Source organism: Epinephelus lanceolatus, chromosome 8 (genome assembly GCF_041903045.1).
Source record: "Epinephelus lanceolatus isolate andai-2023 chromosome 8, ASM4190304v1, whole genome shotgun sequence".
Taxonomy (NCBI): domain Eukaryota; kingdom Metazoa; phylum Chordata; class Actinopteri; order Perciformes; family Serranidae; genus Epinephelus; species Epinephelus lanceolatus.
The window spans coordinates 23,371,882-23,516,060 of NC_135741.1; the positions used below are offsets into that span (position 1 = coordinate 23,371,882).

At 41.4% G+C, this 144,179-nt stretch overlaps 11 protein-coding genes and 1 long non-coding RNA gene across 13 annotated transcripts; 1 reads left to right on the forward strand and 11 right to left on the reverse strand.

Annotated features, from left to right (window-relative positions):
• Positions 1-16,028: 16,028 nt before the first annotated feature.
• Positions 16,029-26,433, reverse strand: hoxc1a (homeobox C1a). Its single transcript, XM_033630222.2, has 2 exons — positions 25,890-26,433; positions 16,029-20,964 (listed from the first exon to the last, which is right to left on the reverse strand). Exons 1-2 carry the CDS (start codon positions 26,431-26,433, stop codon positions 20,555-20,557), a joined length of 954 nt encoding a protein of 317 aa, XP_033486113.1. The 3' UTR covers positions 16,029-20,554.
• On the forward strand, positions 26,404-31,322 carry LOC117258961 (uncharacterized). Its single transcript, XR_004501793.2, has 2 exons — positions 26,404-26,802; positions 29,725-31,322. It is a non-coding gene; the product is annotated as an uncharacterized LOC117258961 (long non-coding RNA).
• A 9,122-nt stretch (positions 31,323-40,444) lies between these two features.
• On the reverse strand, positions 40,445-43,914 carry LOC117258953 (homeobox protein Hox-A3-like). The gene is made up of 2 exons (XM_033630213.2): positions 43,410-43,914; positions 40,445-41,580 (listed from the first exon to the last, which is right to left on the reverse strand). Exons 1-2 carry the CDS (start codon positions 43,747-43,749, stop codon positions 41,051-41,053), a joined length of 870 nt encoding a protein of 289 aa, XP_033486104.1. The 5' UTR covers positions 43,750-43,914; the 3' UTR covers positions 40,445-41,050.
• Positions 43,915-43,925: 11 nt separating this feature from the next.
• On the reverse strand, positions 43,926-101,002 carry LOC117258949 (homeobox protein Hox-C10a-like). Its single transcript, XM_033630207.2, is given in 5 exon segments — positions 43,926-44,069; positions 60,365-60,406; positions 96,510-97,868; positions 99,755-100,587; positions 100,589-101,002. Coding segments are annotated over 3 exon segments (1,143 nt in total). The 5' UTR covers positions 100,621-101,002; the 3' UTR covers positions 43,926-44,069; positions 60,365-60,406; positions 96,510-97,590.
• On the reverse strand, positions 52,968-55,130 carry hoxc4a (homeobox C4a). Its single transcript, XM_033630215.2, has 2 exons — positions 54,474-55,130; positions 52,968-53,965 (listed from the first exon to the last, which is right to left on the reverse strand). Exons 1-2 carry the CDS (start codon positions 54,907-54,909, stop codon positions 53,607-53,609), a joined length of 795 nt encoding a protein of 264 aa, XP_033486106.1. The 5' UTR covers positions 54,910-55,130; the 3' UTR covers positions 52,968-53,606.
• Positions 64,469-67,449, reverse strand: hoxc5a (homeobox C5a). Its single transcript, XM_033630221.2, has 2 exons — positions 66,790-67,449; positions 64,469-65,516 (listed from the first exon to the last, which is right to left on the reverse strand). The coding sequence occupies exons 1-2, from the start codon at positions 67,265-67,267 to the stop codon at positions 65,308-65,310; spliced, it is 687 nt and encodes a 228-aa protein (XP_033486112.1). The 5' UTR covers positions 67,268-67,449; the 3' UTR covers positions 64,469-65,307.
• On the reverse strand, positions 68,217-70,965 carry hoxc6a (homeobox C6a). 2 transcript variants are annotated; one of them, XM_033630219.2, is made up of 2 exons: positions 69,797-70,965; positions 68,217-69,328 (listed from the first exon to the last, which is right to left on the reverse strand). In XM_033630219.2, exons 1-2 carry the CDS (start codon positions 70,191-70,193, stop codon positions 69,021-69,023), a joined length of 705 nt encoding a protein of 234 aa, XP_033486110.1. In that variant the 5' UTR covers positions 70,194-70,965; the 3' UTR covers positions 68,217-69,020. The 2 variants fall into 2 exon arrangements, with proteins under 2 accessions (XP_033486110.1, XP_033486109.1); XM_033630218.2 differs by having other exon boundaries at positions 68,217-69,331.
• hoxc8a (homeobox C8a) lies at positions 79,502-83,260 on the reverse strand. The gene is made up of 2 exons (XM_033630217.2): positions 82,495-83,260; positions 79,502-81,103 (listed from the first exon to the last, which is right to left on the reverse strand). Exons 1-2 carry the CDS (start codon positions 82,928-82,930, stop codon positions 80,793-80,795), a joined length of 747 nt encoding a protein of 248 aa, XP_033486108.1. The 5' UTR covers positions 82,931-83,260; the 3' UTR covers positions 79,502-80,792.
• hoxc9a (homeobox C9a) lies at positions 86,743-89,322 on the reverse strand. Its single transcript, XM_033630216.2, has 2 exons — positions 88,646-89,322; positions 86,743-87,586 (listed from the first exon to the last, which is right to left on the reverse strand). Exons 1-2 carry the CDS (start codon positions 89,187-89,189, stop codon positions 87,342-87,344), a joined length of 789 nt encoding a protein of 262 aa, XP_033486107.1. The 5' UTR covers positions 89,190-89,322; the 3' UTR covers positions 86,743-87,341.
• A 7,238-nt stretch (positions 101,003-108,240) lies between the features above and the next one.
• hoxc11a (homeobox C11a) lies at positions 108,241-111,468 on the reverse strand. Its single transcript, XM_033630210.2, has 2 exons — positions 110,648-111,468; positions 108,241-109,277 (listed from the first exon to the last, which is right to left on the reverse strand). The coding sequence occupies exons 1-2, from the start codon at positions 111,369-111,371 to the stop codon at positions 109,045-109,047; spliced, it is 957 nt and encodes a 318-aa protein (XP_033486101.1). The 5' UTR covers positions 111,372-111,468; the 3' UTR covers positions 108,241-109,044.
• A 9,545-nt stretch (positions 111,469-121,013) lies between these two features.
• Positions 121,014-124,914, reverse strand: hoxc12a (homeobox C12a). The gene is made up of 2 exons (XM_033630214.2): positions 124,295-124,914; positions 121,014-123,122 (listed from the first exon to the last, which is right to left on the reverse strand). Exons 1-2 carry the CDS (start codon positions 124,881-124,883, stop codon positions 122,884-122,886), a joined length of 828 nt encoding a protein of 275 aa, XP_033486105.1. The 5' UTR covers positions 124,884-124,914; the 3' UTR covers positions 121,014-122,883.
• Positions 124,915-132,080: 7,166 nt separating this feature from the next.
• Positions 132,081-136,208, reverse strand: hoxc13a (homeobox C13a). Its single transcript, XM_033630211.2, has 2 exons — positions 135,402-136,208; positions 132,081-133,128 (listed from the first exon to the last, which is right to left on the reverse strand). Exons 1-2 carry the CDS (start codon positions 136,063-136,065, stop codon positions 132,872-132,874), a joined length of 921 nt encoding a protein of 306 aa, XP_033486102.1. The 5' UTR covers positions 136,066-136,208; the 3' UTR covers positions 132,081-132,871.
• Positions 136,209-144,179: the final 7,971 nt, after the last annotated feature.

The following is a 144,179-nucleotide window of genomic DNA, read 5'->3' on the forward strand; positions in this document are numbered from 1 at the left end:
ACTCCAATGGGAGACTGATAGGAGATGAAGATGTTATTGGAGGTGTGAAGTGGAACAGAGACCGGTGGCTGGAGCATCCCTGAGCCTTCTCGAATCGAATGAAAATGCAAATTTTAAAGGCTTGTTTAGGTTAATATAATGCTCAGGGAAACTGGGATCTTAGACCAGTCATTTACATGTTTTTAATCAAGGAACTTGGAGGGAAACATGCATAAATGAGCAACAGGACTTATTTGTGTGGCATCTCATGAGGGAGAGCATCACTTGTAGTTTAAAGTTAGGAGGAAGAAAGATTGGTTGCAGGCTCTCTAATCCTGTGCAGACTGTTAGCAGTCCCCAGGAGGGTGTTTTACCAATGCCGGGGGAGTGGTGGGAACTGTGGTCACTGTTTGGCACAAAAATGAACACGCAAAACACAGATACCCCCCTTCCGCGTGCACACACACACACACACACACACACACACACACACACACACACTCTTCAAGAGCACACACACTCACCTCAGCGTTGTGTTCAAAGGTAGTTAGATCAGCAAAACAAATGAGTCAATGAAGGAGGTTTGGAATTGTCCCAGGAGGAGCATCCATCTTTGTGGTGAGTGGCAGCTCTGTCAATGAGCGCCAGGGCAGTAATGCACTGGTATTTGGAGGGCAGGCTGTGTGTGTGTGTGTGTGTGTGTGTGTGTGTGTGTGAGTGCACATTTGGCTCTCCGAACCGAGCGATGATGTTATGGAGGATGCTGTTAAGTGTAGCTGAATGGGACTGTGTTGCACCCCAATCAGAGCTCTGTCTCCTGTATTAACATTACATGGAGCCCAGTCACATTCCTCTTTCCTGCCCCTCCACTTTGCCTGCTCTGCATCTCGTAGAGAAGGTATCTCTGTCTCTGTCTCCACTCGGCTCATAATGGTCCATAATCCCTACCGAGCCGACCTGGCGGTATTGCAGAATTTACAGTAATAATGAGGACTAATAGAGGCAATATCCATCCATTTGACCACTAAATCAGAAATGTTGCTGAAGTAGGTGATGAATGTTGAGTTCCCCCCCAATTTTCTGAATCATAAATGATGGAATAAGTCTCTTAGATCCAGATTAAGCTCCACTGTGAGCTCAAAATTCATGTCCATGTGGAATCCCTCTTGAAATACAGTCTCGAGTCATTCAGTCTGCCTCACGGTTTTGGCATTTTGCTGATGCTGTTAAAAAAAGGTAAGTTCTAAGAGCTAAGAGCAGAATACGCCAATATCCCAGATCCTACCATCACAGACAGTTAAGAAGGAATAATGATAATAAAAGTGTGATGCTTTTAAAGTCAAATCACTTTTTTTTTCACTGACAGGGCAGAGCACACGGACAGACTGTAGCATTCCCTGAGATGATTCAGTCCCCTGATCGAGGACACTTCAGCGCTGTGATGCTTATTGACACAAAGCCTGAATCCACGCTCCACTGTGTGCTCCAGTGGTGGAAAGTAGAGTTGGGCAATATAATGATGTACAGTATATCAATATAATGATATAAGACTAAATAACACCTTAGAGTTTTGGATATTGTGTAAGTATTGTCTTTTCCTGTATTTTTACAGTAAAGTGATGTAATTTTCTGAACTTACCAGGCTGTTTCAGCTGTTTTATAATTTGCCTTTACCCACTTACTCATTACACTTATCCACATTACTGATGATTATTCAAAAATCTCTGTAAATATTTTGTGAAAGCACCAACAGTCAACCCTGCAGTATTGTCTTGATATTGATATTAGATTAAAATACAGTGATATTTGGTTTCCTCCATATCGCCCAGCCCTAGAGGAAAGTAAATGCACTTATTCAAATTCTGTCCTCAAGGGCTGCAAATAATGATTATTTTTATTATTGATCAATCTGCTGATTATTTTCTCGATCTATCAGCTAATTGTTGGGTCAGAAAAAAATGAAAAAAATCTGTCTTTAAGCCCAAGGTGACGTCTTTAAAGTGTTTGTTTTGTCAGACCGAATCCAAAACCCAAAGACATTAAAATCAACCAGAGAAAAGCAGTAAATCCTCACAACTGAGCAGGTGGAACAAAGAGATGCTTAGCATTTTTTCTTAAAAAGTAAACAATTAATCATTTGGTGTCACTTATTTCTATGTGGATAGACGTCAGCTCTACTGACCTCTTTGTACAACACCAACCATTTTATACCACTTTATATTTTTACAGCACAACATTTAATTGACAGCGGTACTAACTTGTTATTTTTCAGATTCAGACTTTCCATGAACACATATAATCACCTTACAAAATATTGTGCCATACTGTAGAATGAACTACCAGATGTCATGTAAAAGTAATAAAAACTATTAGGTCCACCCTGACCTACAAAATCTAAATTCTGCTTACTTGTTACTGCATCATGAGAAATAATCCAATAATAAAATATATAACACTGTGAAAGGGTCCATTCCACATGATGGATAGTCTTACTGTTGGTGCCCAAGTATGTTTTACATACAGTACTTTTTACTGTAGAATTTTCAATACAGGACATTTACTTGTAATAGAGTATTTTGTTTGTATTGAGGTATTTGTACTTGTATGTAAAGTACTTAAATACTTCAGGGGCGTAATCACCTATTTAACAATGAGAACATTTAGAAACTTAACAGGTAAACTGACAAATTTAGAGCCAAAGAAAAAAATCTTAGATGGGGGTTCTCAGAGTTTTGGTGACTGAGAGCCATTTTAGGGAGCCAGTATTTGACTGAGGGCTGCACAGGATAAGTGCACACACTATGACTTTTTTTGAACTACTTTTTAAATGACATTTTTATGACATACTATACTATGACTTTTTTATGACCTTGTATGACACACTTACACATTACCAAAACTAAAACAATTGTCAGTGATAAAGCCTACATAACACTTATACTACGTTCTAGTTTTACACTTTTTAATTCATCTGAAAGTGATGATATAGAGCTACTGAACAGTGTTTGACATTGATTGAGCCCACCAACAGCAGTCGAGCAATGGCTTCTGCTGGGATACGGCAACACCACTTGCACAAACCACATGCAAAACTGCAGCATGCCGTTAATACTCAAACTGGTATTTATCATAATTATATTTACTAATGATTATTTTGGAGAGCAGCGTGTGGTTGCCTTTCGTAGCATAGAAACATTTTTCTTTATATTTTTTATGAATATATCAGGGTGGGAGCATATATGAATATTAGGGAGATGTGTCCCCCCAGTATATATTATACATTTTTCCCAGTAATACTTTAACCATTAGTGTGCTCTTGCCATTACATCATCTTTCTACTCAAGACAGGAGCCAACAAGTCCTGATTCATATGAAACCTGTACTTGAAAAAACCTCCCATAATGGATGTATAGGAGACTTTTGTAAAACTCTGCAGGAAAGTCTCTCTTGCTGACGATTGTCTTGGCCAGCACTCAGACAGCAGAAGCCCCATGCCTGCAGCAGAGTGTGCCCTGCAGAGTGGAAGTCCTCGCCAGCCTCCTGCATTAGTGATGGCCCTCTGCCCTGCAGCTCCACTCAGGGAGAGGGAGGAGACATACATGGCCGTGGCTTCTGCACGGCTGTCTGCAGGCCGCAGCCACATGGTCGCACTGTAGACGCTGATGCTTCCCAATGAGTGAGTAAGTGGGAGACATTAGTGCACAAGCAGACACATAAATGGCACCAAGATGAGATCAATTAGACTGAGAGGAAGGTTGTTAGGCCCCTGGATGGCCAGTGGTCAGAGTGCGATGCTGCTTTGATGTGTCGTGTCAGCTGTCAGTGTGAGAGCCTGTGTGTCTGAGTCTGTCTGTCCATGGCCTGAAATGAATCTAACTGTGGCTGTTTGTGCACGTTTGAACACCTCTGAGGTACAGTAAAGCAGCATTTCCCGAGGTGAGTGTTAGCTCGGCAGGGTCAAACCTGCCACAATACCTTGTCGTGTTTGAGTCCCCGGGGCTGCGACGCAGGGTGGTGAGTAATCGTGCTGTGTCTGTGCATGCGTTGCCATTGATTTTGTCTCGGCTCCTAGCTCCCCCAATTACCTCCTACTCCAGGCTGCCAGTCCCTTTGCTGTCAGGGGGGAGGCTGGAGACTGGGGCCTCAGCGAGCTGTTTGTTTACACTGCTAATTGCTCCTGTTGTTTCCTTTCATTAGCCCAGGCTGAGCTATTGGGCTGCCTCACACAACTAAGTGCTCTTAGCCTTCTGGTCCCCCAGCCTATAGTAAATATTGGCGATGTATACAGCGCCTCCTAACATATGGCTGCAGACTGGAAATGATAGGCTCTGCTGGTGCAGTAGAGTGTTTTATACAGAGCCCCACGGAGCACTGTGCTGCTCTGCTTGTGTCTGAGTTACAGTGTGGTCTAAACTGGAGTAGCACACAGAGTTGGCTTCATTGATACGAAGAGAGGGAAATCCTGCTCAGCTGCACTCTGGCTGACCCTTACACACATTCAACTGAGTCTATTTGAAGTATCACCACTCTAAATCATGCTAAGTCTACATGTGTGTGTTGTGTGCGTGCATTTATACCCATGCCATATGTGTGTTTGCATATGTGCATGTGTGCCTGGCAGTATAATGGTGTGCTTTCATATTTGCTTGGCCTCTGTGAATTATGAATCAAAGGGTTGCATGCCAGAGTGAGTCCCAGTGTCTGCAGTGCCCCCTCCCAACACCCACCCGCCCTTCTATCCACCACACATACACACGCACACACACAAACCCATGCAGAAGCCCACAGCATCTCAGCACACACAGCCGTGGCTCCTTAATGACTGCCATCCCTCTCTGTGCCACGTTATTAATTAGCTCAATGATCCTTGCCGATGGGACCTGCACCGCGGATTAGAGCCCTCAGCACCCGCACCCCTGGCTGCTGCTGCTGCCTGGCCAGGATAGGTGAAGCAGGGCTGGGGGTTGGGAGGTGTGTGTGTGTGTGTGTGTGTGTGTGTGCCTATGTGTGTGTGTTTGAAGGTACAGTATGTGTTTTACAGTGAATATAAAATGCAGTTGTTTGCTCCTTTTTTATCTGAAAGCGTGTGCCCCACAGGGCCTCTTGTTTGTCCCTCTATAGAGTTTGGTGTCCGTATGTGCGAGCAGAAGGGGTCAGGAAAGGGACTGTGGACTGTACAAGAACGTGAGGATAAATCATGTGACCACGGAGCAGGAAGAAGGGTGGGTGCCACCTGGTACAGCACAGTGTGCAGCATGTTCAGCTCCCCAGTGCACCACAACTCCCAGCACCACCACACTCAGCAGCATCACAAGATTCATGGACTGGTGCAGGTTCCCAGTGCCACTGATCCTGGCTATGTTGAGTTACACACTGTAATCTATCTAAAAACAGTAGACTCCATTGCACTCTTCTTGCCATGTATAATTGCAGAGGTGTGTTTCCTCTGTGTGTTCCCAAAAATCCAACTGTTCATCAAGGGCTTAGTCACTGTGGCATGCAAATCTGCATTAATATTTTTGTCAGGAGAGAAAAAAGGAAAGAGGTGAGGGAGGAGGAAAAAAAGGGAAACAGCCTCTCCAGATGCCTCACAATTGCACTGAGCAAATGAACATAAATGTCACTGTCAAGCTGAAATGAAGAAAAAATGTGTCACGGCAGCAAACTGTGCTGGAGTTGGAGGACAGCAGGACATGTTTTGCATATGAAGAGGTGAATGCCCAAGGAGAGAGAGGGAGATGCCGCACCTGTAACAAATGACTGTAGCCCCCCCCCCTCCAAAACCTTCTCCTTCAAAACACCAGTGTGAGAGCAAAGTGTAAATATGTTGTTGTGTATGACGGACTTAAAGTGTTGAAAGAATACACACTTACAGGAAATTCTTTCGACACTGTAGGAGTGGAATAATCCAGCTCAGTTTAATGGATCAGAGTCATGTTCACATATTTGGATCACCACTGGAGCAACATCAACACTTCCTCTGCTGTGCATGTCTCCTGTGGTGCTGCTCTAACTCTGCCCATAGCTTCTGAGACCGTAACAAATGTGCACGGTGCTGGGTACTAAGCAGTAAAGTCAATGAGGAGCTCGGGCATGCGTGAGGATAGATATGCAGGGCATGCAGTCGCTCCAAGGTGACAGTGAGGTGTGTTGTGATTATTGACTGTGTGACCTCGCGCTGACCCCGGCTGTGAGCGAGTAAAGGGCAGGGAGTTAGTGTGTGCCGCACCGCCTGTCATGCCCGTCAATACACTGATGAATGGAGCTGGCGGTTATTAAAGCAGAATTAGAGCGGGGAGGGGGGGAGCGGGATAAATGATGGCGCAAATGGTTGTGCAGTGGAGACTGTGGAGCCGGATGGCACAGCATCACTGTCATCAGTCTTTATTACCCTCCAGGGAACAGAGGGGGAGAGACAGGGAGCGGTCAGCGCCACGCACCCCTCCACCCTCCACCCTCAGCCTCCACCAACACCTAGGTTGCACCTCCACATCCCTCTGCTGGCCAGACATCCAACTAATCCTGACACATTATAACTGGATACATATACCTGCATTTCGACTCAGGGCATGCACAGACTATAGTTTATCTTCATTCCTACCAGCAGGAAGACATTTTACATAAGCATACTCCATACCAATAGATGGAGACACATACATGTGCACAGACACGTACATACACAAATACTGCCTCTATTTCATTTTACCCATCATAGGCTCTCTCTCTCTCTCCAGGCTTCTCAGTTCTGCCCATTCCCCTCTCTCCCTCTCTCCTGTTTTCCCTCCTCCATTTTCTCTCTCACCGAGGGAGTGGAGGACCCCCACCACAATCAATCATGGTGAAGTCACAGAGCACAGCGGCACACTCAGGGCACGGCGCAGATAAGGTGGTTAGAGAAGAGAAGAGAAGGGAAGGGAAGGGAAGGGAAGAGAAGAGAAGAGTTGGGCAAACTGGGGGGCTACACTCGGAGGGAGGCTTGGAAGAGGGGGAAGGGTGCGCTGGGTTCACTGCACAGTCAAAGAGTGGGCATGCTCTCCGCCAGGGCGGGTCGGGAATGGATGGGTGAGCTAATACCATTGGTGAAGCCCCTGTGAGGCCCGGCCCCCCACCAGAGAGCTGTGCCTGCATACAGATGTGAGCGTGCCATTGATATTCTCCCCCTGTGCTGCTGCTGCTGCTGCGGCTCCGCTCCGCTTCTTTTTTCCTAATTAGAGGTTTATTTATTGATACCCCAGTTAATGTCTCTCCTAATTTTGCAATAGTTCTGTCTCCATTACCCAGGAGATTCATTTGCCGCAGTGTTCGGAGCAGTGTCTCCACTAGTTTGTGGGCACCTCCTAGCTCACCTAAATTTGGCCCCTGCCCCACCTCACCCTTGGGCCCACCTCCTTAGTGCAGCACTTGGCACATATTCAGTGCCCTGGTGTTGTGAAGGTGTCTTACAGTAGATGGTTACTTACTCTGCAGTACTTTTAACCCAAATTTGCAAACTTAAGATAAAACAGGGGTTTAGATATTTGTGTAGTTTTAATCCTGTTTTGTCTTCAAGCACCTGCTTTAGTCAGAGTTTGCATGCCTAAACATGTCCTTCAGGAGCTCAAACTCAAATACGACCCTTAATAAAGCAACATGTCCGATAATCCACAGGCACCAAGTAACCTCAACAACATTTTGTTGCACAGAAACTAAAGACATTTCCAGAATTTCTCCAGTGCTATTCACTGAGGCTAATATTGATAAATGAGGTCCAGTATGAGTCGTAGATGCCTTTGCAGAACACGCTGGATATAATGCGTTTAAGTACACCCAACATTTTATCAAATAAGTTTATTGTATTACTTACCCGGAGTCAGACAAACTCATCTGTAATAATCCCATCTCTTTGAATTCTGTTGAAAAATAGCCGTTATGTTGCTGCTAACTCTCTAGCATATTAAGAGGGGAGCTACGCTAAGAGCAACTAGCATCTCTATAGTGAGGAAGTAGTCCTTCCAGCAACTTCAAGGTTGGATAGTCAGTCATTAATTTGTATTACACAGCCTAACATGTTATGCATTAATTATGAATTCATTATTTCTTTTCCCAGGGAGTGATTCCTAGGGTGCACCATGGTCTTGTTGTTTTTGCTGTTTGGATTTGTTGTGTTTTAAATACACAGTGCTATTCACTGAGGCTAATGTGGATACTGCTTTATGAACACTGTAGTTATCAAGAAAGTATTTCGTTACTGGAAAGATGGTCTTTTCATAAAACTGGGCTGACTATGCAACAGAGAGTATCAAATACTTTTGAAATTGGTGCTACATAACCAGGGAAAATAGAGGAAAAGAACCGTGGCATCTGCTTTTGCTCAAGGAGCCCAGCCTGACTCTGAAGTCGACGAAACTGCACTTAGGCAGTAACTTGCGGCATCAGAAACCAAGAGGAAAAAAAGCTGAGAAGCGGCGCCAGCGGGAAATGCAGTAGAACAAAGATGAAAGTTAAGGCTGCTAAAGTCCGGTTGGGGTGGGCAGGAGGGGTGGTGGACAAACACAGACTTTTACCCCAAGAGAGCAGTGTTTGTGTTCCATAAGATTCTAAAGCCAAACCCTGTTCTTTTTTCCTAAACCTAACCACATGCTTTTGTTGTTGGAGGAAAAAAAACATCACTTTGCAGTGTTTTACATTTATTTTGAAAGAGACTGTTTGTAATTGTTAAATTTCCTGTGAAAACGGAAGTGTATTTTGAAAGAAGACAATGGATGTAACAGGCAGAACTTGACACAGCGTCTCAGAACGTCAAAAACCAAAGCACCCAAGGTACCTTGCATAGTGTATCTGAACGCGAAAAGTCCATGACCGAATGTCAATATGTGACGAGGTCTGCGTGAGAATATGTTGGCTCAAGAGGTTGAAAACCTACAACACCCAGAACGCACTGCACAGGACCGACAAATGCTCCCGCTGGTAGGTGACACAATGTGAGCTTGTACGTTTTGACCAGGTCCCCAGGAGCGCAACTCAACCTTGCTTTCAGTTTTCATCCAGTGGTCGCTTGTGGTATTGCAGGGGAAAAAATCCCCTGCAGCCTAAAAAGCCAACACATTCTCAACCCAACCTCGTCACACATCGATGTTTGGTCATGGACTTTCCACATATAGATACGATGTGCAAGGAAGGTACCATGATTACGTTGGTTGTTGACGTTCTGGGACACTGTGTCAAGTTCTGCCTGTCATATGCATTGTCCTCAAAATTCACGTCCATTTTCACAGGAAATTTACCGGTTACATACAGTCTCTTTCAAAATAAATACGTTGGTACAACACCACAAATTGACATTTTTTTCTTTTTCTTCCAACAACTAACACACATGGTTGGGTTTATTCAACAAAAGCATGTGGTTAGGTTTAGAACAAAAGAACAGGGTTTGGCTTTATAATCTCACGGGACACGAACACTTCTCTCACGGTTGAAAGTCAATGTATGTTGACCCACCCACCACCCCTCCCACTCGCCCCACTCAGACCTTTGCTGCCTGATTTTGGTTCTTGTCCTGCCGCATTTCCCCCTGACACCACTGGTTGTCGTTAAACTATAACAGTCTTGAAACAGACGTCAAAAGACAGCTTTTCTTATCTGTGTCTGATGCTGCAAGTCACTGCCCAAGTGTGGGATTTTGAGGACTTCGGAGTGAGACCGGCTTGAAAAAGCATTTTACCATAGACCATTATGAAGGAGACGTTTGTAAAATTGTTTACAGTATGTCTCTAACTGCAATCAAGGTCAACTATGACACTTTCTATTATGAATTATTGATCCTCTGAGATTTTAAATTGTAAAATGTTTCTAAAGTTGAGAAAAGCAATTTAAAAACATTACAATGTAAAATCTATGAGTGGAGCGGGAACTCGCAGGTGGAGAAACAGTACTGTGCATATTAAGTGGACTACATGCATAAACACATAAGCTAAAAAATCTTTTTGGCCTTTCCCAGCTATTCCATTGGACTGAATAGGCACTTGTTATTATTATACATCTTTGATTTTGACACAGGAAACAATATGGTGGCTGCCTGGCAACAAACAATCTCATATTACAATTAAACAGTAAGCTAAAATATGTATTTGAAACGTTTGAGGTGAGGAATAGGCAACACAGTGGCAGAATCTTGGTTTATATTTGATCAGCACTGTTTAGTTTTACAGTTGTCTCAGTTTTTCGGCCTCCATTTTTCACAATGCAGAAAACAGTATGGTGCCTATTTCCTGTTCACAAATTGTCAACTACAGCCAAACAATGTATATTAAAATGTTTCTGGGACATTTTAGATGAGAAACTGGCATTATAGTAAAACAATCTTGGTTTACATTTGAGCAACACTGCCCAGTTTTACCATTTCATCAGAATTTGATCTGAGTTTGAGAGAGAAATCTCTGTCAATCCGTTTCTATACTCTTTGTGTCCATGGTGGCAGACTTACGAAAATGCAGGAGTACGATCTGTAGTTCAAGCAACAGCCCTTGAGCAGGCTGCCAGGAAAGCTGCTCAGCCTTGCAGTCAATTTTTCCAGTGGCCACTCGCAGTACTTTCCCTGCAGCCCAAAAAGCATTTTCCCCAGAGACCACTATTATGAAACAGAACTAATGACAGGACACCAATTTTGAATCTTTCTATTATGCATTTTTAATCCATGGAGATTTTATATTTGTAAAACTTTCTTCATGACATCATCACTGCACATATTTAGTGGGCCACATGCTGCAGAGGTAAACCGAGAAGCTAGAAAACTTTTTTGGCATATGTACCAGACGAGCAACTCCACTGGAACGAATAGGCACCATCTTGTGATCCATTCTCTAGTTATTATTAAAATCTATGCGCTTGAGACATCAACATATTTTTGAGCTGGGATATGAGCAGAGAGATGTTGGTGCTGGTAAGATGTAGGGAAGTTTACTACAGTTCATTCACACATGCTACCCACATTGTTTTGATACAAAGCTGGTTCAAAATCTGAAAAGTATCCTTTAAAGCACTGGTTCCCAACTGGTTCAGCCACCGGGTCCAGAATTCTCCTTAGTCATTAGCTCAAGGTCCACACAGTTTGATATATTTGGTGTCATACTTGCGTTTCGCTATATCATTGAGATAGTTTGTTGTCTCTGTCCAGTGGCTGTGCGTTAGTCACTCACTCTACAGCAGGGAATGGCAGTAAAAGCTCTGTGCCAAATATTCAATGTACTTAAAAATAAAGTGTGTTTTTTAAAAAGTTGAAATGTTCATGAGTCACTTGGGGTCCATTCAGAATGAACCCGTGACCCACTTTTGGACCAGGACCCACCAGTTGGGAATCACTGCTTTGAAAGACATTTTTCAGATGACATGAATAGGCTATATCTTGTGCTGGATAGCAGAGAATTCCAGTGTATGTTATTAAATAAATAGAATACGTCATTTGATATCTTTCAGCTTGTTTTTATAAGAGACTCCTGTAGTTTCATGTAACCAGTTTTTTTCAGAGTTCAGGTTTACTGTGGTGGATTAGGTATTCATGTAAACTCTCTGGGCCCTGGGCAACAGATGCAAATATGATTTGAAACAGTATACTGACCTGCATCATCAGCTAAAAGATGATAGTTCTACTATCAGAATCATCTTTGTTGTGCTTTGGATATGATCTTGTGCCTTATTTTGAGGTAAACTTTCTCATATGTTGGAAAAATGATAAAAATCAGGATGGCTCTTCATCGTCATGTTTCTGGTGAATACAATTATGTTTCTGTTTTCTGCAAGTCATTTTGATCTTAAGTTACGATCTGTTACGACATTACCTAACAACGGAACAATGAGCATGATAATTAAAAAGCACTTTCCCATGAAAGTTCCTTTCAATTTATTAGTTTATTTTTTTAGGTCTCGGCTTCTTTGTAGTTGTTACACGCCTTGCATGACGTCTTGAAATCTATCTGGATGTTGCCATGCCTCAAAGTCACAATTGATCTAAGAGAAATCATCCACCAATGTGGTTTTGGCAAGCTTAACCATAATGAAGTGACACAAAGGTCTCTTTCAATAGCTTCATAACATTTATTTGGTGATAATGAAATCTCAAGTCAAAGAGATTAAATATCTCCCAGATTAACTTTAAAGCAAATCCAGATTCAGCTGACTTTAGGATTTGAAACGGGAATATAACTGTGCAGGATTTCTGCCTTGTTTTGTGATTCTTGGGGCTGAATCTGGCCTGATGAAATGTGTGTAAATGCTCATATAACAACCAAACCACAAACTGCACCTCACCGAGTATGTCAATATGAGCTGATTGGATCATCCCTCTCATTTTGAACCCACTCTGTGTCACCCTGCCCATCTTCCCCAGCTGCTGCTCCAAGCCCAGGTGCTGCTGCGCTGACTAACTCATGGATCACAATCAGCCCCCTCGTTCAACCCGGCAACATCCCTGTCAGTCTCTTCTGTCTCCCCAGGGCTCAGTCTGATCCCATTCCAGCCATCACACTGACTACAGCTGCCCCTGGCGCCACACTGGAATTGGATGGTCTGATGACTAGTGCGAATAGTCGATAACTGCCGCCGCTATGTGCACAAGACAATGAAACTTACATCCCTGGATATCATCCTGTGGTAGCAGCGTACGGTTGGTTTTGCAAACGTGTCGATAGATTAGGAAAAGATGCTAACAAGATACTGAAGCAGTTCATTTGGGAGAGTCTTTATCATAATGCTCTAATGCCCTTCAAATAGGGAGGATGAGCTTTTGTGCAGCAGGCCTCGACACCAATGGGTTAACTAATGATGGCATTAGTGTGTGTGTGGGTGTGTGAATGAGTGTCCCTGCGTGCACGTGTGCCTTTGCACGTTAGTGTCTGCATGCTATCATGTGTGTGTATATGTGTGTATGTGCCTTTCACAGGTGATCAGTCAAGGCTATCCACTCAGCCCTTCTCTTGCAGCCCCCTCATTACAGCCCACTATCTCCTCTAAACACCTGCAGCCCCACAGCCCACCTTCAGCTCCCGGGCCCACACGCTGCCTCTTTTTGTCCCAGTGTAGAAAGAGCCTGCCCATCACATCAATCTACTGCACTGTTTATATTTATGTACAGGAGAGAGGCTAAAAAAGGCCCCTCTTACTGTGGGCTTTATTGACTAAGCATTAAGCGGACATTATCAGGCGATAGCCTAGTTATTTATGAGGCGGTGATAAAGGCTGCAGGACTGAGTTATGTGAGAACCAGGAGCAGGATGAAAGCTGCTCATACAGCAGCACTGATACCCGACACTTGCCTCTCTCTGTCTGGGTAGAGAGGCTCGGCAAATGCGCCAAACGGAGCTGAAACACTCAAGGATTTATGGGCGGTAAATTTATGCTCTCCATAGGTCAAACGAGGGGCTGTTTATCTGGGTTTCATTGTCACTGTCCTCGTGGCATGCGCCGCAGGTACTGAAATTTTCATATTTGCCTTAGGCATGTAGCCATAGGAGGAGGGGGCGGTGGATCTCTAGGAGCGGTATTCCATTGACCTTCTGAACTTAGTTTTGAATTTTCAGAGCAACACGGCACGGCGCTCCTGCTTTTGACATGTTGACATAAATTATGCATGACAGAATACACTCCTCCTTAATGTTGAATACTTGTGTATTCCAGTGGTATGCAGTAACCTTGCACAAGAGGTCTGTGGCTATCTTTGACCTTAAGTGGGAGGGATGCACGTCTCTGTGTTTCCTGACTGACATTTTATAGCTACATACCACGAGTACATGCATACTTTGATTTAGTTCAGTAGTATAGAGGCTGAAGCACCTTTGGTCTGTCTCTCCCGAACTGCACACACAACTGAGGTTCTCGCTCACACTTTTGTAGCTCACATGAATCTCAAACACATACTGTCAACCAAATTTCTAACATACACACATCCTCACCTTTGTATACTGTACATAGCACCATCTTACCCAGCCAAAGCCATCTTTCTCCTCAATAAACCAGGTCAACAAACAAAAAGCAATTATGTTGGGCAGCTGCCGCCTGGGAGTGGGTAATTACAGTGCGGTGTGGACAGCTTCATTCTAAACAGGTACTAAAAGCATCATTAATCATCCTCCCTCTGACGCCTCGCCCTGGTCATGTGACTCAGGCTGCTGATGAGCTGAGGAGGGGGATCCGCCTTAGGGGGGAAGGAGCAAGTCCTGATTGGCTCCTTCCAGAAGTCCTTTTAGAGGTCAGCCAGTCAGCAGTGATGACCTGCCAATGACCTTGTATCACTTGACCCCTGAGGGCCCAAGGGTCACTCTCTCATATCAGTTGGAGAGCAGGCTGCGGAGAGGCAGGAGGGAAGACGAATGACACGGAAAGAGGGAAGAAGAGGAGAAGAATGGCGCGAGGGAAGCGGGAAGGCACACAGAAGGTTTGTGCGGAGAAGCACTGGGAGGGGTGGAGATGAAAAATAAAACAGTAGGCGTGAGGTTTGATTGAGCACCTGGTCTTCCCCTTTTGCATAAAATGGCTGATGAAAAAAATGTGTTTTTATAGCAGCAAGGCCAGTCCTGATGGCCGCTTCATCCACAACCCCCCCCCCCCTCCCTCCCTTCCTCTCACTCTCCTCTCCTTTCCCTCTCTCCTTTTTCTCCCTGTCCATTGTCAAGCTGTCCTCAGGTTGGCTAAAAGGTTGATTACATCATCTGAATCTAATTAGCGAGGAGCAAAAACATCTGTATGTTTGTTTTGCTAATGTTGATTGGTCCTTAGTGTAAACAACAAAAATGGCCAGAGATTGCAAAATGTGAACGCAGCCTTCTAAATCAATTTAATAATACACATTTCCACTGAACTATTTGCCTATGGCACCCCTGCACATACTGTGTTTTTTGGGCTGTGAAGCCGCCACGAGAATCAATCCTCTCCCTGATGAAATATAGCCAAGATGGCGCCTGACAGAGACTTGATTGAGAAAAGTTCATGAACTGTTCCCTCACTGAGCACAGACTGACACGGATGGCTGATTGACGGATGAAACACAAAGACACATCTGAAAGACAGAGCGCCAACGTCCTCAAACCGGTACCCATCCCCTTCTCCTCTGCCCCCCCCACACACACACACACTCCCCCTCCGCCTCACCCCTGCAGCTCCACCCCTTCAACTCGACTCCCCTTCTCCTCTCTCCATATGTCTGTGAATCTGTCTCTATGGCAACCTCGCCCCAGGGGCAGAGGAGGAGGGGGTTGCCTTCGTTCAGACAAATAAGCATCGCAGGGCTCATTTATGATGGTTTGTTTAGGGATTATAATACATTGATGAGAGGTCAAAATGTATGTGTACCCGTGCACATGTTAGAGACATAAGAGTGTATGTGTATGTTTGAGGCTTTCCAGAAGACTTTGTGCAACATATGGAGCGAGGCTGCACAATTTGGAAGGAAAAAAGAATAAAAAACATCTATTATTTAAGTCTTTTCATTTCATACATTTAAGTTTCATGACATGTAAATGGAATAAAATCTTGCCAGACAGAAGAGGAAATTTATAAAGTAATATAAGAAACTAAAGAGAGCACATGCAGCATGTTGCCATTAAATCAGTGGATTATATCAATGGCATCATTAGCATTGCTGGTCCTAGGTTATAGCTGATGTCTCAGATGCAGTATCAGCAAACTCAAAAGGCTCATTTCATGGTTTCCTCCTTTTTTCCCTTCACTTTATGCTTGTCTGCAACTTTTGAAAGGGCAATCCAAACTAGTGAGTAAACAGAGTTGCATGCGAGAGGTCAGAGCCTCCACACAATCAGATATGCAGAGGGGCCACCTTGGTTGATTCTACCGATGCTGCACGGGGGAAATCCTGTACGCACTGTACAAGATGCTGCTCCAACACAGAGCTCCGGATGTCTCGGGAAAAAGGGGAATTTTCCTATGCAAGCGACTTACAACCTTGACACAGTTTCACCTCTGCGTGCACCCCTTCTCACTCTTATCCCCCCTCTCCTCCCATCCTCATGATACCTTACATTGACTCAAAGGCCTATCCCCCCCCTCTCCTCATCCTCTCCCCCCTCTTTCAAGAGCAAATTTCCCTTTGCAGCCAGAAGTGCTGAGTGCTGCTGTTTGCTTTGTACACAGAAATTCGCTGAGGCTGTAAGCTGTCCCCAAACATCTGCTCCCTGGAGTGGAGCAGGAGAGGAGAGGCAAGGACTGGATTGGTGTGCGTGTTGTTCGGTGTAGCTCTGTCACAATGTGTTATGTATGGATTTGTGTGTGTATGTGTGTGTGTGTGTGTGTTTGCATGCGCGTGTGAGTGAACAATTATTCAAATAGGTGCTTTGTATCTTTTTGAGCGCTTTATTAGTAGCACCTCGGAAACAAAACACATATTTGTGTAATTGTACACAGGGCACCCGAATATGCACAGGCACACACACACACACACACACAAACAGGTGCACTTCATTTCAACTTTCTTGATGCACAAATTGTTTGGTAGTCAAATATGTGAATGAGCCCAATCAAAAAGACTAATAGTGCATGAAAGTCTTTGCAAATAAAGAAAAACAGTAAAATCAGACGAGCAGAAAAACTAAAAGGGAGGAGAGCATTCAAATGATCTGTAATTACAACAACTGAGCTATCTATAAGTGCTTCACGTAGAGTTAGAAAGAGCTTAACTTGATCAATTGATTTAGTTCCCCTGAGCACCGGTGAGGATATTACATGCATATTATGCATTAAGTTAATTTTAGGTCAACTTAGCATTAATTACAATGAGCTCAGAAGGAACCCACTTATATGTGTTAATTTAAAATGTAGTGTAAGATATGCTGTACGCCGCATATGTTCTCTCATTGCTCATGCCACGCAGCGCTCCTCGGGAGGATGGTAACAGCTGCCCACATCAGCTAACTTGCAATAGACGACAATACAAAAGATGGTCAATAGCCTCATTCATGATTAACTAATACATGTTTTACTTTGATATCTCAATTGGAGTGTTTTATCAGAGAAATGTAACAGGTAACTTCACTTTTACAAATAATGCTTGAGCTATTGTGCTTCATTATAAATATCTCATTGATTTAAATGAATTTTGGAATGAATTTCATTACGAGAAATTATTACCGCGCAGGACGGGAAAAGAAAAATAAAGCTGGGGGAAAATTCCAACTTGTTCAATGTCACCACTGTTACCACCAGTGGCAGTAATACATTTTGAGGTGAGTTATTCTGGTTTTATTTTTCCTCCATTTACCATGTGTTTGCTTGTGTATAAGTGCAGCACAGCTGTCAGTCTCGTGAGCCAGCCGTACATCTTCAGGAAGGAATTACAGAAGAGCACAAATTCATCAGAGAAGAGTCACACTCAAATGGTTTCGAACTAAATGTCAGGTCTGAACAAACAATGCGGTTTGCCTTTCATCAATTGAGAGGCAAATGCTGGAGCTGCCATGGAATGAAATTAAAGTGATAGTTCACCCAAAATAAATCAACTCGCCTTTTCACCTTCACCTCATCCCTATAACTCACATTAAGTTTTTTTTCCCGCTCCGCACATTTTAAATCGTTGTGTATTTCTAAGTGAATCTATTACACAGTAGAGCTGTGATGAAGTTGGATTAAAAAAGAAAAGTCTGAGCGCACACCTGCAGCAAACATCCTCGGTGCACATTACAATCTGTAACTTGAAGCCCTGTGGCAAGGAAACATATTTGCACAATATGATGAAAGAGTTTCTAATAAGGTCAACCTTACAGACTTCTCAGAAGGAACAGTCAAGGGCATGGGTTTTGTTTCAACATTTTTGGGGAGACACAAATGAAACGTGAGGTTTAAGAATGTTGAGCATCAAACACTTAATTTCCTGCATTCTGGTGAATTTATATGCAACGATTTGTAGCTTTTCAGCATCAATTTATTATGAAAATGTCTTTAATTGTGTCAAAATAAAAGTCCTCTGCTATTTTAATGTTTATATTGGGGACAAATGCACATGTCCTCTAAATATTGAGGGGGACAGATAAATAAACATTGAAAGGGAGGCATGTTCTCTGCCCCCCAAAACCCACACCTATAGCAACAGTAAACATGACGTACAATTTTTATAGTCAAAACCTTTATCATCACATTGTTTCATCATCATCACCCTCATCATCATCCTCATAACCTTCACAAGTGCACACTTATTTGCATGACAAAAAGACGGACACATTAATGGTTTTGTTAAGCATTCCACTTTGTGCTATTTTGTTTAGAGAAAGGCGACCCTAATGGTGCGTATTTTGTTTAAATGCAAATTCAAAATAAATTGGACTCGACACATTTTTAGTCCAGCTTGCATGTAAAATCATCGGCATCAATTACAAATAGAACTTTAAAATGTTTGCACTGTCACCAGCTCCTCCGCAGACCCTTAAGTTTTATTCCTCTCTGGCTTTCGGTTTATATTAACGACGCAAATATTCTAAAAGATATTGTTCAGAGGGGATTAATGTCCAAATTCTTCAAAAATTATTCAAGCAGATATGCATGAAATATATAATCAGCGAGCATGTTATGAATAGTTGCTCTAAATTTTGTTTATGCTGCCTCTGACATGGAATCATATTAAGTGTTCAAGTATGCTCAAGTAACTTTAATTTTTCAACTTTGCTATTAAAAATAGGTCTGTAGTTTATATCTAAAAAAAAAAAGCTATTGGGTGAAAAGACTCTTTCATCCAGTTTATCAAGTGAGCCAGGGGCATATTTTTTGGCTTATTAAAATAAGAGATAGGGCAAAAATTAGGTTAGCTCTAAGGTGTGGAAAGAATGCATTATGTGGCCTGGTATGGAATTATAATATGAACAATTATCATATGGCCTAGTCGCCCCTCTGTTCAGCTGGATGAAATATTATTGTGTGGACACAGAGACCCAGCAGCACCAGAACAAAAGCGCTCAGAGTAGTTGGGAAAAGAAGAGAAAGCAAGAAAGAAAGAAAAAAGAAAGAAAGAGAGAAAGAGAAAGCTCAGACTTCGAGGTCACCCAAATTAATGGTGCATCTTTCTCAAAGTGAGCCGCTGACCCGGTCATCGTTGTCCCGAGGCAAGACAAAGGTCAAGAGGTGAGAGGTGAACTCCGGTGTGACTGCATACATTAGTTTGGCCTTGCAGCCTCCATGTCCACTCCACCCTGCAGAGGTGCAACTGTCTAACTATTACATTATTATTTTATTTATGCTCCCTCCAAATTCCAAAGAGGACACCTGTTAAAGGCGTACAACCTTTTCACCTAATTAATTATTTTGAATTCTAGCTTTCTTTATTTCTACGCGACGACACCCAGCTGCTTTCACTTTAATTCCTTTGTTGTCGTTAACACCCGCTCTGGATCCACTAACCTTCACATGCAGTGCAAACACCGCTAATTGAAAGCTAAACAAAAATATTCCCATACATAGAATTAAAGTGTCTGATAGCCTCATATCTCGATATTAGAATAGACATTAACATGACAGAAACGCATTGCGATAGCGGGAACATAACAGTGTTTAAGGGCCGAGTTTACAATCATTTACTTTATATGAGATGAGATGTGAATCTGGAAGGAATATTTAGCAGCTCGCGAGCTGCTGGGGCCACACAATTTATTGGTTGATCTGCAAAACAGCACAGACAGCGTTTTATTGTCTGCTCTCCCGCATGAGTGTTCAAGCTAAATTATCATTTTCTGATGCATGTATATAGAGGTAATAAAAGACGCAACAACTCCCGATCGTGATGTTTCTACATTCCATTAACATGCAGTTACAGATGCATGCAAATGCTCCCAGATTTGTGCCTCGGATAGATGGATCACCACGGATCAATACTCTTAATACGAGCGGTCAATAAATCCATCAGTCAATTATGGCATTTTAATCTTTCCGTGGAAGGAGGGATTATTGGGAAGCTTATAATCGGACAAAATAAAGCAGCGACATTAAAGCAGCATTAAAGCTCTGCTAAATTAGCCTGATAATTATCTGCTCACATGTTAAAGATTGGCTTTGTTTATAGCAGGTGACTTTTTTACTCAAGTGTGTCACAGACAAGGAATATAAAAAGAAATCTGCATGACTGTTTCAAAAGCAGGTTGAATAATTAGTAAAACGTGCTAAACATATCTGTGTCAATACAATAAATATTATCAAATATGAGCTTTAAATAAATACAAATTATTTTAAACACATTAGGAGGCACGTGCTCTGGTGAATAAATATATTCAAGTACTGGATAAATTGTACAAAATAAATAAACAAATTGTCTGCCACAGTTTCTATGGACAATTAATATAATTTTGTTTCTTCGTTTCCATTGTGTAGATAGGAGCGCGATGCACTGACTTGAATTTTAATATTCAAATCAGAGCGCCAGTCTGCAGCCGGGGGAGGATGACAAATTGTTTTGACCCGTTCTTGCATGAAGAAACTTGCCATTGCGCTTCTTGCGATAAGCATCCATCGTGGTAAGCAAATAAAGGTGAAGCCTGATTGAAACCGATGCAAACGGGAATCAAAACATCTGCAGGCAGGCAGGCAGGCGCCCTCGCCATCATGCAGCTCCCGCGGTTCAGGAGTTCAGGGGCAGGTGTTTTGGAGAGGTCGGTCCAGGAGAGGGGCAGGTGTCCAAAGTGTCCGCGTGTGAGTGCGCTGCCGCGGGGCCCGGCTCGGACAGCAGCCCGTCTCTCTGTAATTTCTTCTGCTTCATTCGCCTGTTCTGAAACCAAACTTTCACCTGCGTCTCGCTGAGCTGCAGGGCGCTGGCGACCTCCACCCGCCTGGCCCGCGTCAGGTACTTGTTGAAGTGGAACTCCTTCTCAAGCTCGGTCAGCTGCTTGGTGCTGAAGCTGGTCCTCGGGGCCCCGTTCACCGTGGGATGGCCATCCGTGCAGATGCTGCTGCTGCTGCTGCTGCTCCCAGTCTTCACAGCACCGAGGCCCGAGCCAACGATACTGAACCCACAGGTCATGTGCATCCTGGCTGGGAACAGAGGACATGAGAACAGTCGTCAGCAAGATCAATGAGGTTACCCACAAAAGAAGCACAAAATCCCTCTGAATAAAATTATCCACGCCCTGATCCAGGCAAATTATTCAGTTTAAACAGGAAAAAAAAACTTAAATAATAAACTTTGGTCATTTATATGTGGTAATAACTTATATAAATTATACTTATTATTACTATTACTTACTTATATAAATCCTCAGAAATTAAATAAAATATTTATTATAGCTCTGTCTGATGCTGCCCTGGTAATATATGTGATAATAAGGAATGTACCTTACATAAAAAAATAATTAAAAATAATTAACAGATATTTTAAGGTTTGTTTGAAACTGAGGAGTTAAACAAATATTCAAACATTTAATAAAATTATTTCAAAGACACTGATTTGCAGGGATTGTCCCCAAGCCACTTTGTTGATTTAAAGTCTGGGAGCCATTTTTCTGTCTGTATAACACAGACGTATTTCACCGTGGTATCATCTTTAGCAGTAGCTGAAAAATCTTTTGCTGCCGTCAAACAGGTGGATGTGGAATTATGTGTTATATTAACAGAAACACATGCACCGTCTTATGCAACCACATGCAACAACATCACAAACTAAAGCCTGAAATATGATCTGAAGATTTGAATCGACACCTCTGACTCTGTGAGATCTGAGCATTTCACATCTGTTCTGCAAAGGTGCTGCTTTTTAAAGTGAGTCCAAGACAAGTTCACCCAACAGTCGAGCGAAATGCGCCGCCGCGTGTTGGAGATGTGTGGGAAAAGTTGTCAGAGCAATGTTTGGGCGATTCAAAACAACTTTGTATCGTTTACAGTCCATTAACTGTATTCATCAGAATCATTAATAATTTGCCTTTAGGCCTTTCTGTGTCAATGACAGTTTAACAGTTTACAAATCCTTTCAAACACTGCATTAATGACAAATGTCTCCATTTTTTTCCTCTGAGGTTTCTGGGTCACACATTAAAGTATCATCTGTGCTACTTATGTGCAATGAATGACAGGAACTGCAGCTATATCTTGATTTTTCATTGCTGACATTGTGGGTAAGTCGTCAGTGTGTCTTTGCCTCTGAGAAAATGTGCTGCTGCTGCATAATGGAGTCAGTGTGCCAGGTGTAGAGCAATGCCTCCCACCACAATTCATAGGGAGGAAGGTTAACAGGCCTCTAGCCACTTGGAAAAGCATAGCAGATGGAAAGGTCAGTTATAGGATAAATGTCGACATCTGTGTTTTAAGAAAATGAATGTCAAGGTAACCGAGCCTGAGAATTAGAGGGCAGCGAACGTGAAGAACCAATACAGACGAACTGTACGTAATTAAGAACTTCAGCTTTCAGGAGTGCAAATCACATGCACATTCTGATTAATGGCTCCAAAGATAATAGAATTGATGCCGGCCAGAAGGCATAAAAGAATCAAACTAAATATTTGAGAAATGACTTGCATGCTTAAAAATAGCCAGCCAGCAAAGGGAATGGAAGGGGCCTTCCAAGCCAAGGAGAGGGAAGAAGAAAAGGGATAGATCGATACACATTGCCTCAGTCATCTGGGCATCCAGCCCACAGTAATTCAGGTGCTGTCAAAGCATAATTGAAGAATGACGCACTGGGAGTATATACACTGAGCCAAGAGATCAGGTTACTGCAGGTCTGTGGAGGCCTTTCAACATGGAAGAATACGCAAGACTTTGTTTTGTGCCAAAACCAATACAACCTCCAGAGGAAAGCATACTTTCACTAATGACTCTTTTACAAGTTACACAGTAGCGCTAATGAGTTACTCCTACAGATGATCCCCTTCAGAGAGATACAGAAAGAGGTTACAAAGATACTAACAGTACTGCGAGAAGATGTGTGTGCGTGGGCGGGTGTGAGCAAATGGCTTTCTCAAGTGCACGGATTTGGATCAGATGAGTGGCTAATGGCTTTTATGAATAAAATGACTCCTCGACCAGTGAAATGTGTTGCTGTCACCTTTTGCCTCCCTCACAGTGGCATCATCAGAGACATGTTTACCCACTCATCTCAGCTCTCAAGTTACTGCAAGTCAAACTGGAAATTGTAGTTTCCTGTTTGTTGCATGTTACAACATTGAAGCATTTATGATAAATCAAATGTGTTCACATTTTGTTGCTCTTACAGCAGCATCCTGAGAGAAATCTTTATCAAGGTATGTGAATGTATAAGTGTCAGTTTCGGGGGGCATGCAGAGGACACATCCTCCTCAGTATTTAGAACATGTGCATTTGTTTCCAGGCGTAGCTGTGATACAAGTTAGGTGTCCCTCTTCAGTTGCTCTTCCTGAGGTTTCTTCCATTTTTTTTTGGGGGGGGGGGGGGGGGGGGGGGGTTTCCTTATCTGCTGTGAGGGTCCAAAGGACAGAGGGATATCGAATGCTGTAACGTCCTCTGAAGCAAATTGTGCTTTATAAATGAAAATGAAATTGAAACTTGTTTCCCCCAATGAAAAACATTAAGGAAGCAGAGGACATTTATTGTGACTAAATTAAAGATATTTACAGCACGAGTTGAAGCAGAAAAGGCATAAATCTGTGCATAGAAATTCACCAGAATGTGGAAAATTGATGCCTAAAATTTCCTGGGGGAGGAATCCCAAAGTCCCAAATGTTGAAACGAAAGCTATGGCCTTGTGTCAGTGCACATCACCGCCACTAGGGATGGGAAAATACTCCAATTTATCACAGATCAAGATGAAAATACACTCACAATAAATCGATCGTGGTGAATTTCCATTATCGGAATAATCGTGAATAACGTGTCCCGCAGTGCCTAAAGAAACTGCTGGGAAACCAACAATAAATGAGGCTCTGCAAAAACAGGCTGCATGTGCACCAAACCCAAAAATCACAAAAGATCCTAATCAAGCATGTTTCATATTACAAGATACACTGCCAATTCAAACAGCTTAAAGGCCTGGCTTTTAAAGATTGTTTGTTTTTCACTAAAAAAAGATGAGTGTCCTATTTGTGATGCAATAAAAACATTTGTTTCCTCACAAAATGTAAGATGATGTAATTCCAGTTCCATTTAAGAGTTTTAAGCATATATGTTGATGATTATGGGGATAATATGGGCGTGGGCTTTGTTTTAACATTGGTTCAATGGGGGGACATGCATGAAATGGGCATTTGGGGCCCTCCCCCGGAAAAGTTTAAGCATCAAACACTTAATTTCCTGCTTTCTGGTTGATTTACATGCACCGATTTTTGTCTTTTCTGCATCAATTTATGATGAAAATGTCTTTAATTTCATCAAAACTATAAAAAATACAAGTCCTTGGTTACTTTAATCTTTCTAATGGGGAAGACTAATGCATATGTTCTATATACTGAGGGGAATGTGTCCCCTGTGTCCCCCTGAAACCTACGTCTATGCAGGATAATACAGGGTATTGCAATTATTTTAGCCAGGACAATCAAGATGTGACATTTTCATATCCTCCCATGCCTATAGAGCCTTAACTTCTATGTTTTTTAGCAGTTTGTTTTTGCTGCGTTATATAAGATTAAAATATTCAGAGTCAAATCAAAGATATTGTTGTCATCTTAGGCCTCTTAACTCCTCCTGCGTTAATCTGAAATTATGTTTCACTATGCACATCATGGAGGAGCATGCAAGGAGAGTCAAAACTAAAAATTAGTTGTATTGATGTAAAAATTTGTGAACTCTGACTCCAGTATGCAGCAGTTCCAAAAATAGTGTGTTAAATCCGCATTATTGTACACACTAATGTGGATTTTGCAGCTGCTTTATGTTTGTTGCATCCCTTGCAGAGGAGCTTGGGCCTTTTCACCACAGACAGTCTGGTGGTAATGACCAACCTGCATCTTTGGTCGCTGAACATTTGGGTCAGCAGCACGCTTACAGCAGAAAGAGACTGTGCTGTGGGGGGAAAGAAAAAAGAAGACTGGGACCACCATTGTAGTAAATCTTCGTCCACGTAAAATTTATGAAACCCAACCCAAGTCCAGTGGCCAGTCACTCAACTGACATTATTGATCAAATGAAGGATCTATATAAGATACTATCACTCACATAAAATTGAGGATTGATAGGCATTTTTCACATTAGCAGGCTATCGGTATTTTTTTTTTTAAAGCCTGGGATATGTATTCTTCTGTGGGCTCTGTGCCCGGGACTCATCAGTCAGGGAAATGATGATCTGTGACAGCAATTATGTTAAAAAGGTGGACACATGTAAAGGTGCTGCAAACTGAAATCAATACACAAGGGCTTTCATTACAAACAGACAACTAATCAATACTCAGGGAGCACTCCAGCTTACAAGAGTAAGTTTTACTCAACTTCCTGTGAGTCTCGACAGGCAGTGGTCTGTTGCATTATTCAAAGGCTACTGGTTAGTAAGGGCAAGGGTAAATAATTGATCATTTTCCGCTTTGAATATACAGTGAGGCTAAGCAGGCCTTTGACTCTGCACCACCCTCCTTGTGTGTAGCTACAGTCTGAAGCCTGCTTGTAACAGTACGTGGAGCGACAATGGTAACAGACACTAACATGGGACCGTTAAGGAAATACTAACCGAGTCCTCATGTGCATATTCAAATGTGGCGTCGACTAAACAGCTACTGCTGCTTTACAAACATTTTTATCTGCTTTAAAAAGTGGGGAAATATTACAAAATGCTGCATAATTGTTGGTGACGGAGGATATTGTGCACGGTGACGCACAAAACACGTCAGCTATTTTTCTCTTTTTTTCCAGCGTGCAGAGAAAACTTCCACCAAACTTTCCCAACTATGAATGAAAGTTATCCAAAGCGCTAACATGAACTTATTTATCCAGAGTAAATATATCAAAGTTACTTTATCCCTCTTTTCGTGCCCAGTCTCCCCCCTGACAAAAAAAAAACTTACCCGCCCGGTGCTGACTCCTCTTCACTTTCATCCACTCAAAAGTTTTACTGCTTACATCCATTTGAGCCACGTTACAGTCCGAGCCAGCTGAACTCCCCACGGCGACGTGAATCTCGGGGCCATTACGAGAGTAGATTTGTGAGCCAAAGCCGGATTCAAGTGTTTGGTTTGGATTTGACGCGCAGTATCCGCGTCCTGGAGAGGAGCCCTGCCCCTGCGCCCTGCACCGCCAGGGGACACGGGACGAGTGGGGGCAGGCCGGTGTCGAGAAGCCCTCGAGAGTCTCACACGGTGGAGTAGGAGGAGGAGGGCTGTCCAAAGAGGTGCACAGAGTCAAACTGTTAGAGAGAGTTAAGTACCGGGGATGCGGAGTATTAAATCCTGAGGCGACTTCCACTTCCAGTTTCCCTTCCTCGTCACGACTGCAGAGTTCAGGATGAGTCCTGCCGTCCAGGTCCCGGTTTATGACCTCTTTTGCTCGGCAGCAGCCCGTGAACAGAGGGCTACTCTCCCCTTCGGCCGTTAACTCTTGATAGGAAGTCATTATCACCTCTCCCCTGCATAATCATTGGACGGGGTTGCACTTCATGCCCGGCCTCTCATGCATCCAAGTAACGCATGGTCAGGCGGCTGGACGACCGTGGGGACATTCCTCAGAGGAGAAACAGCAGTCCCTGATTGATGGAGATGACGTGCCCTCCTGGTCTCGGCCAATAGCTGGACATCTCTGTCATCAGAGAGGACAACACTGATTAAACCGAGTTGAGAAACTCACTTCAGGTCAACATTTTATTGCCATGTCCACGTAGGCCAGAGCAAAAACTGCAAAACTGCCTCAAAAGCAGCGAGGAAGTTCATCATCATCAGCAGCAGACAGTGAGGGCCTTCACGGGCCTCTCACCTATGCAGACAGGTAGGGTATGACGTCAGATGTGTTTGGATCACACAGAATTTTTGGCTTCAAGAGCAAGGGCGTAGGTTTTGTTTCAACACTGGGAGACATAAGAAATGGAAGGTTTTACCAGAGCATTAAACACTTAATTTTCTGCATTCTGGTGAATTTTACGCACCAGTTTGTGACTTCTCTGCATCAACTAATGGTGTAAATGATTTTACTCTTGTCAAAATAAAGCTACTTCCTTGTTTTTATTGTTTGGGACAAATGCACATGCTCTAAATATTGAGGAGGACATGTCCCCTGCATCCTCCCCGAAATCCACACCTATGCAAGAGTAATATATTTTAGGTCAAACTCTGGTATTTTGATTATTTTTCACGACAACAATAACCACTTCTTTTTTTTTTCTCCAAAGCTGTATTAGCATAATATAGGCCTACATTGATGGTGCTAATGGATTATGCTAATCTGTGAAGGCTTCTTGAAAACCCGAGGCCCTCTTTAGCAAAGGGCTTAGGTCATGTGAAAGGCACACTTAATGGGTTCAGAGGTCGTGACAGCTGGTATTTAGAAGTTCAGTGGCAGCAGATTTGTAATTAGCCCCGAACAAATACAAAAAGCAGAGATCAAGAAGTTGTAAGTGACACAGAGGACGCGCTCATCTCCAGATTAAACTAGCTGCTCGGCTGGTTCAGCTGCTCCCTCCGCCCGAAAAAATAGAGCTTGTTCGATTATGCAGAGCTAAAAATAATCAGTTTATAGGACTGAGCTTTAGTTTCAACTCATCAGTGTGTTTACTCATTCATGAATCATCGCGTCATAGTTTCCAGGCGTGTGCAAACAACGCTACACGCTGCTATGCTTGAGAGACATAAACAAACAGAAAGAACAACCACTCAAACCACATGCACAGAGGAGGAATTCACCAGCACTGTTGAGCCCACACAGACCTATAAGCGTGCAATTAATGCAACTGGCTTTGGTACAATGGACATGCAGCAGCACTGCAGCCCTGTGTTTTCACCTACAATGCAGAAGTGAAAATGTCAATGAGCTCCACGGTGCAGCACAAGTTTTTTTTTCCTGAAGTCTGGTGACCTACTTACACGTTTCACTGCGTCGCTCAGCCTTCACGCATGCAGTCAAAATAACAGGGATTAATAAAGCTAATAATATACTAACGTCCAGTTTTAATGTCTGACCTGCAGAGCGTTTAATTATTTTGATTTCAATTTGCAGAGAAGAGATTGCGTCTTAAATTTGCAAGAAATACAACAGTAGCAACACAACACATTTGTAATTTGCATTTTTTATTATCAGGCATGTTTCATGTGATTGGCTTAGCCTGTGTGCTAACTGTCACCGAAGCTGGAGCAATGAAGCTACATGAATCAAGGGCGTAGATTTATTTTATTTTATTAAATTATAAGCATTTTCCTGCATTATGGTGAATTTTTATGCACTGATTTGTGCTTTTTCTGCACCAATTTGTGGTGTAAATGTATTTAATTTTGCCAAAATAAACTTTATTGGAGTAGGGGCATGGTGTCATAATTATTGAGGGGGACGTGTCCCCTTTGTCCCCCCTGAAATCTACACCTATGCTACATTTTATAATTATTACTGAGTATTAATCTGTTTTTCCCCTGTTCCTGTATGCTCAGATCAGTCAATATAAATATATGCATGTTAACTGAAAGCCCTAACATGCAGGCGATTTTTATTATTATCATTATTGTTATTTTTCAGTCTCAGATAACAGCACGAAACCACCACCGTAACATTTAATAACAAGCCCAACTTAAAGCAACTATCTGCTCTTACCGTTTTATTCCAACAATATCTCCTATGTCTTTTAAGTCTGCAGTAATTACAAAATAATTCAGCGTAATGAACAACTTCTAACTGCATTCTTACAACACAGAAATATGGTCCCAGCTGTGGGAGTTAATGGGATTCTACAGGCAGCGATGTGCTGAATGACTGAGTGCAATATATCCCTTCTCTCCATGCATTTGCAGGGCGCACTGATCCATCTTCATGTCAGCTCGGAGGTTACTCAGGGTTCACGCGCTAGCTTGTTTCTCTCCTCCACACTCAATAAATAAATCTCTGCAGCTTTCTGTTTACCGCCTGAATATAAATTTGTTTGCAGTCGATCGAAGACCTGTGCGGAGGTATTAGAAATTGTATTTCTGTAATGGCTTTCAGCAGAGGGAGGGGGGAGGCGGGAAGGGGTTGCAGAGAGGGGAAAAGAAGAAGAAGAAGAAGAAGAAGAGAGGAGAAAAAAAAACAGGTGTGAGCAATCTCTGCTTTCCCGTATGCAAACGATTTTTTTTTTTTTTTTTTTAAAAACGCAGCAGCCCTATTACAGCCCTCGGACGTATTCAAATTACATTTAAAACAAGTAACCTTTTTATCATGTAGGACAAGAACAGCAATCCGCGTTTGTTCCCTAGAAGTGCCATATGTTTGATTAGCATATTTGAAGTGTTGTTCCACATCACTGCCCAGCACCTTTTTATGCAACAGAAGTTATATTATCACATTTAGCACACAACAAAAACAAGACATCTATAGCTGAGGCTTCTTCCTCTGGACAGCTTGTCTCCCCCTAAACCACAGATTCTGCATGAGGAATAAGAAAGAGAGTAATATCACAGTTTAGGTGAAATGGATCCACTTCTGAGTTTGATTCCCCTCCAACCAAATTCTGCAGACCAGAAATGTGAATATTCTGCCCCCCAACCCTGAAAACATCCTCTTAAGAGTCAGTGCAGGCGCTCTCCATCATGATCACTATTGTCTCTTTTGTTTTGACTGGAGGTGAGGCAAACATGGCAGCACTTGGGTGGCTGTGTCAGGAGGCAGGAGGAGGGAGAGAATATTGACTGATGCTAATTTGTTTTGCGTCCATGCTCTGATGTGTGTCAATAGGCAGTCGAGGCCCTGGGATCAGCACCGGCCGTGCTCGGATTACCACCGTGGTTTGAATTGAACCCTCATCCAGACGCTGCTGACACCATGCTACTGGCCGCCGTTGACACCAGAACCTTGTCTGGCCCTCCAACACTGTCAAGCCTCATTATATGTCAGCTCTTGACCCTCACAAGACATGGGAATTAACCAGTGCTGACAGACGACTGTCACCACCAACAAGAGAGGTCACTGGCGTTAATGCAGTTCCAGGAGGGGAAGATGACAGCCATCTTTGCCATGTTTATGGAGCTCGGGCTCATCAGTGTGGCATCATGATAGAGCTGTAATATGGCCCAGAGAAACAAAGAGAGAGAAAGGGTCAGAGCAGGGGCTGAGGCACAAGCAGACCGATATTCAAGTGTGGCACATTGACCGGTTGAAAGATGGCTATCTATGTGATTGATAGAGCATGTCTGCGTTTTTCAAATATTGACATTTTTGAAAAATAGTGATGTCAGAAGTGAGGTTTGGCTTAGTGTCTACCCAGCCCACACACCATTCAGGGAATAGCGCTTGAAAACAAAGAAATCCATCCACTCACGCTGCGAAATTCTAATAATTGTCTTTGCTTTTGTCGTCGAATCGTATGAAATCTGTCACAGTACATGAACCGTAATCATAAATCCAATACAACTACAGTGCAAATGGCCGGGGACATTACAGATAACTGCATTCTGCACAGGCTCAACAGTGTGACAATGAAGCAATACCTCGCTAATACCAGGACTTTTCAACAATAGCCTGTAGTATGTACTGCAGCGCTTCACAGCTTCAGTGAGCCAAGAGGCTTCGAGTCGGCAGAATCCCAAACATCATGACAACAAGCCATCAGTCATCTTCCCCCCAAGCTGCTGCGCACACTTGTGTGTTTCCGGAGTTCTTACTGTGGGAAATGAGCAGGGTTAAACATGAAACAGGAGGAAATGTTCATCATTGCAGCACACTCTGTAATATTCTCCCTCGTAAGGCATTGTTTTCGCTGCAGGGAAAGAGGAGTGGTTTTTAATTTTTTTTTTCTGCTTAAACATCCCCTGCTTGTTCACAATGCAGATCAGGAGTCTACTGTGCATGCTAATCATGCTTAATAGCAAAATGCTGATAGAAAAATGACACTGTATTAATAAAGCACTAATCTTCTGTTGAGGCTCAGGAAGGATTATAACTGCTGGTAAAAAAGGCAAAAAAATCAACCTTGGAAAAGTTGGAAAGTTAAAAGTTTAGATGAGGAAGGTACTGGATATTTACAATATCCAAATATTAGTTAAATGTCTTTTATTCCTCATTAACTACCTTTGAGATCATCTTATTTACACAGTCTGATAATCTGTCTCAACGTGTTCCTGCTCTTCACTGAAGCCATGTGATGTTTACACAGAGTGAAATATTCAAACCCAAGAATCCATTTCATGACTGCTCCCTGCATCAAATGGAAATATTCTGTCCTGTGCATCACTGTCTATACATCTCCCAAAATTCAGGGTGACGTATTCTGTATCTATTAGAACTTTTGCCTCTCCTGTAGAATTTAAAATAAAGTTATGTGATTAAAATGTCAATCTTGTTTTCTTGACACTGGCTTTACTTCCTTGGTGCCTAGAGTCCCACAGACCCAGCTGCCATATGTGTAAAAATAACATATGTAAAACAATGCAAATGTTGTTTTCTTTCTAATAGTATTATAAAGCCTAATATGTAGAAAAGCATTAAAGTGGTTCCAGTAGTCACAAACTGGGCTTGCACATGTGATGTGACCAAATATAGAAATGACCATGAAGCATTGTTGCTACACAAAATAAAGACATCTTTTATGTATGTGTTATTTGTTTTATTAGTGATGCTTAACAAAATATAAATTTCCTTTGTTTGTCAAAAAGTCATTCATAGGCAGAGATGTGTACAGTGTGAGATCCTACATTGTGATATTACTAATGTTTTGAATAAATTAGACCCTGAGATTTATTTGGGGTTGGAAGATGTAGTCACAGATGTCACAGATACAGAGCAGATACATTTTTTCATATTTTAAAGCCGGGTCTCTGAGACCCCAAAAACAACTTTAAAATCACAAGAGTTGTGAGGATTCAAGCACATAAAACTATGTTAAAGGGACGGTTCACTCCAAATTCAAAAATGCATATTGGTCCTCTTACCTGTAGTGCTATTTATCAGTCTAGTTTGTTTTGGTGTGAGTCGTTAAGTGTTGAAGATATCAGCTGTAGAGATGTTGACCTTCGCGTGAATATAATGGAACTAGGTGGCACTCAGCTTGTGGTGCTCAAAGTGCCAAAAAAATACATTTAAAAAACTCAACAGCAATGTCTCTTTCCAGGAAACATGACCAGGAAATTACACAGACCTTGTTGTGAGCAGTTTCATGTAGGAACAATTTTCCTTCTACTAAAATATACCCGTGAAATGTATCACTGCACACCATAACACAAACACATGAGCTCTCCCCCATAGCTAACCCTGAGTGGGCCCCTTTCTGGCAGCACAGAGCTGACCACTTTTGACATCTTTCATTGTGAGGTTACTTATACTGTCAAACGCACAACAAATTTGATCAAACTACTTTAGAACACTGGACATAGATATTGCGTTGAGTAACTGATGGAGCTTTTTTAACATTACAAACTGTTAAGTGTAACAACTGCTGTCAAGCTGTTGGAGGTACACTGGGCTCTGATGGTAACACGACTGGATGTCCGCCCCATCTGTAATATTGCCTATTCTTCCTGTTGATCCTGTCTTTACCATCAGGTAGGCCTTTTTCATTTGTTGCTGTTGATGTTGACGTCACTGTTGCCTTTTAAATCTTTGTGACTGGCTTTGACATATAAAACAAAGAAAACTTTGGACGAGCAAAGACTTTTTTTTGGTATTTGTTTTATTTTACACAAATATTGTCCCTGAAAATGCATTGCATGACGTTTTCACAGGAAATTTTATGTTTACATACTGTCTCTTTTTAAAAAACGAAAAAAACAATGCACTACATTGGTACAACACCGCGAATTGACGTTTTCGGTCAACTACAAAAGCACGTGGTAAGGTTTAGGACAAAAGAACAGGGTTTGGCTTTAGAATCTAACGGGACGCAAACATCGCTCTCTCTGGTGAAAGTCAGTGTTTGTTGGACCCATCCACCACCCCTTCCGCCTGCCTCAGTTGGATCTTTGCCACCTTATTTTCATTCTTGTCCTGCCGTGTTTTCCCCTGACGCTGCGGGGCGGCCTTAAACTATAACAGCAACCTGCTGCGTATCATGCCGACGTTAAAGGATGCCATTTTTTTGTTGGTTTCTAACACAACAATTCACTGCCCAAGCGCTGGATTTTGACAACTTCAGCCTGATACTGGCCTCAAAAGAGCGAGATGTAAACATTAATGGTGTCCTCCCCAGCTGAGCTGTAATGTTAGCTCAGTAGTGCGAGGGGAGCTAGCAGTAGATGCATGCTTCCTTCAGCACGACAATATGGTTGGCGGGTGTAGTTTTGTAGTAAGAAAACATTTATTACATGAAACTGCTCACAACAAGGTCTGTGGATTATCTCGAATAACCGGGTCATAATTTCTGGAAAGAGACATTGCTGTTGAGGTTTTCAAATGTATTTTTTGGAGCTCTGAGAACCACAAGCCAAGTGCCATCTAGTTCCACTATACTTAGAGAAGGCAGACATCTCTAAAGCTGATATTTTTCAACACTCGGCAACTCACACCAAAAAGATCTAGACTGATATGAAGCACAACAAGTAGGTGGGAAAAATACGTATTTTTGATTTGGGGGTGGACTGTCCCTTTAAACATGTTTGGGTCTCCAGGACCTTAAACAAAAAGTCACATCCAAAGATCACTATTCTGATATATTTCCAAAAATCCTTTCAGGTTGCTGATTTTTATTCTCACATTTTTCCACACAGTGTTTTTTTTATGCCAGAACAACCAAAAGCAAGTGTGCATTGATTAGATTCTGTGTGATAAAGCCGTTGGGTGTTAAATAATCCTTGGGTGATCGATAATGGTCAACATGTGACATTTAGCAGGGTGACTGTTGTGATTACAAGTTCATTCATTTAACCGGAGCTCCTCAGAGGGAAAAGTGAGCTCCAGCAGGTGACTCTCTCTCTCTCTCTCTCACTGTGCACAGTGCCGCTCACCACAGCCGAAACAGTTTCATCACCAACTTACCTTTTTATTGTCACCGATCATCCTTAACTGGGAAGCATTTAAAATGTCATTGATCTTGATAATGCCGTGCCGTAATATGACAGTAACAGTTGTATGAAATTCAGGAAGTCAAATTTCCAAGATTGATGAGTCGTAGCAGTTGAGTTATAATCCATCTACCTGAGTAATGCTCAGGCTCTGTTCCACATGAAGGAGCAGACAAATAAATAAAACCCATAAAGGTGACACAGGAAATTGATACTTAACAATCATCTTGAGCAACAAGCACCTGGAGAGACTGGTGGGCAGCAGTTACTACTGTGGAGGGAAAAGGCTGAGAAGGTTAATAGGTCATAAAAAGAACAAAACCTCCTAAAGGCCAGGCATAAAAGTTCAGGCTTTTGCTCAACAATGGACCGAAGTATCGCACCCAACAGTCACACAATGGGAAGGTTTTATTTTATTATTTTCACCGTACAAATCATTCAATTATCAAACACATTGATTTAAAAGTTCAACTGAAAATTAGTCCCAAATTGGTTATAATCTTGAATACTGCGTTCATCATAATTCTTTTGTTACAGTAGATGTTGCAGTCTGGTCCATGAGGTTGTGTCAAAACTATGTGAGACACCAGAAATGTAAAACAAAATTATGGATTTATTAATCTACAACAGCAGTCTTTTTGTTTTGTTGTGAACTTGGGACACATTGGACCACTATGGAAACAGGTTACAGCAACTTTTGGTGTCTGTATCCTACAGTAAGCCAAGTTTTCATTTTAATTTCAAACTCTCAGAATACAGCGAGGTGCAGTCGAGTGTGAGCGTCAGTGCAAGTCCATCAAAACTCTCCAGTACATTGTGAGTCAGGATGGTGTCTCAGTTTTTTCACAGTGTCTTTATATAAAATTCAATGATCAGTCTCATGACCTTTAAGTCAGCAGAGGTGTGGACTCGAGTCACTTGACTTGCAAGTCAGACTCAAGTCACAAATTTGATAACTTTAGACTCGACTGGACAAATCAAATAAGACTTGCAACTCCACTTGGACTTGAACACCAGTGACTTGTGACTTTACTTGGACTTCAAAATACCCACTTGACACCTTCACCCAGGCCCAAAGATTAAAAAGTATGTTCTTTCAAAAGGGTGCTACAAATCAGTTAGTTTCCCTTCATTTCCTATGATTCCACTAACAAAAACGCTATTCATTCCCAGGAAGCTGACAATGAATTCCTCAGATCCAGTTTGCTTGAACCCATCTGACAACATCCAGTTGGGTTGCAAGAGAAAACCATGAAAAACTAATGTTACGTTGCTGAGCACCAGTTGGGAAAAAAATTATACCAAACATAATTTTGTTTATATACAAAAACTGGGTGGTCATAAAAAAAAAAAAAAAGTTGCAGTTTGCAAATGTGCAAGTCAAAAATTACAGACGGAGACACAACAACTTCCAATAAACTCCTTTTAACAAAGTAATTAAAAAATCCAAACGCTTTTTGTTAATTTTATAGCCTATATTATTGCTCTGTTGTTAGAATGGGATTCACTGAAGAGCACAATATGAATTATTCAGGACTCAAAACTCAAATGTAGGACTTGGGACTTGAATTGGAACTTGAGTGCAAGGACCTGAGACTTACTTGTGACTCGCATAAGAATGACTTGGTCCCACCTCTGTAAATCATCATTTACCAAGTATGTAAAAGAGCATTAACAACATCTTTTCAAAATATTTTGTATAAAACACCACATTTCCTCCTGCTGGATGCAGGCATTTACAAGAAAATATAAGTTAGCATAAATACAAAACACACAATACTACAACTGACCTTTCAAAATTTTCTTAATATTCAAATACAGTCTTTCATGACAAGTAAATGAGTAAAGAATTTGATTTATTTCCTGCTAAATTCTTTTTGTATAAACTATGGTGAACTGGAGAAGAGTTGTGTGACTTTGATTTTTTTAATCTTTTGTTCAAGTAACAAGGCCTATATATATATATTGCTTCATGACAGAATAAACCCAAATGTAACCTCAACAGTGACTGTGTTTTGAAGACTATCGGTGAATGCATGCAATGTTGTGTTTTTTCCCCTGTGATTGATTTCTTTAAATATGCCTTATATTCCAAATGTGTTCAAGTGAGTTTATACACATAAACTGTTACATTAGATGCCATTTTATGGATTCATGTTTGGTGTCATGATGTTTTCCTTTAATAAAAAAGTCCTTTGTATTAAAATATTTCACTGCATGCCTGCACCACCTTGAAGAGGAACTATGCCTATTTTCAAAATTCATGCGTGTTATTCGTTATTATTATATGTGGTATGAGACAGTCCAAAAATATTAGTAAATATGGATAATTCTCCCAAAACCAAAAACTAGGGTGCTAAAACTCAAATTTATGATATCATAAGGTATAATGTCTGGTGCTGCTCCATAGACAATGAATTGGTAAAGATATTTTAGGTGACACTGGGAGCACCGAGGGGAACGTTCTGAGTATGTGGGGACATTTTCTGTTTCCTAACTGAGAACACTAAAACAGAATAAAACTCATTTGGGCAAAGATGAAGAAGAAGAAGAAGAAGAAGAAGAAGAAGAAGATTCTGTGTGTCTCACATTCATTGTCCACGGAACAGCTGCAGGCTTCATACCTATGACATCACAATTTTGAGGCTTATCTGGTTTTGGCTTTGAGTCAAAGTAGCTCATGTTCACAAATATTGATCCAACTTTCCCAGGCCATGGAAATAACACATTGGAATTCCTTATTTAGGTGGTGCTCCTCTTTAGTCACTACACAGCAAGGAGGATATCACTCTTCTTACACTCTAATGAAGGCCTGTTTGCTAAAGCAACCTCTTAAAGGGTAGATTCTGTACTTTTCAACTGTGACCTGATTTTCCACGTTTTTGTGTCTTAGCGATTGATGGGAACAACAATTTTTCTAAATTAGTCCAGTAATGAGCAACATCACTGTAGTTCAGAGCCATGAAACAGGCTGCAATGTAACCACTTGGGGCATTTGTGCACCGTTAATGTATGTCCACTGAAAGTGCATGTTTTTGCCACTCACAGACTCAGATTGTTTGAGTAAGTGTCACAACATTATGGAAAGTATCCCTACAGAGATGAACTTTTTTTGTTATCTAGATTTGAATAAACAGTAATTTTATAGAGCTATAGAGATATAGTTCTTTAAGATAATATGTTGTATATAAGCCAGCATATCTTTATACTGGGTGAGATAAGGGTTTATTTCCACCAAACCTGGGTTAGCAATTGTTGGAACAGTAAAAAGATTGACTGAAACACTTTTGTGAGTTTCATTTTGTGTCTGGCAACTTTGAATGAAGATTGTTTTCCAATGATAAAATTAGTCAGTCATTAATTTATTCATTTTCCATAACCACTTATTCTGTTAGGGGTTGCAGGGGGGCTGGAGCCTATCCCAGCTGACACTGGGCAAGAGGCAGGGTACACCCTGGACAGGTCGCCAGACCACTCACGTTTAGAGTCACCAATTAACCTGCATGTATTTGGACAGTGGGAGGAAACCAGAGCACCCGGAGAAAGCCCATGCTGACACGGGGAGAACATGCAAACTCCACACTGTCGGGCTCCCCTACACCGGGTTCGAACTAGCAACCCTCTTGCTGTGAGGCGACAATGCTAACCACTACACTACCTACTCTGCCAATAATAAAATATTCATCTAAATGGAGTCTGGTGGGTTTGGCGATATCAATTTTGGGGCTGTTTCTGCTTAAACAAAGAGGATCTTACTCTTAAACAAAAAGGTCTATCTCTGTAGGGATCATTTCCACAATGTGGTCAGACACAATAACAATCTGAGTCTGTCAGTGGCAAAAGCTAGCACTTCTACTGGATGTGCATTGACAGTATGCAAATACCCATTAACGTTACATTGCAGCCTGTTTAGCTGCTGCCCGCTCCAGCACTCTCTCTCAACATTAAACCAATTTCAGAAATTGTTGTGTTTGTTAATCACGTAGACACAAAACATGGGGAAACAGGGTTCTGATTGAAAATGGTGAAATTACCTTTTCAAAATAAAAAAGTGAATAAAAAGATGACAAATTAAGGCCACAGTCTGTCATGTTTTGTGTATTTCTCTTAGTTTATCAAATGCTATTAAGTGTGTCAGTCACTGGCAGTAATTAGTGGTATAAATGAGTGCATGTAGGGATTGTGATGATGATGATGTAAAAATAAAAACAGCTGATAAAGACCAAAAACAAGCAAACCCCAGAGTACTGTGTAATTAGTGAAAGAAAGGGGCCCTCAGTGGGGCTTGGATGATTTTTAAGGACTCCCCAACCAATCAGAGAATAGACAGGCAGCATACACACCATAAGAGCAGGGGCTGTCACATAGACATTTATTATAATCATTTATTCCCTCTGAAAGTGATCCCCATATAATGAATGGAATTACCACATCATAACATAGGACTACATCAGACACCAGCAGCTTACTGCGAGGGTAACACGATGAGCTTCAGGCTTTAAATTTGTCGAACGCAGGGGCAAACGCTTTGAAAGATACTTAAAGCGGCATGTCTTTGTTAAGGACACAGCAGTTTTGTTTTCATGGCAGCTTAAGAAAAGTCTTGATGCATGGAGCATTTTTCAAATCTAACCCCAAAATCAGTTTCACAACAGCTGCAAATGAGACAGTGGAACATCAGTCACTGTAAAGGACATAACGCAAAAAAATTTCAAAATTAATGATGGACCGTAACCAAAGCTGGTTTCATGGCACCACGGCTGGCATCATTTATCACTTCAAAGATCCACTTAATGCAGTGCTCCGGTCTGATCAAAGCCCAGAATTTAAAAAAACATGTACGGATTTTTGGCTTTACGGATCCTTCCCCCCACCACTGAAAACAGATGTCATTAAAATGGGGTCAAGTGAGTAAAAAGGAAATAATGACTTTAGTAGCTAAGTAGCAGCGACCCAATGTGAGAACAACTGGCTAACCTAATGTTGAAATGGAAGTCGACTGTTCCCCCTTGCAGAGGGGCCCTCAGAGGGGAGGCTTTCCTTGACCCTTGGGGATCCCCCTTGACCCCATCCACAGAATTACTGCACTCCAGTGTGCGGATCCTCCTGGCTTTTAGTGTCTGGAGGGAGAATGTGGTGAGGAACCAGAGGTAAAGTTCCTATTGAGCCTCGGCACCATTAACACCATAAATCACCCGGCATACGCAAGAATCTCAGGAATCCAACACTGTCTGCTTCTTCTTCACAGTCCCCCACTCTTTCTCTCTTTGCAGGCGAACACACTTACAGGGGAGAACTTTTTCTTACTTTTTCTCTCACTTGCCTTTATTACTTTTCCCTTAAATTACCCGGCTGTCACCGCCTCTTTGATACAGATGTGGTGCAGACCTCATTTTATTTTATTCAAAATTTCTGCAGAGTTATAGCTGTTACATAGCTCCCCTGACACCAACTGAGACCTGCTGAAAATGGTGTCAAATATTTACCAAATGACAGCTGATCCACTGACTGATTAGCTAATGAATTAGGAGCAGGAAGTCATTCTATCCAGGACCACCAGGGGATCGGCTTCCTCATTTCATAGCTGTCAGTGGTCCTCTGTGACAGCTCATTTACAGTAAGGCCACTGATATAAAACTGTCAGCATGTCCAGAAGGTGTGTGGAGTTTTGTAAGGAATATTGATACTCGTGCTCACATGATCAAGCGTAAGAGGAGGTTCACTCCTTCATCATAAAAGTTGCTGTCTGTGTTTGACGTGTAAAACTGTCGAGACCCAAGAGAACCTGTGACCCACTTCTGTCAAATAAACGCATAATTCCCCGCGTGCGTAATTTAGCTCAGAGAGATTTCTGAGATCAAAAATAGCAGGAGGAAAAAGGTTTCCATGACATCGTTTACATTTGAGAATCCACTTGTCACAATGGCGCAGTGGATGCAGCTAAAAAACAAAGTCTCCTCATTGTTCTTTAAGATAATATGTTGTCATTAGTGACTGAACCTCATTGGACTGTTGTGGCCTATAGGCTGCTGGAAGGGCTTCTGAGCTACACAGCTAACATGCCCCCTGAGAGGGAGGCCAGCCCCGACTTGCAGCACTACAATTTGGCTATTGAAAAGGCAAAGGGTTGGGAAGGAGGAGGCAAGAGATCTTGTCATGGTGCCCAGTGGGTTCAGAGCTTGTGGTTGGAGTGCTGGAAAGACTGCCTTGTCTCAGTGATTAATGGTTGGGAGCGCAGAGGCAGGAGCGAGGGAGAGGCTTATGTGGCGAGATTGTGCAACTTGAATGCACAATACTGTAGAGTTTTCAATGAATCTAAAGCATGCCTTAATTTGATTACAGAATCTTTCTGATTTTTTTCCCCCTCCATTTGGGATCTGATCCAGGAATCCTTAATCATGAAATAGAGCTGGAAAGAATTTATCTCTAATCAGCAATGAACAGCGTAAACACTGCACAAGAGCTACAGTTTTCCCAAATGCATTTATTAAGCATGTACAGTATATGACATCTCAGTTAATCAAGAACCATATCAAAGACTTGCCGTATCCTGTAATGGCTTTAACAAAAATATAACATCATTTGATGTGAACATTATTCTGCTCATTTCACAGTTAAAACATTTTACACAAATGACCTGCTATGTACAGTAGATAATAAAAAGAGGCCAGATGTGACACTTAGAAAATATGACAACCACTTAGCTATTACCTGACAACAGAGGGAAATAGAAAACTCACTCATGGTATGGTTCCCACATGCATTAAACATGCAACAACAATATAAACGCAACAGCCACAAGATAACAGCAAAACAACATGTAACTGTGCATGCTGTGTATTTACAGTACGAGCAGCAAGTTTGACCTGCAGCCTTCAGTCGCTGCGCCTGAGAAACACAAATGATATCACTGTTTAATTAAAATGTTTCATGAATGGTGAACAGGCGTGTTAAGGGGCTTTTCAACCCAGGGATGCTAATAAGACATCCTCCAGTCTTTCATAAGTAAGTGAAAGTGGATGTATCATTGAGATTTTGATGAGCACAGGAGGGACGGCCATTATGGGGCCCTAGGGCCAGTTTGAAATGCCAGCATGGTGATGACTATCTGCGCCCGTGCAAGAGGGCGGTGGACCATTTGCAACAGATGGAAGCAAGCAGCTCAGATGGGGCAGGTCTGCGGGGTGAACACACTGACCACTGCTGGCGTCACTGTGAGAGCCAAAGAGAGGGGATGGCACAGGAGCATAATCCATGAAGTGCAGCTCTGAGGAGGAAGTTCTTACAACACATGCACTTTGAAACCTCAGGTTGTCTGCACATGAGCTGAGGGAGGAGGTGCAGGGAGACCACTGGGACGAACCTGCCACCTTCCCATATTTGTGTTCCTTCTTGTACCTCATCCTGCGGTTCTGAAACCAGATCTTGACCTGGCGGTCGGTGAGCTGCAGCCCGGCGGCCATCTCCATCCTCCGAGGGCGACACAGGTAAGGGCTGAAGTGGAACTCCTTCTCCAGCTCCAGCAGCTGGCTGTTGGTGAAGGCCGTTCGCTCCCTCCTGACGCCTCTGCTTGACAGACCCGCCGCCACACCACCGCTGACTGATGCAAGAGGAAGCACATAGAGAAGAGAGCGGTGTTAAAAGCCACATTTTTAACAAGACTATCCTGAAACGTATCCCCTCCACAGTAGGACTTCAAGTGCCAGTAAGGCCCTTGTTAATCCTCAGCCAATCAACCTGGGACAAAGTAGGGCCCTCAGCTCTTCCTGTGTATTCAGTCATGCTTGAGACGCTATACAAGACTGGCTGTCTACAGTGTCATGTGTTCAGGGAAAGTTACCTCCCGAAGAAACAGTCTGGGGGAAACATCTGACGCCACTACGGCTGCCTGACAGGCCACATTAATCACAGCTACACACGGAAGCAGACCTGTCAAATCCCCATCTCAGTCACTTAAAAGGTACCTTGGGACCACACTGAAAATAACCACCATTAGAGATTCCATTTGACATGTATATGAGCGATACCAGGGCCCTGTTGATAACAACATAACACACAGAGGTTAATGGATACCTAATAAGGCCTGTGGTGACCTTAGAGGGAAGAGTGCTCTCCTTAACACCAGAGAGGAGACTGCAGCTTCCTGTTGTATGCTAGCTTGTTTATAGTGTTGAGGTAGTGATGCTTCTGTGAAAAATAATAGGCATATTGTTGATTCATATAAGCAATAAAAAATGTATTTGTTGTTTGAAACATGTATTGTTGTGTCATACATTTAATATTATTTTTTCATTTGCTGTAATTGTCTTTTTTCTTTTACTGTAAAACATACTGAGACACTGTGATTTTACACTCATAAAACATCATAAACATGTTTAATGATTGTTATATGAAACAACAGATTATAAAGTGATGATATTTGTTGATATTGTGCAGCCTATCACTGAAGCTGTTGAATGTTATTTTGCCTCCAAGACCCGGAAGAACAACTATGTGCAAGACACTGTGCTGCAACTAGGGCTGGGCGATATGGAGAAAATCAGATATGACGATAGTTTTGGACAAATATCTTCATATTGGGAAAATACTTTAGGGTTGACGCTTTCATAAAATATTTACACAATGAGATTTTGGATAAATAATCATCAATAATGTGGATATAATGACTAAGTGGGCAAGGGCAAATAATATATCAGCTAGCCAAGTTCAGAAAATTACATCACTTTACTGTAATTCAGCTTTAAAACCAGGAAAATACAACACTTATGATACGATATCCAAAATCTAAAATGATATCTCGTCTCTTATCGCGATATCAATATAATATCAGCCCTAGCTGCAACACTGACACTCATTCAAGGACTAATTTAACCTAATAGAGGAGATCAGATGAATTTTGTGCATTATAAATGATGCAGGTCAGATATTTTACTACTGACTTGCAGGGGCAAAGATATTTGTTTCAACTTTCAGGGAAACATATATGAAATGGGAGGTTTGGGGGACCTCTGCCAAAAAAAAATTGAGCTCAAACACTTATTGTCCTGCTTTCTGGTGAATTTATTTGCACCAATTTGTGTCTGTTCTGCATCGATTTAAGGTGCAAATGTGTTTAATTTTGGCAAATGGATATCTTCTAAATTCTGAGGGGGACGTGTCCCCTGCTTACCCCCCAAAATCTACACCTATGCTGACTACAGTGAGACTTTGGCTTGGTGTGTTTGCTACCAACTATGAGAGATCTGGGGGCTGAATGTGTGTCTTCATGCAACAAAAAGTCTAACTGCTAAGGTCAGATATCAGTTAAACATCCATACACAGATGAGGCAAATGCTCATTAAACGTGGATTCATCCAAGCACCTAATGAAGATTGTTTACATCCAGTCATAGCTTTAAGAGTAAATGATAATGTACAAAACCACAGTTACCAGATTGTTCAGACTCAGTTGTCCGTGGATTCATCCAGGGAAAAATTACTCCTGAGCGGCAGATGGTGAGTAGACTGCAGCTCCTGCTCTTGATGTCCAGCTTGCCCTTGGCATGGCAATGAACCAGGGGCTCCAGTGGGCACTGCAACTGTTCACCTGGGCTCAACCTGCAACTGACACGAGCAGAGGAGGTCATGTTTTGCTGATTAAGTTCAGCTTCTTGGCCTCCACCTCCTCCTCCTTCATTGTATCCCGCGCTTAGTTTTGGCACTTGTCCAGAGCTCATAGCAAAACTGTTGCCATGCAGCTGCAGTGGGAGGGCAGACTGTTGGGGGTCCATGATGCACCCAGCTCATCAAACTGTCTCAAATCAAACCCAGGAATCCCCTCAACAGTAGTAAAGACTAGGACTTCTGTCTGTCTAATATCCGATCACAATTAACCTGAATGTATAAAGGCATGCAGGGAAGAGCACTTGGAGCAACCATGTGGAACATTTGAATAATATTTACCAGAAGGGTGCCGTGGTCACGTGTGGTCCTCCTCCAATGGCAGAGCTCTGGAGTTGCAAAGTAATCCGCTGGCAACTTGGGGCGCCCGAAGAAGCTTCTGCGATATTTCTTCAGACAACATTTCTATGAGCAGCCTGCGTTTCTTTACCTAGGGATAAAAAAAAATATAACGGAATATGAATAGACGCCAACAACTGTGCAATGAGTGTGTGTGTGGGAGAAAGAGGGAGATGTGTATACGGAGGAAGAGAGGGGGGGAGACAGACAGAGAGATTACAATGTGTGGTGAGGAGCGTCTCATTACTGGGTGCTGATTTCTTGTAATATTGTAAATCTTTTGACAGGAGGCGTTTTGTTAGAAGGATCCGCCGCTTGCAGCTGCACAACTTTTCTGTGGTAGGTTTGATCAGATGCAACGCGACGACTTCCTGCTACAGTGGGATGCGTCTATGAGCTGGAATAATATGCTGGATAATAACGCATTATCGACCTCAACTCATTATTCCGCTGAGGCGTTTTTTACAATGTAAAATACCTAAAAATAATTTGTGTTCCGTGCGTATTTTCCCCCAATTAAACATAATGATAAATAATATGTATTCCCGTATTTCCATGCTATTATCTGCTCTATATAAGGACTCTCTGCAATAACACTGCTTTCTGCTTGCAAAAAAATCATCCCGATTATTTTGGATAATTCAGTTTCCATCTCATTTAACTGCCCAGTATAAATCGGCGGGCTTTTCCTTTAAAATAACAGCATATGCTTATAACTGTCGGAGTGGAAGTGCAGCTTTGGCTTAATAGGATTCACGGGGAGTGGTCAAACAAAGGCTTGACAGTCATTGCCACACAAAGACAAAGGAGGCAATCATTAGAGATTTTTTTTTGCCAGCGCATTTGCATTAATCAGGCATCACTGTACAGTATCAAGTGTCTGTCTGTGGCTCTGTGAGGCAACAGTCAAACACTGTGGACGTTTTGGATGGTAAACATCCCGCTCTCTGCACGGCTGCGTGGACAAAAGAGCAGGAGGGAGATGCTCAGCAGAGCCCTAATGTGCGCCTGTTTGCAGCTACAGAGCACACAGCAACTTGGGAATATTCTCATGAAGGTGCAAAGCACTTAAACAAAAATATGAATTTTGCAACTTCATTTAAAAGCACCATAATAAATATTTTTAGGGGGGAAATTATTTGTGCTAAATGCTACATCAAGTGTGGCCTAACTGAGTTACACTTTGAGAAAAAAACATCTCATAAAACATGATTGCTTAATTTCAGTTTCAAGTGAATAAATAACTAGAATAATGAAGCCATTACTTTGAAAAATAAAATAAAATAGTGCGCCCAAAAAGCAGCCTCCCAAAAGGAGAGGCTATAATGTTAGCATATTGTGTTTGTGTGTATCAATCTTAGTTGAAGCAGGCTTTAGATATAAGTTCCTTCTGGTGTTTCACTACAACAAAGCTGTCGAGAAAACCCTCTTTAGGTGTCTCTCAGCGGTGATGGATTATGCACTCAGGGTTGCATAGCTTGGAAGAAGAGGAGCCTTCCCCCTTTTTCCGTTTCACCCCTGCTGCCACCATCACTGAGGCTTTACCTGAACCTCCAAGTCACGTCCTTGAATTATTTATTTATCTATTTATCAGTAAATGAAATATTTTAGTTTTGAATTTCTCTTTCAGATCAGACACAATGCAGTTGGCTTATTGGTGACATGATCAACATTTAAAAAGGCTGTTAAATAGTGCTGTTATTGATAATAATTAAATTTTAAACTGAATAAAAATGCTGCACGTTTAGCTTAGAGACCTGATTTTAATTTGGCACTGAAAACAGCCATAATCTTTCCAGCCTGTTCATTAAAATGGCAGTTAGGTGCTAAATGTGTCTTCAGTAAATGTCAGCATTGGCTTATTGTAGGCCATCAGAGCTAAATAAATAGAAATTCAAATATAATGACACCTGCTTGTATCTCATTTTACACCAAAATCTACCAATAATAACAACAATAGTTGGTGTAATTATTATTATTATAATGATTTTATTATAATTATTTATTAACAGGTGAATTAGGCGGTGCACATCAGCCCTGACTGAAATGGGGGAAAGTAATTAAATTCGTTTTGTTTTCCTTACCTCACACCCTTGAACACACTCTCTGAATTGGAGATAGGATCTATGATATACTAGCTCAGCAAGACCATAATTTAGCTCCTCCGCGCCTCCACCACAATTCTCCGTGAACTCTGTTTGAACCGCCTCAGTGGCAATAAATCATTTTTCTCTCTCACACAAAAGCGCGCCGGTCGCTCTGGGTGTCAACCCTTTTACAATTCCTCCTTACCTTCTGCGCTCTCTCGCCTGCTGACACAAACAACCGAGGAAATCGTCGATAAACTTTTATTTTTCATACCAATAACTTACAGGGAAAAGCGGTATTGGGGGAATGGGGTGTATAGGATCTGCAGCCGCGCACATGCGCATGAATCTGCACATTGCAATCCTTGTGTGTATATTTTTTAATATTATTATTTCCTGTTTTCCTCCCCTAAATTATATATTCCTTACACTCAAAAAACATAATTGTTTTCCAGAGCTCAACGAACGCACGGATCAGTTAATGTATTTGCAGGGAACAGAGCTGGGCAGATAAGAGGAGACTGAGAGAGAGAGCTGGGGAGAAGACGTTAATGGGCAGAGGATGCTGTCGGTTAAAACGGTGCATACAAATGGCGCTGTCTTGGCAGAGCAAGGGGAAGATTTATGGGCCCGGTGCCCTATATTGCTGTAAACAATGCAGAGTGAAATGAAAGGACTAGAGTTTGCAGACTGCACTTCATAAGTGAGGAAAAGACACACATTGTCAATTTCCCAAACAAGTCCTGACTTTTGCACGAGCGCGTGCATTAACACGGAGGATTAATTTGGGCCTGTTTAAAGCACAGCTCACTGTAAATCCCGGTGTGTCTGTGGAGAGTGCACACGAACATAAATCCTGCAGCTGCCACTGAATATCTGAAAGGGTTGCATTTGGAAATAACTTTTTCTGGAGGGGAATATGAGTATTTTCAGATTATCTATAGTCCTGAAATAAAAAATAATGCTGCAGCATAAAAACAAATTTTTGTATATTTTTCTTGTGAAATCTGTGGACAGGCTGTATTTATATTAACTATTAAAGCCACAATTATGTTTGTTTCTCAGCTGATAACAATTGAAAATAAATGCCTGTTTGCTGTCACAACAAAATCAATATCTTCAGAAAATATTAATATCATAATACATAAAGTAGAGTCTATAGAAAGGGTGTTAGAGCGAGCACAAAAGCCAGATACCTTGCAAAAAAAATGTGGACCTCAAATAATAGAGCATCTGCATTGCACTTTATATCATGGCTTTTTTCTTTTTGAATCAAAATCACCTATGTTTTAAATTGTATACCTGAGCTGAGCCTTTTGTTTTCATATTTACACTTTGCCTCCAACATTTCTATATCTGCTGCATCTTGGGCAACAATATGTAACTCCAAAACCTAAATCCCGCAGCAGCTATCCTCGGAGTGCTCAAACTATGCAGTAGAAATGCAACTGGTGGCCACACACATACACCAGAGGATCATTTCCAGTGAACAAATCAAATAAAAAAGCGCCATTTTCACTTAACCTATACATAATTGTGGATCTATAGTCTCCGGATCCCATATTCAGATCACTTTTGCTAATGAAAAGTGAATAACATAATCATAACTCAATCTAGTGACTGCCTGGGCCCCCAGTGACACCTTGAACTGAGGGGAAATGACTGTAATTTCTAAGGTCCTCAACGATGCAGCAAATAGGCTAATGAAAAATTTCTCAGCGAGGCGTTATGATGACATAAAGTATTACTGGCAAGTTTACCCAGGCCATCATTTCCTGTGTGTGATGTGGTGCTGGAGTCTACAGTGGGACATCAGAGTGTTGATCCAAGCTGCTTTGTCGTCCCCCTGCTTGAAATGTTTGCCAGCACTGACAGTAAATCATTTTAACATGTCTGATGGAGTTTTAAAATCTAGCTTTATGCAAATTCGCCTCACTCTCACACACACACATGCAAGGAAACAAAAAAAAAAGAAAAGACATGGTGCATCTGCTCCCTAGAGTGAACGGATGGGAGAGAGATTTACGGATTTATGACACACCCACTGCTGGTCAATGCGAGAGAGAGAGAGGCTCTCTGTCCCTGGAAAATAGCAGCGTGACCCCTGTTTCAACTCGCAGCCTTTATGCAACTGCCATGGCTGCCGTTTAAACACACTACACCATCACAATACACCAACCCCGGAGCTTTCATCACACACCAGAGTGGTTGAAGAAGACACTCACCTGAGACGAGTGTAGGGAAAAAAAACGTTTACTCAGACAATAAAAGCAGGTAATAAACCACAGCACCGACACAACAGCTGATAATTTGGCTTTTGTATTTGCCTCTTGTTCAAACATTTCGATGGCTGTTTGTGTAAAGTTTTTATATCTTCCAAGAGAGAGGAGGCAGAGAGAGTGCTCGCCTGAGGTGCCCATAAATCACTGGGAGCCTGCAGCGGTGCAATGTGAGCTGAAAATCATGTGTGATTCAACAGTCTCCAGTCAGAAAAAAAGAAACCAGTTAGGGCTGAGGAAGTGTTGAGGAATTTAAACACTGAACTTCACACACATGAAATACACGATGTTCCTGCGAGGTGCTGAGGTTAAGAATAACTACAGCCTCTCAGTTATTGCAGCGATCACAAGCTGAGCGCCGCTGTAAACTAAATAGCTGGAGGGGAATTAAAAATCAAAAAGAGTTTGTTTTAAACTTTAAGAATGGCTCTCATTCATAAAACGGTAAAAGATGAAGCTGTAAGTCACGGATGTTATGTGGGTTTAAAGTGATCTCCTGACAGGTAAGACTATCACTTTGAAGTTAATAGATGTGAGGAATTATTTGCTTGCTTTCCTTAAATGTTACGATGACAAATATCTGTGTAAATATTAAGAAAAGCAGAAGTATGTGCGCATTGGCTTAAAGTTTAACACCAAAACACAAGACAAGGCTGACTGATGGCTGACAGACGACACAAGCTTTTGTTTAAATAATTATTTTAAATCACACATTGTGTTTACCCTCACAATAAATCCAACACAGCCTTACATGGCCGTGTTAATTAAACCACTGGCACCGCTAAGTCAACCAAAAGTCCAGGAAAAGAGAATGCCTCGTGTTTCTACTTTATACAAATCCTCAATTAGGAGAGCTTCAAACACACAAAGCGACACGTCGTCATTGTTGAGAGTGTAATGTGAGCTGCACTTGTAGCCTCGGACACATGAGGACCAGGCTGAATTATCACACACAAATGAGAGACACTCAGATTAGTTGTTTGGGTTTCAGTGTCAGCTGTTTATCTTGGAAGGCATGCTGGCGAATATTTTTCCCTCAGCACTGGATATTTGGTCCTGGCCACACAGGAGAGACCAAAGCTGCTCACTGCATACAAATAAGAATATTAGGATCAAGTCAAGGCTGCTTGCAACAAGCAAGAAAACTGCTTTTGTCACAATAATTAGAATTATTTTGTAGCATTTTATAAAAACTGAATTATTTAGCCACAAGCTACAGAAGTTACTTTATGCCTCTGGAGTAAAAACAAAAGTTTGGGGGAAGAGTGGATGGTCAGTGGAAAGTTTGCAAGGTTTGTCTGCACTTGAAGGTCCCTGTCCATAAACTAATCACAATGACCAACTGTCCCAGTACTGTCACAATCACCTGGCTATAATTGGCAGCTCGCTTTTGAGCGGAAGTACTGACCTGAGGCCTGTTATTCTCTCAAGTCACACAGAAGTCACGTGACCTCACCCACTATTTTTTACTGCCTCCTGTTTTTGGAGACTTTGGGGAGAGTGTAATTAATCCCTGGGAAATGTGACACTTTTAAAGCCTGGTGCTGAAATTAATGAAATTATAATTTTACCAGTTTAATAAGAGTGTGTAACATGGGTGTAGATTTGGGGTGGGGGATACAGGGGACACGTCCCACTTAATATTCAACATGTGTGTCCACCAGCAATACAAACTTTAAAGTAGCAGAGGACTTAGACAGAACTAAAAATATTTACGCCATGAATTGATGCAGAAAATGCACAAATTGGTGCACAAGAATTCACCAGAATGCAGGATATTTAGTGTCCGATGCTTAAAAGATACTCAACATTTTCTGAGTAACATGGGTGTACATTTTTGGGGGGGGGGGGGGGGGGAATACAGGGGACACATCCCACTTAATAATTAACATGTGCATTTGTCTCCCAACAAGAAAAACTTTAAAGTAGCAAAGAACTTTGACAAAACTAAAGACACTTACGCCATGAATTGATGCAGAAAGGGCACAAATAGGTGCTCAAAAGATGCTCACATTTTTCTTTTTCTTTTTTTGGCTACAGTAAAGCAAATAAATAAAAGTATAGGTGTGGCTTTCAGGGGGGACGTCCCCTTAACTATTTCAAAAATGGACATTTGTCCCCGCACTAGGAAAACATGAACGTAGCAGAGGTCTTTTACTTTGACCCTGGTGCAGAAAAGGCACAAATTGGTGCACAAAAAAATCACCAGAATGCAATATATTAAGTGTTCAGTGCTCAAAAGATGCTCACTGGAGAACCCCTGAAACCCCCTGTTGCATGTGTCCCTTCCCAATGTTAAAACTTACGCTGTTCAAGAAACGTCATCACGCCTAGCATATATAATTAAACAGTAAATAAAGTAGAGAAGCCAAACTGTGACATCTGCCTTTAACTTTTAATAACTATCTCTAATTCTGAAAGTTACAATTATTCAGCAAAATCCTTTGATATGTTCAATTATCATTGTAAAATGTGGGTAATTGCAGGTTTGATGCTCTAAATTTTCTAGCAGAGGAACCCCCCCTTTAATATGTGTCCACTCCAATATTGAAATTAAACCTACGCCCTTGTTGTGTAGCACAAAAATGCCACAAATGTAATATATTTTCTTTTTTTTCTCAGCAATACAGGCTCGTAAAAGGTTTAAACACGCAGACTCATAATCCCTGGGAGTATTACAGTCTGTTATCACTGCATTAACTCTGCTGAAAGTTACCACAAATCTTTGCCAGCACGTTTTTTTTCCCAGAAGCTCCAAAAGAAAACGCGCCATGTTTGGAAGTCCCGTTGGATGCAGAGATGAGGACTTGTCCGAGAGTTCAGCACTAGTCCTGGGTCACTCTGATTAACAAAAGGGAGCAACACACTCAGTGATGCCCCGCCGCAGGCCTCTCTATAGGCACACCGCAGAAAAATCCACAAAGAAAGCCGAGGCCAAGGGGGGACCAGCGAGGGCGCACACAGAAGGTACACGTATAGAGAGTGAGTCAGGTCACAGGGTTGGAGGGGTCGGCCATCCAGACTGAAATGAGCCTAATGGGACAGAAAATGTGTCCTCGAGGTGAACTCGGCCTTCCTCCCACTTCGGCCCCCAAACTTCAATAAAGTACCTTTTCAGCCTCGCGACATGGAGGCGACAGGGCCTAGAAAGGGATTGGAGGGATGCTGCGACTGTGGCGAGCACATTAATTTCTCTAATCTGTCCAGCAACATAAAGGCTTCTGGATTCATTTTTCAGCGCCGTCTCACCAACCATTCTACTGAAAAGCCACGTCCAGAAAAAAAAGCAGATGTTAACCGCTCGGGTCCAGTTAAAGAGTTAAAGTGCTTTATTTTAACGTCCATTTAAACCCTCACGTCTGGGCATGAGTGGTAAAGGATGCGGGCTGGTACATAATAATATTTGGTAGGATCAAAACTGGCTGTTGTCAGAGCTGTTTTCCAAAACATAACACAAAGCTCTGTAGTGCAAGATTGATGATGGAGAATACCTCTTCCCTTTGTGCTCCTTTGCCCCCCACTACGCCAGGCATTTTATAAGGCCTATTCATGTCACAATTCAATAATCTATCAAATTCTTGCGCTTCTTTGGGTTTGAGTCATGTTTGAGCTGAAGTCCTCCTGCACAGATCTGTTAAAGATGCATCTCTGCAGAATAAACACTCAGTTAAGTGGGGAAGTTTGGGAGATATTTAGTCAAGTTGTTGTACGAGTCCAGCAGATCTTCAGTCGTAAACAGTCCTGCAGTGTGTTGGTCCTCCTGTGGACTGTGACGTCGCACTGAGACGCGCCGCTTTTTTTTCCTAAATTGTAGTTTTTTTGAATTCTCGCGAGCTGCTGCACACTCTGGAGGCAAAGTGCTCATGGGAGTGACAGCAGGTAAATATGGCAAAGTGTTTATAGAAGCAAAGAGTAAACACACAGCATTCAGGACGCTGCTACAGAGCCTGATAACAAAGGTCAGCTAGTTTACTCCATCACCACCCCAACACCACATGACGCATTGCATTCAATCTATCTGCAACTCACAGCTTTATTTTATTTTTATTTTATTTTTTTTTTACATTTGAAAACTCAGCCGCATGGCGCATGTGTAACTATAGAAAAAGCAGAGCAACTATAGGCTACGTAGGTTACAAAATGAATAAGAATATTTTCCACAACAGTGTATAATCTCTAACACATTGCAAATGTCCTTTAAACGCATGCAGCTTTGTGTTCAAGTCAGGACGTAGGGAGCACTGGCTGAGGCAGTGCAGATGGAGTGGAGGGCCTCAGTGGCTTCTCTTTAGCGTTAATTGAATGCCCTTCAGACTGATGAGGTTGCACATAATGCACAGCGCAAACTATTTTCAGATTTTAGAAATAACTTCAGTCCATTATAAATGAGGCTTTAACACACACACACACACACACACACACACACACACAGTCTGTACACATTGCTAATAGACGCAGGACTTACAAACACAGTCTGAAAACACAGTGATTCTTGTTCCCCTCGTGAAATGTTCAAGTATTCACACATCTGTACACTTTATAAGGTGATCCCATCAAAAACAGAAGAGCCAAAAACAATAGCAGACCTCATCTTGCCTGAAATGAAGTTCGACCAAACGTGTATAAAACTAGTAGACACTCACTGTTTTATTGACCAATATGATTAGCACAAGTACACTACACTCCGTTTATTGCATTTCACAATAATCTGCTTTTTAACGGTCTAAACACAACATCAACACCACAAAACTAAATTGTAAATCAAAAAGAAATTCCTGTTTCTGAAATACACGAGGTAATTCACACATTGTTATTATCCAAAACATACAAGTTCAAGATCAATGGTGTGTTCCAGCTTCTTTTTTTTTCTTTATACCAAAAATAACTATTATTATATTGATTTCCTTCCAGTGTTGTTTGAAATAAATAGATTGTGCATTTCACCTTGGGCAGCAGGGCAAAAAGAATGGCCCACAATAACATTTTGATAAAATGTATATTTTTTCTACTTTTTTTTCCTTCATTCAAAACATTTTTTTTAATAAAAAACATCATTTTTTTAAATTGAGCTTCAAATAAATTAAACCCTGTGTGTCACGTAAAAATAATTCATCGGTATTCGCAGTAATCCATGCTATATAACATGCATTTTATATAACTTTGGACTTAAAGGAAACCGCACAAGATAGCTACGAAAACAAAATATATAATTGTTCTATAAATAACCAGTTCTTTTTCTACCCCCGATGGTGGCTCGTGGTTTTATAACCTGGTAATATCCTCGCCATGCTGTGCTCCGGTGAGTTCGTCGGGGGCCCCAGTGTTAGTGGCCGAGGCAGCGGCAACAGCGCCGGCTGCTGAGCTTGTGTTGGACCCGGAGGAGGAAGAGGATCTCACTTTGGTGTTCGGGAGCCTGTGATCCTTTTTCCATTTCATCCTGCGGTTTTGAAACCAGATTTTAATCTGTCGCTCGGAGAGAACCAGGGTGTGGGCGATCTCGATGCGCCTCCGCCGAGTTAAATATCGGTTATAGTGGAATTCCTTCTCCAATTCTAAGACTTGCTGCCGGGTGTATGCTGTCCTAGACCGCTTGGGCTCCGTCCCATTGTAACCCGAGTTCACTGGAAAGAGGAGAAGTGGAGAGAGAAAGGGAGACAGAGAAGGGAGGAAAGGAGGGGTAAACAAGAATGGCCTCAACTGAGATATGGCTGGAAAGATTTATTGGATATGAATGTTTAGCTGTTTGAGAAATTTAAATGGGAAGTTAAGAACTTCTCAGGGTAATGAGAGGACACTCACATCCAACTATGAGCTAAATTATTAATGCAAGATTACAAAGCTCAATTTTTTTCTTATTCATTTCTCCCCCTCTGTCTATCGCGCAATACATAACAGCAGAAGCCACATGGTGATACGGCTGCCCTGAGTATACCTCGGCTATAAAATTTATGGTGGGTGTAATTACCAATGCCGAGTCGTAAATCCGCCTCAATTGTGCCATTTCAAAGGCTTCCCTGCTATCGGAGCAGGGGCTGGCAACGAGATGGGAGTCAGAGGGACTGATAAAGGGAGGGAAAGGGAGAGAGGAGCATGAGGAGTGCAGGGAACATAAACACACAAGTTGCCTACCAGTGCTGACGTGAATTTTCTTCATCCATGGGTACACCACGGGCTGCTTGGAGGAGGCTGTGCTGTTTGGATGCTCCGGGGTAGCTTGGTTGCAGGCGGAGGTTGCGGCCGGTGGGGTGGCGGGGGACATGGACAACTGTGGGGTTTCACATGATGCAGGCTGCCCTTTCCCTGTCAGCAGGTGCGCAGAATGGGGTACTCCATGTCCCCTTGGCGTGTCAGGTTCAGGGATGCTTGCACAGTTATACTGGCGCTCTTGGTAGCTCGCCCGCGGAGGATATAACTCCTGATGGTGATGCTGGAAGCCAGTGTCCCTTGCGCGGCTGTAATATTCTGGACTATGCTCAGGGATGTAGTTATTTTGCGAATATTCCTCGCATGGAGGAAATTTCGGATCAATGTAGTTAGACTCCATCAAATACGAGCTCATGATCATTAATTTCTGGAGTGGAAAATAATTTTTCTAGCTTTGTCGTTTTTCTGCTCCATAAAGCCCTCCTACTTGCGAGCAGCCCTGTAAAGTTACTTTTACCACGTGACCCAATGGCCCAATAGCAGAGTAAGAGGTAGTTCCCGGATAAGGAACCAGAGGTATTTAGCATACCTACAGTCGCCATTGTGGGCACAAATCTCTCTCTCTCCGTCTCCCACTATCTCTCTCCCTCTCTCACTCCCCCCCCCCCCCCCCCCCCCCCCCGCTCTCTGGTTGTGTTACCAAGGCAATTGATCTTGGGGACAAAACTAGTAGCTAGTTGCTGACCAAGGAAAAAATAAAACAGGCAAAATCCACTGGTCTCAATTATTCAAAGGGACAATAGGTGATTCGCCAAGGATAAGGTACAACAATAGCAAACCAATCATTTTGTTAGCCTGCACGCCTTTATATAAAGGTTATCTGCTAATTAATGAAGGCACAGTCTTCACCAACTGCACTTCAGCTGTGAAACAGATTACGCTCCATTAATACACTTAAGAATTAGAGCTGCATCAGTTTTGTGGAGATGATATTCGCTGAAAGCACTAATATCTAATAGGTTTGTTGTGACTCTATAAATGTCAGAGAGGACTGGAGTCTGCGTGGAGGTGTGGTTGATTTTTTTTAAGTAGGCCTGATAATTTATAATGTGTGAGAAAGGTGGACAGAAGGAGTCAGGCTGCTTAAACAAAAGCCTTCATTCAATCATGAGAAATTTGTCTGTTTTCAGATGATGTACTTTTTCTCCCGGGCTATTCATTAAAAAGGCTCAGGCTCAGAGTTTTAATTAGGATAAATATAAGGATAACATTAAAAATGGTCCTGATTGGAGCTGTCAGGCATAGAAGCTGCTTTGTATGTCACAGCTGGCAGGTGCAGGTTACTCTATAATAAAACAAGTAAAATGATAAGAATAAAGAAAAGCATAGGTGTAGATTTCAGGGGGGATGCAGGGGGCACGACCCCTTAAATAGTTTTTTAAAAATGTGCATTTGTCACCCCCTAAAAACATGAAAGTAGCAGAGGTCTTTTATTTTGAATAAATCAAAGATATTTATATAAATTGATGCAGAATAGGCACACATTTTTGCAAGATATTAAGCGTTAAGTGCTCAAAAGATGCTCAGAATTGTCTGTGTAACATGGGCGTAGATTTTGGGGGGGATTCAGGGGACACCTCCCCCCTTAATACAACAAAAACTTTAAAGTAGCAGAGGTCTTTGACAAAACTTAAAACACTGACACCATTAATTGATGCAGAAAAGGTACAAATTGGTGCACAAAAATTCACCAGAATACAGGATATTATGTGTCTGGTGCTCAAAAGATGCTCAAAAATTTCTGTATAACATGGGTGTAGATTTTGGGGGGGATTCAGAGGACATATCCCCCTTAATATTTAGAACATGTGCATTTGTCCCCCACTAATACAAACTTTAAAGTAGCACAGGTCTTCGACAGAACTGAAGACATTTACGCCATTAATTGGTGCAGAAAAGGCACAAATCGGTGCACAAGAATTGATTAAAATGCAGGATATTAAGTGTTTGCTGTGCAGAAGATGCTCAAAATTTTCTGGTGGAGGACTACTGAAACTTCCTGTTGCATTTGTGTCCCTCCCCATTGTTGAAACAAAACCTGCGCTGCTCAAGAAAAGTCATGGCGCCCTGTGTAAAATAGTAAATAAAGTAGAAAAGCCAAACTGTAACACCTGCCTTTAACTTTTAATAACAATGTCTAACTCTGAAAGTTACAATTATTCAGCAAAAGCCTTTGATATGTTCAAATGTAACTGTGTACTAGAGTAGAGACATGTCATTGACCACAGACCACCTGTGAAACACTACAATAATGTCATCACAGACCACACAACACAGCTCAATGCTATCTGTGAAACCACACACCAGCCTGCACCACTGTGCACACAGCAGCGTCATCGTGATGTCACAGACCAGTCAGCAGGGGAGCACAACCACAGTGGAGCTACAGAGCACCAGTATCATTATGCTATCACAGGCCAGAGGGTCTCAGAACATTATGACCTGCTGGCTTTAATTGCACGGGAGTCACATTGTGTCACAGAGATGTTAAATCTGGTGGTTGCAGACCAGAGAGTAAGAGCACTTTGGAGTGGCTGTGCTCCCTCACATCAAACTAAAGAGCCCTCCCACATGCAGAGCAGCCCTGCAACACCAAATACAACTAGAATCACAGCAGTGGTCAAATTCTTTAATACTGCTAAAGCTTTGTCTGACAGAAATACTGCTCCTGGCTTTATTCTTCCTTCTCCTTGTGGCTTATTGTTTTAACAACATTAAAAAAAAGTCCTCTCTTTCTTGTAAGGCTGTTGTGACCTTTGTTAGGGCCTCAGATAAAAATGTGGACGAGCTACAACCCATGTTTTATGACAAAAAATGCTGAGAGGAAGAATTTAAAGAATGCTGTTGTACCTATACAGAAATAAATGCAACTGATGTGTAAACAAAGACATGCACAACACCCTGTACACTGTTTGCTCTGAACTCTTTTAAAAATACATCCAGAGTTAAAATAGTAATAAAATGACAGTATTATTTCAGTCATGCTGCCTCCAAATGTTACAAGCTATTCCTGGCTGCAGCGCTGACCATCAGCCACATTACTGGAGGTCTGCTGCTATATTGTAAACTGATCCCGGCTGGCTGTGTAAACTTGTCATGTGCTGTATGCTTCCCATTCTTATCTCAGAGTCAGCTGTGGACAAAGAGGGAGAGAGGTTAACTCCCAAATAGCTCAACAACCTCTAGATATTTTTCACCTCTTCTTCCCTTATTATTCTGATAATTGTGGAGTCATCAACAGCCAAAATTACTAGTAGGAAAAATACTATAATAATTATAATAATGATAATAATAATAATAATAATACAAGCCATAAGCTCACTTGAAGACACATTAAGCCTGAGCAGAAGAAGCAGAGTCAATCTATGGAGGTCAAAAGCTCCAGATTGCGAGTGAACGCATGTGTCTATTTCCACAGCAATAATTACATAATATGGTTAAAAAGGAGACGTGAAATGGCATCTCTGGCTGTCCTGTTTGTACAGAATGCGCACGACATTTCTATTACCGCTCGCGAGGATGTTAGAGGCGTTTTATAGAGCAATAAAAGCCGTAAATCAGTCACTTTTAAACGACCCCTGGTTCCTAACGTGTTTTACAGGGTCTGACACAGTAGTAGCCGCACATTGCACACATGGGTTTGCTCTCTGTGGCCTACCTACACAATCTACGGCTGTCTGGACTATGAATACACTTTGTGACAATGTTATTGCATTGCTAGTGCCTGGATGTAGGCTGTGTGTGTATATCACTGATGCTTGTATATGCAATAGCAGGAAGACGAGGAGGAGGGGGTGAAAAGGGAGCCAGAGAGACGTGAAGAGGAGCAGAGGCAGAAGCATCCTTTGGGGCTGGCGTGGTATTTCAGTTGCCCATGTATTCCTGTAGAGACGTATTTGCGATTGTTTGTACTCCACACAAATTCGGTTCTACAGGGTACATATAGACAACTAATGTGTTTTAGGTTAGACACTTGCAAAGGTGATGTCTCAGGCAAAGCCTTTATGCAAGCAGGTCATCGTGTCTGAAGAGTATAGTGTCATAGCAAATACTCAGAGTAGAAATGCTGCACAATTTATCACAAAAAACGTGCGCTCTGCTCTTGAAGAAAAAAACGACTTTAACATATTTTCTACAAAAAAACAAAACATATGCATGCACACACAAGCGCGTCGTGCGCAAAGGACAAGAGGGTCTCTTTTCTTAGCATTCAACCTCTGCCTTTGAGGTAGCTGCTATATGAATATTCAGTCACAAACACGGCGGATACAAAGGGACGGCGTGACAGCACAGATGAAAAATAAGTTTCTATTGTTCCCAACCATTTCTTCTGCTCGCTATTACCATACTGACCGCTCGGTAACCTTTCTTCCTGCCACTCTGGAAGCTAATGAGAAAAGCCTCGGATGAAAAATGCAATATCAGACATGTGACCCGTTTCGGGGGGTTATTAAAAACAGCAAACATGCTCAGATTGTGAATCAATGGAATTGATTACAGTGGAAATGCACAGGGGGGTTCAAAGCACTGTCAAAAAACATCTCAATCTACATATTTCTCCGCGTGTATCAATTTCATAGATTTTTTTTTATTGGAGAACAAAGCATCCCTTGGAAGTAACACACAACAAAAAATCTAACTCATGTTCATTTGGCTTATGCTCGCCTAAATCCACGCTGTTTGTTGTGCGCCCAGCCAGTGTGAAGGAGCTGCACGCACACTACATACTCCCTCTCGCCCCATGCGCTCTGGCGGACGCATTTTAATATTAGTTAGACAGCCTGACCCGCGTTTCACCCCTCGCGTTTGACTGGTTCCAATAGTTCACTGCCAAGGATTATTGATGGAGAGACAGCAATGAATTCTTTCTCCCCACAAATGGCTTTCAGATCGTGCACCTAGTTCAATAACTAGTTATAATGTAGAAGTACAAAAAATGAGGCCCTCAGGCGGACTAATTTGATGTTTCATTTGTTCATTTGAGAAATTGTTAAGCTTTCTCCTCTTGCTCCCCCCCTCTACTGCAAAATAACACTCGTACAAGCGTGTTCACACATGTACGTATGTAAACAAAATAAATCTGCGCGAAACTATGTGGAGGTTGTGTCTATGCATGGCGTGTTTTTAATTTGGTGGCCGGCAGCACCTGACCTGGATGCAGACAGTGGTGCAGCAATATTCCGCTCCCTCCTGAAAACGGTTACGATGCGCTTTTAATCAAACCCTTAACCTAATAGCCTTTGCACGTTTACCCTCCCCAGGTGTAATAACGTTAAGCCGGATCGTCCAGTTAAAATAAAAAGTTTTTAATGAAGTGCAGACAGACTGGAGACTAGTTGGATATGAATACCCTCTAACAGCAGCAGCCAGGGGAGCAGAGGTGGTGTTAGATACTGGATGCCCCACAGAAACCATTGGTTGGTTTTGCAGTTCATTATGGCAGTGTTGTGCTTCATTAGACTCACACTGCAGTGTTAAATCCAGCTCACCTGTGCAACAAGAGCGCAACTTTTCTGGCTATTAACTAGGCCCAAGTAGTTTGCAGGAGGACAGTAATTCGAGCTTAAGTGGTAGTTTTCTGTTTAAGCACCCTGATACTGGAGATTGAAAAAAAATAGAAACGTTAGCAGGCTGCAGAGTTGAGCAGTTAAACCGCAGTCCTGCTATGAGCACAGGTTCGTTAAGAGTGCAAGCATCAGTACTGTGGTGTCACTGGAGCCAGCTGTTTGCCTACAGCTAAATAACAAGCTCCACGAAGTGTCACATCTCTTGACTAAAGCCAGGTGGAAAGGCGTGGGGCGATGGATAACACTTACTGATAACTCCACGGTCCCAGTCACTTTGACCCGATGAACTGTCTGGAAAAAAGAAAGAAAACGAAAATTAGATCAAGAAGAGTTTCCTTTAAATAAAAACAAATTTGCATCCAAGCTGGAAAATTAAAATTCCTAACAATGAAGCCCAAATTGTACTCTTTGTTGGATTAATATTTACGCGTAAAACAGATATATTATTTCAATAAATTACCCACTAACCATCCCTTAAATTAATTGTGCAAGTATTTGTAAAGTCAAACAAATCAGGCGTGCAACTCTAAAATGAATGAGTGCATTGTGTGCACCATATTTCGTTTTTGCTCAATTTAAAATTGCCAACCCACCGTACAAATAATACTCAGAAATAAAAAATGAATCAAATGAAATTATGAGCAACAAATGATAGAAAATAATCGAAAAGCCACGCGAATTTATTTCAGCCAAAACATTTTTTTCCTCCCCTTACAGGTTTCCTACAGTTAATCTCTCAGCGTTCAAACACAGAAACGAAGCGTTTTGATATGTTGCGTTATTATTTCATCTTAATGATCCTTCAGTTTGTCCCACTGCGTCTGATCTCCTCTGTTATCTAGCCCTAATTGAAGGGAGGCATGCCCTAGAAAAAGCTTTGACATGTGTGGGCTCCTGCAGAACTGGGACCGAGGACAGAAAAATTTAGGACGGGTCATTTTCAGACAGTAAAAGTAAATTTACAAGCATTTTGGTATTTCCTTGGGCAAATGTGCTATGAATAGAAATCCCTGGACTTCAGCGCGCCTGAATTATGGCGAACAGTCAATAAAAAAAATCACGACTTTGTCTTCACATTGTAAATAAATTCTGGCTGTACTCGAGAACGATGTAATGGGACTTTATGGTTCTTATTTGGGCTGCAGACAAAGGGAAGTCTGTGCTCACCCGGAAATGACCTCCGTGGATTGAATGATGACACTGTCAGCTCCACAGGTCAGAGAAAGGGACAGGACATGGCAGTGAAAACGGATGTTTGGACTGTTTCACTTTTACTGGAGTGATATCAGATTGTTCGGAGCTGGAGTTGCTGATTTTTAACAACAGGCTTGTTTCAAACTTCCTCTCAGGATGCAATCACTGCAAAATTTGAGGAATAAAATAATTTCGTTCATAATAAAAGTCCTGCAACCTGTGTGAAGATGCCACATCACACATCGAATTTGTTTCTAATTTATTGGGGTGGAGAAAATATTTTATGTGTTGTTTTTGGAGGGAAATAATTCATTTTTTATTTTAGTTTGGGAGGCTATGGGGATAATTTTACTCCTCTGATAACAGCAAATATGACATTACAACTGCTCCAAAAATAGGGAGAAATAGAATAAAATCATGGCATGAAAAGAGCACTGATCGATGCCCTTACGTGGACACGTTGCCCCCACAGTGTGTCACCCACCCAGGAGCGTGTTACACAGTGCCCCCTATTGGAAGTGTATAATTGACCACCCTGCATACCTGAAAACAAACCCTGCACACACTGAGAAAGTGATCCTGATTCTTTAAAGTTAAAAACACCACAGCAAAGACTGTGTCGTCATCGTGTCACATACATGAAGGTGCACAGATTTTATAACATGTGAACCTGAAGCGTGGGAACTCCTAATTTAGATGAGAGTTAAATCACGTTTATCTATCAGAACTGAATTCCTGCATCAGCCTGTGATGCTGCATCATGCACACCCCTGTTGCATCTTGCTCTGTCAGCTGAGCTGCATTCATCCACACAAGCCTTGATATCAAAATGAGCCATTTGCACTTCCACACATTGATTAAGAAAGGACCCTTATTTCCAGGCTGAGCTGCTTCCTAAGACATATAGCCAATTAAATGATGTGTCCTATAGAGCAACAGAAAATTATCGAGCTTATAAGATCACATCGCCTCATCAGTCTCCAAACTTATCAATGCAGTAATATCTGCCCCTGCAGTGAGGGCACACAAAAAACAAATATTCCTCTACTGTGCCAAAAAGGTGCATTTTTTAATAAACCATGCAACAGTCACACACTCAGTTTTCCACAGGCTTTAAAGTTGGATGCCATAATTACACTGCAAAGTGCCTTTGAATCAAATCTGTCTCTTGGCCCAGACATGACCCTAAAAACAACAGGAGCTCAGGAGGACAAACACTAACCTCATGTCAAGGTGACACGGTGAGATGAAGCATTTTAATCATCAGGTTTTGTGTTTTATAGCTTTAATGGTGCAGTATTTCAACTAAGACAACAGTTCAGCATCACAGAGAACTAAAGTCACATTTTGCTCTGAACACATTGTTTCAGTTACAGAAGCTGCAGCTCTGAACCAAACTATGAGACTCTATGAAATAAACAGGCATACAGGTACAAGAGAGAGGGTCAGTGTGTGTACGTTAGAGAGACAGACAGACAGAGAGGGTGGGGTGGGGTGGATGGTGAAGCTGGACGCCAGATGATTTTTGCTAGTTTTGATTTTTCATTTCCCTCACAGTCACCTCTTAAATATTTGTCTATTCCCATACTGACAGGATTAACATGCAAAACAAACTGTTGAATGAAACGGACTGCCTCTGTGTCTCAGATGTGTTGACAGGCATTAAAACATCCGGTTTTTGCTTTTAATTTCCCGAGATTAAAATCTGGTGCTAATATAAATATGATGCTGCGAAAAAAATAATAATAACCCTCATAATAACCCAATAATCATGAGCGTCTTTTGCGTGTAATCCGATTTCTTTCGGGCTAAATATGCAGCACCAAATTCCCTCTAAAACATCTCAAAAACAACATTTTTCCCGATTATTAAAAAACATATTTCTGTGATTGAAAATAAAGCACATTCACTGCCAATTAATAAGGATCATTTTTGAGTTATTGAGTCAAACAAACATGCATTCAAAGTCACGCTAATATAAAACAAGCAATATTTTTTTGCACGGTGAAATAATCGCAGGCCTGCAAAGGCAAAGTTAAAAGCAACTTACTGCAGCAGCTCTCAGTCCTCCGCACCACCCGACTACACTGTCCGGAGAAAGGCACTGCATCCTCACTGCCACAAAGCCCTTTCTTCCTCAGATAAGGGGAAGCCAGCAGCTGCGATTCCGGACAGTTAAGATTATATATGATGTGTATATATCGAAGGTTTGTCAGCTCTTCCAGGCCATAAAACCCACTTAAATGACACCACGTGCTTCCTATGCACCATTCACAGGCCCTCCTTGGGGCAATTGGCATATGTAACCTTGTAAACTTTAAAATACCCTAAAAGAAAGACATTCAAAAAGGGATTCAATACATTGTCCACGTATAGGTTAGGCCTAACAGAGCGCAGAGAAAGTGGACGCTGTGCTGACCGGTTCTCATATAACCGTCAAGGAAGTTGAATAGGAAGATATTAGTTTAAGAGGTGAGTTGATTTTTATTTTCTTTAAGTAGTGCTGTAGAGAAATTACCTCATAACCTTGGGCTATGCTGCGTCATACTACTACTTCTAGCAAAGCTGCTGCTGCTGGTGCTGCTGGTGCTGGACACAGACACCCAGCAAGTGGCATTTATGTCCTCTGTACTGGCAGATAGTGTTGTTTTAACTACAGTGTAATGATGCCAGGATTAAAGGGCAGGGTGATATCATAAAGTTGCCATATGGCCCGCAACAGTGATGGCGCGTCAGTCCTGCGGCCACAGGAAACCAAAGTTTTGCATTCATGTTGTGTTGTGAGCGAGTGTTATCACAGGCTAGCGTGTCCCTTCCTTCCCTGACAAAACAGGAAACGGGAGTCTGTCTGTGGTGGAGTGCTGGAAAAGGGACAATAAAGTTTTATGAGGGCCTTAAACTTCAGAGCGCGTTTGTCAGTCAATGAAATTCTGGGGATTCCGGGCCAGGCTAAAAAAAAACGTGGTCAGTTGGATAAAACAAAAGAAAAGGAAATAGCTGGGTGTTTTTTTTAAAGCAAAAGTAAAATTTCTGTAGTTGTGAAATTCAGTGTAGCAACAGCACAAAAGTCATTATATACACGCCAGCTGTGTGATTGCGCCACAACATCCAAACAAATAAAGACAGAAATGTGCAAACTGACCATAGGAAAAATCCTTACTTTTAATAATGAGACTTTATTGGTTACAATCGACAATTAGGCCATCTATCAGTTATTGTGTGCCTCGTGTAAACCAAGCACTTTAAGTTTACAGAAGGAGAGAGAAAATGGCTTCATTGCACATCACAATATTATCACATACAGTCGCTGAATTACACATCATGATTCAGATTCACAAGGATATGACAGACAACAGGGGCTGATGCATTCACAGAAACCCACTCACAGAGATATTAGCTCACTGGACACATCACACATTCAACCACTGCAACATATTAGAGAAATTAAAAAGAAAAAGAGGTGGAAAAGTAGTATTTTTTACTGTTGGAAAACTATGTCACTGTTGATTACAGGACAGCTCAGAAATATTCTTTCATTTGATTAGTTGATCTTAAAAGTTTTATCACATGATGCTGACATAGAGTTTGAAATGTTGCGGGCTAGCTGCCAGCCTCCACTACTCTTATCCTAATTAAAAACATAGATTATTAGTAGTAGCATTGTGCAGCCTCTCAGTGCACTGCAGCCTTGCAGCGTGAAGGACCCAGCTCCCCTCAACCTCTTGTCCCCTTCGTGCAGCAAAGTGAGGTTATCATCGCATGGGCAGCAAATTAATTTAGAAATGTAAACCGATTGATCAAAGTGAGTGATATTCAATACATTAGGTCCCAAACTGCAGCAAGTGACACATAATTGGTGATGAAGCACACAGAGCGGTGTCATGATGTCATTGCTCCGAGCAGTTCATCCGGAGGTCAGGCGGCACTCCAGCACTGTGCAGTGAGGGGCTTGAAAAACGTGCTGCATGCACCCCGCTTCTCCGGTGCACTTTTTTTTTTTATTCCTTCACTTTGATCTTTGAGTCCTTCTTCCACTTCATTCGTCTGTTCTGGAACCAGATTTTGATCTGCCTCTCGTTTAGACACAGGGTGTGGGCGATCTCTACACGCCTGCGGCGGCTCAGGTACCGGTTGAAGTGAAACTCTTTCTCCAGCTCCAGAGTCTGGTAGCGGGTGTAACTGGTCCTGGATCGCTTACCCTCCGATTCTGAAGTGGTATTAAAATCGGTTAGCGTCCAGCAGCATTAGAAATAAATAGAATAATAGGCTATTATTACATTTACAAAAAAAAAAGAGAGAGCCATGAGAAAAAAGCATCACAAGCACACATCTGTTAATTTATGTCCCCTCTCACCCTCATTTAAAAGATCAAATATCTTTATTTAACCTGATATTACTTACTGCGGATTTGTGTAATAAAAATTTATGCCAGGCTGATAAGGATGGTTAACTAGATCCAATAAATATGCTCAGTTAAAAGGAAGGAGGGTCCCCTACATTCTCTCGCATTAAAACATGAAATACACAAAGACTATTACTTCAGAAATCTTATCTTATTGTAATATGTAAAGCGGGATAACTAATAATGTGCTGGCCTCCCTGTAAACACTGGCCTCGGCCTCATAGCGCTGCAGAGGGTTAGGGGAGTGTAACAGCGTGGGAGGAAAAACAGATGTGTAAAATCTAAAGAAGTGGGATTAGAAAATGGAAACTGATGTTTTCCAGAGATGTTTTCCTGTTTCTAGCCTCGCTTGTGCACAGGCGTGCTAAGTAAAGCAACAGGCCTTTTGCTGCTGTTGGACTCGCATATTTTCTAACGTCCCTGCTGCATGTGTGTGTGCTCCTGGGTGTTTGCATGTGGAGCAACACAAAACACAAGTAGCTTCCTTTTTTTGCAGCAAATGTGCTCACTGTCCATCTGCAGGCTAAATAGTTCAACGAGTGGTTTCAGGGCATGGAGAAGGAGCACGCCTATTCAAATCTTTTAGAGGTGAAAAGTTCATGATTGGGTCAGGGCATTGGTGTTTCCCAGAGTTCAATTTAAGGCTAAAGCTTCTCCCACACACACACACACACACACACACACACACACACACACACACACACACACTCACACACAGTGAGAGAGTCTGATAATGTCAAACATTAACTAAGACTATAAACGAAGCAAGGCAAAAACTAATACTTGGAGCTGAAATTGTGAATATTATTTCATAGTTTTATCACAGTTTTGTTCTCTTATCCAATTATACCATCATAAATCACCCCGCAGATCACCTCTTCACCGTAACAGAGCAGGTTTACGAGCAATGGATGCCTTTGTCATAAAATTTATGACCGCGAGTTTTTATTATTTCCTGCGTTTGGCCTATAAAACTCAAGAGGGAAACTGGAACGGGCGAAAAGAAGTGTTGCAGCGTAAAGAGTGAATAAGGGAAAGCATCTCTAGTCGCACTTTAGGAAAAACAGGCAAACTTTACCGTGGCTCATGTGCAGTTTTGTCATCCATGGGTAAATCTGTGGCTGCTGCTCACTGTCCTGACGCTGGTTCACATTTGTGTGTCGTTTCACGGTTTGCGTGCTCTCCGCGTTTCTCTCGCTCTCCTGGCTCTTGCTGCCGCCGGATTTTGCGCTCCTCTCCGGGTCTCTGTCTGCCCCTCGTCCCAGCAGCGTGCTGCCGCCGTAGTTGAGCCCGCTTGCGCCCACGGACGAGCTACTGGAGACCATGGTTATCTGTGGTCCTGACGGGAGAGGAGTATCCGTATTGCCACGCAGGCTAGTTTTCATCTCCTCCCGTTCAACAGAGGTCGTGGGGACGGGACAAGTGAATATCCCGTTCACATTAACACCCTCATAACGGCTGGACGTGCGCCCAGAAAGATCGAAACTAAACATAGTGTTAGGAGAAGTTGTCTCGCTTGTTTGCCTGAGATTGCAGCTGTCAACATAAGAGCTCATTTTTTTTCTCCAACTACCACCGATACTTTTAAACTAGAGAGGGCTGCGGCATGTATGTTGCGCTTATTTCCTTGTTTTTGTTGATCATTGCTTTTCTTTGTAGCCGCTTTTGGAAAATACAGAGCTGTCTGCCCTAAAAAAATAATCCAGGATTTATAGGTGGAGTAGGCTTTGGTATCTTTTTTTTAATTCTTGATCCGACGTGCGCTGCCCAAATATGGGGTATTTGTATGGGATCACGTGCACATGTTGGCCAGTCATAAATTGGCTTTGATACTCAATGGGGATATTGATGAATAGGAGAAACGTGTCCGGTAAACTTTGAGCTGTTGGTTGTTGAGGACCAGGCAGGGATCTTTAGCGCAAAAAAGGGCAGGACAGTAAGACAAGAGCGTCATCTGGTGTCTGGTATGGAGCAGGACGGTCAGGACCGGCCAGAGCTCTCTGCCCCTGACACAGTGCGAGTCCACCAACACACCCATATCTGAATAATTATAATCATAATAACAATATCAACAATAATGATAATAATAATAACAATAATAACAAGGAGGATTTAAAGTGCGCATTTGGTTGAAATATATTTACGCACATGGACGTGAGAACGTCGCTAAAAGTTGTGTTACAGTAGCCTAATAATGCAGCGACGGGAATGTTATAGTGTCTAACTACATATTGGACAATGGCTCATTCCCGTGCTGCTTTGACACCAATCAGAAAGTTGGATATTTAATGTTTAAGAGGGCAAAATTTGCGTAAAAATCACTATATACTTATTTGTTACCCACTTGCCTTCACGGCCTCTCTTCGCCATAAAGGTCATGATAATATTAAAATGTACAAACAGGCATCCACTGTTAGTTTGGTGCGTATTTTAGGAACTCTTTCTTTATGCGGTCATCTGACTCAGAAAAGTGCAATGCTCCCCAAAAACCACAAGACGAAAGGGTGAAATTTTTACAAATATTTTATTCCATGATACACAATTATGACAAAACATGAATTCGTAACTCCCAAACAAAAGTGAAGAATTACTAGTGTACAAATCTATCTCACAAGGAAAGCCTATTGTGTCAAATGAACAAAATAAAATAAAAAAAGGGGGGCTAAGCGCAATTTTTTATGTAATGCAGCGTCTATCAAAGCGGCTAAATGCACATAAGTCCTCACAGGATTTACATAGGATACTGTTGATTATATACAGGCATTTGTGTTGTGTGTGTTGTGTGTGTCTGTAGTCTATATCCGTGCAAATGTTTATGCAGGACACTTTTTTCTTTCTGTCTGCGGACGATTCAAGTACTGGATTATACAGGGATCAAATAAAGTGTCCACCCGGTCCTTTTCCTTTCCTTCCGTGGAATGTGCATGTACAACATTAAGTAAAGTCTGACCAACACTGTATTTGTGAGGTGATCAAAGAGTTCACAGTGATGGATGGAGTGTGGGGGAGGATAAATACATAGTTTTACTGGCATTGGGAATAAAATCAATACTTCTTTTTATTTTCACAATACAAGTGTGACATTGCAATAGAAAAAAAAATCCAAATGTCACAGGGAGGCCATACTGTGGCTGAAATATTCTGGATTTCTAAGGCTCAACACTCCTGTGGTCAACATGGGATATAAGTGGGAAAGCTGCGGGGTAGCCATCATGCAGTGAAGTCGCTCTCAAGTCCATATATTTTTTTTAGGTAGTTATGTTGGGTTTTTTAATGGTCATCAGGTGTTCTTCTTCTTTTATTTTTTAACTATTCTTTCTTCTTGTCCTCATCCTTCTCGTCTTCCATTGCGCCACTGCGTTCCTCCTCTGTGGAGGCTCCTGTCTGTTCACTTCCAGTCACCGTGGAGGTCAGGTTGCTCTCTTTCTTCCATTTCATGCGTCGGTTCTGAAACCAGATTTTGATCTGCCGCTCTGTTAAACAAAGCGCGTTGGCGATTTCGATGCGTCTGCGCCTGGTCAGGTAGCGGTTGAAATGAAACTCCTTCTCCAGCTCAAGTGTTTGGTAACGAGAGTATATTTGACGTCCCCTGCGTCTGTCTGTCCCGTAGCCCACTCCTGCTGAAATACAAAGTGAAGGCACTGATTTAATCGCTTATAAGGAGAGGTCACATTTGGCATTTAGATTAAAGAAAAAAGCATGCTCCTGTCTGGGCTCTGTGTAACACTTTGAAGCAGTTCAACACAAGTTTTAGCTCATTGTTAGAGACAATTGCAATCTAAATCCGTGTAGAAAAATAAACACATTTTAACTGAAAGACAAATCATATCTCAGAGGGCATCTTTGCTTTATTATCTAAAATAATGAAAGCATCATAATGCATTCTCTCTGTCTCACGCCATTGATTATGGCTACTATATCTTTCTTAATATGAAAGCTGTTTGTTTGCACATGTAAAGGCCCATCTACAAGTCGAGGGGATACAGTAATGTTTTATGGGGCCATAAAAAGTAACTTACTCTCTTGGTAAGACATATCGTAAAACTGGCCCATTTCCTTAATTTATTTGTCGTAGTAAAACTCACCGCTGTGTGAGTTCATTCGCTGCATCCACGGGTAGATCGGGATGTTGCTTTTCTGGTCCTGCGCTGCTGCTCTTCCTTGATCCAAACTGTACTCTTGAGCAATGTGGCTTTGTGTATTGAGTCCCATGTTTGTTTGTCTGCAACTGGGGAGCACGTCCTTGTCTTGAAGAAACACGTTTGATCCATATTCATACTGTGCCCTGCCAGACCCAAAAACGACATTATCTTGAGGAGAGTAGAAAGGTGCATATATCCGATTCTGGGTCACAGCGGCACCGTACGACGAAAAATGTCTGACTGTGTCATAGGTGGTGGAGTTTAGGGGTACGTTAGGCAAAACATCTTGACCACCGGATAAATGGCAGGAGAGCGACGGGTTTGCGAAATAAGAATTCATACCTTGCCTGTAACCCTCTCTCCAACTCTCCCCACTTCTTTATCGGTCTCTTTTCAATCTCCTTCTCAGTAAATCTCCTTCCCGTCTGTGTCAACCAACCACACCTTTCTCCAAGGTCTTCTTTTTTTCCCCTCGACTTTCTGCTTCTCTAACTGGACGTGGGCTACTTTGAGGATTCAATATTATTAATTTCCAATCTCCGGTTAAGACGCACAAACCCGAGTGTTATAGCCGAGGCTTGGCTCGGTGAGAGACAATATGACAACGTCAGCTGACCATTCTCCACCAATTGAGAGGCAGGAGTTGAGGAGAAACTGTAGCTTTTAGCTCAGAGCTTGAACATTAGTGCTAAATGCCGATAAACACAACGTAGAGTTGGAGTGGCACACTATACAGCCTGGCTGCATGGAGCATTTTTGACTTTAAGTTTAAGAATATGTGGTGTTAATGGAGGAAGTATGATGCGTAATGTGGGCAATGTCATTCAGTACAGTGCTCACACTCACAGCAAGGCGGAACCTTTGCATGAAAACACACATGAACTCAACTCCAAATGTGTCTTAAAGAGTGCAACTCAGGAAATCAACTATTAAATCAATTAACTACATTATAAAGCAGCCCCCCTCCCTGTGAGTTCATGTGATTGTTAGTGTGTATGTGTGTGTTTGTGTGTGTGTGTCCAAAACTCAGTTTTAATTTCATAACACCACTGCAGCGATGGGCTACAATATCCAAATGCTCTCATCCCGCAGGACGCGCCGCCTTTGTGTGAAGACTAAAATGAATATTGGCATTTACTGTTTATCTCAGCCATATCGACGAGTTTCCAACATACTGTTAATGTTTCCATTGTGTATGAATTATCTGGCATGTGAGCAATTTCAATGCTTTTGCAGTGAACTGGGGGAGGGTGTAGGTGGTAAGAATGCGTTTATGGTCTCTCTTCTGTGAGGGCAATAAAACAAGTGACGTTCCCCAGCACACCAACAACTATCTCTGCAGCAAAGCCCTGCAACACGAGCAGCATTCTCCCAGGCTCACAAATGAAAGCACTGCACAGCACGTGGAGGCATAAAGTGAAAGGGAAATAGCGTGTGTATAGGTCCGAGCGACTATAAAGAGCTGCGTCTGAGAAGATCATTTCTGCCACCCTCTTTGAAAATCTAATCAGTTATGCGACTGTCCAGCTCACGTCAGACTAAATCCTCCACAGGCCAACTGTGCCCCGGTGCTCACTATGAGCTCAGCTCTCAGGTACAGTCTCTTTAACTCGTAACAATAAACAGTATGCTTGCAATTTTTACGCACAGAAGTTAGAGTTAAAATGCAACGTGTTAAAATGCTTATGCAGATGTTCCAGTCATTTTTTCTTTCCTTGTTCTGATCATACTTCGACATTCCTCTGACACACACAGGGGAAAGGGGAACCGATAATTATCTCAGCAGCAAATGATGGGTTTGGAAATTACTTTAGAGGTGTTCTGCAAAAATCTAGCAAGACTTGAGCGCCTGTCAGGGGCGAAATGTGCTGCCTCTAAATGCGTAAAATTCCACATTAATAATATCAGAAACAACCCAGCTTCACTCACTTTCAGTTTGCTGTGATCAATATAATTAAATTATTTTTGTACATCTGATAAGAGCGCAGCTTTAACACCATTAGATTTTTATTTTTTTAAAAACAAGCGCGTTTTAGACAGCAGGAAATAGAAAGCTCCACACATTCATCTGAAACAATATAATTCACATTATCTTGGCTTTTCGCAACAGGCCATAATAGATAGCAATAAAATAATCAATACAGTTATTGAAAATGTCTGTTCAAACGCAGCAGCCTATTGGTCCACCTCACTGATCCCTTCAATAGGGTGAATACTTGCAGCCTAAACGTGCAACACTGTTTGGTCTGTTGTTTGGAGTCCTGAATAGCCCATAAAAGAGACAAGAACAAAGAGAAGGAAGTAGCTGGTGCAATAAAAGTTTCCCTTCACCTTATTCGTGGCCATATGTGACATCCGCGTCGCACAAATTTGGGGCAAATAAAGCGCAAAAGTTGCAGGCTGTAATGTCCCCCTACTGCTGCCCTGGGATTAGCTCTGTCCTTTTTTACTTTGGTATTAAGTAACGAATCAGTTTGTGATGGCACACATCAAACATGACGCAGGATGAAACTACTGGGATTCAAATTTATATAAATGGATTTTTAACCCACTTTAGAGACAAGGTTATTACATGTTAGAAAAATATAAAAATACAGAAAATATAAAAAGTATATTCAGCACTTTAACCGCACAATAAAATCAGATTTTAAATTCAAACCATAGAGATGAAGCCCAAAATGTGATTAATTTGCTGTTTGGCAGTCAGTGTTATGTTGATTTGTCATGCTCACGGTGTCAGAAACAGCATGTGTGCAAGTCTTTGTTTCATTACAACAATTTCTGTTGTCATCGCCGTGCAGTTGTTATAATTCACTCATTGCAGGACGCTTTTAAAATTAACAGAGCTTCAAAAGCTTTTTTTGATTAAAATAATGTTTAAAATATTTGGGGTTTAAAAAAACCCACAGATTGTGCTGAATTGTTTTTTCGCAGCCTCCACCACCCCCTCCCCAAAAACACGCCGGTCCATAAAGTTTAGGTTGTAAATAAAGGCTGAACACTAAAGCCAATGTGTGGACTGGAGAGGCAGGAATGCAGCGGAGGTTGTGCGCCAGTGTGCAGAATTAGAAAGGTCATTCTTTCCCCCGTGTTTTAGTGTTTTATTGCGGCCCGTGAGGCAAATCACATGCGCGGCTTTTGATGCAGGAAGGAAAGAAGCCGTTTGGTGCACCTTTTCCACGATCTTTAAAAGGATATTACAGCCGGCGATGAACGAAAGAGCTGGGAGGGTCCAAGACTAAAATGATGAATGATGAATTATTAACAATAGTCTGATACTGAGTACTAACCATGAGTATGAATAATTAGCATTAATAATTCATTAATGAATAGTATGTGTTGTTGATTTGTAGTGAGTAGTTATCGACGGTGAATGCGCAATGACGCATACTATAGAAACAGATCATGCGTGACAGCGCTGTTATTATTATTATTATCATTATTATTATACTTGGACTTATTCGTATTATTATTATTTGTATTATTCTTGCATTTGTTGGGGTTGTCTGGTTTGCTCCGGTCATGCTAGATCGCTTTTAAATGTGCGCTTTAATTGGTTGAAATGCTGAAGGCCTGAGTGTAACAGCTTCCCCCCTATGCAACACAACAGGGCCCATCCACGTCCATGAAACTATAGCCTCTCTTTTGCATTCTTATACATCAATATCCAGCAGCACCACATCAGTCAGAATTAGTTATACGGGACCTGTAAAATTTCTACATTATCAGCCATGATTAAAAACACAGCGAGGGAGGCAAAGTCTGCTCTGCCCCTGATGCTTTTTCCTCTCCCCCGCTTCTAACCTTACTAATAAGGAGTAATTCACATACTAACAATGTAAAGCCCTCTATAAGCACTTTACCATCGCTGGCTAGCCCAATTAATGTCCGGAAGTGTTCGACTTTATGCTCGTTAAGCACTCAGGAAGCTGTTGCCCAATGAGCGCATGTTGATCCACACATCATAAATTATGACCATTAGTAGGCAAAATTTTTGCCCTGTCGGGATTTGTAAGTGAGATTCTAAATGTGGTGATGCGGACAGATTCATGACTTCATGGAGTTTTATGCGAACCTATCTCTGGTTTTAAAAACACTGCAGGGCCAAACAATAGAGTGTGGTTTTCCCCTCTTATTTTAAACCAAGATTTACCTAACAACCCCAAACGTCATGCATTAAATGGACTCTCTCCCTCCCTTTCCTCTCCTCTCTCCCTCTTTCCCTCTCTCTCTGCAGGCAGTGTTGGGCAGCAGCAGACACGACCCATTGCAACAGCAATGTTTCATAAGGGAAAAGCAAACAACGTGTGTAACAGTAGGTTATAAGACTTTAAAGGCATCCGCGACGAGGCTCTGCCAGTAATTGTGTTTTACAAGATTGAAGCGCGGAGGCTGTTGAGCCTTCAGCAGGGGACAGGAACACGTGAAATCACTTTATGACACTAAAAAATATTTGGTCTCTGCGCAGACAATAATAAAACGCAGAGGGAGCATTGCAGCAGGCTGAGCTTTGATAAAACAAACCGCTTTCAACTTCAAATGCAGACAAGAAAGGACTGCTGTCTGAGTCACACACACACACACACACACACACACACACACACACACACACTGTGGTATTTAAGATGCCATTGGATACTTCACTGCAATGTGTAAACTATACTGTATGGGGGTGCAAGGGCAATTTAATATCCCTTATCCTTTTTATTTATGTTTTTTAAACACACATTTGCTTTGGTTTTAAACACACACTGGGACACACACACACTTGTATTATATTGGTTGTAGCCCCATCTGTGAGGTGTTTCCCATGCTCACAATATTTGCAAATTAATCTGGATTTTTTGTTATGATTTTATTTTTTATTGTCAAAATATTGAAGAAAAATCGAATAAGTGGAGTGTGTTTGATCACAAACACCATAATTCATGTGTGACTTATTACCCGCAGTTCAATCTGTCCCCTCATGTCAGATAAGTGTTGTTATTGTTGGTGATTTTGGTGATAATGAGGATATGTGTGGTGATTTTTTTTTTATATATTTATTTTTTTGCTAATGGTGTGAATAAACTCTCATGCTGTCCATCACAATGTCGTCAGTGATTATGTCACAGCATCCTGTAACAAACCGCTGCATCTCATTACATCAGAACAAAACAATAAAACAAACCAAGTCTCTCATTCTCCGTGGTGACACCAACAAATCAGACTCTCAGGAACACTCCTCGGTGTCAGCTCGTGGCGGTTACTCGCTGGCAGCGGTGTATCAGCTGGGTCAGCTGACATCCGCAGTGAACCGCCGCCGAAAACCAGCAGCCATAAACAACAAGCCTCAACACCCGCCCACTTCCACATGCAACGCTTCTGATCGCTAGGGGGCACTGCCGGGATCTACACCGTGTGTCAGTGTGTATACACACTGTAGTCTATGTGTGTGTGTGTGTGCGTGTGCGTGCGCGTGCGCGTTATTGCATATGTTATTCAGGCCCTTGGCACAGACTGAATATAACAAGTGACAACAAGTATGGAAAAAAGAAATAATTAGAGCACGTGAATGAAATTTGTCACTCCCTGGTCAGCAGGGCCTGTGAGTGATGACAAAGTTTACTATCAGTGGGCAATTTATTACAGCACATTGGCACAGCATCTCGAAAATGCCCCGCTAATGTAAGCTAAAGCGGTGAGCACACACACAGCAGGTGCTGCTACACCAGCCAGTCAGATACAATGCCAGTCGCTCAAGGCATCAGCAGCCTCCCAGGCTACAGGTCAGGTCACAGCTCCACAGAACAGACACCTCCACCTTCTCATGATCTCACACACTCTGCATCATTCATCACTTCAGCCCAGCAACCCACCGGCTGATGGCCAAACACAACATGAAAACACTGAGAAAGAGTGATAGAGATATGTGTAATCTTACCCCAGCAGGCTCTCCGTAGTTTGTAGCTTCACTGTGGTCCAGCACAGCAGCTGAGGGGTCACGATGGCGAGTGGGAAATATCAACAGAGCGCACATCTCCCGCGTACTGTCTTCGCATCCCGGCGAGAAGGAGCACACGGAGGCAGGCTGTCTTGTTTGCCGTGAAAAGTCTTTTCTAGCAGGCTTGCTTGCTCCTTTTCCCTTCCCAGTCGCGGCTTTATTGCCTCCGGGGGGGATAAACGCAGCGGCTGGTAGAGGCGGCGACTGTCCCGAAGATCCCTCTGTCAGGAAGTCGGAGATCGGATGAATATCACACGAAGCAGCGCCAAAATGTCTGTGTAGTGTTTTTATATTAGAGTAAAGAAAAAAAGAGGTTTCTACGCCCCAGCTTAGTCTGCTGCTGATACAAGGGAAGGACCAGAGAATAGACAACAGCATAAAGTTCATGTTCATAGAGCGTGTGCCACGTGGCTCGCCTCAGCCAATCGCGGAAAGGATTCAGTCGTAAACTTTTATTACTCAGCTGTAAATTTCTCCCTTTAACAACCAGGAATGTTTGCACCCATCTTTCCCCCTTTCTTTTTTTCGATTGCACAAAACTAAAAATGGCCACACGATATGGAGCGCGATGCTTAGATTCCCCCCCATATGTCACAAATCAGACGTGCAAGAAAAATATGACAGTTCCCCTGGTGGACAAGCTGTATGCCATGATGTACCCAAGCCAACGGGAAATGGGAAATAAAAAGTGTGCGAGGGAGAAAGAGAGGGAGGGGAGACAGGAAAAGGAGACAGGGAGAGACGTGGAGAGAAAGAGAGGGAGACGTCTAATTAAACTTCAATTAGCTTAACTATACTTCCATATTAGGGCCACTCTGTCTGGCTGACTCTCGGGATGGATTACCTGACAGTAAGCAGATATCAGGTTCCACTGATCACATCAAACATCACCTAGATGCCTCAGGTACATGCGTAATATGGAGATTGTGTCAAATTTAACCGAGTGGCTGCAGGGGATTGTCATTTTTTAAACTTGAAAAGCAGGAAAGGTGGAGTTTGAGCCTGCAGAGAATAAAAACACCCCAACAGCTATACAAGGACACAGCAAACACTGTAAATATAGTCCAAACTTTCAACAAGATCTATGAGTTACACACACACAGAAGGAAAAATTTACGCATCCTAAAATACGGACATTTTTTTACCTCTTAAAGATGAAGAGAATATAGGGCGGCCACTGGGTTTTTAAGAGAATATCCTCACCTTCAAGTAATATATTGTACTGAAATACATCTAAAAAAACAGAGGAGCAAAAGGATTCAATATGAAGAGAACAATAGAGGAGAAATCATTTAATTTGAGCCTAGCACGCAGGTTTTATCCCATAAATCCCACCAGTGCCAGGCCCCGCGCTTTTTAGAGGAAGAAAATTATGGCATGCAATCTCAGTAACGAATTAAATAAATTCCCTCGCACCCAAAACAATCAGGGAAAAAATTGAGTTACATACTTGGATGAGCTGTGCATCTTGTCCTTGCAGGCCGTGATCTCCACACTGAGCCTCGGCACACACAGACAAAAGATGCAGACGCATCCGAGCCGTGCCTTTACACCGCCAATAAAGTTTACAGCAGGTACACTAAACTTTATTGGGAATGTCAACCCTGTGGTAAAAGCACACACACACACACACACACACACACACAAAGGCCCCATCCGTGGCGCAGAATAACTGTGACTTGGGGACACATCCGGAATTTTCTAAAGACTACACGCACGTAAATAGAGAAATAAACACCCTGAATGGAAAGGCTGCGCTTTGACGCAATATTGTTCCATTCAGAAAAAAATACAACACACAATTGAAGGGGATAAAGCTCTAGAATAAAGATCTGAAATGCCTTATTTGATTTTGTGGTGCCAGCTTGGACTTACATAGAGGGACTGAAATTTAAAAAATGAGTTTGCAGGCAATTTGCCTTTTTACGCAAATAAAACATAATAGAAAAGCCTGCATGTGACACTGAGCCTTCATTTCGATTTGTTAGGCTACACTAACTTCACCAATCAGACAGAATAAATGTTGCTCTGCTATTTTTATCTGTGAGTTCATTTTAGTTAAAAATAAATAAATAAATAAATAAACACAATTATTAAGAGACAACTGTTAATTGGGGAAAAAGGTGCAGCTTGTTTATTTTTATTTATTTATTTCTGCGTCTAAAAGAAGCAATGATTCCGTTTAATTTCTTTAATCTACTTTTCATATAAAAATTTTAACATTTGGAATTAAATCTAAAGACAGGCCTAATGACAAAATAATATTAATTTGAGGAAAAGAGTCTCCTAACACTCGCACCTTGCAGTAGTCCTCACGTTTAAGTATTTGCATGCATAGTGTTTCATATACACATCGAATAGACTAATTTAGATTATTCAAATAGTCTATAACTGAGCGGATGAAAGCAGACAGACTACAGACGCACCACTGAATAATTCAGCTGCATGATACTGACACAACTACACGGAGACGGCCTTGGTAATTAGCCAAAATGTACTTCTACTAATAAATTAAAATATAGTCTGTTACTGGGCTTCAAATTAAAATGCAGCTTCGATGAAATTCTGCTGCAAACAGTAGGTGGAGGAAGAGGAGGTCACATTACATGACTTGGAGAAGTAGTGTCGGATTACTATTAATATAATCGAGCGAGTTCTGGTATCAAGACTTTGAGTGACCTACATTGCTGCACGGTTTGAGACACAGTGAAGTGTTGGTGCTACATCAATGATACTCTCGTTTCATGTTGACTGCTCATTTACTCCGTTTATCCTAAACCGTCACCATGAAAGCAGCAGCAGCTGGACAGGCCAGGAGAAGAGAGGAGAGGAGGAGACTCTAGGTGTTGCCTGCACTTGGCCTCTTATCCGCTTTGATTTCAACGCTCGTGATGCTTTCCGGAGGTTTGTCTGGACACCAAGTTTTCACACAACACCTTTGCATGGTATAGACGGGATAAAGCCTCCCTCAAGCTTTGCCATTATTTAGTCTGATTATTAACACCACGCCAGATGTTTGTTCATCTCATCTCAAACGGCCATTATTCATCCCCAAGATTCATTAAGAAAAGCTTGGTGTCCTCCCCGAAGAGAGGAAGTTTCTTATTAAGAGGATGAATCAAACACGACTCAGGCTTTGGAGAGTACGCATGCTGTGAATTGGATGCGCAACCTTTCCTTAAAAGGTAAAGGGATACGTCTGCAAACGCACGTCTGGCGTTTTTTGCTAATCGAATAAGTTGGAAAGTTTAAATTAGGCAAACTTTAGTCAAGGGGCCATTCAATATGCTCTGCGCCTCCTGCTCCACCACCACCTCCTCCTCACTCCTAGCACCGCCAGTAAATGTTTGGAGCGCATATGGGCTGGAAATCAAAGCATCATCAAAACATCAACATTGTTGCGCCATATCTTCATTGAATTGTTTTTATCATTTGTGTCAAATTACTTTTGGATATGAAAGCTGAGGCTCCTATTTGGCTCTGCAGCATCCCAAAGTTTATAACTCGTTAGAGAGAAAAGCAGAAAGGTAACTGAATGTGTACTAGACTGCATATTTTCACCTCACATATGTATGCGCCTCATTTTAATGTGTGTGGAGGGGAGGGAGAAGAGGGAATAATTTTCCAGTAACCGACGCTGTAATGTCAATAAAAAACAGAAATGATTGTGAGCCATCTTGTTTATTTGTGATTTTACATCAACAATGGCGGGGACACACAATTCCGTCTTTCACAGGAGAAACACCAGGAAACGAGCATATTGTTAAACATCAATATATAACAAGACGTACATAAAGATTATATTCAGTGCAAAACAACTACGCTATATCACCAGCACATTAAAATAAAAATTCCCTTACTTTCAAAATCCTTGTAATTGTAGCAGGTATTATCATACACAGTAAATGTGCGTTATAGGCAGTTTTAGTTGTTGGGGAAAAGAGCTTGCAATCGAGTCAGAGCGATGCCACAAGTGAGGAATATAAATTCAGCAAAGGCAAGGCTCTGAGTTTAGGTAGTGCCGTGGTACAATCTCAAAAAAATTGTTTGCTTGGCTTTGAGCTAATTGTCTTCCCAAGACTCACAAATTGTCTTCAACAAGTGTATATTGTATATTGGGTAAATGCTACATACATAACTTAATAATATAAGGTTGATATAGAACACTTTTTTAAAATTAAAACCATATGAAATCTCTATATTCAGAAATCTCTATTGCAATTCCCCCAGGTTTAGGTAGCATCAAAGGATTTCAAACGATTGCATTTCCCTGGTAATCCTAGAAAAAGATGTCTGAGGAGCTAATGGCTATCTTTGTCTAGGCCATTCACATGAAAACGAGTAAAACAGTAACAGTAACAATTAGAATAATAAAACTTGTGGTTTCCACACGGGCCGTTCAGCCAATGTAACTGCTGCGATGATGTCTGAACACTTACTACTAAGTTATAGGCCTACATTTCGCTTACAATTTCGGAAAGGCTACTCTGAAATGACGTCCATGTTCTTTTTAAAATGTAGGCTATCATCTATTTACAACACAGGTCGGCGTTGGTCATGGTTTTATCTTATTTGGCTATACTTCTGATACAGTTATTATTAAAAGCAAATTTGTAAAAAATAGCTAAGCCATTTTCCATCTAACATGCGTTTTAATTGACCCCCTTTTTTTGCAAGGGCAACTGTTCTATCAAAGGAAATGTGCTACAGGCGTGTGTAGCTTCTACTGAACAAAAAATAAAAATCCAAATGCGATTCATGTTAGGATAATCGTGGGAAGGGAGAATTTTGTCTATTTATGACAGCAATATTAAGAGGGATTCCTGTCCCCTCTTGACAAAATGAAAGGGTGGTCATAAAGTTGACGCTCTCTGCCTCCTTGTGACTCTTCGTCTGTTTATGGGACCTCTCTTTTTTCTCTTTTTCAGCCATATAACCATAAAAAAGACCATAAAATCACTCCTTGGTCTCTTCTTTCTCTTCCGCTTCTTTCTCCTCTGCCTCTTCCCCTTCACCGTCCTCGTTGCCCTCTTCCTCGGCTTCAGCCTCTCCTCTCTGACCCGGAAACTTGTCTTTGTTGTTCTCTTTTTTCCACTTCATCCTCCTGTTCTGAAACCAAATCTTCACCTGCCGCTCGGTGAGGCTCAGGGCGTGGGACACCTCGATCCTTCTCTTGCGGGTCAGGTAAGGGTTGAAGAGAAACTCCTTCTCCAGTTCAAGAGTTTGGTACCGACTGTAGGTTTGTCTCCCATTCCGTCTTCCTGGGGCTTGAATGAAATAAAGCCAAGAGGTTAGCTGGATTGACCACGGTGCCTCATTAAAAAAAAAAATCATCCAGATGACTTGTAATTAATTCTGCATTTGCCTCTTTCCCCTAAGCATGAATAATAATCGCTCAGCTCCTTCATTATCTTTCACCTCTAGTCACATTCATACAGAGCGGGAAAGCCCTTATTCAAACTGTAGGGTAAATCTGCAAGTCTACAAATATGTGCAATATTAATCATATTACATGTGGAATTCATAAAAGCATACTCTCACTTGTGTTTTTACCATTTACAGATTTGTCTGCATGGAGCTGCGACTTTTACACCCATAAAGAGTTACAGGGTGAGTGTGAGAATATCTTGTACTTATATAGAAAATGCCCATAAATTATCAATTCATACATCCATAAATGTAGGCAAAAGTGTGATAAATTCACAGCAGTTTATTGGAGCTAAATTCCCACAAACTAAAATCAATATATTGTATTTTAGATGAGTATTTAAACTACATGCAGAGGCACAAAAATGACTATGGTTTTCCTCACTAGCAACAGGGCCTATGCAAGCCAGGTTGAGATTTTCAGTCACACACACACACTCATACACACTCACACAGAGAGAGTGACACACACATGAGGAAAATAAGAGAAGGGAAAAGTATGAGAACAGAGAGAGATTAAGCTGCACTGTAACAACAGATGGGGACAGGCTAATGATAAATATCTCTCTGAGCAGATAAAAATGACGCTTACACCTGTGTGGAGTTAATGTAGCCTGATAGCCTGAACAGAATGATCCATGATAGGAGGAGGTAATATCTACAAAGCCCTTATGATTATGGCTGTATGAGTCTGAGCCACATTGGGCCTGTGGGTCAAATTACCCCCCAAAACCCCCTAAAACCCGGATTCTGGATAATCGGGGCATGTTGTGTTTCAGCTAACCCTCCTGTCACTCTGCATGGTACTGGTGTGTGTGGCAGCACCATATTTTAAACTTTGACTTATTCCTCCATCCCCCTAGTGCGTTAAGAGTTTGTGAAATATCTTATGTCAACGATAATTGACTTCAAAGAGCTGGTGTCATGAGCTGTGATCGGCAATTCGGTGTTTAAAGGCACTTTTGAAAGCAAAAATTCAGCCCTGTATGGACATGTGCTGCAGAGTTACAGCAGCCTGCAGTACAGGTTCTATGTGCCCCATCATGTTCCCTGACTTATTTCGTTTTATAGTTAAGAGACACACTCGTGTATACTCGGGCATATTAAGCACACATGCACACAAACACATGTACACAGGCGGACACACACACGCTGACACACACACATAGGCTACACACGCGCGCACACACAGTAACATAGAAAGAATAGGAAATAATTGTATGATTCTGACCGTGGGGTCTCATCCAAGGAAACATAAGACTGGGAGAGGAGTTCTGATTTAAGTGGCCTTGTCCTTCTCCGGGGTTAGAGCTGCTCGACGATTTACAGTCTGGGTATTGCGCTAGGCTTGCGTCTTGCTGGGTACCATAAAGCGTTTGCCTCGGAAGGGCTTCATATCCATAAAATTTCGTTGCGTCTCCGTGGCAAGCCAAAGCGCAGGGGTTTTGCTGGTATCCGGGGTTGGAGATCCCCGTGGTCCCGTGGTGGAAAAAGTCCTGCACATGATGGGACGGGTGCTGAAAGCCCGGTGCGGCTGCTCCGGGTCCGTAAACCAGCGTGTGGCTGCGGGCAACGCTTTGTGGAAACCTGCAGTCGTAGTAAGTTGGCTCCAGTGACTCGCTGCCTTTGTACTTAGAAAAAAGAGGGTTAACAAAATAGGAGCTCATGTTTAGTTAGCATCAAGCAGACGGGCTCTCTCGCAGCAGAATATCTCCTTTAGGATGATGGCAGCCTTTTGTTTAGGGTCCCAACTCGCACAGCGCGCACAGGCAGACAAACCGGAACTAGGAGAAACGCTGCCCCTTTGGACAATCTACGGCAGCTCACTCTCTCTGAGCCGTTCCTCTCATCGGATTTCTCTCGCAGTCGTGAGTGTGTGTTTTTTTCCCAGGCTGTGCAGGCTCAAACCCGGCTCATGGCATGTGCTTTGGATGTGCGTTAGCTAAGGTTAAAGCTGGCTTGCTCCACCGGCACAGTCACAGACGCTGCTCTTTTCCTTTCTTTTTCCTTTTTTTAAGCTTCCCACCGAACCACCCCCACCACAAGCGCCCCCCACCCCACCTCCACCCCCACCCCTTCATCTTCCTACGACCGGTCAGACGTGGGCCCTACGTATATCCACCTTGAGAGGAGCTGCACTAATCATAACCAACAACCCAAGAGGCTTTAAATATGATCCATGTTGTGTTTATCACAAAAAATGCTTTGTTAGAAGCTGATCAATGGAGCTGTGGAGTGGTTAGAATACAAACACTGTGACACATGGTGCATTTCCACTGTAGTATGACTTCATAGTTTAGCTTGTTGTCTTTGCATGTAGGTTATGAAGTGTTAAAAGCAGGGAAGGTTCCCTCTTTAAACACGGATAAAGCTGTGACTGCTGTCAGGCCCTGCTGACGCTTATACACTTATTTCCAGAATATAGCTGAGCTTTTATGGGCTCATGGAGGTCAACATAGCTTTGGGGAAGTTCATGAAAACAAAAATGTCTCAGAAAACAACACCAAAGACACAACAGCAAGACAAAAGTGAAGTTATGACGCAACGTATAAGACAAAAACATCCTCCTCGTGTAACCGAGGGGAGGCCAGGGCGACACACTTGCACCGTGCGCTGTAAAACACCGACACACGCAAATATAAACACGACCTGTGAATACTAGGTGCCACTTACTGACCCCGTAAAACCGACGAGGATAAGCAGTAAATCTCCCACGTGGAGGAGTTCATAAAATTTTACATCGGATGTTTAGCTACAATGAGCGCGCGCACAATTCCCAGCTCAATAGTTGCATGGGCTCTCCCTCTCCAAATATGCCAGTGTGGTTTTTGTGGGGTTACTGACGTTTTATACACATCATCGTAAAATATGAAAGGCGCACTGGGCGAATTTATAGACCTTTCACACTCTATAAATATGCAGATTGCCAATCATTGTTGCACACTTCTTGGGGACTTTGAGCTGCTGCTACAGACGTCACCACCGACACATAGTATGGAAATAAATGAGCAGGTAGCTGTTGTTGTTTTTTTTGCACAGACTGTACAGTGACAGTACAATTACTATTATAATTATTACAGTTATTATCATAGTCATATTTATCATAACCATGTTGTTGTATGAAGTGCGTGTAATAGCTTATATAATGTTGTTTTTCTGCTGTCAGAGATGCTATTCATGGTATTAATGTTACTAATGTAATTGTTTATGAATTGTTATTAAAGAAGTCTTTATATATTTAAATATGGTTTGTGCCTGTTCATTAACTGTGTTGTTGTTATTATGTTTATTATGTATTTCTTTGTTTTTCAACTTCATTTAACTGTGTTAGTTTTTAATTTACACCATGAAAAATAAAAAAAACAACAAATACAAACAAAAATTCAGACACAGAGTCCAAACACATAATGCCATATTATTCCATCTAAATGTAGATATCACTGCCCTTTATCAAAATTAAAGTCTGTCTAAGCAAAATTAACCTATTTTTAATAAGCACATAATATAGGAAATAAATTAAATACCACAATAGTCCAATTAACTCAAAAAATCATGGATATTGGACAAGTTTTTTAAAACCAAAAAAATGCCAAAAACGGAAATAAAAATCTAACTGACGAGTTATGAGTAAACTAAATATAATAATTAAAATAAAAACTGCAAAATAAGTGTTTATGCACACACTCTGTGCCCGACACAACAACCAGCTCTGCTGCATTCCTGGGTGCTGCTCTGTGGCCTATTACACAAAATGCGGTGGGTGACCATATCTGTCATTTTGTCATCGATAGGTTACTCTTCATTTTCCAGCCAAGCCACAGAGCTGTTAAGAAGCCCTTCAACACACAGACCTTGCTCAAAACATGGAGCAACAGCGTCATCTAGTGTTCACATGTGCCCCTAAACCTGAATGAATCCACCAATCAGAGACAACTGTGGTGTGGACACAGAGATTCTCCCCATTTGTCCAAAGCCTTGTATGTATCACGACTTTACCTTAAATAAAAAAAGATTTAAAGAATCTTTTCACTGTAACTACATGCCTCCAGTCTGGAGTTTTACAGCCTGCTTGAAATAGTTGTGCTGGATCTTTTTCCTGTTATGGCCGCTACCTGCTCTTATATAAGAGATAACTGTGTGCTCTGCAGCACTCATATTTATGCACAATAACTATTGACGTTTTCCCATCTAATTGTAGGCTAATAGAGCACTCTTGTGATGAAGTGCGGGGGAGTTGCGGCTGGCCCATCAGGCAAAAGTCCCCTGCACGGTGTGCATGACTCTCCTTTGAAGGAGTCCACCACCACCGTCCATTAAAACCATAAAGTAATTTAGCCCAGACGTCTAGCCAGTTAGTCGAGTTTGCTTTGTTCGTCTGCATTTGAGACAAACAGCCGAGCTCCAACAGGGGCTGTAAAACTGGCATTTTTGTCCGAGCTGAGCGGAAATGCACTGGATTAGGCTTTGAAATTACAGCATCCTGTCCGCATTGTTTGCCACCACAAAAAGGCAATTTAGGGCCTATCCCAGGAAACAAATGCGAGACTTGGGAAATTGTCTCTCACTCTAAAACTCAAATGTTCAAAATGTAAGCGCATTTTCTGATCGCCTGCGGGCCTGCACGGCGATCGCATAAAACTAGCAATCTACAAGTTTATTTAGAAGGTAATTAATTAAGGAAAAAATAGCAGTGGTTAATATTTATAAAGAAATACGTAATTGGAAATGTGACCACTGCGCAAACCTGTTTACTGACAACACATATGGGGCATGGATAGGGAGCAATAAAACAAAAATCGCACATGCCTCAGGCTTTTTTTGTTTTTTAGCTCTTAAAAGAAAATTTGTGTACAATTTAAATTAACTAAACTACTGCAGATACTCATATTAGTATTCCGCAAACACACAAGGGATTATTTGCAGGAATTTTGTGCTGATTGTTTTTGGAGAATTGACATTTTTCTCCCTAAAAACACCAACCACGGCTATTTGCGCCTTTATTTAATGTGTGCGCACTTATCCTTAAATATATGCACAACTAAATGTACGTGGCTGAGGCTTAAGGAAGGCTAAGTGCGACCCCAATTTAAAGCAATGCAAAGCTAAATTACAACAATGTTTTCTTGCTAAAGCCTTAATTGCGCTCACAACGTTTAGTTTTCGCCCTCGCCATTAGTTGCGGTGGGAGAGCTTATTTGGGCCTTAGCTGTACTTGGAGGAATGCTCGTCGGGCAAAACATGTTGGACCATGAATTGTGGAGGCAAAATTATTTAGAAAACATCCATGTGTTTGCAACATGTAGCTCGCCCAGTAATGATTCGTTAACACTATTTTCTGCCGTTTTTATGGAGAAATTAGTTGAGCTGATATTGAATGGGACTGTGTTTGTTAGGCCCTGCCTGCAGCCATGTGCTAATTACTAAATGGTCGCCAACATGATCCCCACGTTGAGTCACAATGAATACAGCATACAAGCACTTAGTGATTATGTTTATATTTGCAGAGGTCTATATCTACACTCTATAGTTAAAGGCTACAATCAAAAAAAGGGAGAGATGCACAAATACAGCAACAACTATCACAAAAATACAAGACAGACGAGTCCGATCGCAGATGTTCTGTTTCTGTACAAAATACTACACCTGCACAACAACGTACAAAGGAAATAAAACATGAAAGATAAAACATTCACATCATAAATTATGGGTTTGTGAAATTCAAAAGAATTCAAGTATTCTCTTTCTTCAGACAGTTTTAACGTGTCCAAAACTGCACTTGTATAATTTCTCTTACAAAAAAAACAAAGGTATTTCGAAGTGAAAGCAGAATGTAATTATCTCCTTAGAAGTTTGTTTTTTTCTTTCCTCTCTTTTTTCCCTTAAGGTTGGAGACATAGATGTGCACTGGAAAATAACATAGTCAGCATCAAACAGCCTCGAAGTTAAGGTTAATACAAAAATCCAACAAAGTGATAAATATGAAGAGGAGAGGGGGGCATCATCGTGTGTTTTGGTACATCTGTGCTGTCCATGTGACTAGTGGTTATTATGGTTTTGTTTCTCTGACTGCAGTCCACATTATTGTTCTTTGCTGTCGGTCTTTTCTTTGTTCATTTTCTTCATCTTCATTCGCCGGTTCTGAAACCAGATTTTGACCTGCCTCTCGGTCAGATTCAGGACCCTCGCGACCTCGAATCGGCGGTCTCTAGTTAGGTACATATTGAACAAAAACTCCTTTTCCAGTTCGAGAGTCTGGTACTTTGTGTAAGGGCATCGTTTCTTCCTCGTGGAGCGGGCGTGTATCCAATTTGCCACAGGATTATCTGTAAATAAAAAAGCACAATAATAATAAAAATGGGACACACTGGGGCAACACTGTGAGACATTTTAAAAAGTGAAACGATGACAAATGATTACCACATTAGTGCTGAGCATTTGAAAAATGTGTCCCTGGGTTTATAGCAATTACCACAAGGTGCTACAATTAAAACAGTGTCTAAGCATGCACAAGTTTACCATTAAAGCTGAGCTGGTGATAAACATTTTAAGGAAAGATTCTAAGCTTCAGACTATCCAACCCTACACTGATTTGCTTCCTTGTCCCCTTGACTTGTGAGTAACACCGTCGTAAAATACTCAATGCGCTTATTCACTTTATTGGCCCATAAAATGGCCCGTGGTTCAAGCCTTTACAGGTCCGTGGTGAAAGTCCTCCAGTATGTCCCTACATTCCTCAAGTTGGCTGCAAGAGCCATGTGAATTTGTTTTGGATCCAGAGAGAAGAGCAAATTATTAATATGTAACTATATGCATATCATGCTCCCATTGTAATGTGGATGAAGCATGTAGCCTATTTTACCACTGGGGATCAACTGGAGCCAAAATGTTGCTTTTCCTTCACAAGAAGGGCCTGCATTGAAAAACAGGAGTGAAATCCGGCTCACACAGGGCTTCATGTGCCGTGTGTTATGGCACGGGGTCAAAACATGGTCGTAAAAATGCATCATAAAGCATTTTACTGATGAATATTATTTCATATGTCGGTTTAAGGTTGCTCGCTTAAAAAGAGCACCTTGCATGTTTTTAACATTATGCCACAGCCTTCCAAATTCAACGTCTTCCTGTAGGTTTGAGTCCATGTTTACAACCCCGTCTGGTTTTATAGCCCCAATATTAGCCCAGTAGCGTTTGTCTTTTATAGTTCCTAAAGCTTTCCCCCTAGCAGAGGCGATTCTGAGCTGAGCTGAAAAGGGGAGGATGAAACAGCTTATAATTTCACTTTATGCAGGATGTTAAAATGCCTCCAAGCAAAAGCAGTTTTGCACAATCCCAAAATCAAAACTCCCACCCGGCTGTAAAAGACTGTAGGAGCTTGAACTTACTCGGATCTAGCTCCGGCTTCTCGTCTTTATGTTTCCCTGAAGCCAGGAGCTCCGACTCGGGAGAGGGGATATTCTGCTGCGTCTTGTCTCGCATGTCAGTGGATGAGCAGTACAGATAATCCGTGTAGGTCCGTCCGCTGGAGCCGAGACACTCGGCGGCTCTGTGCTCCTGAAAGGCGTCGGGCTTCAGCCCATAGTGCCTGCTGTTCCCCGGATAGCCATGGAAAGGCACGGCGCCTGAAATCGGCTCCAGCCATGACCGCATATACCTCGAGTCTGTGCCTAAGTGAGGTTGGTGACTGTATGGATGGTAAACCACTGATGACTGGGAGTGTACAGGGGTCCAGGAGGTGGAGAAGACGGGTGGCTTGGGTGCGAAGCTGCAGGAAGGATAGTCGGCACACTCCGGTACTAGGGACGTCGGACGAGGGCCGGCTGGGTGCGAACCGGGAGCCGAGAACCGAGCTGCAGCAAGGACATCCTCGTTCTCATGGTTGATCAAGGAGTCCACATAATAATTACTTATGGGACCCGTGGTCGACATGTCGAAGCCTCCCCGACTCTTTTACATGCATCCGATTATTATATGGAGTGTATGTGTACTTTTTTATCTAGCCATAGAACAATCAAGGCAGGTAATTATTTCTCAACGCTTCCCTGGCTGCTATTGGCTGCCTCGGCGACACGTGATTATATTTACCCCCTCAAAAATTGTACAGTGGATCAATGCGCCACTTATCCTGGGATCCCAATGCACATAAATCGGATTAAAGAATATGCTCTTTTGCTCTTCCTCTCGGACGCATTAGAGGTAACTCCAACAACCGTGCTTCTTTATGAAGGAAACGTGCCTTTGTAGATCTAACAGAGGAGCTTTCTCTAGGCGCAGTACAGACCTGCGCACAATACGTCTAAAACCGAGCAAGGCACTATTTGATGGTGTAATCAATCTCTGTCCGGCGAAATCTACCGTAGCCCCGTGTTATTGCAATGGATACTATTACAGCATTAAAGCGTTTATTGAATCGTTGACGCCTTTTATCTTTATCAAAGCAGGAGCAGCACATTTGATAAAGTGAAGGCTTTATAACTTCCTGTGGAATGCTGTTTATTTCTTAATAGAGAGAGAAGCATTCACAGCGGCTGCAGGCAGATCAGAGAGGGGAATCAAAATCCAGGATGCAGGATACCAACAATTAAGTTTGCACCGTTTTTAACGAGGGAGCACACCAAACATTTCCTAAATGGGATCTGCGGAGATAGGAGAGGAGGGGATTCAGATTCTTGACAAGCAGCCCACTACAGCGGGTTATATTCGGCTAGTGACCGTCCATGTTTTTATGCCCATCAATAAATTTTAACGAGGACCATTTGATTGTTCATAAACGTGTCGTTAATAAGAACTGCATCCGAGTTCCTCGCTCGACATAAAACCACCACCACTTTATGCATGTGAAACAATATCTATCAAACAGCAAAAAAGGCCGAAGACAGGAAGCAGAAGACTGCAGAGCAGAGGAGGTAAAAAGGTTCGTTAAAGAGCTAACTAGATGAAAGCTTTCATAACGGGGGTAATGTTACTGTTGGATCTGATGGCACGAGTTTACCGTTTTTGCTCCCTGCGATATACTAGTGTAGCTTGTCAGTAGGCTGTGAAACAACCCTGATCTCTTCTGCAGGGCTGCAGCGACACAGCAAATAATATGATATATGATCAAGTAGGAGTAACCGAAGAAGTCACAAGTGCCACAGGGAACACAAATTAGACTAATTGTGGAATTAATAGTAAAAGTTTAGTGCACATGTGCAGATTGGATGAGATGGATGACAACATGGCTGATGCATTTTTAAATCCTAAAGCTGCACAGGTTATATTTCTGTGATGTAGTGACTCTAGTGCATGCGTGTATTTATACATTTTTGAGTAACGGTGATGCTGATGCGTGTAAATGTGATGACTTTTAATGCTGTGTGTGTGCATGTGTGTTTTATCTTTGTTTTTGGTGTGTAATAGGCTATTTATTTTGTGTGATGTGTATGATGACATGCGTAACGGCTGCTAGAAATATCCTTTTTGTGTCTTTACTGTGGATTAGTAGATAAAAGACAGAAAAAAAACTCAAAATGAATTGAATTCTTGCAAACGTAAAGATACAGGAGCTGAATAAAAGGATGAGTAGACCTGGAAAAGTGAAATAACTATGCCGGAATTAACTCAAACTGGGTGCACTGTGTTCTATAAATACAAAATGCCCCCAAAGACTAATAAAAAAATCACAATTTACGAGTGATAATTCCGTGTGTGTTGCATCCACAGAAAATAAAAACTGTTCAGTTCTGTGATTTGAAAGCAAATCTCGCCTTTGTCAGCGCCAAGCTACAAAGATCACATGACGTCACTAATTAGTTTAGACTAAATTCCACTTAAATTAAAATTAATTCTTACATTTGCTAAAAAATAAAGTTATCTAATACCCCAAAATTTGGACTGCATGGTGTAAAACTAAATGCAATCAGCGTACGCGTTAGAGAGTGTGATGTTTTGTCATGGCTGCTGAGTTCAGATTCAAGCATGAAATTTAAAAGGCCAGACGCCAGACCTTAACCTGGATAACGCCAAACGGTGTCCTGGTGGGCGCTGATGAATGCGCGCGAGTCTGCGGGGCGAGTTAAACATTTCTCCACATGTTTACAGAGATGCAGCCGTTTAGTAAATTTACCATATCTTAAATTAGGTCGTTTTTAAAGTTGTGTGCTTGCTGCAGGTTGAAGGTCTACGTCCGTTTATTCTGCTGCAGCCATTAAAGATGAATGAAAAAGCGCTCAGTGGCTATTTATTACCATAACATATGGTCATATAAATACATTATATAGCTTGTATCTATGTCCACAGTGATGCAGTGGATAATCATTTGCATTGTTTTGGGGTGTGATGCTGTGTTTGTTTGTATGTGTGTGCGCGCTAGTGCGTGTGTCCATTAATATAAAGAGCTTTTTTCCTGTCTTTTTTTTCTCAGTGTATCCATTCCAGTCGTTTATCCATGTTTGCTGTGTTATGATAATAAAAAACACATAATTAAATATTAATATCGTCTTGTTCCTTATTTGTGGGATTTCTGTCTGTTACTGTTGGTGTCTCTGAACACAAGTGGAGTTGTAGCCAAACCATTTAAGGTTATACTGCCGAAGAAATGCCTCTTCTCCTCTGTTGCCTTGCTAAACCTGTTCCTATTTATATTTTCACTTCTTCTCTAACGTGTTTACCTATAGAAACACAGCCTGCTATGGTAAACACAACAAAAAGTAGTGGCTTGGCAATTTCGTTTTAAACATATAGGATCCAGTGTCACCAACACATGAAAATAAAGACTAGATAATAAAGCAGCTGTGCATGTTTAGACAAATGAAACTGTTGGGGTTGCTTTTATCATCGTCTATGAAGGAGTCCATTTATTTCATATAGTCCAAAATCACAGCCTCTGAAGGCTTCAAAAACTGCAGGGCACACACACACTCTTTCCTTACACTCTATAGGTTTACATGACGCCTACTTTGTGTCTCCATCTGGGTACAATGCAATGTTTTGCCCTACATCTCTAAGGCAGAGTCATTCGTTAATCAATCAAAGATGATATCAGGCGAAACTGAACAGTTCGCCACAGTGTAGACTAAAAGTCCTGCTTTTAGATTTCTCTGATAAACTACAAAGTTGTCTTTTCATAAATGAACACTTACTAGACAGCTCTGCTTGTGCAGCGTGACGCAAAAGACAGGCCTATGGGGCAAATGTCTGCTCTGCATAAAGCCAGCTTTGCTGAAGTGCACAATGTTGGTTCTGTTTTAGATGTAACTTATTCATGTAAGCTCTTAAAGGATATACTTTAGTTGGACGCTGCCGCACAAAATCATTACAGTGAGACAGTCTGCGTGTATCCACGCCGCCGCAATGCAGAAACGCCTCAGATTAATTGGTAATTATTGGCAAAAAATAAGCGTTAAAAGCCCTGCGCCTTTAATCCAATACATACCGATCAAAACTCAGTGTTTGCTTCGTAGTTTTTAGTGTAAACATGAAATAAAGACAACTCTTGATCAAAGCAATGTCAAGTAAAATCATGAATCTGTCCGCAGATTAAACAACAACACCAAATATTCAGTATAAATATGTGAAACGTGGATATGACAGGCGGCATGTCGCTATATGTTTGTTATTATAATCATAAAGCAGATATAAGCACAGAGGTAGACCACCAAATAAGCTCCTGTGCATGTAAAGGTAAAGATGATCCATCTTCATTGTCAAGGGAGTCTCAACTTTGTTTTCACTCCCATCAGCACAGCCAGTTTCTGTCATTGCTTTGTGCTCTGTGAATCACAAACGAACGATTGGAGATATGCGCTGTAACATGACTTTCTTTCATCAGACACATACGGTCACATTTGCTGCTTTCTGCAACCTAATGACAGAGCGAAGGCACATCATTTATTCTGTCAGTGATAAATACAGCCTATTAAATGTAATTTCCTGCAAGAAATAGTCACACATACGAGGAGCGCACATGTCCATGAACCTCCGGATCACACAGGCCTTTCTCTCACAAACACACGCACACAAACACACAGTGCACTTTAACCAAATTAGTGTTTTATCTTTATACGCAACATTTGGAGCATATTAATCCCTATGTATGGAAAATACAAAGTGGATAAGTTATTTATAAGGAGCCATGTGCTGAGCGGAAAGAACCGCACAAGCAAAAGTTACTGTGTGATGATCTGAAAGGCCACAAAATGATGCGTATTCCCCAAACTGCATTACAGTGTCCTGTAACCAGGATAACCGCTGCATGTAACAGTTTCATCCAAACACGCCTCTTAATTATATGTTTTATTTTAAGACAGCCCCAAAAGCATTTCTAAAGCAAAACACTTGATAAAAGCCATCCACTTGTTTAGCACAACATGATTTGATATCTGTTACAGATCAAAATACATATTCTCATGAGACTAGGCCTGCCGCAGTGATACACATTTTGCATTTTCGTCCTTAAATAACAGATTTTCTTGAGTACAAAAAAGCGAAGTGACTTTGAGACGGTGCAATGATCCATTGAATTAAAAAAAAATCCTAATTTATGTCATTTTTGTAGTCTAAATGTTTCTGCGTAAAGCTAATTTGATTGCCAATTTCAAATCACGCAATGCAGATAAAAAAAATCAATAAACATTTAAATTAATTAATTAATTAATTTTAAATAATCCACATATTGAACGTAATTTCGCCAATAATGTTCACAATATAAAAACTGAACATTTTCCAGTGAAGGAGGTTACAGTGTTCTCGTCCTCTGGATTTAATAGTCTGCTAACTTCAACTTTAAAAACCTAGAAATAAAGCAGGAGGAGTTCATTTTCCCTAGATCTCACCAGAAAAGCCGATAATTTATGTCAAAAAAAGACGAGAGAAAAAGAAAAAAAGAGAGCCGATAGCATATTTGCTTCTTGTCTGATCATGCCAGTGGCAGTAACCCATCTTGAGCTGTCCCAAGGAAGTGGCTGACTAAAGCCTTCAGTTCCTGTGCGCAACTACAAAGTGAAATAAATTGCTTTATGTGTATATGGTTTTAGGGTGAATCTGTGCAGCTCTCGGGGCTGTTTCCAGCGCTGTAAAGTCTTTGTCAGTGATGCATTCCAAGGGAGACACTCATTCACAGGGCTGAATGAAAGTGACTTTGGATTCCAGACTGTCTCTTCCAGTTGCACCACCGCCAAAGGGAGCGAGGAGGAGGAGGAAGAGGAGGAGGAGGGGGGAGGGGGGGGGGGGGGGGGGGTGTTTGGGGGGGGGGCTGAGAAAACAAGGGGAAATAGTGACCAGTATAAACACTGGACTGGCTTGCAGGAAAGATGCTGACTGCGCCACAAGAACAGACTGTTCCATAAATAAGTTATTGTGTTTCTTTAAGATAAGCTCCTCATTTCCTGAGGACTTTTATTTTTCCATAGTGGTGTAGATTAATTTCACCTCTGATTAAAAAAAAAAAAAAAACATCAATTATTTTAGTAATCAAATTAATCACTGTGTTAGGCGGGTATTAAATTAAATAAATTGGGCCTATGTGTGATGGTCAGTGGCTCACTGGCTTTCTGTAATAGCTCCCGATATGAACAAATTAGCTCATACGTGCCATCAATTAGTCAAATAATTAAGTCCTGTTGGACTATTATATCATTTAATAGTGGGACTATTGGTAGAGAAAGAAGATACAAGTATTCTTATATGTAATCTCGGGCCACGCCTGAAAAACTCGGATCCTAATTAATAAAATTAGGACAATATAATGCATTTATAAAAGACATGCACGTATCATCAGCTCATTAGCAGGCGTAAAAAAATAATAAAAATATATCTTAACTTTAAACAAAAAAAGCTAAGAACGTTTAAAGCACAATATGAACTAGTGAAGCTATTTAACGCACACAAATGTTTGCCGGAATTTAATTGGAAAAAATAGGCCTCAGTTATTAAAATATGGCGTCTGATGGGATGACTGCTGGTCTGAGTTTCAGTTTAAAAGTTGTTATGTGTGTTTAAGTTTGTGGAAAATATTTGCTTCCATAATAAGAAATATATTTTACATCACACAGTGTCACGTATATCTTAATATAAGGCAAATTCTCAGTATAAAACTTTGCAGCATATTCGCACGCCATTTTGGAATAATACATTTCAAGCAGCCGTGTGTTAGTGTGTACAAGAACCAGACTTGTGCTCACATAAAGTCATGGAAATGTCAATACGCATCCATTTCCTGTTACAGACCCGGACTCATTTGGCAGGCAAATTAATGAGTCAAATATGTGACATGTATCCATCCATCTATCCGTCCATCCACCCATCCATCTGTCTGCTGGTATCTATCCATCCATCCATCTATTCAGATCATCATAAAGCAGCTGAAACCACTAAACCTAAGCAGACAGCCAGTGATGACAGATGCAATACAACACAGTCTAAAACTTTACCCCATGTTGTTTACAACCTATTCTCCTTCTGAGAGCCTCAGAGGGTTTTACAGCCCACCACAAAAATAACAGCAAAGAAAGAAAACGTCTCTGTCCAAGGTATTGCAGCTCAGTTCATTTACAATGCCATTTGCGGGGGACCTGGGTGACTATAGGGGGTAATTCAGCGGAAATTGTGCCCTTGATGAAGACGAACTGACGTAATCAAGGCAGTTTCTTGTTGCCGAGCCAGGAAGCCAACCCCAACAACATGAAACTACCTAAACCACGCTTCAGCTTCGCGCAAAAGGGGTTAAAATCCATGGAAAGGACAAAGCATGCAAAAGCCAAGAGAGGATTAACACTATTCAGCACAGAGAGAAAAGGCGAGTACCAGCACAATAATACACAACATGGTCTGCTACAGCTGAAATCAAGCTACTTTCTAATCACATCCTGTAGCTGACTTATATAGCCCGGCATGCCTCTACTTGTTTGCTCTTAAAAATAACTAGCCTTAATATGCTATTGTTATAATTCCATAAATAGCATTATAGCAGCACAGCACAACCATGTATTCAGCTGCTCCAAATGAGCAAAACTTAAATATTCAGTCACAGTAAGTATCCAAAAAACACAAAGCAAAATATTCAGCAATCAGCATTTTTCTTTCAGTGACATAAAAAAACAGAAAACCAGCAGCAGGCTGACTGATATCAACAACTTCATATAAACTATCGACGTGTGCAGGCGTGCACCATGCCTGCCACAAGAGCTGTCAAGCAGGCTCCCACTGACAGATGTGGCATACTTTCCAAAACAGGAAATAAAAATATTACGTAGGGAAAAAAATGAGTCTTACCTTCAGTTGCCTCCTGCAGATGCCTTCCCCCGGTGCGTTTAGTTATCCACGTGTTTTCTGTGATGCCTGTTGTTATTATTGCTCCTGCAGCCGTCGCGGTCGCTGTCCCTTTTATCCACCATCTTTCTTATCTCCTGCTCCCATGAAGCTCCATTATCCCGGGTGGAGGCGGTAGCTCCTTCCAGCCCAGCGCCTCGGCTCGGATCCTGCACATTGCAGTCCTCTGCTGTGTGGATTAGCCCTCCTCCACACACACCTTTAAACGCATCTTTACTGCTGCAGCACATTATATTTGCAGATCATAAAATCCACCCCCAACGCTTTCCAGGGCGAACCTGACATTAGAATTTTATGACCTTGACTTACTGTGGTCACCTGGATAATATTTAAATCAACGTTATGGTCTCTCACTTCTATTAAAACTGCCATGATCTCCTTTCTCTCATCCGCAGTGTCTCTCCCTCCCTCTCATTTGCACCACCAGGGGTAGGACAAAGTTGGTAATACCTTTCCATTTCCCCCTCCTTTTATTGTTTTGGAATCGTTTGCCATGACATAGCTTAATATCGTCTTGTGCATGCACGTTACACAGCACGGATATGCCACAGCAACAGACACCAACGAGGAAGCTGCACAAGTGGCAAAAACATTCATTATAGCTCAGCAAAGTGAAACTGCTTGCATGCCACGAGTTATTTATAGACTGATTGAGATTGCCTCCTCCTTTCGTTTGGTTCATGTTATATTATAATTATCATTGCAAGGTAATAGCACCTCACTGTCCCAGTGCTGCTGCAAGTGTTCACCTGGAACTCTGGTCTACTCTGCAGCGTTTTATAGTTCATATAGGAAGGCACGCCGTGTGTGTATGTGAGTGTGTGTGTGGTGTGTGCACATAAAGAGAAATATGATAAATGATTAATGAATGCATTATAAGATGATACATGCATGTCTGGTATGTCTGTCTATGTCTGTGCATATGTGTGTGTGTGAATGTGCATGTATGTGCGTGTGCGTGTGCGTGTGTGTGTGTGTGTTAGAGAGTGAGTGTGTGTGGATGTACGTGCAGGTGTATATCTCATCAGGAATAGTTAAAAACTGCACTGTGCTCCCGTTCTCGACTCTCCCTGTTGAGCTTCTTGAGCTTCATGCGTCTGTTTTGGAACCAGATCTTGACCTGTCTGTCGGTCAGGTTGATACTCCGGCTGATCTCCAGGCGGCGCTCCCGAGACAGATACATGTTGAACAAGAACTCCTTCTCCAGCTCCAGCGTCTGGTGCTTTGTGTAGGGACACCGCTTCTTCCTTCCACTTTTGGCTCTCAACCAGCTTCCCGTTGTCTTTTCCGCGGATAAATCATCTGCCGGAGCGAGAGAAATAACAATGAGCAAGTGTGGCCAAATCCCGGACAGTAATATTGTGCAGAGATCATATGCAGCTTCATAAGCTCCATCAAAGCACTGGATGCTCTGTGTGCTGGATGTACACGCCCATGTCTCACATGCAAATACAACAGCATTCATCTGGATCAAAATGAGGAGTTTAGAGGAGCAGGTTTACCTGGGTGTGGACTCTCCGCGACTCTCACTTGAACAAATTAAACACGCCGTGCATCCCACCTTTTGCTAAAACTCCCACTGCTTGCAAATTGCTTTTGTGTGATGTACAGCTATAATTAGATCAAATCAAAGAAGGGTGTGTAAGCACTTCTTTTGTCTATGTTGGACCTCAGACTCCCATAAAATGTTATTACCTTAGCACGCCGGAGCCAAATGTAATTTTTGGGAGGTTCATCCCAAAACAGAAGGAAGTCTCTGTAGCATAATACCACATTCAGAAAAAAAGATAAAGACAAAGAAACAAGGCATGTCTGTGATAGCGGGGAAAATCACGCTGCTGCACATTCAGTTAATTTCTTGATTAGGTTGCAGACTCCAGGGAATAACGCCTCTGTTGCTAGTACACATACACACACACACACACACCAGCACAACATGCAGGTTACAGTAATAATTACCCTAATGTGAACACTCAGTGTGTGGCCCACATTTAATCATTACCAAAACATTTAATTCAGTAATATGGGATTAACACGACACGCGCGCACATACACAGACACACACACACACGCACTCAAAATGACGGTCCCATTGCCTGGCTACATCTTCTAATTAAATTAAAATAAAATAAAACGAGCATGTTGGTCGTCGTGTATGAAGCTAGATCCATAAATAATACAACAAACTGAGACTAATTTTAAATAAAAGCGAAAGTAAAACGAGAGACGTGCAATAACATCAACTGCAGCTAGCATCAAATTATTATTATTATTATTATTATTATTATTATTATTATGTGTTTAAAATATTAGCAATCGGTCATTACCGTTTAATAAAAATCAGTTTAACAGTTAATTTTCTAATCATACATTTCGTGGTTTGCTCAAACGGAAAATAAAAAGACAAATTCGGTTTATTCTCATCAAGCTGCCCCCGTTAGCACCGACGAAAAGAAGGGAAAATAGTGCACCGGCGTGGACTTAAACTTTTAAAAATTATGTTGCAAATACTGGACTGAATTATCTCGAATTATCGTTGCATCCACGCAGAAAAGTGTAAATGCATGTATGATAGATGTAATGGTGACAAATGTTCCCTGAGGTTTTAAAATAAGCCAGGGCATTGTGACAAAAGGGTTTCTCAACTGTGGAGCAAAAACCGTAGAATTTTAGGTTGGCTCAATACCAGCATTTTGAGGCGTAAAATGGTGCTGTTAAAAATGGTTACGTCTCACAATGTAAATGACCCATGTAAGAGAGAGAGAGGGAGTGTGTGTGTTTGTGTGTGTGTGTGTGAGAGAGAGAGAGTGTGTGTGTGTGTGTGAGAGGGAAAGTGAAAGAGTGATATGTGTGGTTGTGTGTGAGCGTGTTTATTTCAATGATAAGTGCCCATCTCACATTCTCACATTAATAGAAAGGTGTTAAATGCCACGGGCACCATAACCCCTGCTAGGCGAGGCAGTCAAATGCCCATATAGCCTACATGACTGCTATCAAACACAAGTCTGCATTATTGGACCATGACGCAACACAGCGTGCCCTCACAGCCATGACAGAATTAATGCACGTGCGGAGTATTTTTAAAAATATCCGTGTGTGCATGTGTGTATTTGTGTGCATGAATGTGTACGTGTGTGCGGAAGGAAGAGGAGGAGGAGGAGGAGGAGAAGTGGGGGGGTAAAGTCTACCTTTTAATTCCCCGTCCGAGTTATCTGAACAGCTGTCACTCTTGGCCTTCTCTTCCTTCCTGCTCTGACTTTCATCAGTCTTTGCAGCAACCTCCCTCGTTGCCTCCTGCGCCGCTTTGCTGCAACTTATTCTCGATTCCGATGTTGATTCAACAGATGACGCCAAGTGGGTCAGAGAGAAGCCGGAGGGGAACTGCTGGTCGTCCTGCTGCGGCCTCTCTCCGTTGTACACCTGGAAACGGCCGCTGGACGAGGCGGTTTGCTCAGGCCGGCAGCTATTGTCCCCGAGCCGGATGTAAGTGGCCGACTCTGTTGTCTGTTTCGCCTTATTGCTGTCATCCTGATAGAGGCAACAAAACGCCTCCTCTTTGACGTTGCCTGCTGGAAACGAGCAGGGCTGTAAACACTGGGCAACAGGTTGTTCGTCCCTACTGGTTTTGGAGCCTGGGGTCCATGTGGCCAGCTGTGTTGACAGGTAGGGCGCATCCTGGAAGCCGCTGAGCGGCAGAGCGCTCGGAGGAACCTCGTCTCTTTTGGAGAGTGAAGATGGTCCAACCTTCCCAATGTTTCTCATCACTGAATATCCGTATTCTGCAGCTGAGTGGATGTACATCCCGGGGTTGCTGGAATAACCCTCACCCCTGAAGGAAGATGATCCTCCCATTAAGGAATCCATCAGGAAGTTACCGGGCGCTATGTTATTCGGACATGACATTTTTGCATTTGGCAACACAGTGATCGTTTGTGGTGTTCCACTGCTCTGAACTACGGGATTACTCCAGGAGAATAAGGACAGTAGGATGCTGACATCTTTTGGAGGGGGGTGCAAAAATATCAGTAACATAATTATGGATGCTGGGAGACATGTCATGTGATTTTCAGACCAATCGCGGAGTGGAAGTGGCCTTGATGCTCCAGACTGACGTGACGTCAGCGCGGTCAAGTTGGGGAATCTGGAGGGTTTTTGATGGAGCAAGAGCGCCACCCAGCGACCATCCGCTGGTCAGGACAGCAGGCCCACACCAGAGGGAACAAAGGGCGGCTGCTGCAGCAGGATTTTTTAAGGGCACCTACTACGTGGCTTTTTTAGTATTCTAATTCGTTTTAAGTTCAGAACTTCAGATGATTGAAAGAAAATTAATTCAGACAACGTGTTGATTTCCTTTTCGTCCTGGAGCCAGCGCTGTGGAGGTGAAGCCATCGACCATAAGACAGAGAGTGCATTTTGTGTCTGTTGTTTTTGTTTGTTCTCATCGGTTTATTTTAATGTTACCACCAATTTAGCAAGGTAAGCTGTGTGCAGGTGTGTTTTCAAAAAGAAAATCTTAACATTAATGCAAACTTCTTTATGATTTTAAAACTGCAAAAATCTTAAAATACGCACAGTAGTTTTCAACCATTCACGCTGTGAAGTAGCCTGAAAATAAAATGTTCGACTTTGCATTTGACCCTGCTAAATTTAAGAATGTGATATCTTATATTCATTTTACTTGCATCTTTTTGTCTCTGCAGCAATACATTTCAAGCATTAATTACGAATACCTTATACAGCGGCCAGGTCTTTTATTTTGACGCTCAGATTATTTATATGCATTTGTTTTCTTTAAATGTCTTTAACACTCCAACAGAATGACACCAGAGTTCGTTAAAATCAAACATGTTAGATGTTTTTAGACAAATTATTTAACTTTCACAAGACTTGGTTAATTCATGAAGCCGCATTTGGTTGTTTAAGCGCTTCTATTCTTGAAATGAGCAGCAAAATATTAACTAAGCGGTGGAATTTGTACGATGGTGGATGGTGTGCCTGTAAGATTTTTTTTTATTATTGTGGTGTAAAAGGAAACTAAAGCATGCAGAATTACGCCATGCGCAATGTTTATTCTTGTCTTTTTTTCTTTTATTAATTGTTGATACAAAACATCTCACTGCCTGATAAATAATTCATTGCATACCTGAGCTATTGTTACACACAGTACTGTATTATTTTAATGATCTGTCTTGTTGCTTATGTGTGCTGTCAATATATTACAGCTCTGAAATTAACAGTCTTCCTTTGCATTGTCGTTATATCGTTTTCCAATCCTCAGATTATGGGTCAGAGGAGCTGGTGTGTGAATTAAATGTGGCTCTTTTATTTAAATGGATGCGTATTTGCGCACTGAGACTTCCTTTTTACAAAAAACAAGGTAATTACTCATCACTTTCTCCTCAAAACTATTCTTCTCGGGTTTGAATTTGTCTCATTCAGGTGAAAACTTTCTCCTAAATATTAATCAGTAGCAACAACAATTAACAAATACTGTGCTGCAGCCGAAACCAGCCAACGATATGGTACTGGTGCGAAATTTGAGAACTGTGAATCTGAAAAAATGAGCCTGTTACACTCGCCACAGTCAAACTGACTTTGAATACGTAATTTAAAACATCTAAATAAAAACAAACCATTACACACTAAAGTTATTGTGGCATCTCCTATCAGCTGAAGAGATACTAAATGCGCAAAATGTTTGTTTGCACCAAATAACGCGGGGGACGCTGCTCATCTGTTGTATTCATGTTAATACAATGAAGTTAGTTTTTAACCCACGTGATAAATTTATTTTATAGCTCCCTGTGTTGTCTTCAGGGGTGGAAAAAGCCTCGTTGTCTTCGTATCGTGTGTCATGTGTTGATTTGTTTTGGCCTGTGTTTTTTTGTGCTGCAGTCAGGACGCTTTGAAACATTCAGTCCAAACAAAACCCGTCTGGTTTGTCGAAAAACTTCAGATACAAATACGCTGTTGCAGAAACCTCACCAGTTTCTGATTCTCGCCTCTGAAAAAACGTCATACAAAATCAACCCCACGAGGTTTAATAGCCTACTTAATTTCAGATTTTCTAGATGTGTTATTTCTATGATTTCCCATCTGAAAATAGCCACAAAATGTTCAGTGAGGCTGCAGTAATGCAACATGGCCAATCCGTATAAGGTTGCAGGGCTGCCACAGAGCTATGTCTCATCAGCATTTTGATCTTTAAATAATTGGATTGCGTTACCAACAGATCAGCAGCAAACATTTCAAGACTCCTAACACAGATAATGATGACATGCGTTTAGCCAGTTTAAAATGCTGGTTGAAATCGGCCACCGCAGCTATGCGGGTGTGCTTGGTTTGGTTTGTGCGAGGCGTGCACGCGCGCCCGCCTGTCTGTCTGTGTGATCAGTTCAGAATCATTTTCAAAGGCAAGGCCAAGATACGTTGGAGATATAGGTATTTGAATATCTGACTGCATTTGCATGTGTATGGTGATGTTTAAAGATGAGGGACATTTGTTTGCATGTGATCAGATGAATGTGAGTGAAATAAATATTCAAAATAACCGATACGCAGTGTCTTTGTGGTCATTCTGCATTTCCAGCGTTCCCCACATTTATGAAAGAAATGTGACCAGTAACAGCCTCAGATAGTCAGATGAAACTCCTGCCTCTTCAGATTTGGTGATTTTTATATTAATTGAGGACACACGGGCGGATAACGCGGACTTACGAGTGTGGAGAACATCTTGGGCTCGTGAAATCCTTATAAAGCTCATAATATAAACTATAAACTGGCATGCGCCCGTAAGTTAAAACTTTTATGTAGTTCCTGGAAAATGTACATTTTGAAGAGTGAAGAACAAGGGGAAATCCTGGAATAAAGGGGGTTATTAAGGATATTCTTTCACACTCCATCTTTCTTTAATCCACACACACGTTCTGCCTCATGTATGGACACATTAATAACCACACCTAATGTATAGCCCGCCTCACAAACTCACGCCGCTGACACACACAAAAAAACTGCTTTATGACACATTCACACCTAGCCTGCGGGCTACCTTACAGCTCAGCCCAGCACCACAAAAAGGAGTCATGCACATAAAAACAAATTATGTGTACAACTTCTCAAGGAACACTGAGATCTTAATAATGATTAAATTTCGAAAGAGTCGCAGACAGCAATGTCACATCTTAGACATGTTATTATGATCTCATAGACCTGGCAGTGCAGGGAAATAAGTACTTTGAGGACATAGAGATGACATGATAGGAGTGTACTTGTTGGGATTTAACACACCTGACGTAATCAAAGAATAAGTACTGCACATGTGGCAGTCAGTAGTGTGATTTCACATACTGAACAATGTGTAAAAATTTGCATTATGATGCCACAGATTTAAAAACACGAGTTTGTGATTTGACATTATCATAAAATGGAGATTATTGTTGCACAGAATATTAGCAGATCTGAGCTATAGTCATGCACAATGGTGTCGTACACACAATATTGTCACAGAGAAGTGAGAGTAGCAAACAGGTACTGAAAAGAAACACACCTTGCTGCTGCAGGCCCAAGAGAGGGCAATTAAAGAATATATAATAGAACTGAATGGGCGTATTAGCCCTGCATTTGTACATAATGAGTATAAACAACAAAGCGTCTATTCACAAATGGAGGAAAGCTTCCACTAAGCATGCATGCCTTTCTGCTTTCATCACAAATTACGCACTGTGTTGCTATTTGTTGTTTATCCAGGTCTACTTCTCTCATGGAAACACGAATGCAACCTTGTTTTCCCAAAAGACATTCCTACACATTTGGTGATTTTCTGTCTGCAAATGTTAACACCCTACTGTGTCGTTTAGTCAGGTTTGCAGAGAGGATAGTTTTCCATGCAAAATCTGAGGGTATTTTTTTTCTAACATGTGTACATGCTTTATTTTGAGTGCAATAAACCTTAAAGAATTTCCTCACACACACACTACTCGCCAACGTGTAACCTACCCTGGCCTACACACACATTCACACACACACACACGGAATTGACGACGACTTTATTTTACCTGGTCTTTACACTTGTCTGAACCACAGCCAGCGCTTTCGCCACTAAATTGTCGTCCAATTGATTGCAACCCCTGCAGCCTGTTATTATATTGCAAACAGGTATGAGTGTTGAATGCTGCGGGACAGAAGACATGGTAGCGGGTTTCCTTATTGCACTAATCAGGAGCCACTGGGGCGACACAACTAATTTGCTCCTGGCAGCCACTTTGAAATGTCTTTCCAGTTTGGACGTGAGGAGGTTCTGCTTTGTGTCCTCTTTCATGCTGCTGTCCACTCCATGCGCAACTGCAAATTTATGGTGCCAGAATCATGTAAGTTCTTAATTAAAAAGCAGAGTGGTAACCGCCATCAAAGTGCAGCAGTATTGCATTATTACCACCGACGACCACACCAAACACACACACACCAGCCGCCATATCTAAGTTAAAACTTTCAATAAATTATAGTCACACCAAGCTTGGTGGCAACAATAAATAAATATCACAGTGCAAATGCGCTAATGTAAATTCAAGCGTTTTGAGAGTTATTTGGTTGCAGCAACAGCAAGAGCTCGTTTTACAGCGTCGAACTGTTTTATGGCCCTATAGAACAGGATAGGTGCTGAGATGTGAGTAGTACACTGTAGTATAAAACCATTCAATAGCCTATAACCCCTTGATTAGTATGTGCAGAGAGGGAAAAAGGAGTACCCCCACATTTACCTTCCAATTAAATACACAATAACAGTTTACAAATTACAACTGATGAATAGTTTCCTTAAATTCGCAAGAAAATATTAGGAAATATTAGAAAAAAAGTACCGAAAAAAATCCCTATTTAACTGCAACCTTGTGTGGATTTTTTAAAATGTAATATACTTTTTAGTATTTCGTCAAACTGTTTTATATTTCTTTCCCAAGTTGTTAATTTTATTGCCAAGCAAAAAATGTATTTCGTTTTTATGTTATTTACTAATACGCATGCAGTAGTTCCTTATGTTGCCATACTATTTTAGTTAGGTTTATAGACCTATAGGAATCGTACAACTTTCAATATAAACACACACTCCTCCCTGGACTCTAAAAGCAAATATTATTTCTTTATAGCCTAGTTATATTCAAAAAAGAAAAGAAAAGTCTTATTGATAGTTTACAGCATCGGATCAAAACACTGAGATTCCTTAAAATAATTTCACAGATTTTATGGAGCTGAATTAATCAATATTTCCTTTTTACATTTTAATAGCACCGGGCTATATTTGCTCCCTCCTGGCTCGCCCTCATCTACATAAAACACACCGCCATTTTCCTTCACCACACAACACCCAAGTGCACAAGGCAGACTGAGACATGGCAGGAGCTGCATTCCAGCATGAGTGGACTGCACTCCTGTCACACAGCACATCACGCAGAGGATGTATCCACGACTAATAATACTACTCTGATGTCACCGAGGCATCCATCTCAGGAAACGTTTTCAAGATCCCGTTGAGGAAACAAAACAGTGCAGAGGCCGGGAGACTCCTGGCCCCCGTGTGGCTGACAGACAACACTTGCAGGGAGCCTCTGCAGCATCTCTCCGTTAGTGACGTTGTGTGTTGGAGAACCCTACAAATTACCCACGTCACCGTCCCAGGGCCAAGGTTGGTGGGTGTGGCGAGAGAGGGGCTCCTATAGCCTTGATCTCCGCTAGTGTGCATCGCCTTTCTTTTATCAGAACGGCCCCCTGTCCTTCCTGATATTGCACTGACATATGCAGATAGAGCCTGCTCTCAAATCATGTAGCTAGTAAAAACCTGCCTGGTCATTCATTAATGCATGCGCAAAGAAGTGTGTATCACGTGCAGGTTATACAACCAGGACGCATTTTCCTCCATTTTTTTCTTTTCTGTCTTTGCATTAAAATAATTTAACCACTCACCAAAACCTTCACCATTATTCCAACATTCACAAAAACGAGCCTGACCTGAAGGAAACACTCAGAAGTAAATAGAGAAGCATGCAGTTGTCAGCATTTTTAAACCTCTTTGATCCACGCACAGCAGCCTGAGCAAGAGCACATCTAAAGTCCGGAATCAAAGGATGGACTGACTCACAGACTCACACACCCACGCACGCACAAACCGTCATGTTTACACTCAACAGAACCACCCATTACGACAAGCACACTGCGACAGCCACACACCAACATGTTGTTGTTGTTTTTTTTAAGAGAATACAAATATAGTTTATACCAACATGTTTTAAAACGTCTCATGCGTGAAAACGTATACATTTTACAAGGACAATAAAGTGTATTTACTGGGCGTGCTAAAGCTGGCAAAGTTACCTGCTGTAGTTTAATGCGAGGGGTCAAAGTTGGTCTCTGTACACATTCCATTTTCTGTTCCCACTCACTCCCATTGGCTCACTCCGCCGCTGCACACATTTCCGGGCTAAAGGGGCTCCTTGATTCCACTTTATTGCAGCGGGCTAAAGGTGAAGGCCTTGACATTATTGAAGTTCAAAGACTACATTTAATTATAAATTGTAGTTAATGCACACGTGCAATCATCATGCGCATATGTTGGGGAACACACATACGAAATACACATGCGCGCAATACAAAACAACACACACACGCACTCACACACACATTTGGAAATAAAAGAACATGCCAATTATGATTTCCTTTCCCCTAACTATCTCTTGTTATAACTCCTAACACGAGGTCCAATTAGTCAACAGTCATTTATTCCTAACTGATGTGTTGAAATAGGCTGAGGTTTAGGGCTAAACTCGGACAAATAGACTATTATTTCAAATGCTTGGCTGAGTCTGAGCTGCACAACATTAGAATCCCACTGGGGCCAAATCTTAAAAAATAAAATCATTTAAATTAAACTTACACAAGGGGAAAATCTCTGCACTGGCAAGGGCTGGATTTGCTGCGGTTTTCCAATATTCAGATTAGAAGAATGGCGGTCATGACGGTTGTGTGCAGAGGGGGTTGGGGTTTGGTTTGACGTTACAGACTACACAGACCGAGTTCATGTCGAAACCTCTTGGCAAGTCTTTCCCCCCCCACTTCGGACATCCAGGCTTGCTTGTTTACTATTTACTGCGGAAGTGAACGCCATTCCCCCCAACAGACGGTGCAATTAAGAGAAAAAAATAGCCATTTAGTGCCTCTGTCTTTATGGCAGTGTCTAGACTACAAGAGTGGCGATTCCATTTAGTGGGCACTAAAAAGGTTATCATTCCACTCTCTTTCTCTACATTTCTAAGATCTGAGCTCTATCTTCGTTTAACACGCTTTGCAACAATTTAAAACATGATCTTCCAGAGTGGTGTCACCTTAAAATAGCCGAAAATCTGACAAGTGTAGGCCCGCCGACACTATTCTTCAGTTTCACAGCCTCCACCAAGCCTACCACAGCAACTGTCTGGCTCATCATGAACTAGTCATTAACACAAGTTAAAAGTGTGCTAATGTTGTGTGTGCAGGCCAACAGATTTAGGTAATACACATATTTATGAGCTAGTTCCAAAAAGGCTCCGAGTCAAGAGCGAGCAAAACGCAGCACACATTGCGCGCTGAGGAATAAAAGCACATCATTCATGGTAGTTGTGATAATGATAGCACAAAAAGCACAAAGTCGTTTTGTTTTTTGCCTATACGTTTTTGTTTATTTCATATGTATTATATTAATGATACACAGGCCAACAATCTGCTCCTCCTCTCTGGAATCCAAAGCACCAATGTTTATAAGCAAATAATTTAACGAGTGTTGGCGTTAAAGCTGTTAAAGTTGTATGGGCAGTGTACTGAAAAATAGCAGCAGGGATAGGGGAAAGGAAATTCAACATATACGCCTATTTACAGTCACGAATGCACATTTGCATAGGCTACTCTGTACAGGGGGGAGATATACTTTCACAGATTGGACGTCACAGTTCTCAATGGCGGAAAAAATGTAGCCAGGAGATTTGCTATAAGTTGTTCATACTCTGGTCGAGAAATAATTAGATAATGATATGGTATATACAAAGACCAGAGGGACGGGGAAGAGCTAAAAGTTGTCTGCGCAATAAGGATTCAAACTGTTTGTTACATTTGATATTTTAACAACAAACATGTCTATATGAACAATAGAATAAACACAATGGAGAATCGTGATAAATAGAGACATATTCAAGAACAGCATAGGTATAAATGATTATTCTAACCATGTAGGCCTTTCTGGGGACCAGCTAGAAATTCACCGCCGCCCGTGGGGCAATAAGAAAATGGCGACTTTATCCCATGCAGGCCTATTACTCCCACTGTCCACTTTAACATTGCACTGTTGGTGATATGGGCTCCTTTTAGAAAATGGTTATGCCCACGATTACAATTCAATGAGATAAGAGTAGGCCTTAATGTCACCGAACCAAAGACTGTGACACCTTTTTTCTGCTCCTGCTCACAATAGGGGGTTTCCAGAGAAGTACTGGAGGCGATCTCTGCTCAGCTTCTTCTCTTTCATTCTTCTATTCTGAAACCAAATTTTAACCTGGCGGTCGGTGAGGTTTAACATTCGGGAGAGCTGAAGCCTTTTCTCTTTGTTGATGTAAACGTTAAAGAAGAATTCCCTCTCCAGCTCCCGAATCTGAAACTTGGAATATGGACACCTCTTCTTCCTTGTGCGAGGAGTACCTGGAGAATAAAAATATAAATAAATACATTTTAAATAAAATAAAATTAAAAAAAAATAGCAAAACGTCACATTAATTAACAGCAATTATAATATATACAAAGAAGGAGAAATGGATGCTTCAGTGCTGGGGTGAGCGTAGACTCAACAAATGCTGAGAAGTTTCAGTAGCATTAGTAATGATAACATTTCAGTCAACATTCATCAAGCAAAGTGGCTGAGGCTATCAGATAAACCGGCCATGAAGAGTGTTAAATATCCGAATCGCTTGGAGGAAATAATATCAACTTACAGCCTCTAAGTACGTGTTTATCTGTTACAAATATACAACAACAAAAGTATTTCGCCGCATTATGTGCGTCACATTCCTCTGGAGCTAAACTAACAATTTACACAATCTTTTGGCAGTGACTTGAAATGCATGGCCCATGTTTGCAATGGCCTATGCAGACCTCTGTGGCCCTATAACTTCTTATCAAACAGGTGACTGGGGAAATAGATTTTTTTTATTGTTTTCTGTGTGTAAGAGAGGCAGCCTCAGTTAGCTTGCATCTGCAGCCTTGCTGGGCTAATGCAATACAGGAGGCTAAACACAAGTGTGTGGCTGCACTAAGAGCCATTTAGACACTTTATAACAAGCTTTATTTCAGTCAGAGCTGGTTATTCAAGTTAATAGTAGTGCCAGCTTGTATACAAATCAGCAGCAGAGGTGGAATGCAAAGGGAAATGGAAGTGGACTAATGTTTTTTTTTTTTTTTCCCAGAGGCTACTCAGGAAATAGCATAAATTGCAGACCTATGCATTCTCCTCATATATGGAGGAGCCAAAACACTCGATTCTCCAGCTCTGATGCATTTACTGCCTGCTTGTAAATGCAGGAAACGGGTCTAATCTGCCATTAGATAGTTAGATAGGCAGCTGGACAGTCAGCTAGATAGAGAGGAGCGGATTTTAACCGTAAAGTGTGTAATTCTCTGTGCAGCATGTCTTTTGCGGGCAAACCCAGTGCTAAAAGAAAATTCACAAGACGCCAAAAGCAATGTTCTGCCCAATTGGTTTTTACTCACGACAGCCCAACGAGAAAATCCCTTAAAATGCCCAACGCAAGTTCATGATCAAAGTTAACATTTGTCACAATAGCTCTCTCTTAAAAATTTCACAGACTCTCACCGTACAGGCGTCTTTGTATAACATCCCCTTTTTTTTCAAAGCGCTTTCCCATCGTAAAAATTCTTCTCGTTGCAAGAAAGAGCTTTGTAGGGTTATAATAAAATCCTTTGAATGCTTATAAAACTCCACATAAAATCTGACCGACAAAACACCGGGCTAGTCCCCTTAACCTTCCCCCATTTTACAGCGTCGGTATACCTACTCGAGTGGCTGCTCTTGCTGGCGGTGCCGTCCTTGGTTGTTGCGGAGGAAGAAGTGCATGAGCCTGAATTTGTATGTTCCTCCTCATCTTCTGGGTCTTTTTCCTGCTCCGGGGCTCCGGGTACAGAGGCTGTGGACTGCTGCTGCTGTTGCTGCTGCTGGGAGTCGCTTTCCAGCTTTCCCCCCTCGCCCTTTTGTAAACAATTGTCTGACTGATTGTCCGTGCTGCTGCAGTATGCGGTCTCAAAAAAGCGGTCGAAACCTTGCGGGAGGACGTTGTTTTTCCCCACGCCGGAGTAAAAACCTGTGGAGGGGTGATTGGAGCCCGGATGGGTGTGATGGTGATGGTGGTGGCTGTACACACTCTCGTTCTTCATAAGCATTTCTGTCATGGTGGATGGTGGAAGACAGTCCCTATGCACCAGATCCTCTCCCGAGTAGCACGATGCATAATTGCTTCTGTGGTGCCATTTACTAGCAGGGTCCAAGCCGTATGAAACTTCCCGTACCGGCTGTACTTGAGACAGATTTGTGGAATAAGGGTAGCTGATTTGCCGGGACGGGGCCTGTGGAAGAAACGAGGAGACGGCAGAAAACTCGGGGACGTAGTAGGTGCAGCTGGGGAGGTAGATGTTGGACGCGCAGCCCGTCCTGTCCCCAAACTCGGATGTCCGGTCTTTGCGCGTCTGGGAGCAGAAGTTGCCCAGATTCACCGAGTTAAACATCTTTCTCTCTCTCGTACTCCGTACTATAGATAGATGTTTTGGATACGAGCTGCAGCAGAAGGGGAAAATTTGGGAAGGCGAGATGACGCGCAATCCGTCTAAGTCGCCCCGCAGACACGTGATCGAAAGTAGATATTGTCATATATCAATTTGGAAGAGTTGGATGTGTAGGAGTGGTTGGCTTTAGGTAAGATCGAGGAGGTTCAAACGAATAATTTTCGAACACCACAGGCGCACTAAGAAAACCAGTAACAGATTCCTGTTTGCTGGCTTATGACAATTAGAAAGATATGTGCTGTGTGTGTTTATGTTTATGGGCTGCTGGTAGGTTAGCTAAACAGCTACAGCTCCTTAAACAGGCATGGCACAAACTGCAGAGTGAACTCAGTGACATGCATTTCATAGTATTATGGAATTTTACAGGTAAGAATTATTACTATTATTACCATTATTAAATTATGAATCTGTAATGTTATTATTATTAAATAAGAATCAGTATCCACACCAGAAACTAGTGAAGTACAGTCAGTTTTAATATTTTAGTCACAGAATGAGGAATTATTCTCACTGACACTGTTACACACAGGGAAAAAAAATCTGCATTCAGAAAGTAGGATGTGTCAGCAGTCGCTGTGAATGTCGCCCAAATGAGGTATAAACCTGTTAAAAAGCAATCCCACGAGCCTGATCACCGTTTCCCTACTTAAAAAAAGCTTTATCAAATAACAATGGGTGACTCGTTTTCTCCTACAAATCTCTCAGACTCCACAGGACATTTTTTACACTGTGGTCTGTGAATATGCAGATCTTTTTTTTATAAGGCTTATATTACTTTCTGATCTCGTTTTATTCTTTGACAATGCACACACGAGTCTGCTGCACACATGGTTATTAAAGAGATGTGAGGATGAGCCGGGCTTATCTATTTCAAATTATGCCACTTATCAATTCGTCACCCATTTTATTTCTTTTTTTTTTTCCTTTCTTTCACCAACTGAAAAACCTTGCTACACTACACCAGCGGTGGACGGCTATAATTATGTTGTAAAATGAAGTTGAACCAACGGTTAGGCAATGTAGGATACACAGCATGCATGGATACTGTGCAAGCAAGAGTAATCGGCCCACTCTCATTACTCCCTTTGACTTTGGATCATGACAGAGTCCATGGAGGACAACTGCGCAATTCCAGAGCCAAGTTCCTGAGTTCCTGCAGGAGCACTACCAGTAAAGCCCTGGGACCTTGCATCTCTCCTGCAGTGGGAAAATGTGCCCTGGTGGCATAAACACAAACTCTGCAAAAGCGCAATTACTCCTTTCAAATTGCTGAATTCAGCTTTATTCAGTAGGCACTTGGTTATTAACAACACCGCCCAGAAAATCACCGCAATGTGTGAGCCTCTTACTCTGAAAATATTCAGAGTCATATGTAGGAGTATAACGTCCCTTTGGACTCACTAGTCGATCAAAATTAAATGTTTTGGTTTGCAGCCTTTGTCTATAAGCTTCAAAGCACAGCAACAATTAGTCTTCTTGTAAACGGCTACTTATAGGCCACTAAGACTGTGCCTATTGACCAAGCAGCATGAATGTATCCGATGTTTCTCTCTAAAATTAAATAAGTCCCAGATGATGTTCCAAGCTGCTGTGATCATTTTATTTTCCACCAGAATGTCGAAATTTATCTGTGTGTGACTGTTAAAAAGATAGACATGTCCTCTGGACTTTTTTTTTTTTTTTCAAATAAAATGTAATAAATGGATGATTTGGAGAAAAGATGCGCCTGCGTGTTCTTTCCTGCGTCATTGTAAACTTTTAATTATACTGTTGAGGGCCATCCTCGACTCTTTATAGACTAACTGATACTATCACAAGGTGAAATTAATATGATGGTCCATTGTTTATGATTATAGGCTACTTCCTAAATGTTGCAATAGACTTTTGAATTATTATCCAATAGTCCAATAACACTATCGCTCCATTACAATCACTTATAGGACACCTGTGTTGTTTAAAAATAATGGAAAACAAAGTTTGTGTCTTTGGTGATTTCCAACAGCAAGGAGAACAACAAGCAACATCATAAGACCTCAGCATTGGAAAATGAGAGTCCACTGCAGGCGTATTTGTGGAAAAGGTGGCATTGGCATTAGCTTGTTTACTACCCCTACAGACAAAAGGTTGTCTCACATGATGCATCCTGCATCCAAGTACAAAGAAAGCAGACAGCTGTCCAGACACAGCACTTGAATTTGACCACTAAAATCCTCTCTACGTCCACCATAAAACTCCGAATGGCTGTAGTAACGCTAAATCCCTTTGTTCTATAGAAAACCATAAACCTTGAGAATGAGAGGAATTTGGATTTCAGCAACTAGATATTCCGCAACTTAAAAAAAACAACACAGTGCGCTGAATTTTCACACCATAACGCATTTTATGCAACTTGGTTTTGGGTATCCATTTCAGAAAATGTGCAATTTAGACCGATAATAACGCAACAAAAGCCTCAAATTCTTAGTATTGGCATTTTTTGTATAAGTCTTAACATCTCAGTCGAATTAATCGAAATAAGAGAGGCTGTGGCTGTGACGAATGGCACGAAAAAAACAAGACTGATGAAGTGAATGTGTCCTGTGACGAACAGCTATCAGTCTAATTTTTGTGAGATGAACAACCGCAGCAAGGGAAATATTTGTACAAACATTCTGGCCTGTGGCCTGCATGAACACATGCTCGACACATGCTGCAGCATCAGTGTTGTGCAGTTGCAGAACAATAATAATAATAATTCGCACATCAAAATGTCATTTCCTATTTTAATAGTATAAATATATAGTGCAACGTGTAGTTAAAAAGATAAAACGCGGGGCTTAACTATGAAGTTGAATTCCTAAAAACTGAGAAGCCGCCATACTAATTGGTCCACAACGACGGCTCTTAAATGTATCCGTATGTCAGTATTACTCTGATCATAATATTATCTGTTGAATTAAAAATGTCCCATAACAATAAATAAAAACTTTTCTTTCAGCAGGCAATAACAGAACCAAAGCAGACAGTCCAAAACAATATTGTCAAACCATTTCCTCATCATAATCATTCCAATGATGCGTATTAGCGCGGTATAAATAAGTAATGTGAGGGTATGAATAAGTGATGCACTAATAAAATCAAAAGTTAGGGCTGCTTATCAAGACGACTGAAAAATGCCAAAGAATAGTTTAAAAGACTGCACAGTACACAGGAGGAATTAAGGCGTTTAAACGAATGGGGAATAGTCCTTCTGGCTGCGGTGTTTGTCATAATGTGACAAAATATGACCGGTCAATGTCCATCACTTGGCAATATCCGCCTTTCCGGGGGTTATACACCGGCTATTCTCGCCTTTGTGCGCTCACACCATCAGTCAAAATATAAGGTTTACCATGTGCTAATTTTCCTGGATGCACTCACAGCAGCTGATATTCTGCTAGCAGTAGGACCCAGGAAAGTTTGATTTGGTTGCACCAAATGAGCAGGCTAAGTGTATGCAGAGGTGCGCGCAAAAAGGGGTTGTATTTGAGTCCTGTGTTTGTCTTATAAGGACAAATACAATCATAAACACTATTTTAAATATATGTTCCAACTATTCTGAGTCATAGTCGAAATGTTCTGCTGAGTGTGAGAGAGAAGCTGCTCTAAACATTTGCCAGTCTTTGCTTAAATATCACTGTTGGAGCACTAACTTTACGACTGTGTCTGTGGAATTTAAGCTATGTATTGCTACCTAGCACCATAATTACAATGGTTAACCTAGGTGTCAACCTCTTGTTAAGAACAAGTCTCAGTTCAAAAATGGCGCTCCTAAATATTGCAGTGTTTTGGCTCTGCGTCGATAAATCCTGTGCCAAAGGATACAACACATTCACCACACACACACACACACACAGACGCAGACAGACACACGCGCGCACACACACACACACACACACAATGGGCGCAGTTCACCAAGACACTGCTGCACAGTTAGCTGAAGTCAAGGCTAAATGTGGGAAGCCTGTGTAATCATATTACTGTCCCCTCATGGCCTAGATAAGTTTAATTGGATGTAAGTCGGGCAGTTAAACTTGGCTGTATGAGCTGCGAACAGTTTCAAGCAACACTAAAGAGCCTTGTTTTTTTTTTTTTTACTGAGGTCTCAGTGAATGCACCTAGCGTGAAGCGTTTGTGGTGGCAACAATAGCTTACGAGATAAGGATGTGTGTTGCTGTTACATTTAGAGCAATCTCCAGAGTGTATTTCTCTTTCAACCACTAGGACATAAAGCTTTCACAACAATGTGTTAACTTTTTTTATTAGAAGTATTAAATGATTTCACATCTCGAGAAATCGCCCAATAGTGACTGCTGCCTGCAGCTCCTATGTGTTATTCAGATGTCCTGGAAACGCCTGGCAAACCAGGGAGCAGAGGGAGAGTGAATACACAATCCTATCTATTTTTGAACAAATCTAGATAAGTGAAAAGTGAGCTTTTGTTTGATATTTTGCTGGAGGGGCTCTTGGTTCCACGGCTGATGTCACTCTACAAACGTCAAAATAAAGCGCATTTATGTGCAGAAAGCACTTGGGGCTATGGCCTGTCACATGCGGATAGTCTAAAAAAAAGATATTTTCAGACCTCCATTAGCTGCACAGTTAATCATCTAAAATATCTGAATCACCTTATAAAATCAGCGGGGATAATATGGCCAGTGTTTGAAAACAATTCAGGGTTGACTAACTGTCCAATTAATACGTTTTCGGAAATTACGCACAAGATGGCACAAATTTACGCACGGACTGCGGACCATGACGCGATGGGTTGTTTTGGAATTTGCTGATTTACAGACTATGCGCTTGGTGTGGTGACAATAACAAAATGATAACAAATATTGAGTTTTATAATATTTTTACTTAACCTGCTTATGTGCAGTAATATTCTGAATTTTTGTCAGACATAAACGTTTCACTTGTTGTTTTTTTTTTTGTCATTATTTGGTTAAAGCTCGTCTGTGTTGTCGTAACAAATATTCTGCATTGTGCGTGCAGGGGGGGCAATCAGGTGACAAATGGAATAAGTGCCTAAAATTGCATAGAATTTATTTGTTAATAAGTCTCCAATTAGTGCGAATTCATCCTGCATTTAGAACATTTGCTGTAATGGGGGCGAAGCGCGCACTAGGTTGGCTCTTTTTGCACCGTCGGGTCAAAATGCATTATTTAAGTTTGCGCTGGCCTTGCACACGAGCGCTTCAGTATGTGGACCCAAAATAGAAGCTCTGAGCTTTACGCTACCGACTCAGATATCGTTGAAATGCCTGCTCAAACACTTAGTCCTACTGTTTGCTTTGCCGTCTGAGCTGCAGATTTTCCAAACTCTTCCTCAGAGCCAGGCCTTTAAAAACATACTGAACATAAAAAATATTGATATTCTTATAGAAAACAAAAAAGGTCCAGGCTACAGTGCATGTGCACGGAATCGATACTGGACAAACTTGAACAGGTGACACAGAATTTTCCATCTTGTATAAAAATTGTGAGCGCTTTGAGCAGGCACTGCCGGTTGTGCAGCTCTGTGCTGCATACTTGACCTTCAGCGTCGGCCTGGAGAGGATAGCCCACCACCAAAATACAACACATTAAATAAGAATGCCCCATAGGCAGCAAAAAAGAGAGGAATCAAACGATTCATTCAAAACGTTTAAAATACCTGATTAAAAACTGAGATTAGATATTGCTGTGTAAATATTACTGAGCAAGCTATTTATTCGGGCGCTGACAAATGTTGTATATATTCTTTAGAATCTTACTATGCTGTCACAAGATTTCAAATATACCAAATTAAAAATGGTAATGATGCGTCAATAAGCTATACAAGACCAACAAAATGAAACCACTACTGATGTGCAACCGCGGCCTCAGTCACTGTCAATACTAATATGTGTTTCTCCCTTCTTTCCATCAGAGACAACTGGTGTAAGAGGAATCCGGCTATTCCGAGGCAGCAATGAAACCTTCACACCCCGCATTAAGGGGTTGTTTGACGTGCGATGCTATTGAAAAACAAATTGATAAGACAGTACATTTCAGAAAAATGGAGCTCATAGAGAACTCATTTCATATCATGTCAAAATCAATATATAACACTTCTGAAAGGAGTGAAACGATATGGATCTTTCATGTTAAGCATTCTGCCTATCCTCTCTTTCTCTATCATATTAACACTCTCCTTCAAAACACACACTCTCTCACTCACACACACACGCCACGCACTCTCCCGCACGTCCACCCCCCCCCCCCCCCCCACAACACACACACACACACACACACACACACACACACACACTTTAGTAGGAATAACATTGCTTTCTATTTCTCCAGCCAGCTTCGTACCATAAACGGCAGAGGGGTGGCGGGGGACGTAGACCACATGCCACACAAGTTCTCTGCGAAGGGCACTGTGAAGCTCACTGACCTTTGGGACGCTGAGACAGGCCGCCATAAACAGATTTAGCCAGTCTCAAAGTCAAAAGTGCTCAGGAGCAGTGAAAGACCTATTGTAAAGACCTGCAAAGCCAGCTGAGATTTCATCCTGTTTTACAATCCAAATATCGTGAGGTTTTCCGCCATGGTTTCTTTTGTGGTTATTTTGATTCCCAGTGAATTAAACTATACATAATAACTGAAATACAGACAAGACAAACAAGTGTAAACTGATATTAGCTGTCATGCAGTGATCATTTTTAGCTTTTGGATAGAAGGTATGGCAGGTAAAGACGAGGTCCAGTGTTAAGTTTTCTCGGACGTGAAAGCTCTCAAAACGTTTCCAACATAAGATTGTCACAAGCAAAAGCAAAATATAGGACAGCAATACCCAAAAGAAATAGGATACACATAAAAGTCACGCGTAACATCAGCAGATAAGTCTGGTTTGAAGTTCAAGTTAAAACTACCATGTTCAGATATCCGTTGAGCAGACTGCCATGTTACTCAGTCCAAATAATCCCACCGTTTTACACAGGAATCGCCTAACTAGCCTGTAAAAGCTCAAACCACCTTTTGCATCATTTAATCTTGGTAGCAAGCGCGATTCATGCTGTGCTCAATGTTGTGAGCTGTTGGGATGCTTACACTGGCTCTCTAGCTGTCAAAATACATTTGTATTAACACATTCTGCCGCTGTGAATTCAAGTTTACACTTTCCTCGTTTAAGTGAATGCTAATCTACTATAATATATCCATATTAAAAATCATGGATCCTGGTTAATATCTGTTCTCTCCCGCTCTCTATTCCATATCTCTCACTCTCCTTTCCATTTGCGCATTTTTACAAGCACAAAAGCGTATAAAACTACAAATATAAATAATGGAATCTAATTAAGTTATTGCATTTGTTGATGTTTATATTTCATCAGCGCGTGCACGTACAAGGTTTCTTGTAGCCTGTTACAGTTTTTAGACAATATTTGGAACACAAATGACCTTGAGGATTTTCTTTTACAAATAATGGTTGAGGTGCTGCAGGACAGTCAGCAGCGTCATGGTGCATTTTGCATCTATTATTCTCCTCTAAGCCATTTAACAAGGCAACACACAAACATAAGACTAGTTTTTATCTCCTTTCATGGTCAACAGCGCGTTTGATAGGCTAAAAAAGATTGGAGCTGTTATGAATGATGTCCTCTGGATGATCAAATTCAACACGCAATTTAAGATCTCAGTATTATTTCATAGGCTTTGTTATTATCATATCGCGGCAAATACTTGGGTACACTTACTGGTTGTGCTTTGCATCAGCCTGGCGCCACTTGAAAACTAATGCACTGTGTATTTCCTTGGATGAAAACATACACGGACACATGAATGCTGTCGTCAGTGCGTAAAAGGGTGCATATCAAAACATTATGCTTGCATTTCTCTTGTTATACGGAGGAAATGATTCAAATTCAGACGCATGTATCTCCCCTGATATATATGATCATATTCTAGGTGGGTATTGAATAGGAATGACTCTTCAAACCACCTTTAATCACATGCGTAAATGTGCATGGAGAGCATTTTTCCAAAACATAGAACCAGTGGATGCCACATATTTATATCTAGTCTCATTTTGACTGGACATATACTGTATATTCACAAACAAATTTAGTTAATTACATGATGTGCATAATATTTACATATGAAACCAGCATATTATCATTAATATTATTTTTGATATCTGCAAAATGACGCATTGTGCCCGATCTAATAGCGCGTCCAGGCGGCGCTCTTCTTTCATGGAGGATATTACAGCTCTTATATTCATCTTATACATGTACTATATATAAAATACTCAAAATACTCAAGAATCCTTCACGCGTTATGTTGACGGATACATAAGCAGGGTATTTTTGGGAAAGTGGAGCAAAGTAATCAGGCAGAAATATCAGAAGCGTCTGTCAGCATCATTACAGTATGGCTATGAGATACAAGAAGCAACACTCAACGTCATTTATGTTTCTTACCTCACTGAATCTTATATCTTAATTGATAAACAGACAAACGGCTTAATACAGCATATAAGAAGACTGTGTCTAGTAAAGAGCTCACGTCATCTTACTTGTGTGTATTTGTGTTGTGATCATGCACAGACCAGCTCAGGAAGGCCGGTTGCCGCAGCGGCCGTTCACAGTTCACTGAAAAGCCAACATCTGATCTCAACATTGAGACAGTACAGTTTCCAGTGGGCCTGCTTTCAACTGACTGAGACTGGAAGCTGCTGGGGACAGACGCATTTATGCTTCCTTTGCTGGCTGAAAGGAAAACACTGCACAGTCCGGCATTGCTTTACACTTCCTTGCCAGTAGGGAGAGCTTTGTGGATTTTAGATATGGGTTTATCATCAAACCGCCGTCGTTTGTAAAGATGTAGAAAGCCTGTCTATCTGATCTGTGTGCATGTATTCATAAACCACGTTTTTATATGTTATTATCACGCATTTAAATCTCCTAATGCAAACCAGAAGATACAGGATGCACAGCCAGACCAAGAGGCTTGAGTATATGGAGCACTGGGGTGTAACCCTATTACTGCTTTACAGAGCTATTGCGTGTTTAGCTGCGCCATTATAGGCTTGTAGCATACCGGTGACATTGATTAGGTCGAACTTGAAGGGAAAGCCCAGGGAAAAAATGTGAAAATTGTTTTTTTTTGCTTACACTAATGCAGTTGTTGTATAGTTGTGATAGTAATCCAGGCTGCTGTGAAATAATATTCAATCCAAGATGGGGTTTGACACATGCATCTGGCCGCCATTTTGCATGGAAAGCTGTCATAGCCACCTATGGCCATACCTTTGCATGTGAGCGGCCACAGTAAAACAAGACCAACCTGTGTGGGCTCCTATTGATTATAGTTCACAGCATGTACAATTATGTGCCAACAAAACACCCCCTCAAATACTTCCAAATGTCCCATTAATGCTCATTTCACTGCGTTGGCCACATGTATTTTTTTAAAACTGTTGTTACAGGTCACGTCTAATAAAATAATCCCACCAGTCAGCGCTCAGAAAAAAAGGCTGATTTTAAAGCACAACATTGAGAGAGGCAACCCTAAAGACAGACTGAGGTAACACCAATAAACGTTTCAATATTCTGTTTATTGAAGACCTTACGCATATACATTCATATCATTATTACTTTTACAAGACAACGTAGCAATCCTTACAAGCGCAAAGAAGGGAATGCAATGAGGGACGAAATAAAAGGACGATAACAAACAGCTATTACACTGAAACAGGGTTTCTTTAAATGTCATGTATGGTAAAACTTGTTGCATACCATTTCTTATATCCATTCTTGGCAGTATGATATCATAGGCCTACAGATCCAACCCTCACAACCACGAATAGGCATGGAAAATATGGAATGCGATATTGTACAAGACGATCAATAACATAACGCACTATTACATAGCGATAAGGGATCCTCGGACAGGATGCAAATAGTAACATATGTAATTTCATTTTACAAAGTTATACACGAGTACAAGGTAAGGGAAGTGACAACATTGAGCACGTTGCAAAGAGCAAGTACATTTAGTGGGCCTAATAGGCCCTCCGTCCTCCCATCCTAATAATAATAACAATAATAATACATTCTTTGTAGACGTTTGTGTCAAAAATGTTTAAGGTTGTTTGTTTTTGATTTGTTCAGAGAAAAAAAAGTATAAAAAGTCACTTACAGAAAAAGTGGCCCGCAGAACATGACCTATAGCTATTTCACATCAATAACATGCTGCAAATACATTTCACTGCTATAGCTTACTCGTTATACATGACAGATGATGCACTGCATTCGCCCCGAATTAAGGGAGCACACACGTAGGCCTATGATTAACTTTTTTTTCTAAATTTCTACATATTTATTTTCATGACGAGCACCAAGTTTCAGAAATGTTCTTTTTAGGCCTAAAAACGTATTTCCCTCGCCACTTGCGACTTTAGGCGGTTCCCTTGTTTAACCAAGTTGGCCTAAAAATGTACTTGGTACGCGTGGATATTTCCATTACAGATCCTGGCGAGTTTATTGTTGAATATACTATTTTTTAACGGGTACAATCTGGACGTGGACATTTAATAGCAGCTCAAAACCGTAATAAGACGGTGATCTCACTTAACTAAAAGAAATGCAACCCATGCAGGATTCTGTGGTTGTTGTTAAGACAAGTTGAAAGGTAATAAAAGTAAGAAAAATACCTTTAGAAACTTGTTAGCACATGAACGAAGTCATGGCAATTCTTTTTTTTTTTCAATGCGCAGTCATAAAGATATCGATATGGATTACACTGCGGTTTTAGTTCCCCCCTCTGCTCATGCAGACACACAGACTTCCAGACTTCCTGCCCGTGACCGTGAACGTGTCCACACAGCGTGGCGAAAACTATGCAAAGATAAGGATGATATACATCTTACCCAGCAAATTATGGCGGTGGACGTGTTAAGCAATCGGGAGGGAGATTCTTCCTGATCAGTTTGTAACCTCTGAGAAATTATTGCGCGGGTGCGGCTCCAGTCACTTCTCTGTCTTTCTGACTTCACTGCTATTTTTAGGCCTATTTTTGAGATTTTACCAAGTGGCCTCGCTCCCTCCTCATTGTCTCTGACTAAACATGGAACAAAAAGGATGTTGTCATTATGTGTCACCCCAAACTGAGCTCGACGACATATTCTCTACACAGAAAAAACACATTCTCACAGCTTATTGTGCGATTATACCAGACATGACAGCAGTCTGACATGTAGACTGTAGCTTTGAATGCCAGATAGTGGATTGTTTTTGGGCTTGTGTGGCCCGCACCTTTGAGAAAAACAAATAATATCCGAAAAATATTGTAATAATTGCCTGCAATGTAAAAGATGGATAGATGAGTGCATGCATTGAAATAAGACCTAAGGGAGCGTAGAAGGCTTGGCTTTTTACTGCCTATCGATTCACCTTCTGCCGCATCTCTAAAAGTAGGCCAAGGCTTGCTCCCTCAGCATGAGTCTCTTCTTCTTCATCCTGCGGTTCTGGAACCAGATCTTCACTTGTTGGTCGCTGAGGTTCAGCCGGTCGGAGAGCTCCCTCCGCCGCTGCCTGGTGATGAACTCATTCAGCATGAATTCACCTTCTAGCTCAGCCAGCTGAAGTTTGGAATACGGTTTACGCTTCTTTCTGGTCCGAGTGTGCATCGGGTACCACGGAGCACCTGGGGGGAGAGGGAGGAGGAGGAGGGGGCATACAGCGGATTAGTCACCACAGTTGCAAAATCACGGTCACCTCCAAGGTTATGGGGAGCCCACAGGGGCGTCAGTTGTCCAGGGGAAGCTTGGGTAATTGCCTGACTGTGTGCTAAGTGAATTTAACATTCATTTGAGCAGAAAGCTGCAGGGCAATCAGAGAATCATAGATCTCAAGAAATTATATTATAAAGGTAAAGCAGTATCAAGATAAAGCAGTTTCTAAAAACAATGTCTGCGGCCTCGGAAATACAGGGAGTATTACAGTCATCTGGGGGAGATTCTGTGTTTTGCATAACATCCCAGATGCAAAAATTTAGAGAACTGGCCCCTGGAAGCTGTCACTTCCTCCACACACAGACACACACAGACACACAGACACACACACACACACTCACACAGCCAATACTGGATTTGTTTTGGTCTCTGCCTGGACATATCAGATCTCAAAACAGATGTCAGGATCAACAGAGACTGCTCAATTTTGTACAATTTTTAAACATGCGTGTTTGTGATGTATTTTTTCAGCCCCCTCTATAGAGACCACCAGTATACAGCGGTTTGTGTCACAGGAAGTTTTATTGTCGCAGTTAAAGTAGCATTAACGTGATAATTAAGCCGTGCCTGCAAATACCCCTACTTATTTGCGAGTTTCAGAGCATATTAAATGACTCTTGAGTACACAGCGACAGATATTAATTCTGTTTACGAGTCATTAAAAAGAAAACTCTCCCTATTCAATGCAGTCAAGCAAAGCGCCTCACCTCTTTAAATCACTGCGCTAATTTGTGTATACAAAGTGGAACAATACACCAAGCATTATTGTGCACAGTTTGTCTAAGGTGTGGAAATGCATTGACTGATCATTTATTCAAAAGCTAGCGGGCATCATGGTTAGGTGAGGTTATCTGTAACTGTACACAACCACATGGCGCGTGAGGCATTTTAGGGCAACCCCTAGCGGCGTCTGCACACCACGCAAGTGCCCTGCAGGCTGATCCGGGCTGCAAGTTGTGCATCAACATAACGAGCTCTAATGACAATGTAATACCGCAAGTGTACGCTACGTGCAGGTCTCTTATAAATAATACGTGAACCGTGCGTTTCTAATAATTGTGGTTTAAAAGAAATCAGCACCCACCTCCGCTTGCGGCTATGTTGCTTGAATGGCTTCCCGGTGACACCAGGGTCTGTGTGTCGCTGGATGGAGGCTTGCTGCCCTCGTTGAGCAGAGAGGAGCTGGAGTCGGACTCCATTGACTGACAGGATGGCGGGTCTTGCGTTAGCTGCTCGGTCCCATAATCATATTTGGAGAAGGCGGCTGTGCTGCCTATTCCACTGTGCATCCCGTGGTCAGATGTTAATGATGATGTGTCTCTCGCCCTATCCTCTCGTTTGAGGCTGCTGCCACCTGAACAGGTCTCCCTGTTCCCGTTGCCGTTGTTATAATAACATTTGCCCTCTTCTGGTCTGCTAATTTCACACGACCGATTGAAAGAAGGGTTAATAGACACGGGGCTGCTAAAGTAGGATTGAGAGTATCCATTGCACGGCTCCGAAGGATTCCACGGGAGGGAGCAAACATTGTCCCTTCTCGGGTAGGAGAGCGACGGTAGCCCCGCCAGTTGTCCCCCTGAGGCTCTAAAATTCGGAAAGTAAAATGTGTCTCCAGTGTGGATGTTTACCAAAGGTCCCACAAACCCTGGATTAAGAAGATTATGCTCGCCCATTTCCGCGGGCCCGACCAACAGCTTCTAGTTTATTGCAATCTGACATTTAACATAGTTAAACCTGGAGGGGCTCCTGATTGGTCATCCCCAAACCACGTGTCCAGGCTAACTTCTGCTACACATGGTACCACCCACTCGGTCCATCTCAGACAAAACAAAACATTAACTTCTGTATTACAGGGGTTTATATGCTTTTTAAAAATACTATAAACCTTTTATTAAAAATGTAGAATCTTGTTTTTCTTCACTTGAGTCATGCTGAGTCCAAAAGGAGCCCGGGCTGCGTCTCCTTTTACACTCATGGAACTGTCCATGGCCTCGTTTAATATCTTTATAAGCTGGCAAAAGTTTTTAAAATGCTATTTCTTATGAAAACTATTTTTCTTGAAGGAGAGGGTGCATATGACATCTTGTTTTCTAGCAAATTATGGTTGAATTCCATGTCACATAAAGCTGTGATGTCCCAAGTTTACAAGCTTGTTTTAAGAAAAGACTGATGCTCATTGCCGCACTCTACTCATATTTACAGTAACGGGGTCAGCAGGTTGAAGCCACTGGCTCTGTAAAAGAGGACGATATTCTACAAGGTTACTTTAAGAGGGTATATTTCACATAATATTCCCTAGTACACCTCACATGAACAACTTTAACAGATACCTCCAATAAACGTTCACAGCCAAACTCTGGTGGGATTGTTATACCTCTCACAATTCTTTTATATGAATTTTACAAGATATCAGAGGGCACTTAACTGATTCAATCAGCCGAGAGTCTCTCTGCTTTATATCTCGCTAATTAGTTGATTTGTAGATGCAGCTCTGAAGACACTGAACAAATATGTGATATAGCACACTGTAGCCATGCCTCTGTTCTGACAAATAAGCCTCTTTTACCCAACAAAAAACTTTTCAGACACTCCACAACAGTGCATTTTTTTCTGCAGAAAACTTCACCAGGCATCCTGCCAACAGCTGGCGTAAGAATTTCTGATGAGGTCTCTATGCACAACTATCATCCTCAAATACATTCTTATGAATGACCCTTGTCTTTTACGTTCATCCCCCGGGTCTGCACACTCAGCATTAATTGAAAAATTAATCTAAAAAGACTTTACAGCGTTCTTATGTTATACCAGTCCAGCAACTATTTTTCCAGTCCCTCTTCCCCTTTATAAATCCATAATTCAGCGCCGCCCCTCCTCTCCACTAAATATAAGGAAGACAAAATCAATTTATGGATCTCAAAAGTTTTCATAACTCAGCAGGGGGGAGCTGCTTATATGTCTCAATTATGGCAATTTTAAAAAAAAAAAAACACAAGTAAGACTCAGCCAAGGACAAAAAGTTTGACTCATCAATGACACGCACTCCTAAATATAACCAAGCGCGCACGTACGTCGCCGTCAATCCACTCAAGTTCACGACGCACAGTCACGGTGGCTTGAACTTGATATTGAACTCAAATACTCCTTTTAAATGAATAAAAGACGAATAAATTAAATCCAGTAAAATAGAATAAACAGCGTTTTATGCTGTGGCAGCTTAAACTGAGGGCTAACAGCCCAGGTTATAAAAATAATGTGAATATATTCCAGCATGCGCCGATAGCTATTTCGCTGATTTAAAAAGCTGCATATCATCTTTCTTGACATGGCACCCTGCAAACAAAATAACTGATATGAGTCCAAATAATAAAAATAAACAGGCTGATTAAATTAATTAATAATTGTTATTATGAAGTGAGGGATTTGCAGAAAATGTGCAAGGGGTTGCTCATGCGTGCTGAGTGACGCTGGTTGCGTGCAACAATTTTGCCAGTGAAGTGTTATGTGAGAACATTAGCATTCATTTAAACATTGGTTTGGGAAACGATTTGCAAGTCAGCCGATATTTGATAGCTGCATCCGTCACTTGTGACCATACCTAACCCAAAGGCATCGGGCCCTGCTCTAGCCTTAAATAGAAAGACCCAGGGATCCGTGGCGGTGTCAGTCTGTCCTGTGGACTCATTGCCTGTACATTCTTCCATCTAGTTAGTGAGTCTTGCAATGCAGCACAACATCACTCCAGTATAATATCTTGTGCCTCAGTCTTATGAGGAGCAATTAGGGGTCTGTGTTGGTATCACTTCTCCTGTTATTATAACAGCAACCAAAAGCAAAACAGTGCAGTGTGATGTTTACAACAAAATGGCCCGGATGGTCATGAGTAACGTTGTAGGCTTAAATCGCCACTTTACCTCGGAGGAAGAGGCCATGTGTTGCGCCTCCTTGCCTCGTCTCTCCCCGCCTCCGATCCCAGCGCCTCCACAGATCCGCATTTCACATTCAAACAACTGATCGTCTGTTCAGTGCATCTTAAGCCCTGCGATGATGTCATGTGTGACCATGAGCCACAGACCCTGTGCTCTCATTTAGCAAAACGAAAGTCAAAAAAGAACTTGGTAAACGGTGCATATAGCACTGTCAAGGTCACTGTCTAGTACACTGTCTGCTCGATATTGAAATTACCCTCCTGGAATCCACTGGTCCTGTCCAGACAGGGCAATAGCCTAAACAAAGGGCTTTTCTTCCCCCTTTTCTCTCTTTGATTCTCTGCGGGCAGGTTGCCACAGTTATAGCCTTGTGCAACCCTTTTAAAGCTTCCTTCAAGGAAAACAAACCACCAAGGGAAGCCTAAAGATCCCACAAAAGTGGCAACGTTTAAGTTGAAAGCGTTGGCTGATCTTTTTCATTTGTTTACAACAGACGATATTTCAGGCGGCTGTGCTAAATCATACTCTCTGACTAACATCAGGCAGGAAAAAAAGTGTATAATATGACTTAAAAATGTTTATTAAGGATAGTTTACATCCATCTGGAAACAATGATAATATAATTTAAATTTTAAAGTCTCCATAAAAATATAACACGCATCAGTAGTTATATTATATTATATGTAATACCTGTGTAGATATATGCAAATTAAACATCGCAAACTAGCATTAATAGTAAAGCCATTGCGTCATGTGATAGATAGAAACATTTGAACTTGACGGTCACTTTGTATAAAGTTGTAAAACTGCCACAAGGCATCTGACCAAATAAGGTAATACTATTTTATTTACTCACTTAATAATTTAATTTTTAATTCTAGAGAGAGTGAACTACTTTAGTGTGTGTGTGTGTGTGTGTGTGTGTGTGTGTGTGTGTGTGTTGTGTGTGTGTGATGTAGAAAAATCAAATAATCAAACATAAACTGCTCACCTACTGTGTATTCATGATCAATAAATTATGAATTTTCAAACCACGCTCGGTGCATGTGGTCAGTCAAATTACACACAAAAACTAAGCACTTTTTAACAATGTGACTTTTCAAACAACACTGCGGTCAAATTTGTTAAATAAATTCTATAGCCGCAGATCATATCTGCAGAAACATCAAAGAAAAATAAATAAATGCATTATAATTTAAAGTCAGAATCATCAGATCCTGGTTATCTTTGCTCTCTGATGTTGCTCCGACATGTGATGTCCACATTATCGGGTATATTGCAACAGCGGAGCCATGAAATCCCAAAACAATGCTTTGATTGCATTAATATAAAATAAAATCTCAACAACAATCCCATGACAAAACATCTGACAGCGATTATGACCCGCGTAGCTTCAGCTGTAACTTCTCTATTTGCTGCACCACTCACTATGAGCAGAGCTGCAACTTTAACAGGGAGGAAAAACTTCTGCATCAAAATAACAGCTGTCAAACTCCAAATTCAATATTTACTGTCAAATTCACTGAAAAAAAGTAGCAACCCTGAGCTAAATGAGTCATAACAATCATTTAAACATATTGAGTGAAGTGAAAAACTAAAATCTCTCTAAATGAGAGAGAGTTGCAGCACTTCCTGATATTTTCCTCTGGTCACCACCAGAGGTTATCAGCCCCCTGTCTCATATGTGTGGCTGACAGCGGCCTGCAGCTCTGACGCCTCCACACACAGCCAAAAAGCAATGCAACTTCTTATACATTTTACATTTTCAAGGTAAAACCAGCGGCTGGTGAGGGTGCAAAGCGTCTAAAAAGCTTTTAGTTTTGTATATTTTGTTTTTTATTGAAAATATGCTGTCAGGTAAAGTGAGTTTACCCTGGGTCGTCCTTTTTTCGGCATAGTAAATGTTAATCCCGGGCGTGTAGTGTTTGATTACTTCAGGTGACGAGTTATACTAGTAAAAAATTAACTTCCAGGAAATTGGGTATATTTCATGGAATATAAATCCAGATTTTCTTCTTCAATTGTAAACAAAACTGCTTTAAATATGCGTATACTACTATATTTATGCATTGTAGGATGTATTATTGCTTAAAGGATTTAAAATGTAAACATTCATGTACATTTAAAACAAAAATTGGCCCTTTAAATTATAACTAAAATAATCAACATATTCTGCCAGTTTAATTATAATATATTGTTTGAGATTATGTGGAGAATCCCCGCTCAAACATTTAATACCCACTGCTATATAACTTTTACAAAATGATATTTTTTTGTCATAATGTTCCTTATTATCAGAAGTTTAAATATATAAATTATATTTAAAGCAGGCTTATTTTTGTCCCAAGTTCATCCCCGCTATACGCCTTTTACTTTGAAGAAAATAATCATTTCAAAATGAGCTACAATTATATTATCCGTCATATTTCCGTACGTTAATTCAGTCTGCTCAATGTTAATTGTTTGTTGTGAGCTAAGCAGTCATAAAACAAAGTCCACGCAGGCCTGCTGCCATAGTAGGAAAAAAACGGCCATACCTTTAATCGTTATATTGTGGGCGACGTCGTATTACCATTTCCTCTCGCTGTGTAGACAGTATGGCTGCTTGCTGCGGATTACTGGTGTTGGCGTGAGACGTCAAAAGTCCTACCTGTCCTTCGTGGTCAATAACACACACCTCATGATGAGTGCATGAAACCATTGGCGGTTCCAGAGTGCATGGGCCAGAGCAACTACTTTTAGTGGACTTCTGCAAAAGAAACACACACACACACACACACACACACACACACACACACACACACAAAAGAAGAGAGCCCAAATGTTAATGCAAAGCTCTGAGAGATGGTCAGAAATGCAGGTCAGAGGATATCGGTACACTTCCCCTTTTTTATGTATTTATGGCATGCCATTAAGTCCGGCTGTCTAGACAGGGAAATAACACCTTGTTTGCCTACAAACAAACCGCCAGCATTGGTGTCCAGCCCCCTATTTATTATTCACAATCCGCTGTGATGTCAAGGTCAAAGTGACTGCATAGTCATGGTCAAGGGTAAATCAGGAGACCCAGAACTTTCCACAAAATCCAGGAAGCAGACAAACAAAAACTTCAAGTGTGACGGCTTGGATTCTAATCAACAACCTCAGAAGATGTGAGGAGCTGGAAAAAGTGACCACAGTCCAACCAGCGAGTCGCCTATAGAGAAATTAAATTACAAAGCACCAGCACGCCAACTATAATGTGGAGGGGACGGTTTCGGGAATAGCTACAACATTAGAACCATCAGGCGAAAATATTTAGGCCTCTGAAGTGAATTATTTTGACTAAAGTAAAAGAAAGAGGCCGTATCTATTTCCATTTACGTCTGACGTTTTAGACTAATATGCGTTATGTTTAATTCAGATTAAAACTGGAATTATAGACTTTACATAGACTAGTTTTAAGTATCTTAAATTCAACCACCTTCAGCTTTGATTATTCTCAGGACAGCCATGTTTAAATGTAAATTTTCCACATATTTTCCTCTTTACACTTTCATAACGGAAGTATCCTAATATGCATATGAGACATTAGGGCCTTAATGTTTGGTAACACGGGCCGCATGTACCAAAAAACCTTTACGCACCGGTCAGTACAAATCTGTAAATAGTAAGTATATATGCTGTGAACAAAACTATAGATACTGGATCCGCAATGCGCAATTGGCTGATTCTGGCGCTCAATGTGTGTGTGTGTTTCAGAAACAGACAGAGCGCATGTACCTTTACTAATAATACATGTTTAGATTAATAAATAAGGAGTTCATGCTGGTGACAAACAAAAGCATCCTCAAGTTCATCGCAAAACTCACCTGTGCCTTTTACACACTGAAACAGAGCAGGTTTAACTAAAATCCACATACGCGTCATGCGCTATAGTCGCAGGCAACATTTACACATGCAAAGGCTTTGCCATTTTAATTTACGCATGTAGGCTGTTCTTAATATCTTAAGCACAATCAGTTATGACAGTGTAGGCAAATGCTTTAAATACACTGCATGGTGACGGGAAGGGAAAGTGCTCGTTTAACTCTCATAGCTTGCGGGTTGTAATGTTCCTATTATTAGACCAACAATAACTAATTTGTAGCTGTGGAATATGAAAAGGTCTGAAAATAATATTCTGTGGTCACCCTGTAAATGTTTCTGTGAGAGCTGACGCATAAAGCGCTTTTTACTGCCTTTCGGGCTGTTTGTGAAGATTCTGAAATTGAACTTGTGCCAAGTGACAGGTAAAATCTCTTTGGCATTCACTTTGATTAAAAATGCGCTCGGAGTTGGGGATGAGGGCGGGATAGATTTGGGCTGAGTTTCTCTCAACCGTCGAGTGTGTTTCTGTAAATGATCCATTTGAAACACCAGATCCTGCAGGTCTTATTAAAATATTTCTATCTGGAGTCAAAATCTGTCTAAATATACTGATTTATTTTGTATTTTTCTTGGTTTGCAAGTGTGAGGCACGCGCCCTGCTGCTCAATAACCATGCGTAATCGCTGTATCATCTCCTGCAGCCATTAACAAGACTCCAGGATGCCCAATAAGTCTTAATCAAGCACTTTGCAACATAAAATCCTCACTCGCCCATCCGCTGCTGATGTTATGGGCTCAAGTTGAAGAGCAAAGACGACAGCGGTTAGAGCTTCTGCTGCTTAATGACACCAGTGTAACTTGAAACGAAAGGAAATGCTGCAAGTAGGATGGGTTGATTGACTTGAATATTTAAGCATTTTCATAATCATCATTTATTTATGAAACACGTTACCAGTACGTAATTCAACACCACAATACAGTTCACATACTGCACGAAAGTAGAAATTACAGGCTTCGTACAAGGCGTGTGATCAGCTGCAATGCTACACTAACAAAGACAAAAAAAAAAAAAAAAAAATTAAAAACGATTGTGCATTTATGTGTAATACTCACTGACTTTTAATGGTTTACAATCATTCCAGTTGCATGACAGAATCCTTCACTGACAAAGGAAAACATACAAGTCTTGGGGTATTCCAGTTTACAGTTCCGCCATACTAGATAATATGAATTAAATAAAAAGGCATTGCACTATACAGATTAACAACACAGGAGCCTTTGTTTTACCAGGCTTAAGAGAACACTTCCCACACAGAGGAACATAGCTTTTGAAATTCTGAAGGAATATTTAAAAAAAAAAAAAAGAAATATTTCTTTCTCTCGAAAGTCCTCTTTGTGAGCTTTTTGTTGAAGTCTCAAGTTCAACTTGTCATTACCACAAATTATGTCCATGTGGCGATTATCTTTCTTAAATGACATCAAACCAGTCTCCTCTGTTTCGATCTGCTTGTTGTAAGTCTTAGAAATGTCATCAGTCCTTCTGAGATTTGGCTTGGAGAAAAAAAAAATGAAAAGAAAAACACGCAATACTTGTCTTTGAAATACAGATATCGTTTTAAATATTATATATTTATATATGTACATTCATATAAAACAAATGTGACGTGAATTTTCAACATTTTCACAGTTTGTAGAGCTTTATCTCTAACTTGAAAACAAGGGGGCATGGTGGCGTGGTCGATGGAAATGATGGAACTTAAATTAAAAAAGAAAAACCACTCTGCCAAAAATGTCCTTCAGCCACGGATTTCTGATGCAAGAGGTAAATATATGGCAAGATGTATCGGAAGTTAAGAGTTGCAGTTTCAAGGAGGACGCTGATCTCATCAAGTGGTGTGCATGTGACTGCTCTTGGATTTACTGACAAATTTCTTCTCCTTGACTCGCCGGTTTTGGAACCAGATGGTGACTTGACGCTCTGAGAGGTTGGTGGCGGCCGAAATGCGCCTTCTCTTATCTTTGGTGATGAACTTGCTGGCTGCATATTCTTTCTCCAGCTCCTTCAGTTGGATCTTGGTGTAAGGGACACGTTTTTTACGCCCGCGGCGGTAACTGCTGACCTCAGGCTGCAATGGCACAACATCTGTAGGGGTAAAAAGGGAAAATGGTAGAAAAATATTAGCGCAAATTAACACCGTAATGTGTTGACAAGACACACAATGACAAGACTGGTGTATTTCTGTCGCAAACTGAGACATGTTTAAATTTAATTACTGACCTAATGTGACAGAAAAAAGAAGTTTCAAAATCGCTTCATTTTCAAGGTCAAAATCACACTCCAAGTGTGTGTGTGTGTGTGTGTGTGTGTGTGTGTGTGTGTGTGTGTGTGTGTAGGGATGGGGGGTTGAGAGATGGAGGGACACACTACAGAGAAAATGCATTGCAGTGAAGATCTCAGGTGTGCTGCACCTGACATGCAGGAACGCAAATATAAAATCGCCTAAGAGAGTCCGCTCATGTAAAATACACTCCGTTTGTGTCACACAGCGATAAGCCATCCGTTTATTCTGCAAATGAACAATCACCATCAAGTTAAAGCCACTGCAATTGTGCATTGTTTTCAATGGACGAGTGATCGATGTTTTTCCTTAAGCTGCATGTCGATACTTAATCTCCTGGTTGACCATCTACTTTACTACAACAAACCTCGTTAACGATATCTTGGATAAATCTCTCGATGTTTAATTGAACTGCGGGGTACCAGTGTGTAAGTATAAACTGCAATAAGCCTCAATATGGATGCATTACGCTGGTCAGTGCCTGATTAGAAAATAAAAAATCACGATCTGACATGATTACAATTGAAAACTTTAAGTTTTATATAAACATAAACTTGCAATTTAAGTGAAAGGTGACAATTTATTCACACTTCCTAGAATTTCCTTTAAGAGTAAACATAATTTCTGAATCTTTTTTGTACCTTATTTGTTCAGGTAAGCAAAGATCTGGGATAACACCCTTTCGCCAAGGCTGAAGCTGAGTTAGGACAGCCAATGAGAAACATGACAGGACAAGTATGGCAATACCTTGAGAAACAGTGGCAAGCTGTGAGACATGAAGCTTTTTGCCCCCATGTCATTTTACAGTCAGGGGTTGTGGATATTTCTCCACAGCTCGTGAGAATATGGCAAATGGATATTCAAACATTAGCTCCATGATATCTTTATTATTATTAAATATTTTGTGACAAGCAAATTTATGATATCTGAGCGGAGGTCACTGTTTTACTTGTTTTACTTTAAAGCAAAATAGTTTTGTGTGCCTGTGTGTCAATTTATGTTTGTGTGTATATGGTATGTCTGAAGACATGGACAGCGCGTTCCTGTGTTTTTGTGCATGTGTGCGCGCGCATTTGACTGCGTGCCCGTGCTTGCGTGGCTTGCTCCTGTGTATTTTCAACGTAAAAAAAAAGGGGGCAGATGTCGCGTGAGAGGTTCAGGCGAGGTCTGAGAAGTTTTCTATCTGGGAATTAAAATACCTACAGATTGCAAATAGATAATAAACCCTTGTGGTAAAAAGAAGCAGTCCAGTAAACACTCTGTAAACTGCATACTGGTCGGGCCCCTGCGTCCATGATCAGATATCTTGCATGTATGATGGTAAGTAAAGTAAAAAGGCGAGGCTGGATTATAATGTGAACTGGTCAGTGGTTGGGAAACATTTGTGAAACATGATGCTGAGGTCTGTGTGCAATGCAACTCTTGAATAACTGAATCCTGGTATATGCAGGGGGATGTGCACACATCGCAAGGCGCTGAGATTTATTGACACCATCCAAACACAGTAGGCTAGCTTCGTCACTATATTATCAAACAGGGGGCAAAGGTATGCACTGGTGTGGCTTCCTATTCTGCGTGACTGAAACTGGACATTCATCATATGACTCCGAGAAAAAAAAAACACAAACTGTGGAAAGCAGATGCTCCGTTTCTGAATTTGTATTAACCATTAAAGGGCCTTGCAAATATTCTTGAACTCAATTCTGATATTTACGCACACTTAAAGGAAAAATGTGTGGATTTCTTTAACGTCAAATTGAAGAATATCTCTGCTTAAAGTCTTTGAGTCTATGGAAAACATATGATAACTGAGATAAGGCTTGACAGCTGTATGTTTATTTAGCACATTTTAGAGTTTCCCTGGACTTCTCTGTAACTTGATATTGGCTCTTTCACACAATAAAATTCATAAACTAAGTAATAACATCCCAGGAGAGTAAAGGTATCTGACTTCATTTAAATAGCTCTCTTAATGTGATAACACAGATATTAAAAGTCTACAAGCCGCTGGACTATCATGTGAATTACAATCTGAAGACAGCTTTGAAAAAGAAAATGAAACATCATTTTTACGTACCTGGAAAAGGTGATTTCCAAAGATGAGTTGACTGCGTTTGCTCTTTGGAGCAGTACACCTGCCCATCCCAGCCATTGGAGAGAGCCCAGTGCTGGTAGCCCTCCATGGGGATCAAGGCGTCGTGCCTCGGTTCGGGATGGGCACTGATACTGGGCACCACCGACACGTCGAGATATCCAGGGACAGCCTGATATGAGCTGGCAAAACTCGGGTAGAAGGCAAACTCTTTCGCCCTGGTAGACAGTTCTTCCGTGGGCAGCGCTGTGCTGGGCTCGGCATATTTCTCTGCGGGATGGTACGAGCAGGGCTTCTGCTGCAAGTTCACGTTGTGCGAATGAGATAATCTACAGCCGTAATATGGGTTTCCAAAGGGATAACCGTAGCTCAAAGATGCACTGGATGATGTTTGAGGAGCCGGACACTGCCGGCCGGTGTCTGGAGAAGAAATATCCGAGTAGACGGAGCCCTGGTGGGTCGCTATGGTGCCAGAATGTCGTCCCAGCGCGGGGTGCGACATCAGGTCCCTGCAGTGGGTCGCAGGGCAATTACCGCTCAGTCCCTCCATTGTTTGGCTTTTAGTCTGGTTGTTTTCATTCGGGCTTTTTTCATAAACGTACATCAAGGTGTCCGCCCAGCGTGGATGCAGAACCAGCGAAGTCGTCATATCAGGGGCTGCCGATGCTTTTTAAAAGTCGACTACTCCAAGACGGACACCTCATTTCCAACTACATTTTACACCAAGCGCATGCGCACACGAGACCCTCGTGTGTCCACTTCATTAAGAATCTGGCACGTGATACGCTAACAAGTCCTACGAGATTGGGCTTGTGAGTTGGGGCAGCGCAGCCCTTTAAAGACCCACTGCCTCACATGTCACAGTTTTTTCCTGCAGAACACCGAGTCATATCATTGGCTTAAATCACCGAGACCCACACCCTTAAAGGGGAGTTTGGATACTTTCAAGACTGGGGCAAACGAAAACAACCTGTGAATTTTGGCCGACTGCAGGACTGCCAAAGAATATAATAGCATATGATACATGTCACAGTTGATACAGTGAAAATAAAAAAACAGAAAAATACAAATTAAATCTTTAAATCTCATCTCCTACATTGCTTGGCGCACTGGTGCGCAATCTTTATATTTCACTAAGTGAAAGCAACATGATCCGGCTGAGGTTTAGTTTAATTATTAAATGTAATAATAAAAAGAATATGATTTAAATGTGGAAACCCTGGTCTGTAGTCAAATTGATGTCCACTACGTAACAAAGTATTACGCATAAAAAATATACTGTGCTGTCAGAGCAAATATGTCTCCGTCCAATCTTATCAACACTGCTTTTCTGAAGGACGCATTTCCTTTAAACCCGTATACAGCTGCCACTGGGTCACCTATTAACATGCTGAGATGAGATTCTGAGACTAGTTGTGGACTATTACTGTTCCAGCAGGGCGTAATAATGCGTAATTTACCATTAATGTTGCCTTTTAGAGGTTGATATTGTGGAGTCTAAATATAGCAGGATACAACTTGAGCATGGGGTGATACATTTTAATTAATGTATCGGTTGAAAAACTATTTGGTATCTTGAGGGTGTGTGTGTGTGCGTGTGTGTTTTGTTTGGCAGAACCAGGAGTTTTAGTTCTGGCAAAGTTGTGTTGAAGGAGTGTCGTTGCACCTCAGCATCAACAGCCACAGGACGAGGTGAGAGCTCAGGTAAGATACCGTCATTACAAATAACCTTTCACCACATATGGTGTATCTTTCATTTGAAGATATAATCATAGTAATCTTCTACAATTAATGGCAGCAAACATTAGTTTATAAATAATTTCCGCAATATGACTGCGCAAAGACGTGTTCAGTTGTATTCTCGATTAGGCTGAAACGCTTTTTAAGCCATAATGTGACCACTAAAATGACCATTAAACGAATTCATGTGATGATTCTGTTTCACTGAGCTATTCATTCACAACATAGAAGTGGCTGCTGACACTTCCAGGAAAAAAAAATAAGAACAAAGAGTCGCTTTCAGCCTGACTGTGTGCACAGACCTTATTCAATTAGACACCATGGTAGAAATGCGGACCATTTCCCCCCATGGACTCCTCTGTCACTATTTTTACACGAATCATCCCTCAGATTTGAACAGGCCACTGGTATGGAGCTCTCTGCTAAATACAAAACCTCTTTCTAGTCCATTTCGTCACCAGGCCCTACAGCCACAACAGTTGGGGGAAATCCCTTTATTCCTCTCATCTTCAATACGTATGGGTTAATATTTAGAACTTAACTGTATTTTAGAGTTTGAAATATTACCGATGGGATAGGCCCGCAAAGTGTCTATAAAGTAGACTTTTTGTGATGCCTATCCCATGAGTCACTCATAAAGCAGGCTACAAGCTGCCCTACAAAGGGTGCCTACTTTATCAACATTTTTGCACTGCTGAGTTGTCTTGGGAATAATCAGGCCACCGTTGAGTATTTGTATACTGCGGAAGCTAAACCCCCTGTCCTTCCTCGAGCAGAGACTATTCTTCTTTTGTCTCAAGGAAATTACAACTACGGAGGGCTCATCCAAACGGCAGCTGCACGGAAGTCCAAGGTCAAGGTAAAAAAACGCAGACAAACAGGGTCGTAATCAGAGTCTAGACAGACAAGAATGAACTTCACACTAGAGTATGCATGCAAACTAGCTGTTATTTAGAGACCCTTACTCGAAAATATTTGCTGTGTGTGAAGAGAAGAGGAACTCCAAATAATCCCTTGGTGTGTGTGTGTTTTTTTTTCCTCCAAGGATCAGGAATTTGACAGCTTTTGCGCTGCAGGAAACCGGCTCCCTCCAAACTAACATTTTCCATGAAAACTCAGACTGCAGAAGATCACGCCTTTTTTAGTTTATGAATGATAGTGTGTTGTTTTTAGTTAGGTACATTTTGTTATCACTCAACCTAACTTTCAGATTACACCCAAATGTGTGTGTGCTGTAATAGTTTCCCCCCGAGGGATACACGGATGATGTAGCGTTGGTCAAACAGGCGGCAAAGTCTCAGCGAAAAAAGTACACGATGAATTTAGAAGAAGAAAAAAAATACTATGATTTGATGATGTTACACTTTGTGTTGCAATAATCATAAATCACACGTCACAACTGTATCGAGTTATCTCCAAAACTGACACTGACATGATGGACGTTTTTTTTAGTTCTTATAATTAATGTTTTAGGAAAAAGAAAAAACAACATAATAAAGATAAACCTCAAATAATGGGACCACTTGAGAATTAATAAATAAAGTGCTTTATCATCACTAACTTGCAAGAACTACTACCACTATTATATGGTAATGGTGACAGCAAATAAATGATTAGCCTAATATTAAATATTTAAGCGTCTGGCGCATTTCCACTGCAGCAAAATGTGCAATGCAGCAGCGAGCCACTCTTACACCACAGTGACAATACTTCAGCCAGTATTTAACACACGCCCTGCACAAAACAATTCACAATGGATTAAAATATATATCAAACTTAGATTGTGAACGTTTAGTTGCGTTATCTAAACAGTGGGCAGGTTGGAGACACACAGGTGGATTCTTAAAGGATGAGGAATATGTTTTGTTTTTTTTTTTACATTACGCATGTTCAAATTTCACATTGCAAAGCTTTATATTTAGTGTTACACTAACTACCTATCGTCATATTTAAAAAGTAAATAATTTACACACGAATATACACTACTTAAGACACCTTATTGATATGAAAGTTGTTATTTTTCACCCACAATTCCCCCGAAACTTTAACTCTACGCGGCACAGATGCTATAATTTACCTTGGATATTACGCGTATGTGCATCTGTAATCTTACATTAAGTTACAAAATAAAATGGAATTAATTAGCTGGGTTTTAATTTCTATTTAGTCACCACAGAACGTGTCAAAATTCCTACAACTCGACCAGAAATATTTATCCATGAGCGAAAGTACAAATATTAATGCCCGTGTGACTGTCAGTGTTATAAGCAAATTCCTGAGGCCAAATTCCAATACTGCCGGGTAAAATGCGAAATCTGTAACCGTGCGTCACTGAAACAACGCAGGCTGCGTCATCACAGACTTAAAGGTGTTACACAAATATAAAACAAAAACTGGCGCAGGGTCCATTTTAGTGCACCTGAGGTGTTTAAAACTTGAAGGTGGTGGCTGGTTTTTAGTGCCATGCATACAGTTTGTGGAGGAACTTCGCAGCATACTGCGCAATCAAATGTAAATATTTGTCCACTTGCTTTTTTAAAAAATATTTTCCTTAAAAAGCGTAAAATAATCTGCCAGGATGAGTGCGATATTTCATCTCAGCTGCGGTTTCACTTATTTCAGGAACTGTCAATTGAAACGACTATCAATATCTTGACAAGCAGCCATGATGTGCTGCTGTAAATATCTTGACAACCAGACATCATGTCCTTCCAGACAGGCCCCGTCAGACGGAGGGAGACCGTCTAATGCGGACGTTTGTGGGGGAGGGGAGAGCATCCATCCCCATACAAATGCTGCCTACCTGCGGCTTCCGCTCTCAGGAACTGACTGCATGTGCACATGACTGATGCAATGGATCTTATGTATGCGGAATACGCCCTTATATACATGCAGTATATGTGCAGCGTGTGTTATTTCGATCCTGCAACACTACAGGGCTGTAGCACTCAATCAGTTACTTCAAAATCCCATATCTCTTATGCACATGACTCAAAACACTCCAATGGAAACAAGTGAAATTACCACCATAGTCAGTATCTCTTGCCTTGAGCTAGGGGAAATCCCATTTCTGCAGTGCACTCCCTGCATCAAAATGACTCCGTGTCTCTCTCACATGTGTAGACCATCAATAAGTTAGACACCGAAAAGAAATGCCAGTAAAAAGCAACACTATTACTTGTCAAACATTATCTCACCGGTCTCGGGAATGATGCAAATCCTTGAGCATAAAAAGTCTTTGAAGAAGCGATGTAGCGATCCAAGAATGTGTTGACAGCTTGCAGGTAAGAGTCTGCGCCATGCATGCTGAAAATCAGGTTGCGTTTGTGTTTACGAGTTTCCAGCCAGCTTCTGGCTAAGCTTTGAGATAAAACCATTTTTTATAATCAAAGTAAACCAAGTGGTAAATTCACTTCACAGTGGACTGCCTCAACCAAAAATAACCAAACAGATTCTTACGTTTAAACAGCATAAAGGCCAATAGTCGTGGCGCATTTTCAAAATGAGGATTCGAGGATTTTGAGTAAATAAACATGTCAGACTCAGTGGAATAAACTTTGGACCCATTAAACGTCTGGACTAATTGAATGGACAAAATCTGACTGTAGTGCATGCATAAATCTCATAGTAAATCAAGACTGGAGCTCATTTGGAAGTTGCGCGTGTGTGACGCGCGCTCCTGGTCTGGCGCATCACATGTATTTTGCATTAAGGTTTATGTTAACGCAACATTCTCCTCTGCAAAATCCTGAGTGTTTGCTTCGTATTGTTGTGTGTGTGTGTGTGTGTAAGTAAGTGGACTGTTGTTGCAGAACAGTCCACTGTCATGAAAACATTCCTACAAAACTAAAACAGCATTTCAATCTGGTGTTTTCCCGTTTAGCCTGGCTTTAATTTACGATCAAAAATGTTCATAATGGTATAAGCCAAGACCACTGGACTTCTGGGCCAACAGTCAGGGCGCAGGAAGGGACGAGATTTTGTCAAGAAAATGCTCAACCGTGGTCCAAAATATGTAACTAGGGCAGTCCAGTGTTGTTGCGTGACAAACGGAATGAGATTTTTATAAGCGAGGAACATTTTAACTCAACCTAACTTGCGTAAATAACATACTATGGAGTATTCTGATTCCTATTTCAGCTCGCACCAAGATTCACACATTCCTAGTTGTCGCATTTCTCACAGGATCTTGCTGCATATACACATTTTAAAATGCAGGTCCGGCTTGCAACATGACTTCTATCAAACACTAACTACCGAGCCTTCAAGTTTTAAATCACAGATCTATTACAGCACTGTATAATCTGGTGTCACTGGGTGGGAGCCATGTTTGCTAAGCAAACCGAAATTATCTTAAGTATTCGTGAAACGACGTACAGTGAATAGAGGATACAAGTGTCGAGTTTAGGCCATACAGAGGTGTGGGGGGAGTAACCCCCCTTACACTCACTTTACCCACCAACATCTTCTTATACATGTGACACAGACTCTTCTTAATCGTATAAGTTAACAGATGTGCACCACAGGCTTTATTATTTAGACATTCGAGCTGCTCTGAAATGCAGTATTTCTGTTCAGGTTGGTGGATAGTTTCTGTTTTTTAATCACCACGAGGTAAACCCATCTTTTTATTTACCACTGATAATAAAAATATATTTCGCTGTTGTACGCTTTTGCAAAGCCATGCATGAATAAAAATACCTACACTACAGTTTAAGCCTTATTTACATCTGATTTGAGTCGTTTAACCTCACCCAGAGCAGGTAGACTAGGAGGGGATGACTGTGGCTTAACCGCAAAATAAAGCAGGCCAGGCGGAGCCGCGCCCAGAGGACAGAGGGCAGGCTGGCAGACCACCGCCACAGAAAGGCCAAAGTGGATTTACAAAATACAACACGGGCTTTACAGCCTTTTTATTCAGTGCGCTTATCATATTGCTACTAAAACATCAGTGGTATGACTCCGACTGCGAGGGTTACCATATTCAAGAGGAAGATATCTCTGCACTTTGTTTATATCAAACAAAGTGTAGTTTCATAACGTCGACAAAAGCGTGAACTGTAGTTAAATTAGTTAGAAATACAACAACGGTGCACTGGCACACATTTGAGCCTCAAACATTCGCAGAATGTCGTACAATTTAGAAAACAGGCTACATAAGCATGAATACATAAATAGATACAAACATGTGGTTATTTTCAAAAGCTGGTAATTACAATATCTGCACAGCAACAGGCTACAAGTTTAGACAATAAAGTGTATTCTTATATCCTAATATGGACATAGTTGTAAATGCGCGGCCCCATCAGATAATATGCATCTGTGACACAGGGACACCAAAGGAGCGTGGTTAATAAACACAAGATTATAATTAAACTTTTTTTGTAAGTTTTATTTACTGTTATATTTACTGTTATATAACAAAACATTCTCAAATCGTGTCTCTTCATTATTGTTCGACTAAGCCTGTCCTATCTTATATCTGATTATGATTTATAAATAGGTTGTTTTTTTTAATGTGGTCAATACTTATATTTATCGCTGCTTACAAAAAGTGCTGCAGGAGTGACTTGTTAATTTTCCCGCAGCAGTCTGGTTGTCAAGCCGGTGAGAAAGCAGACAAAATAAATCCACAGTTTGACGCGTCTCTTCGGAAGTCCAAGTTCAAGTTAAGAGAGGCGGTCGCTCCATCCGTCCAGACAGCAAAACAAAAGACACACACGTTCATCATTAATCATCTCACTTCTTCTCTCACTGAATAAAACGCTTTAAACTTTCTGGGCATATTTCACACTATATGTTAAAGTGAACAAACATGAACATAGGGGCATTTTTAAACACTTTAATGCTTTGATGTGTTGTCTGACGCAGAGATCTGTATGGAGCTGCAACTGATGAGGATTTATTTTTAGAAATAGTTTGAAATTAGACGCCCTCTAATGCTTAATATGTATATTGTAAACGTAATAAGCAATTCTAATAAACTGATTAAACCGGGCCATTTAGAAAATATTGTTATTTTTGAAGGTCACCCCATTTTCAGCCGGCAGCTTTAGGCAAACTGTGCTGACGTGCGGGAGGAAATTAAATCCTTGGAAATGGAAATCTGTATCAAAAATAATCTTCTTCAAGGGTATCTTCCTAAATCTCGAGGCTTGCTGTATAGGGCAATATTTCCACGCCACTTAATGTGCATTACAGACTGTAACACCATGCAGCTTTGTAAATGTCGACTAATAGACAATGTGTCAAAATGCTGAGGACACGCGCGGTGGATGTTTGGGAGCTTAACACGCCGCTGTATAGTCCACTGAGAAACTCTTTAGCCATGTAGTGTTAAATAAAAACTAATTTTGAACGCAAACAATAATCCGAGTATATAAAATGGTAAATTATATCAGTTTTTAACTTCGCCTGAGAGCTGGAGGAGTGCAAACGTGAACGAACTTGCATTCATTTGCAGCTCTGCAGATCATTTTCTAACATACATAATTATTTGTTTCTAATCATTAAAACTGAAATAACTAATTCTACATTTCGCTCCTCACATCACCTTGATAACGCATCTATAAGATGCACATTTCCCCCTTTGAATATCTTTTTATACTTAAATGTACCCTCATGTTCTTGACAATTTATCACATATTTCATATGCAGGCGATATTTGTACATTTGCGTAAAGACAAAATTTATGGAATACCATATAATGTGAACTGTACCACTTAACTTGCAGTACAATTAATAACATGTAGATTATATGTTTCTGTTCAGAAGTAAAACGTGAAGCAAACTATATTTGGTACTGGCAAACAGTTTATTTAGCCCACGCTGTGAAGCCCACTTCGCTTGAAGACACCAAATAAAAATCGAGAAATTTACAGAAAGCGATTTTAAGCACAACAACTTCCTCCTGCAGTCTGCAGTGACTGTCTGAAGAACCTAAAGTCAACATGGCTTGTTGGTTTGGAAGAGCTGCGGACTGGAAAATGATGTCCGCACCTGCTTGTTGTTGGTTAACTCGCT

Coding starts and splice junctions, on each gene's coding strand:
- hoxc6a (XM_033630218.2), bottom strand. CDS start 70,193: ATGAATTCTTATTTCGCAAACCCGTCGCTCTCCTGCCATTTATCCGGT. Junction 69,332..69,796: donor GCGAATGAACTCACACAGCG/GTGAGTTTTACT, acceptor TTTGTATTTCAG/CAGGAGTGGGCTACGGGACA.
- hoxc1a (XM_033630222.2), bottom strand. CDS start 26,433: ATGACTTCCTATCAAGAGTTAACGGCCGAAGGGGAGAGTAGCCCTCTG. Junction 20,965..25,889: donor GAGGAGTCAGCACCGGGCGG/GTAAGTTTTTTT, acceptor CTCTGTTCCCAG/CCAGGATGCACATGACCTGT.
- hoxc5a (XM_033630221.2), bottom strand. CDS start 67,267: ATGAGCTCTTATGTTGACAGCTGCAATCTCAGGCAAACAAGCGAGACA. Junction 65,517..66,789: donor AAAACTGCACATGAGCCACG/GTAAAGTTTGCC, acceptor ATACCACTTCAG/AATCGGAGGGTAAGCGATCC.
- hoxc11a (XM_033630210.2), bottom strand. CDS start 111,371: ATGTTTAACTCGGTGAATCTGGGCAACTTCTGCTCCCAGACGCGCAAA. Junction 109,278..110,647: donor CAGCAAGAGCAGCCACTCGA/GTAGGTATACCG, acceptor TTTATTCTCCAG/GTACTCCTCGCACAAGGAAG.
- hoxc12a (XM_033630214.2), bottom strand. CDS start 124,883: ATGGGCGAGCATAATCTTCTTAATCCAGGGTTTGTGGGACCTTTGGTA. Junction 123,123..124,294: donor CAACATAGCCGCAAGCGGAG/GTGGGTGCTGAT, acceptor CTCTCCCCCCAG/GTGCTCCGTGGTACCCGATG.
- LOC117258953 (XM_033630213.2), bottom strand. CDS start 43,749: ATGGACCCCCAACAGTCTGCCCTCCCACTGCAGCTGCATGGCAACAGT. Junction 41,581..43,409: donor AACTGAGTCTGAACAATCTG/GTAACTGTGGTT, acceptor CTCTTGCATCAG/TCAGCGGTGGTGTGGCGGCG.
- hoxc13a (XM_033630211.2), bottom strand. CDS start 136,065: ATGACGACTTCGCTGGTTCTGCATCCACGCTGGGCGGACACCTTGATG. Junction 133,129..135,401: donor TTGGAAATCACCTTTTCCAG/GTACGTAAAAAT, acceptor TTACCCCTACAG/ATGTTGTGCCATTGCAGCCT.
- hoxc9a (XM_033630216.2), bottom strand. CDS start 89,189: ATGTCGACCACGGGTCCCATAAGTAATTATTATGTGGACTCCTTGATC. Junction 87,587..88,645: donor GAAGCCGGAGCTAGATCCGA/GTAAGTTCAAGC, acceptor TTTTATTTACAG/ATAATCCTGTGGCAAATTGG.
- hoxc4a (XM_033630215.2), bottom strand. CDS start 54,909: ATGATCATGAGCTCGTATTTGATGGAGTCTAACTACATTGATCCGAAA. Junction 53,966..54,473: donor GAAAATTCACGTCAGCACTG/GTAGGCAACTTG, acceptor TCCTCTTTCCAG/TGAACTCGGGTTACAATGGG.
- hoxc8a (XM_033630217.2), bottom strand. CDS start 82,930: ATGAGCTCCTATTTTGTTAACCCTCTTTTTTCTAAGTACAAAGGCAGC. Junction 81,104..82,494: donor TCCTTGGATGAGACCCCACG/GTCAGAATCATA, acceptor ATTTCATTCAAG/CCCCAGGAAGACGGAATGGG.